Source organism: Daucus carota, chromosome 3 (genome assembly GCF_001625215.2).
Source record: "Daucus carota subsp. sativus chromosome 3, DH1 v3.0, whole genome shotgun sequence".
NCBI lineage: Eukaryota > Viridiplantae > Streptophyta > Magnoliopsida > Apiales > Apiaceae > Daucus > Daucus carota.
In genome coordinates this window covers 42,865,798-42,969,848 of record NC_030383.2, presented here as the reverse complement: position 1 = coordinate 42,969,848, position 104,051 = coordinate 42,865,798, and the positions used below count along the sequence as shown (strand labels likewise).

Below are 104,051 nucleotides of genomic sequence, written 5' to 3'. Positions count from 1 at the left end.
TGGGTCCAGGTGATTTAGTAGAAACAGGATTATCAACAGAACTGGTTTAACATGTGCTTGTTCAGGGGTGACTGGACTCTTATCCTTTTTAGTCTTAGAAGAAGTGCTTTTAGACTTGGAGTTGGGAGTTTCCTTCTTCTTAGAAGGACTAGCAGTCTTTGCCACAGGGGCGACAGAAGGTGCAGACACATTCATATTCATGGCAGATGGTGCAGAAAAAGATGCATTCAACATGGTAAAACATGCAGACATCATATTCATGGCACATTGCATGCAACCTACTCTACCACATGGCAAATGAACAGCATTCATGTTAACAGTATTAGGCATGTTAGAAACAAAATTATCTACTTTAATCACTTTACATGCATGAGTAAGATGATTAGTAGAATTGCAATTATTACAAACTTTTCTAGCATTAGAATTCCTAGAGTTGGTGTTCCTAGGATCTAACTTGCCATTCCTGTTGATCTTCTTTTTGTTGGAACTAGTACTTCCTAATCCAGTTTTATCTGAGTCATCTCTGACATGGGAATTAGAAGGTACATCTTGTGATTCCTGTTTTACTTGAGGCTTAACAACTTCCTCATTTTTCAACTCTTCTTTGATTACAAGATCTTCTTCTATCAGAGGTTCTGTTTGTGCCATTCTAAAGATAGGGGTCTTGGTGTTCTTCAGAATTTTAGGTATATTTGTTCCTTCAGGAGCATTCTCAGTTCCTGCTGAAACAAATATGCCTTCATTCTCTTTTCTTTTCTTTCTTTTAGCTCTTTCCAAAGAACTATAGTCAAGGCCAATAGCAACCTTCTTATCAACCCTTTGACTATCCAAGATCTCTTTCTGTAGAAAGGCAGAATTCTGATAGGCCCTAAGCTTAGTTTCTAGGTCAGCAATCTGAGACCTAAGGGACTCCTCAATTTCTGCACTACACTTCTCCTTATTCTCTAGATATTCAATTCTATCTTTAAGGTTAGTGTTTATGAGTTTCTCTAAAGCTAATTCATCTACTCTTTTCTTCAAGTTTAGCTATCTTTAGAGAAAGACTACTGTTATCTGATTCTGAAGCTAATAAACTAGTGTGCAGTTATACATCTCTTGACCTAGTTCATTTATAGTCTTTTTATAATCAGCAGTAGTCATGTCATCAACAGAAATTTCAGGAGATACCTGAGATGGAGATTCCTCGACAGTGTCAGCCATTAATGCAAATGCATAATTGCTCTGGACAGGTTCATCATCAGAATCTGTGTCATCCCAGCTTTTTCCCTCAGCAATGTAGCCTTTCCTTTGTGCTTGGCCACCATTGCTTCCAACTTAGCTTTCAGCTTCTCATTCTCTTTCTTCAGATCCTCATAAGAATTCTTCTTATCATATGAGTTGCTTCTGACAGGAGCTGCTTTGGGTTTCCTGCACTCTGTTGCAAAGTGCCCTAAGTCATTGCAGTTGTAGCATCTGACCTTGCTCTTGTCATACATGTTTGGTTTGAAACTGCCAGTAGTCTTTGACCCTGAGCCTGAGTATCCTCCTTTACCCTGAAACTTGTTCCCTGAAGCTTTCTTGTACCGGGGGTTCTTTCTGAACTTGATATGCTTAAACCTTGCAGCCATATAAGCCATTGACTTATCTTCCAGCTGCTCCAGCTCTTCTTGAGTGTAGAACTCATCCTCCGGTTCTTCAGAAACTTCATCAACTTCAGCTTCTACAATCTCAGTAATGGTAGAAGGATAGTCAGCTTTGATGGATGAACAATCACTCTGAGCAACAGTGTGATCATTGATACCATATTCAACTAATTGTTGATAACCAAAGTATGGTTGATCAGCAATCAGTGCAGTGGTCTTCTGTAAGGCCATACTCTTGGATTCTGTTGATCCACCACCATATATAATCTTTCTCTGTTCAAGTTCCATCTCAAACGTCTTCAGTTTTCCAAATAGCTTTTCCAAAGTCATAGTCCTGAAGTCGCTTCTTTCCTTCCCGGATGGTCTCTGTCTTTACAACTAGATGGGGTGGCATCACAAATGAGAACTTTCTGTTAATCTCTTTCTGTGGATAAGTCTTTCCATGCAGGGTGAGTTCATTCAGTAACAACATGAACCTCTCGTAGATTTGAGAAATGTTCTCTCCAGGTATTGCCTGAAATGCTTCATATCTGGCAATTAGCATATCGTATCTGTTTTCCCTGACTTCTTCAGATCCCTCCATCAATGCCTCAATAGTGTCCCACATCTGCTTTGAAGTTTTTAGACTTAGTATCAGATGTGTCATTGTCTTGGTCATTGATTCAACAATTATGAGTTGCAGATTATGATCCTGTGCAACATATTCCTTATCAGTGTCAGTGTATTCACTTTTCTCTTTGGGAACAGACTTCTGTGGAATACGAACACCATTTTCAACAGATTCAGGAATAATCTTCATAGGCACAAATGGACCATTTTCCAGAATCCCAATGAACATGGGATTAGCAACTCTGATGTACAGCAACATCTTCATCTTCCAGTTGTTGTAGTCATCCTTGTCAAATGGTGGTACTTTGATTCCTAACTTGTGTGTCGACATTGTTATCAGATAAAATTACGATTGTACGGACAGCTAGCTTTTCAGATTGGTTACGGATCTCAGATCTGTATATTGATCAACCTGGCTCTGATACCAATTGTTAGGTCCAATCAGACGTAGAAGGGGGGGGTTGAATACGTCTTACCAATTTCTTCGATTTAATTTAATTGCGGATAATCTTTGTTTCAGTCCATGTTAAATCAATCGTAAATAAATAACTCCAGCAAGTCGGGGAATATTCTTGTATTAGAAATAATCCTCGGGTGCTACAAATTCCAACACAAGTGTCGGCTGCAGAGACTACAATCACTCTATTACAAACTCTCGATAAATACGATCTTCTAATTGAACTCTCGAGAACGTGTATAGTGTGTGCACTTACAAAGTGTGTAGTTGTTTTCAAATGAAAACATCAACCTCTATTTATAGGCTTTCCAACAACTAACCATGGTTAACGAGTTCGTCCTGGACGACTTCGTTTAATAAAAATAAAACTATCTCCAAAGAACACAGGAGATTGGCGCCACTTTCATATACATATATATATATATGAATATATGTATAGCTAAGTTGCGCTTCATATATACATATATGTATATTCCAGTGTCTTCAAATGTGAGAGTCAAACTTGGCGCCCCCTGGTCAAAGTTTGCGCTTGTACAGGCATTCATATGTGACTTGAGATAGAATAATTGCTTGACCACAGAGTTGATTCAGTGTCAAGCGCAATGTTTGACTAAGTCAAACCTTGCGCTTTGACATGGTCAAACATTGCGCCTCTTCACTTGGTGTTCCCTTGTATGACTTAGAAAGATTAGAGTGAAGTTGCGCCTGGGACAAGATCTAGGGTCGCAACCTTTGACTTGGTCAAAGGTTGCGCTCCAACAGTGGCCATACTTAGTGACTTAGAATTCTTACAGACTTATACTGTGAAGAGGAGAAGCGCAGGTTTTGACTTTGGTCAAACCTTGCGCCTCAACTCTTACACAGTATAATGACTTAGAGAAATTTCTCAAGTCATTCCTTTTTGCATGAATTAAATATATACATATATATATATATATTTAATTAATTGTGATAAGTTAATTACTTGAATTATTTAACTTCAAATAATTCACAATTAATATATATATACATATATATATATTTAAGAAGTCTTTTGGCAATAAATCCAGGAGCAGCTCGATTGACTTGATCAATTAATTCGTTGATCGAATTCATTGAATACTTTCGTATGCTCTGACGTCCTGTGCACTGGTCTGGTTCACGAACGACTCGAACTGAAATAATTCCTTGAATCCTTTGCTTGATAATATACTTGATCAGTCATTCCAGGTTAGATGTTGCTTCGATAAATTTGATTATAAATAATCAAATTAAATATACTGGAATCTTCTGGTCTTTGATACTTGATCTTCAGGCAATCTTGATAACAGAAACAAATTGAACTTTATTCTTCACTGAGGCTTGAACATGTTAATGAACTTCTTCCAGTGGACAGATGCTCGTCTCAGATATCTTGATTGACTTTGTCTATTCGTATCGAATCTCCAACCTGTAGATTCCTGTATTATACTTACGTATTGTTTCCTGTCTTTTGATGTGTTGAGTTATCGTAATTACATTTACGTTACATTATGCTTTACAATTATACATCACACCATTGGAGTGAACCTATTACTCTTAGTTATAATTTTAGATGATTATCTATATATTATATTATACTCCCTCCATCCCGTTTAATTCTATACACTTTCCTTTTATGGATGTCCCACCCAATTCTATACATTTTAAAACCTTCCCAAAATAATAAATTTTTATAATATAAAAATCTCACCCACCACTACTTTCAACTACTTTTCCAAATCTATCAATTATATATTGATGGGTTCCGCTACTTTACACACTTTTCTTTCTCTTTCTTCTTATTTTACATTACTTTATACACTTTTCTTAATCTCCGTGTCCAATCCATATGTATACATTTGAGAGGGACAGAGAGAGAGAGAGAGAGAGAGAGAGAGAGAGAGAGAGAGAGAGAGAGAGAGAGAGAGAGAGAGAGAGAGAGAGAGAGAGAGAGAGAGAGAGAGAGAGAGAGATAGAGAGAGAGAGAGAGAGGAGAGAGCGAGAGAGAGAGAGAGAGAGAGAGCGAGGAGAGATAGAGAGGAGAGATATAGCGCGCTGCGATTATAGAGATAGAGAGGATAATAGAGAGAGAGCTCGAGAGACGAGGCGAGAGAGAGAGTGTTTGGTTCTATGAAGTAGACAAAAACATGGGAGTATTCGAGTACGAGTTATAATTTTTTAATTTAATCAAAAATAATATCCTTCATTATCCAATTTTTTATGTAATTCATCATTTATAAGTTGTCTTAAACAAAATTATCAATCAATGAATAATATTTTTCAAATTTAACAAGTATTAAGATTCATGTTCTGCTTATTAGTTATATTGCTGAACATGGCCCTGTTTGGAAGTTAGAGGTTTGGGAAAAAATTAGAGGTTTGAGGTGTTTTAGAGGTTTGACCATTAATTAAGCTAATGTTAGTGTTTGGTAGTTAGCGGATTTAAATAGAGGTTTGGATCCAAAAAGCTAATTTTGAAAAAGCTACTTTGAGGAGTTTTTTGGATTAGCGGTTTTGGTTTGTGTCAGAAAAAGCTAATCAATCAGCTAGTCAAAACATCTAATTCGATCCGCTAACCACTAACAGCTAACCGCTAATTCCCAAACCGGGTCATAGTGTTCTCTGATTTATAATTGTTCTACGTTTTGATTACAATGTTCATATTGTAGAACATAATCTGCAGGTTGTTTAATGTTTACACAAAAAAAAAATTAAATGGCTAGATTATATTTTTTTTTGGTTCCTTACTCCAATACTCCAATGTTTTATATTAGTTGACATTAAATGAAACTAACTTAAATGTGTAAAATTAAACATGTAATGTGTTTCAAAATAGTACATATTTAAATATACATGACTTCAATTAATGCACATTCTTATTTTTGATGAAACTAATCATATTTGATCATTCCAACCAAAAAAATACATTTGATCCTTAATTTATATATCTCAGTAGTGTGATAAAGATATACAAATTAATTTATTATACTGCTACAAAATCATGATATCTGAATAAAGCGAATATAGTTATTATGATTTAATAACACTGTTATCTACATATATTGTAAAAGAACTCCAACATACAAAGAGCTGAAATGTGTATTATTATTATTATTATTATTATTATTATTATTATTATTATTATTATTATTATTATTATTATTATTATTATTATTATTATTATTATTATTATTATTATATGTACAGGAGCAAAATCTTGTGTTTTGTAATATTATATGAGCTATATATATACTACAACAGAATCTCTTGTTTTGCAATACTATATATATACTGCAGCAGAATCTCGTATTTTGTAATATTATATGAGCTACATATGTACGATAGCAGAATCAGTGTTTTCTTTCTATTATTATATGAGTAAGATTTGTAACATAGCAGAATCTCGTGCTTTATAACATTATATGTACTGCAACAGAATCTCGTATTTTGTAATATTATATTATTAAAACTAATTGAGAATCACATGTTGTTGTTGGTTTGGTTTGCATATAAACAAAGTGCATTTATAGTAATTGATTAATATTGTAAGTAAGTAGTTGTTAATGATTAGTATGATTTATATATAAGATAAGGTATCTTAAATAGCATGTACTTATTCTTTATATTTATATAACTAGACAGATCATGATTATTAAATTCATATTTATCTAATGGATGTGTGTGGTACGTCCTAATATCTAATTTTAATAGTGGTTCTAATTTTAACCTCATATATATATATATATATATATATATATATATATATATATATATATATATGTATGTATGTATGCATGTATGTATGTATTTATTTATTTATTTATGTATATATATATGTACACACATATATATATATATAACGATTGAAGTGATAAAAATTTAATTGTGACAATAATAAGAACAGTTGTTCTGCACTTTCAAAAAGTGTAGAAAACTGTTTTACCATTTTATTTTTAATATTATAATTATTTTGCAATGTTGTTCCGGGTGTTTTCTTACCAAAACGTGTTCTTTATATATATTAAGCATTCAATTTATGCCCTGGTGGTTAGACTTAACCGTCGATTTCATGTCCAGCAAAGGTGAGTCTTAATGGCATCTCCAACTGTGATCCAAAAATCTAAATTTGGTGCAATTCTATCCTAAAACACTCTAATCGTGAACTAAAAAGTGATCCAAATTTGGATCAGTGATTGTACTGGTCCAAATTTGGATCACTACTATTCACTGATCCAAATCTTTTTAACATTAAAATATTATTGTTTTTATTATTTGATGATTTTGTTAATGTTATTAAAGATAGATTAATTAAGATTGGAACATAATTAAAACAATGATTAATTATAAATTAAAATTTTAACAGTTTATCAATCGCTACGGAAAAATCAAAGATAAATATTGCCCATTTTGAACTTCGAAATGTACTAATTGAGCATTTTTGGGAAAATTATACTAATTCTGAGAATCAGTATTTTAATACAATATTTTAGTACTTTTAATTTATTTTTATGTACCGTTTCAACTTTTTCGAATTATTTTGTAATATTTATCTTTGTCTAGTCGTTAATTGTATTATTATAATTAATGATGAAATTAGTTAATCATTTTCTAAAATATTTAAAATCAAAGTATATGAATATAATAAGGATGGGTGAATTTGGATCTATATTTGGATAGGATTTGGATCTCGTCTTAAATTTGGATCATTTGATGATCCAAATTTAGATCTATGGTTGGAGTTGGCCTAAATACTATTTGGACACCTGTGTCGAGGGCTAACAACGCTCATTTAGAAATTACTCCCAGTACCTGAAGTCGGCGAAATTTTATAAATTATCGGTCCTTTTTATTTCATTACGATTTTTTTTAACTATTCGTCACATAGAAGAAAGTTCTATGGACACTATTTTTTTTGACACCGTGGAAACCACTTATGTTCTGCAAGTAAAATATTGCATAAAAATATTGCAAAACTCATTATTTTGCAAATCAAAATACTACAAAATACATTATTTTGTAAAGTATGTTCTACAAATATCACTAACTCATTAAAATTATTGAAAAACATCAATGTTTAATAAGTAGAATGTGTATATTATGCAAATTGAATAAATGTTCCGCAAACTAAACATATTCTGTAGGATAAAATATTTTTTAATATTCTACATGCAAAACATACATGATATTCAAGATTTTAAATGATATAATGATCTTTGTACAACATGATTTGCAAAATTATGAGTCTTGCAATGTTTTATTTACAACATTAGTGGTCTTCACGATTTACAAACAAAATGGTCTCCATAGAACTTAACTTTTGTCACATATTATAAATTATATGTAAATATAGTGATATAATTTGAGTAAAGTTCTATGGAGTACATAAAAATATTGGAGTATTGGAGTACAAAATCATAATTTTTTAGTTTAATCATAAATAACATCACTGATTATCCAAATTTATATATAATTTATCATTTATAAGTAGTATTAAACATAATTATCGATCAATCATTAATATCCTTCAACTTTAACAAGAATTAAGATTGTTGTTCTGCTTATAAGTTATATTGCAGAACATAATGTCCTACGATTTATTAAAGTTATTGTTCTATCTTTTGATTATAATGTTTATGTTGTAAAACATAATCTGCAGGTTATGGGATGTTTACGAATATTGTAGGACAAAAAAAAATTAAGATTTAAATGACTAAATTATATTATATCAATCTTGTACTCCAATACTCCAATATTTTTTGTACTCCATAGAACTTGATATATGTTTTATATAAAAATTAAATATTAAATTTTAATAAAAGTAAAATTAATCTATAAATTATATTTTATAAATTAATAAAATGTGTACCAAATCCTATGTTCCCAACATAAAGAATTAAGGTATCCAGACGGAGTATATTTTTTTCGGTTTATAAATGGGTTAATTATCAAATGGATCACTTATTCCACCCTAATGTATCATCCGCATCACTGTGAAATTTTTGGTCTCACATAAACCACTCAACAGACTAACGGTTTCATGCCGTTAAATCAAATTAAAAAAGACGTTAAAGTTAACTTTTTCTGTTAAGTTCAGGTGACATGGCGCTTACGTGGATTGCAAGAATAAAATAAGTTTAAACTTAACAAATAAACTAAAAAAAATTCCTACAAATCATGTATAACGAATTCTTGAGGTATAGCCTTGTTCCAGGTTATGTCAGATGGCCTCCAGTTATAATTCAGAAGAGGTTATTCCTACAACAACCTGTCCGGCAAAAAGAAGCTGTTATTTTTGAAGATGAAGAGGATTTAGAAGAGGATGAGGATTCTGAGCAAGGTGATCAACCATCGCAGCAACCAAGGAGGAGTGTCAAATATAAAAAATGTGACAAAAGATTTTACATTAATAAAGCTAGAAAGTAGTATTAAGCGTTTAGTTCACGTAGAGGTCTAAAACCCCGAATACACTACACAAACTTATGTTTACTGGGGAATGAAGTGATGTTTACTGGGGAATGAAGTAAAGTGGAATATACAGTCAGCAGAAGTAGCCGTTACTTTTCCACCTCAGCTGCTTCCGTTAGTTTTTTAATTTAATTTAACGGAATGCAACCATCAGTGTGTTGAGTGATTTAAGTGAGACCAAAAATTTCGCAGTGATGCGGATGATACATTGGGTTAGAATAAGTGATCTATTTGATAATTAACCCGTTTATAAATAGTATTCTTAAAAGCAATTTTTTTATTCAACATCTTGATTGTTCTAAAATGTATGTCCGGAGTGCGGGTTAAAAGGGTGATTCTCTGCATTCATACATAAAATTGCGAGTAAAGTTCATTTTATGTACCTGTATTTTAAGTGAGACAGCATTTGTAATACTGTACTTTTAAAATTATCACATGCAATATCACAGTTCATAACGTGATGTAGTTTATGCAATTTCATCTATAATTCTTAACGCCGTTAACAGATTAAAGAGTATTTGTGTAATTTCACCTCTATGACGGGATTGCATAAATTTTATCGGTTTATGAACTATGATATTGCATGTGGTGGTTTTAGAAGTGCAGTATTAATACAAGTGATGTCTCGCTTAAAATGCAAGCACACGTAATGCACTTTACTCTAAAATTAAATAGCCGTTAAGGTGCTCAGCAAAAGATATTACATTTTACTTGAAAAAGATCTCTTTAACGTTGGAGTACGACGTAAGTGAGGCTTAATCACAAGAAATTAAGTCAAATTAAATCATTTAATCAAAAGACAAACTGGATTAATAATTCATTTCCATCATATCGTAGCACTTACAAAGACTTTTGTTAGCGATACACGTCTATCCAATTTCATAACAAACACTATGCATGGACGCAAGTACGTGCAATTATTTGGACTCGTCAGTTGATTGAAGTTAAAGGCGATGCTCATGTAGTCTTGTGCCTTGAGATCCAATTATTCGAGGTTTTAATTTGTCAAAGATTCCAAAAGAGAATCCCTTTCTACGTACTGTTCGTAAAATTACTATTTACAAAACGAACGAGGACCGATTATTTTGTTCACTTAGGATGAAAGTCGAATAATTAGAAGGATATAACACGGTGTAGTTTGTGGTATATATTCGTGTGGCGGAAAGAGAAGCACGTCCAACAATGAGCTTTTGTCAAAGATGTGGAATAAAATTAGTTAGACAACACCTGGTTGATCAACAGTATAAATATGATAGCTTCTGCACCTCGAGAGTGTATTCTTCTTGGTAACTAACTGCAGTACTGCACTTTCAGTACTGTTTTAAAGCCAATGACGAGTGGTAACGATTCAAAGCTGCGAAAGGGTGCATGGGGCTCAGACGAAGATACTCTTCTCACAAAATGCATGCACAAGTATGGCGAAGGAAAGTGGAGCCTTGTTCCTCGGAGAGCAGGTCACACGCCCACAGTGAACATGGATCTTCTTTACATAGTATTATTGAACTTATAGTACCAACTTAATAAATATACCTTTGTATAAACATGCATGTGTGATTTGTGCAGTTTATGCATATTGCAGGGTTGAATCGGTGCAGAAAAAGTTGCAGACTAAGGTGGCTAAACTATCTGAGGCCAACCATCAAGAGAGGTGAGTTTGGGGCAGACGAGGTGGATCTTATGATGCGGCTTCACAAGCTATTGGGAAACAGGTAAGCTCAGAAGTGCCGCACGCGCGAACTGATTGTTATGTTATTATCATGTCATAAGTTAAGAGTCCATCAACAGAATAATACCTTATGGATTAGACACTACTGTTTAAAAATGTTGATCCACCTAGCTACAAGCTGTAGCTACCCGATTTGGTGATAATCCAACATGAAGTTGTTCCAATTTTGAGTGATTTGATTAAACCAGTTAAATGAATACGATGTTTTCTGATAAGGTACCACGCTACAGTGACCGCCAACAGTACCCGCCCCAGCTACAGGGTCTGAAGACCTCCAAAGTCAGACCTCATCATTACTAAGTACAAGGCAAACAGGGTAACAAGCATGCACCAATCCCAAAAGGACAGAAAAAAGGACAGTAGGTGCACCAAAACAGCCACCCATGCTGGGGAGTGGCTATAGACCCATACCCGCCACTGTAGCAACAGTGGCGGCCAAGGGCCTATATAAGGAACTCCCCAGCCAAAATGGAAGGTAAGTGCAAATTTCTCCCCAAAACTCTCTCTCAAAAACATCTCTCGCCATACATTTAGAGTGAAAACTCTCTGATTTCCCTTACTTGTCAAGCACATCCAAATCACTGATTATCACGCCGGAGGCGCCTCACGGGATGTCACCCCCCGTGTAGCGTTGTTTTGCAGGTTAGGTCTTGCCTGAAGCTTCCCGGAACAGTGCACTGGAACCCTAGACGAGATTTGGAGTTATCATTTGGCGCGCCAGGAAGGGGCCCTTCTCCCTAAGAGAAACCTAATCGCATCCCTAGAAGTCGGGCAAATTTATGCAAACTCGATCCGGACTTATAGTAAGTCAGACCAGCAACATGGCAAACCCTCGCCCAAACATGCAAAACACCAACCTGCTAAACCCCGACCCTACCGACCCTAACGTTCAAGTAGTCGGCGACGACGTACTCCTGCAAAACTTATCCCCATCCGGGAACTCCATCCCCAACGCGGGACCAAACACCAACGCAGTACCTCCCCCGCTCACTCAAGGGGGGCCCATCGATCTGACAAAGTTCACACAGCAACAGATCGACATAATGCTAAAAGTAGCATCTGCCTTCCCCCAACCTAGAGGGGAAGCACGCAGAAACCATGAACCCCAAGATGAGGAGGAGCGAAGTGAAGCTCATAGCCAGCCTCACCCACAAAAATCCACAGCATCACACCTTGGACCGTCACAAAACACGAACCACAAAAACCACGGTGGTCAACAACACCGCCCCTCAACCTGGAAGGAAAATAGGAGAATCCGGGATCTGAAAAAAGAGCTCGAGGCCAAGCAAGCAGAGTACGAAAAGGCCCGCGCCCGTCTCGAAGGCCGTCGTACCGAGACCCCTGAGGTCCGCAATGACACAGGAAGCGTCAACCCCTCCAACGCGGACATGCTCAACACGCTCATGGCCCTAAAAAAGCGCCTCGAAGATGGCACCAGTGGTGAAGTCGGAGAATCCCCTTTTACAAAGAGACTAGAAGACGAACCAAAGCAAAGGCACATCAAGCATCTCAACCTGAACCCCTTTGACGGGATGGGAGACCCCGAGGAGCACCTCAGCTACTTCAACCAACTGGCCCTGCACTACGAGTACCGCGACCTCACCAAATGCCGTTTCTTGGCCGCCACCCTGAGGGGGAGCGCGCAGCGGTGGTTCAGTCGCGTCCCGGCCAGGAGCATAGACACTTGGGCCGACTTCAAAAGGGCATTCCTGAACAAATTCAGGGCGAACCAACCTCAGGAGGTGCATACTTCCTACTTACAAACCATCGGGCAAAGAGAAGGGGAATCCCTACAGAGCTACATCAATCGCTTCAAGGAAGCGGTCAACAAGATCATCTGTGTAAACGAGATAGAGGCCCTCGTCCATTTGAAGAGAGGACTTGACCCGTACGAATGCGAAAAATACGTTGTCAAACTAATGGAGGTACAGCCTACAACATTAGCCAAGGCATATGACCTGGCATCCCAAGCCGTCACGGAAGCGGAATCTCTGGCCGTGTTGAAACGGGCACGAGCACCTCCCGCCAGCAATCAAAAACACTACCCACGGGAGCGACACGCCCCGTACCGAAAATCCGTGGAGCAAATGCAAGTTCAAACTACGCATGGACCTCCTGCCAACAAAAACAACAACATATCCGTGAAAGATCGTCTGGGCCCCGCGGTGGGTTCCCGCCCCGAGAAGCGCCCTGAGCCTAACTGGACTAAGTTCAGCCTGACCCGGTCGGCCCTGTTAAGAGACATTAAAAACAAGCCCTTTTACCAAGCACCGCCAGCCATGTGGACAAACCCGGAGGACCGGAACAAAGAACGCCACTGCGAATATCACGAAACACATGGGCACTCTACGGATAGCTGCCTCGCACTCAAACACTTCCTGGAACGACAAGCTAAAGCGGGAAACCTGAACCAGTACCTCCCTCGCGATTTGCCACCACCACCGCCACAGGACCACCGAGACGGTAGAAATGTGGTCAATCCCGTCTTCGGCGGCACCGTCACGCCCCCTGCCCCAGGCGGGCCTTCAGTGTATGCCATCGCCCAGGGAGAGGTGCACAGCCCCATATACTTCACACATGCAGATTACGAAGGTATCAACCCGGATCACAACGAAGCACTAGTCGTATCCCTGGACATAGCAGAAAACGAGGTAAAAAGAATATTGGTGGATAATGGCTCCTCTGCAGACATCTGCTTCCAGCACACCTGGGATCGACTGCGCCTCAACAACGCGGTTCCCGAACCCTGCCTTGAAGAGACACCCTTATATGGTTTTGGACACAACGCTGTGCCCATAGCGGGAGTAGCCCATCTGCCGGTCACCTTCGGGTCACCACCCCACCAAATCACCAAGACAATCAAATTTTACATCATTAACGCAGTTTCCTCATACAACATGATCCTGGGGAGGCCAACCCTAAATGCGCTCAGAGCGATCCCATCAACCTCACACCTCAAAATGAAGTTTCCAACTCCCACGGGAATAGGCGAAATCAAAGGGGACTCTGAAACCTCAAAACGGTGTTATGGGATAGCCCTGGTCCTGGCGGCCACCGAGCCCGGGAATATCAAGCGGGAAAACGCCGACAAGCGGAAGCAGGAGAAGCGAAAGAAACGCGCAGAGAACTTCCAAAGGAAGAACAAACGACACCGAGAGGTGCAAGTCATAGAGACCCATGATCCCACGCACGAAGAGCCCCCACGCATGGATGCCGAACTCAAGAAATGCTTGTTACGGGATGAGCAGCCCGTGGCAAAACCCGCTGTGGCAACAGAGCAAATTCAGCTCTCTCCCGCCGACCCCACACGAAAAATCAGCATTGGGGCCGGTTTAGAGTCAGTGTTCAAGAAGGAACTCACAGATTTGCTGCGCGAATACGCAGACGTCTTTGCATGGAGCCCAAAAGACATGCCTGGCCTCGATGAATCCGTGGCCATGCACAAACTGAGTGTCGACCCCAAGAAGGCGCCGAAAAAGCAGAAGCGGCGCAACTTCGCACCTGACCGCCAAAAAGCAATCGACGCGGAAATAGATAAACTGTTGGACGCAGATTTGATCTGTGAGGTCTCATACCCGGATTGGGTGGCAAACGTTGTGCTCGTCAAAAAAGCTAACGGGAAATGGCGCATGTGCGTCGATTACACAGACCTTAACGCAGCGTGCCCTAAGGACCCATACCCGTTACCAAGCATAGACCAACTCATTGACGCAACGGCCGGGCACCTCATGCTCAGTTTCATGGACGCTTTCTCAGGGTACAACCAGATTAAGATGGCACCGGAAGACTGCGAGAAAACTGCTTTCATCACTCATAGAGGAGTATACTGCTACAAGGTCATGCCTTTCGGTCTCATCAACGCGGGCGCCACCTACCAACGCATGATGAATAAGATCTTCGCACCGCAATTAGGACGCAACATGGAAGTCTATGTCGATGACATGATTGTCAAATCTATGCTCCAAGAGACGCACTTGACCGACCTGCGAGAATGCTTCGCAAACCTCAGAAAACACAACATGAAACTTAACCCCGACAAATGCACTTTCGCCCTGGGAGCGGGAAAATTCTTGGGTTTCCTGGTGAGCCAACGCGGGATCGAGGCCAACCCGGAAAAAATCCAGGCCGTCATTGACATGCAGCCCCCAAAAACCATCAAGGACGTTCAACGCCTCACGGGGCGCCTCGCAGCATTGCGACGGTTCATATCCAAGCTTGCGGAAAGATGCCTCCCTTTCTTCGACACCCTCAAAGGAGCACTCAAAACCAAAAAGCTCACATGGACAGAGGAATGCCAAAAGGCCTTCGAGGACCTCAAGACATACCTGGCGTCCGCGCCACTCTTGACGACTGCGTCCCCTAGCGAACCATTATCACTATATCTGGCAGTTTCTGACAAAACGGTGGGCGCAGTGCTTATCAAGGAAGCAGAAACGGTGCAAAGACCAGTTTACTATGTCAGCCAAACCCTAAAGGACGCAGAAACCCGCTACCCCAATACAGAGAAAACAGCCCTAGCCCTTGTCATGGCAAGCAGGAAGCTTCGTCACTATTTCCAAGGGCGAGAGATACGGGTCGTCACGAATCAACCCTTGCGCAAAATTCTCCACAAGCCTGAGCTGTCAGGACGACTTATTAACTGGGCGATCGAGCTCAGCCAATTCCACCTCACTTATATCCCGAGAACCGCGATCAAAGCACAGGCCCTGGCAGACTTCGTCGTGGAGTGTAGCTTTGCTAAACCCGACGAAGAAACACCGGACAACCAACAACCCCTCCCGGTCGCGGAAGGGTGGAAGCTTTACGTGGACGGCTCCGCCACCAACACCAGATGCGGAGCCGGAGCCATACTCATTAGCCCGGATGGCTTTTGTATAAAACAAGCCCTTCAGCTCAACTTCAAGGCCACCAACAACCAGGCGGAATATGAGGCCCTGCTTTCAGGTTTAGACCTCGCCCTAACTCTGCAATTGCAAAATCTTACCATATACAGCGACTCCCAGCTGGTAGTTCGCCAAACAACGGGTGACTACGCGGTCAAGGATTCGACTCTAGCTCAATACCAACAACAAGTGCAGACCCGCTTGTCCACACTCAAAAGCTACCAGCTCCACCAAATAGACCGTACAGACAACTCATTGGCTGACAGCCTATCCAAACTCCTAGAGGGAGAATACACGACCTCGGATGGTCCCGTCTACTTCCTATCTCTCCCGCATCCATCAACAGAGGCTAAGGAACAGCTCAGCATTACGCTCAACGAGGACAACTGGATGACCCCCCTCGTCGCTTACCTCCGGAACGGAACTCTGCCAACCGAGCATAGCAAAGCCCGGCAGGTCAAGGCACACGCAGCCAAATTCTTCCTACAAGACGATGTTCTCTACCGTCGAAACTTCGACTCCCCCATTCTCAAATGCGTCGATGACGATGAAGCAACATACTGCATGCGGGAAGTTCACGAGGGCATATGCGGAGACCACATGGCGGGCAAGGCCCTTACACACAAGATCTTGCGCCAAGGATACTATTGGCCAACCATGGCAAATGATTGCAAAGCCTTTGTCAGAGCATGCCACCAATGCCAGCTCTTTAGCAACGTCCCGCGCGCAGCTCCCGCAGTCCCAGTTTCCATACTCTCCCCTATCCCATTCGCTGTGTGGGGAATCGACATTATGGGGCCTTTCCCCAAGGCCCGCGGGGAACTCCAATTTGTCATGGTAGCTATCGACTATATGACCAAGTGGGCAGAGGCCAAAGCACTCAGGACTATCACCCAGGAGGACGCAATCCGATTTGTTCGCAACCAAATAATCACCCGGTTCGGTATTCCCACAACTCTCATCTCCGACAACGGGACACAATTCGTAGGTAAGAAGTTCACCACCTTCCTCTCTGATCACGGGATCAAGCACAAAAAAGCATCAGTATGCCACCCGCAAAGCAACGGACAAGTCAAAGTCACAAATCGCATCATCCTTCGCGGGCTAGAAAAAAGCCTCACAGAATCCAAGAAAAAATGGCCAGAACACCTACCCCAAGTCCTATGGTCCTACCGCACCACGCGGAAAACAAGCACAGGGGAAACACCATTTAAACTAGCATTCGGGGCAGAAGCACTGGCACCAGTGGAAATAGGATCACCGTCCTTCCGCATGCAAAATTTCAACATCAACGACAGCATTGAGGGAATGCGGACTAACTTGGAGTTACTGGACGAGGTCCGAGCAGACGCAGTCCAGAAAATGGAGCTTTACAAAGAAAAGACAAGGGACTTCTTCGGAAAGCGGGTCCGAATGCGGGCATTCCAGGTGGGAGACTTAGTCAACAGAGCAACCGAGGCATCAGACCCGCGCCACACGGGCAAGCTAATGCCTAAGTGGGAAGGTCCATACAAAATAGCACAAATCATCCGTCCCGGCTCTTACAAGCTATCCCACTTGGATGGCACGGAGGTCAACAATACTTGGCATGCAGAAAAGCTCAAGAAATATTATCAGTAGCAGACATGGCCTAATGATTCATAGCATGTAAACGGGCATCCTTTTGGACTTATATATATTATTAACGATGTTTTCCGTTAATTTGCATCCTGGTGATTCATCCAACAAGAAGCACATAAAAAGCACAGTATATAAAGCACATCTCAACAAAAGCACATAAAAGCACATTTACGCACAAGACAAAAGGACAACTTATAATATATAATCCATAGTTTACAAAGATCAGCTAACGACCGCCGCGGGAACAACGCTACCCGGGTCAAGCCACATCAACATGTACCAAGCATATTACAAACGCACGCATACGGAAAACACAAACAACAATGGACCCCCGAAACATACAACGGGGGTACTTAGGGAATACAACAACTAGCATGGCGGCAACGACATCTAAAATGCCTCATCCTCCTCGCTCGAGTCGCTCGCGGAAAGCTCATTGTGAATGAGCTGCAACTGCGCCCAGATCGCACCACGACGCTTCACCTGGCGGGCACGAACACGCTCCATCTTCTTGTGGTAAGACTCATGCAGGTCTTTGTTTTTCTGCATCAACTCCTCAAGGGCACCTCGGGCACGAGTGCTAAGTGGCTCGTCAATCCACACTTCATAGTAACAATCACCCGCAACACAAGCTTCCATACGCCGCCCAGCATTCCGGCCACTCCAGATAGTCTTCATCACAACGGGACGATCACAGTAACAGCGAGAGCCTACAAGATTGGACATGATTAACACAATTTTTTGCAACACAAGGATAAAACAACAAAAGAGTGAAGGAGCATAATACCTTCGTTTCGGGGGCAGGCTATTTATACTACTCCCGCGCACGTGCCTGGCAGCCACCTGTCACAAAGCAAGCACATAACCTAGGGGGAAGGACGACCACCGCCATCCCTCCCCTAGACCAAATCCACACGCAACAACAAAAATATAGCAAGGCATGGCCGCGTATCCGCCACCATGCCCTGACAACAGCAAAGCTCCTACCTGTAAACTCGAGCAAGCAACACAAAGCACAGACACATACACGCAACTAAAAAAGCAAAACAAAAGCATATTAAACGCACAGCCCAAATCCACACACAAGTCAATCACCATTGTACGGCAAATTACAATCCCAAAAGAATAAGTTCAAATAGTCTAACCAGCCAAGTTCAAACGTAACTTAAAAAGCAACAGTTTAGAGATAAAGGAGTTAAATGGTGGGGGTCTCGGTCGAGTCATCAACAAGCTCTTCATCTCCCTCCGGGGTGGCAGCCTCGGTTCCGGGTTGCTTCTCTGCATCAGCCATGACCGTGTCCGGGTTCTCCCTTTCCTCAGCTGCGGAGCGGGAAACCTCTGTTTCCTCCGCCGCGGGATTCTCATCCACGGTTTCCAAAGCTTTTGGACTCTTTGTCCCAGCACTACCTCCAGAGCTACCACCCGCGCTCTCAAGCTCTTTCACCCAGTCGGCAAGCTTCTTGTTCTTCTTCTTCCTCTTGTGTGCCTTAGACTTTGCCTTCTTCAAGGAGGATGCCAGATCCGCTACCCGCTTCTCCAAAGCGTCAACACCGGAAGAAGAACCACCCGCGCCCGCCACTAAGCTCAAATACTCTGCACTTTCTTTCACAGAAGAGACTCCCTCCTCAAAAGCCTTGGCCAAGGCAGCCCGATATTCAACACTAGCCTGATATTTCCGGATGGCCATCTCCTCAGTGGGTCGCGACGCAACCATAGCTTCAGCTTCTTCGGCACGCTTACGCAGCTCGGTAAAAGTCCGCTCCGAGGCCGCCTCCTTTCCCTCCCAAAACAGCCTTTGAGTCTCCAACTCCTTGTCCACAAGGCCCCTTCGATCCGAAAGCACCTGCCAGTCGGCTTTAAGAGTCTCCATTTCTAGAGCAAGTGCTTTCTTTTGATCCTCGACTGCATGGAAGTTCTCCACCAAGGTCTTGTTTTGACCTTCCAGATCAGCAACCTGCTTCCGCAGTGCGATGTTGTCCTGGCGGAACATTTCTCCTCGGGTGCTTAACGCCAAGTCATACCCTCGAGCCTGCAACAACCATCAGAAAACATATCACAACCCACATACACAAAATTAAACGCTAAGTACCAAAGCAACTGCACAAACACATACCTTCCTGTGATGGAGCTCGGAACGACGCACCAGCTTTTTCCATCCCAACCCATCCAACTTTTCAAAATCATCCTCAGTGAGGCCAACCTGCCCTGGTGGCCCGGCTCCAAACAAATTACCTCGCCCCACACGGCGGGCATCCACAGGTCTCACCTCATCTTCGGTCCCGGACGCATCCCCAACACTGACACCCGCCATCAAATCCACATTGCCGCGGCGCTTCACGCGGCGCCCAATCTGGGCACTCAAGGTCAACTTCCGACCACTGCCAGCACTGCGAACCCGCTTTCTCCGCCTAGGAACCTCGGGGGTCTGTCCCTCTGTTGTCGGGTTCTCCAGCATCAATACAGTTGGCGTCCCGCCAGCCTCAACACTTTCTTTTTCTTCAACTACACGGGACGATCCCGCCTCCACAGCTTTCCCGCCAGCCTGTGTGCTGACCTCGGTTTCACCCTCACCGCCCAGACCATCGTCAAACTCGCCCGCGGTGGTATGACCGCCACCTACTCTCTCTTCGCTGTCCGCAATCTCATGGATCTCCGGGCTCTTTTCAACAACCTCCTCATCATCCTCCGCATCCCCAAACACATCCTGGTTTTCCACCTCCTCACTTGGCGCATTTTCTTCCTGCTCAGTCGCGGCCTCCGGTTCATCCCTCAAAAGCAGCACGCGGCCTCGGGACGCCGTCCCCGAAGTAGAGGCACCAATGGCCGTTCCCGCAGGTTGCACAACCGCGGCCCGGGTCGCCCTGGCAGACACCCGACCCGCCCGGCTTTGAGCCGGCGCACGCCGCCTTGCCTGCGACCGGCCTTCACCTTCAACCCTCGCAGCACCCCTATACCTAGGGGGATTTCGGTTCAACAGGCCCGTTAGCAGTTTTATCTCCTCTTCATCAGTCATGCCCTCCAGGGGTGGCAACTCCCTCGATCGCGGGTCCAGGACTACAAAATCAAACAACATGTCACAAACCTACAAAGCAAACTCAACCCACACTTAGTAAAATAAAAAACAACTTACGCAGGTACAGTTGCAGCCTCCCATTCTCAAAGAAATCATTCTTGGTCCAGGTACTCCCCAACGCCTTCGTGATACCGACCAGTATCTCCACATCAACCGCGGACAAGTGATCCCGCGGCGCGCGATAGCTTTTCTCTACTTTCAGGACCATATTAGGCATCCATGCCAATTCTCCACCCGCCACCACCAGAAACTCATACTGCCAATCCGTCATACTATTCGGAAACTCAAAAGGGGTGTAATTCACGAGCTCTCTACCAATCACGCTGCTCTTATTAGCAAAAGGCAGCTCCACAAAAGGCTTAGCCGTGCTAGTCTTGATGTTAAACAAATGAAAAAAAGCCTTCAGAGTAGGCTGCTTCGCTAGAGCAGTACAGCTCGCTATAAACCAGTTAATAGCCCGGATCGCGTTGGGCGTGATCTGCGAGATAGAGCACTTCAAATGCACGCAGACAAGGTCCCACATAAAACGATGCATCGGGAACCTCAAGCCCGCCTTCAGCTGTTCGAGGGTCACACATATGGACCCGCCAGCACCACGATGATGCAACCTCTCCTCTTCCCGGGCAGGCCTCCAGCTATAGTCACTCCCAAACCTAAACAGCTTCGCCATGTATGGCCCATACTCCGCCACATTGAACGTACTCCTCCTCTGGAGATGATCACAGCCTGCCAGTTCTTGCTCCACTTTGGCATTGTTTATCTCCACTGGGCGTATCTTGAAGGTCCGGTAGAAACTACTCTGATCCTCAAAAAACCTGTAATGCAGGTCTTTCGGCGGGAGTGGAATAGTAAACCGCGGAAAATCCCGCCATCGACCAGACAAACTAATCAGCGGCCTTGCCTCCCGCGTCACGGGATCAAAACAATCTTCCCCAGGCATGGCAGCCATTTCTTCTTCAGTACCCGGATGAATAGCTTCCAGACGCACCTCTTCAGCCACAGCAGTCATCAATTACCTGCAAGAAGGCCACACAGAGAACAGCCCGTTACATACATCGTCTCCATCCCGTCAACAATAGCGGCATATAGACAGACAAAAAACACATTTCACAAACAACCCCTTTTTCTTACCCGCAACCCCCATACAAACATATTATCAAACACCTACAGTACAAACACGTGCAACCGCCGCATATTACAAACCTTAAAACTTCAACCTAACCCTAATGGTGCACAACCCGAGACGACAATCCCGAGGTCGCTACACCGCCCTCAAACCGCAAACGCCACCGTAAAGACGGCAGCCATGGCGACAAAAGCTTCACTACTACCATCACAAATCAAAGACGAAAGCACAAACATACAGACATTTCAAATACCCAAAAGACAAGCCCTAAAACACCGATCTACCCACACTACGGCGCAACAACACGATTACGAGACTTATATACGCCGGCGAGCAACCAAATACGCAAAATACAGTAAGAGCGGCAACAAACACGATGAACAAAGCAAAGCCTAAAAACATCAGCAAAATATGACTAAGCAGCAACATCAAGAGAAAAGACAACCATAAACTTAAAGGATCGCCGGCGATGCTTACTTGTTAACGGAAATGACAAAGAAAACGGTTGCACTTTACTCCTCCGGCCGACCTCTCGCAACTTACAGGTGAAAAAGCGGAGCACTTCGGAAAAGCTAAAGCTTCAGACAAATATACTCAGAACTGGGTTTTAAGACATACATATATACTCCCCCAATTACCAAGAGATGCATTAACTGCATGGCCACGTGTGCACACACGATTGGCTCAGAAACTGCACCATCACACCCACCTCTCCTCAAAAGCCGCATAAACCGTACTTCATCCCCAAAAAACCCCCAACTTTGAAAACCGGTGCCTCTTCGATTACCCATGTACACAAATACATATACGCCACTCTGCTTATCAAATCTCACCCACAACATTCTCGCATTCAATTTTATTCCCCATTTATTACCCACTTTATTACCAGTCATAAATTGGTCGAAGACAAAAAACATAAATACAAGCAAGCCAAAAGCCAGCGGGAAAGCAAAACACTTCACATATATATATTAAGATTCTTTTTTAATACAAGCCAAAGCGGACTCAGTCCGCGACAAGGAAGCCCTACTCTACAGCTGAGCCTCCAGGTCCGCAATACGGGCTTGGACATCCTCTAATCGCTCCTGCAGCTCGTCCCTCTCTTCCCGGGCCGCAGTCAGCCTATCCGCCACCGTAGCCTCCGGCACGGGTTCCGGCCGATCAATGGGCACATACCACCGCCCATTGATCTGCACCGCCGCTCGCCCGCGTCCCGGGACCAGCATCCTCTCATACACCTCCTCAAGGAGGTCGTCGTAGGGAAGGCCGTCCTCCAGCATATCAGCCAACCTCCTAGCAAACGGATCGGTCGGCAAATCATTGAACAAGGTCAAAAGTTCAACCCTTCTCATCCAACGCATCTGCGTCCTGTAACTACCACTGGATACATCACTGCCATTACTCACAGATGCCGAAGAATTATCAGACATTTTTTACAGTAATTTCACAGGAAAAAGAACGATTTGACGAATTAGAAAAGAAGAAAGAAGATGAACGCACAGATGAAGTGCACAAATGAACTCCTCTAGCCTTTATATAGCCACAGCCACAGCTCCGCAATAAAAGCAGATGGTGTTCCCAAAGCGTTCAAACTTCCCACAGGCGTTTCCTAGGTCAAATATAACTCAAACGCACCTGGAAAACCAGCGGTCAACAGTCTCCTCGGTGAATGTCTGTGCAGTGCATTTAATGCACGCGGACACCCACACCCCTAACGGTCACCCGAGTCAACTACCCACGACCATACCACTGCCACTCCTAGTACCATCCCGCCAGCTTACTTCCCTCATTATTGGCCGCGTCCAATACTTGGGGGGCACATTTTCATTTTTATTCAAATTTTTATCTTCCCTCATTATTGGCCGCGTCCAATACTTGGGGGGCACATTTTCATTTTTATTCAAAATTTTTATCTTCCCTCATTATTGGCCGCGTCCAATACTTGGGGGGCACATTTTCATTTTTATTCAAAATTTTTAACTTCCCTCATTATTGGCCGCGTCCAATACTTGGGGGGCACATTTTCATTTTTATTCAAATTTTTATCTTCCCTCATTATTGGCCGCGTCCAATACTTGGGGGGCACATTTTCATTTTTATTCAAAATTTTTATCTTCCCTCATTATTGGCCGCGTCCAATACTTGGGGGGCACATTTTCATTTTACCTCAAATTTTTACAACTTCCCTCATTATTGGCCGCGTCCAATACTTGGGGGGCACATTTTCATTTTTATTCAAATTTTTATCTTCCCTCATTATTGGCCGCGTCCAATACTTGGGGGGCACATTTTCATTTTTATTCAAATTTTTACAACTTCCCTCATTATTGGCCGCGTCCAATACTTGGGGGGCACATTATCATTTTACCTCAAATTTTCTCAACTTCCCTCATTATTGGCCGCGTCCAATACTTGGGGGGCACATTTTCATTTTTACTCAAAATTTTTATCATCCTTCATTATTGGCCGCGCCCAATATTTGGGGGGCACAACCCTCATTTTTACTACGTGTTCTGTTCGCTTCAAAACTTTATCGCAGGAACTAAACTCAAAACACAGAGGCAACACAAGGCAATAAGCGAATAAACGGTTTCACATTAAGGCAGAAATTCCATTACAATCAGACACGGGCTACTACCGCATCGAAACTACCTAAGGAAGCTGAGCCCTCAGCTCCGCAATCCGCTCATCTACAGCTTCCAGCCTGGTAAGCAGGCCTTCCCTCTCCACCTCCGCGTCCCGCAACCGCTCCCGCACCGTGACACCAGGAGGGACCGGCGGGTTGTCAATCGGCACCATCAACCGCCCATCCACCTCCTCCGCGTCCCGGGCACGACCCGGCAGCAAAAGCTCGTGGTAAACAATCTCCAGAGCAGACTCATAGGACTGCTCCTCGTCCTCCAGAGCCTCCGCGATTCTCACCGTGATAAGCTCGGCCGGCAACCGGCGAATCCGGTTGATCAGATCCTGTCGCCGGCGCCACTCGCTCGACCGGCCATAGTACAGGTTAGAACTAGCTGCAAAGCTGTCGGAAGACATATCACCTGCACAAAACAAACCAAGGCGAGACGACCGGTTAAAAGTTCCGATCAGATAACAAAGCAAGAAAACAGATGATCACTACGCCGGCAAAGCCTAGACTCGAACACTCACCAATATTGCAGAGACAAGCTTTTACAAAGATACGCGATGAACTGAGCACTTTTCACCAAGATAAAAACTCCCTTTATATAGACAGCACTCCAGCCCTTTGAACTTCAGCCGTTACTTCCCTAGGCAGTTGAAGCGCCAAAAATACACATCCATCACCCCCGTCAAAAGCCTCATACATGTATCTGTGCCAGTAGTTAATTGGCACAAATATCCGCACAAAATACCATCAGTCAAATTAACCTTGCATGCAGTTACAGCATCCACCACTCACAGTAAGCCACGTGGAAAAACCGTACACTCCCCATACGGAACGACAAGACCAGGCGGCAAAAAGCTTCACACCTTTTGAAAATTTTGAAATCTATGGCCCAGCAAACACAAACCGGGTAAATCAAAGCCCATAGCCCGCCACATCAATCCAACCACTCAAAATTACACACTTGCACAAATACAGCCCGGGATGGCACCTTTGCGGGAGGGATTTTACTTACCCCTCCCACCCGCTAAAGCAGATGGAAGGCGTAGGGGGGCAATGATAAGGTACCACGCTACAGTGACCGCCAACAGTACCCGCCCCAGCTACAGGGTCTGAAGACCTCCAAAGTCAGACCTCATCATTACTAAGTACAAGGCAAACAGGGTAACAAGCATGCACCAATCCCAAAAGGACAGAAAAAAGGACAGTAGGTGCACCAAAACAGCCACCCATGCTGGGGAGTGGCTATAGACCCATACCCGCCACTGTAGCAACAGTGGCGGCCAAGGGCCTATATAAGGAACTCCCCAGCCAAAATGGAAGGTAAGTGCAAATTTCTCCCCAAAACTCTCTCTCAAAAACATCTCTCGCCATACATTTAGAGTGAAAACTCTCTGATTTCCCTTACTTGTCAAGCACATCCAAATCACTGATTATCACGCCGGAGGCGCCTCACGGGATGTCACCCCTGTGACACCCTCCCAATCTGGGGCCTAGATCGGGGAGTCACATAACTAAATTAATTCAAACATGAATATAATATTCAGACCCCAATACTCCCTGGACCTATCACAGGTTATGGTATGAAACAAGCAAACTAAATATTATCACAATTCTAGAACAAATTAAAAACATAACTCCGGTATAGAGTTACAGTTATAACCTGAATAATTTACATGAATTAATCCTTACAGAATTCCAGCTTACTACTTAATGTTCTCACGTACTATCTATTCGAGACAACAAAACATTATCAGTCTCACTGCTAAGCACTATTCTTGCTGGTGGTAGGCTTGGTTCACACGATCTTCACACCTAGCTGTCAGGGTTAGACAAGAAAATATGAGCCAAACAAGCTCAGCAAGTAACCAATCTAATATAGGAAAAGAGATTAAGCTCATGTGATTATGAAAAATAAAAGACAGAGAGGAGTATAAATTTATTTGGTTTTAGTAAATTCCAAAGGTTTAAAAGAAATTATTTGTCTAAAAATTATTTGGAGTTTCACAATAAACTCAAGTTACTTCACAAAATAATCTCCTAAAAAAAACTTTCCTGTCATCGCATCAGAGCTTTTTCCAAATAAACATTCTTTTCATAAAATTTAAAATAAGCATTATGATTGGATCCTTACTCGACGCTTCTGGACCATACGGGTGATCAGCCACGTATGTCCCCATACCGGACATAAAGTCCCTCTGGACATCAATTGGGCACCCAATTAGGCAACTCTTTGGCCTTTTTACGCTGGACTAGTGAAACTAGCCTCTTACGCCACCTGAAGTACGCTGGACCGGCGTCACTCGGCCTCTTACGCTCACCAATCATTTTTGCAACAATAACAGTTTTAAACATTTCATATTTCAACAAGAATTCAGTTCTTGTACTATCAAAGCATTCATTTCTTTTTCATTTATAATTCTCATATCTTGAAGAACATTATACAAAAACAGCAAAATATGCTAACTTTAACTTTCAAGATCTTCTGAAAATTTTCTACTTCCCCAAGGTTCTCAACATGTTTCGCAATTTGGGGTAGAGCATAGGTATTATTAACAACGATATCACAAGTACAATATACTAAACATACTTTAAAAGTATTGTTCTAGTTCAACGAAAAGGTTAGAGGTTGAGGAGGGTTACTTGCCTGAACAATGCAGCTTTTGTGCCACTAGTCCTCAGTTTTAACTTCCTTTCCTTTACTACCTCCGACTACTTTTGCTTTACTCGTATCTACAATCACGAGAAACACTATTTCAGTACCCTCATTAAGGCTCGACGTCCATTTGAACGTCTAACTCTAATTACTATCTACCCTTTCGACAATTAATCCCTCATTAAGTTTATATTCATATATACATACATAGAATTTACAAACATATATCACATAACAGGTACCAAGTTAAGATATTTAAATACACGCATATATAATTATAGCACGCTACATGTCACATAAAAATATATTTAATTATATCTTTATAATCTATTAAGCTAGAGTTCTTCTTAATTAGTCTACTACCCAAATACATGTATCAGTCATTATACATAACACATAAGTGAGGTGTGCACAGAATATCAACATATACCAAGAATAATTCATTTTATTATTATTTATTTATTTATTATTATTATTATTCTGACTAAATTTCAGCAGCACCTCCTCTATAAATAGTGCTACCCGTCGGAATGAAACCGACCCAACATCAATATTCGCAAACTGTATACAACACATAGTTACTATCCAATCCGATTAACATAAGTAATAATAATTAAAATCCACAAATGATCACTTCTTTTCGGCTCAATATCTATATCATAGCCGCTTACATATACACTTAAAATTCCGATGAACATTTAGAATCCAGAATCATTACACACACAAAAATAAATTACACATCAAGCTTATAACTTCAAATTGCAGTGGCACACCTCAAAAGAAATCAAACCATACAATCCAAGAAACAATTATTAATATCTAAAAGTCTCTAAACAATTCACAAGTACACAATTTACTCTTGCACATGAACTAATTAAATATCAGGGCTCAAGTATCATCATTGCCGTGTTCCGCCGGCTCGCCGAGCTCATCGCCGGCGGTGGTAGTTTCCAGGCGGTGCCCACAGGGGTGTCCAGCCACGAAACTCGCCTAAATCAAGTACCAACTCACATAATCGATCATTAATCACAATTATAATACCCAAAATCCCGAAACCCCTTTTTACTCAAACCCTAGTTTTTCATATATACATACAACCTTGTATGTATACACGCAGGGTGAGCAAAATTCAGAGGTCGTGTAATAGTTTTACGGCCTTGAATTGCTAATACAGAAGGAGAATGGTTTGTATGTCAAGGAGAAATGAATTACCGAAAGAAAACAACGAAGAGAGAAGACAGCTTGCGTGCGTGCGTGAAGAAGAAATGGGGAGGGCCTGGCCCTTTTTATAAAAAAAACAGGGGCGATATGGTAATTTCACAATGCTGCTTTTTAGAGAATAAAATTGATTTAAATACAATTTACTTTATAAAATAGTTTCTTTCATAACAAAATTATACAAAATAATATTTTCATCCTCCCCAATAATTTTGTGATATTCTATTATTAATATTATTCAAAAACAATTATTAAATATCTATTTATGAATTTTGCAAATAAATGTGGTTAAAATTATTTTATCAGAAAAACTATTTGTAGCTCAAAATAAATTAGCACATAAACACGTAGCCAATTATAATCCACACATGATTAATTCAAAAACTCATCAACAAGAATAACAAATAATAATTTATTAATATAATAATAATTTATAAATCCGAATTTCCCGGATATTACAATCTCCCCCCCTTAAAGGATTCTGTCCCCAGAATCAGATCCTAAGTGAACAAATGAGGGTACTTTTCACGTATTTCACTTTCTAACTCCCAAGTTGACTCTTCAACTCTGGGATTCCTCCACAAAACTCTAACTAGAGCCATCGTCTTGTTTCTCAACACTTTTTCTTTTCGATCCAGAATCTTGACTGGTTGCTCAACATATGATAAATCTGGCTGGATCTCTATAGGTTCATACTCTATCACATGACTCGAATCAGGAGTATACTTTCTAAGCATCGACACATGGAATACATTATGAATGTGTTGCATATGGGGTGGTAGAGCTAACTCATAAGCAACCTTTCCTACTCGGTTCAAAACCTCAAACGGTCCTATATATCTAGGATTCAACTTTCCTTTCTTATTAAATCTGGATAATCCTTTCCAAGGTGAGATTTTAACCAACACTGCCTCTCCAGGCTCAAATTCCCTATCCTTCCTATGCTGATCTGCATACTTCTTTTGTCGATCCTGGGCAGCAACTAATCGTTTTCGAATAAGTTCTATTTTCTCTTTTGTTTGTTGAATTAATTCTGGACCCATAATCTTTCGCTCCCCAACCTCATCCCAATACAACGGGGATCTACATTTTCTTCCATATAAAGCTTCATACGGTGGCATTCCAATACTTGCATGATAGCTATTATTGTATGAAAACTCTACCAAAGGTAAATGTTCATCCCAACTTCCCTTAAAATCTATAGCACAAACTCTAAGCATATCTTCTATCGTTTGAATTGTTCTTTCACTTTGACCATCAGTCTGCGGGTGATAGGCGGTGCTCATCTTAAGTTTAGTGCCCAAACATTCTTGGAATCTCCTCCAAAATCTCGAGTTGAATCTAGGATCTCTATCTGATACTATCGATACAGGAACACCATGTCGCATCACAATCTCATTCAAGTACAATTGAACTAACTTCTCTAAGGAGTACCTTTCATTTATTGGCAGAAAATGAGCTGATTTCGTCAATCTATCAATTACTACCCAGATGGCATCATGATTAGCCCGAGTCTTCGGTAATCCCACTACAAAATCCATAGCCAAATGTTCCCATTTCCATTCTGGAATTTCTAGTGGTTGTAGCAATCCACTTGGACGTTGGTGTTCAGCCTTTACCTTCTGACAAGTATAACATTTGTTTACCCAGTCTGCAATATCTTTCTTCATCCCTGGCCACCAAAAATTTTGTTTCAAATCTTTATACATCTTTGTACTTCCAGGATGTAAAGAATAACTTGAACTGTGTGCTTCGCGTAAAATTTCATCCTTTAACTCGCTCACATTGGGGATCCAAATTCGAGAAGAAAATCGTAATATTCCTTTATCATCCTTATGAGTTTGAAGTTCTTCTCCTGACAACTTTTCTCTTTCGCTTTCAAGCATATACTCTTGACATCTCCTAACCTTCTCTATCAATTCTGGTTGAAACATCAGTACATAAGCTTTCTGGCTTGTATCCTCGGGAATGCATATTTCTATCTCCAACCCTTCCAATTCTTTTCTTAGGTCTTCTACCGAAGTTAATAAATTTAATCTCTCCTTTCTGCTTAGAGCATCTGCTACGACATTCGCCTTCCCTGGGTGATAATTTATCGTGCAATCATAATCTTTTATCAACTCCAGCCACCGTCTTTGACGCATGTTAAGTTCCTTTTGGGTGAAAATATATTTTAAACTTTTATGATCCGTATAGATCTCGCACTTTTCTCCGTACAAGTAATGCCTCCAAATCTTCAAAGCAAATACGATTGCTGCAAGTTCTAAATCATGAGTTGGATATCTCTGCTCGTGAGGTTTTAACTGTCTAGAAGCGTATGCGATTACTTTTCCATGTTGCATCAGCACACACCCTAATCCCTTATGAGAAGCGTCACTATATATTACAAAATTTCCTTGGTCATCAGGTTGCACTAACACTGGTGCAGATACCAATCTCCTCTTCAATTCCTGAAAACTCTTTTCACACTCATCATCCCATTCAAACTTCTCATTCTTTCTTGTCAACTTAGTTAAAGGGGTTGCTATACTTGAAAAATCTTGTACAAATCTTCTATAGTATCCCGCCAAACCTAGGAAACTCCTCACTTCAGTTGGGGTCTTAGGCCTTTCCCATTTCATTACCGCTTCTATCTTAGCTGGATCTACTTTTATTCCTTCACTGCTAACGATATGACCTAGAAATTGCACTTCCTCTAACCAAAATTCACACTTTGAGAACTTCGCATACAACTTTTCTTTCCTAAGAGTTTCTAGAGCCATCCTTAAATGTTCTGTATGCTCTTCTTTTGTTTTTGAATAGATAAGAATATCATCAATAAAGACAATCACAAATTTATCAAGGTATTTCTTAAAAACTCTATTCATTAGATCCATAAATGCAGCAGGGGCATTGGTCAATCCAAAAGCCATAACTAAGAATTCATAATGCCCATATCTAGTGCGAAAAGCAGTCTTTGGTATATCTTCAGGTTTAATCTTGAGCTGGTGATATCCCGACCTTAGGTCAATCTTAGAGAAACAAGTAGCTCCTTTAAGTTGGTCAAACAAATCATCAATCCTAGGTAATGGGTATCTATTCTTGATGGTTAGTTTATTAAGCTCTCGATAATCAATGCACAACCTCATACTCCCATCTTTCTTTTTTACAAACAAAACTGGTGCTCCCCATGGAGACACACTAGGCCTGATTACTCCTTTATCTAGCAACTCTTGCAACTGTTTCGCTAACTCTTTCATTTCTACAGGAGCCATCCTATAGGGGGCCCTTGAGACTGGCTCGGTCCCTGGTGCTAAATCAATAGTGAACTCAATCTCCCGATCTGGGGGTAATCCTGGTAATTCATCTGGGAATACATCGGAAAACTCATTCACTATTGGTATATCTTCGAGTTTTGGCGAATTTTGGTTTACATCTATCACGTGGGCTAAATAAGCCTCGCATCCTTGTCTTAACAATCTCTTAGCTTGCACAATAGTGAGAAATTTCTTGACTTGCTTCTTTCCCCGAAACATAACTGCCCTATCACCTTCTAAATTCAATGTGACTTTCTTTTCCTTACAATTTATCTGCGCATCATAACTTGTTAACCAATCCATTCCCAAGATCACATCGAATTCTCCTAACTTAAAGGGTATTAGATTAGCATACAAGTGACAGTTTTCTATCTCGATATCACACTGGGGACAGACTTGATCAACTAAAACTTTCGCTTGATTTGCTACCTCTATTACTAAAGGTTGTTTAAGGGGTTGGGTTTCACATTGCAATTTATTCACAAACTCTTCAGAAATAAAAGATTTGGTAGCCCCGGAATCAATTAACACTTTTGCTTTAACTGAATTTATAGGGAGCGTACCTGCCACCACATCTGCGTCTTGTATGGCATCTTGCATAGTCATGTTGAAAGTTCTGGCTTTGGGCTGAGTAGGTGAAGCTTGAGTTGGTGGTCCAGTAATTCTAAGAACATTTGAAGCTTGAGCAGACTCCTTACATTCCCGAGCAACATGGCCCGGCTTCCCACACTTATAACAAGTAACTCCTATCCTCTGATTGGTACACTCTTTGGCATAATGCCCCTTCTTGTTGCATTTGTAACAGGTGATATTGGGCTTATTACAAACGCCCGGATGCTTCTTCCCACAAGTTCCACATTCAGGTAATGGAGGCCTTACTGGTCTTTGTTGGGTAGATGGTTGATATCGAGTTCCTTGCCCTCCATTTCCCTCTTTAGGTTTCAGATTTCCCCTACTCTGGTCTTCGAACTTCCGGTTAAACTTGTTTTGAAAATTCCTCTTACTTGAACCTCCTCCCACTTCCTCATTCTTCCTTTTTCTCATGTCTCTCTCTTTTTGAGACAATTCGCTTTCCCCTTCTATGATCATTGCTTTTTGAACTACCGCTGCATAACTCTGAAGCTCAAGTACTGCAATCTTACCTCGGATCCAAGACCTTAGACCTTGCTGGAACCTTTTTGCCTTTTTAGCATCAGTATTAATGTACTCAGGGACAAATCGAGCCAATTCAGAAAACTTGGTCTCATACTCAGCTACGCTCATATCGTCTTGCTTTAATTCCAGAAACTTGATCTCCATTTGATCTTGCATGTAACTAGGGAAATATTTCTCAAGAAATAATTCTGTAAATCTCTGCCATGTGATTATACCCTCACCTTCTAAAACTCTCGTGGATTCCCACCAATAATTGGCTTCCGTCTTCAAGAAATAACTTGCAAATTCTGTCTTCTGATCTTCACCTACCTTAACTAAGGCAAACGCTTTCTCTATCTCCTTAATCCATGCCTTGGCTTCTATAGGATCAGCAGTACCTTTGAATTCCGGAGGGTGTACAGCTTGAAAGGATTTAAAAGTCACTCCTGACTGAGGTGGTTTTTGTTGTTGTGCTATAACTGCAGTTTGCTGTTGGAGTATTTGTAAAATTTGAGCCATTGTAGGGTCTGCACGAATCTGACCCTCCGGATTCTCAGCATTTCTTTCGACTGTGGTTGCAGGGGGAATAGTTGAGTCTGACATCTTTCTGAACAACAAAGATTTATTAGACAATACCCATATACCAACATAACATCAGACTTTCTTTTATTGATCCCACATATATTACTAGTTGCTCTCAAACACTTCATTAACTCCCACCTTATCTTTTTTTTTTTTTTTTTCATTGAATACATTCTCTCTTTTTTCTTATAGGAACCTATCGCGCTACAAGGATTCACAAATAAGTGGGGAACATAGGTATTATGCATAGGTATTAAAACAATCATTACTTGAGCGATTATACAACAATCATATGAAGAAATCTATAACTGAATAAATCAACATTCATATAGCTCTTAACCGGGTCAACATCCATGTCCCTGAACTCATAAATTTAAAGGCCTTAATTAGCGGGTCAGTGGCTATAGGCCCCTTACACATCTGCCTACTAGCTATCTCTTCTACAACACTCGCTCTGACTTACCGCCTAGCACGGGTCATGTAACCCAGTTTTTCTTTTCACTCTTAGCAACTACACTAATCAAAATTCAAAAGAATCTCTACAGTCACTCCATCTTCCTAAATGTCGAGTCCATAACCACAAATCGAACATAACCCTATATGAGTTTCATTCCTATTATCCACTCTTTATAAACCTTATCTATTTGATTAACCCTGGCTTGTTTCAGTGACCAAAACCTGTAGCTCTGATACCAACTTGTGACACCCTCCCAATCTGGGGCCTAGATCGGGGAGTCACATAACTAAATTAATTCAAACATGAATATAATATTCAGACCCCAATACTCCCTGGACCTATCACAGGTTATGGTATGAAACAAGCAAACTAAATATTATCACAATTCTAGAACAAATTAAAAACATAACTCCGGTATAGAGTTACAGTTATAACCTGAATAATTTACATGAATTAATCCTTACAGAATTCCAGCTTACTACTTAATGTTCTCACGTACTATCTATTCGAGACAACAAAACATTATCAGTCTCACTGCTAAGCACTATTCTTGCTGGTGGTAGGCTTGGTTCACACGATCTTCACACCTAGCTGTCAGGGTTAGACAAGAAAATATGAGCCAAACAAGCTCAGCAAGTAACCAATCTAATATAGGAAAAGAGATTAAGCTCATGTGATTATGAAAAATAAAAGACAGAGAGGAGTATAAATTTATTTGGTTTTAGTAAATTCCAAAGGTTTAAAAGAAATTATTTGTCTAAAAATTATTTGGAGTTTCACAATAAACTCAAGTTACTTCACAAAATAATCTCCTAAAAAAAAACTTTCCTGTCATCGCATCAGAGCTTTTTCCAAATAAACATTCTTTTCATAAAATTTAAAATAAGCATTATGATTGGATCCTTACTCGACGCTTCTGGACCATACGGGTGATCAGCCACGTATGTCCCCATACCGGACATAAAGTCCCTCTGGACATCAATTGGGCACCCAATTAGGCAACTCTTTGGCCTTTTTACGCTGGACTAGTGAAACTAGCCTCTTACGCCACCTGAAGTACGCTGGACCGGCGTCACTCGGCCTCTTACGCTCACCAATCATTTTTGCAACAATAACAGTTTTAAACATTTCATATTTCAACAAGAATTCAGTTCTTGTACTATCAAAGCATTCATTTCTTTTTCATTTATAATTCTCATATCTTGAAGAACATTATACAAAAACAGCAAAATATGCTAACTTTAACTTTCAAGATCTTCTGAAAATTTTCTACTTCCCCAAGGTTCTCAACATGTTTCGCAATTTGGGGTAGAGCATAGGTATTATTAACAACGATATCACAAGTACAATATACTAAACATACTTTAAAAGTATTGTTCTAGTTCAACGAAAAGGTTAGAGGTTGAGGAGGGTTACTTGCCTGAACAATGCAGCTTTTGTGCCACTAGTCCTCAGTTTTAACTTCCTTTCCTTTACTACCTCCGACTACTTTTGCTTTACTCGTATCTACAATCACGAGAAACACTATTTCAGTACCCTCATTAAGGCTCGACGTCCATTTGAACGTCTAACTCTAATTACTATCTACCCTTTCGACAATTAATCCCTCATTAAGTTTATATTCATATATACATACATAGAATTTACAAACATATATCACATAACAGGTACCAAGTTAAGATATTTAAATACACGCATATATAATTATAGCACGCTACATGTCACATAAAAATATATTTAATTATATCTTTATAATCTATTAAGCTAGAGTTCTTCTTAATTAGTCTACTACCCAAATACATGTATCAGTCATTATACATAACACATAAGTGAGGTGTGCACAGAATATCGACATATACCAAGAATAATTCATTTTATTATTATTTATTTATTTATTATTATTATTATTCTGACTAAATTTCAGCAGCACCTCCTCTATAAATAGTGCTACCCGTCGGAATGAAACCGACCCAACATCAATATTCGCAAACTGTATACAACACATAGTTACTATCCAATCCGATTAACATAAGTAATAATAATTAAAATCCACAAATGATCACTTCTTTTCGGCTCAATATCTATATCATAGCCGCTTACATATACACTTAAAATTCCGATGAACATTTAGAATCCAGAATCATTACACACACAAAAATAAATTACACATCAAGCTTATAACTTCAAATTGCAGTGGCACACCTCAAAAGAAATCAAACCATACAATCCAAGAAACAATTATTAATATCTAAAAGTCTCTAAACAATTCACAAGTACACAATTTACTCTTGCACATGAACTAATTAAATATCAGGGCTCAAGTATCATCATTGCCGTGTTCCGCCGGCTCGCCGAGCTCATCGCCGGCGGTGGTAGTTTCCAGGCGGTGCCCACAGGGGTGTCCAGCCACGAAACTCGCCTAAATCAAGTACCAACTCACATAATCGATCATTAATCACAATTATAATACCCAAAATCCCGAAACCCCTTTTTACTCAAACCCTAGTTTTTCATATATACATACAACCTTGTATGTATACACGCAGGGTGAGCAAAATTCAGAGGTCGTGTAATAGTTTTACGGCCTTGAATTGCTAATACAGAAGGAGAATGGTTTGTATGTCAAGGAGAAATGAATTACCGAAAGAAAACAACGAAGAGAGAAGACAGCTTGCGTGCGTGCGTGAAGAAGAAATGGGGAGGGCCTGGCCCTTTTTATAAAAAAAAACAGGGGCGATATGGTAATTTCACAATGCTGCTTTTTAGAGAATAAAATTGATTTAAATACAATTTACTTTATAAAATAGTTTCTTTCATAACAAAATTATACAAAATAATATTTTCATCCTCCCCAATAATTTTGTGATATTCTATTATTAATATTATTCAAAAACAATTATTAAATATCTATTTATGAATTTTGCAAATAAATGTGGTTAAAATTATTTTATCAGAAAAACTATTTGTAGCTCAAAATAAATTAGCACATAAACACGTAGCCAATTATAATCCACACATGATTAATTCAAAAACTCATCAACAAGAATAACAAATAATAATTTATTAATATAATAATAATTTATAAATCCGAATTTCCCGGATATTACAACCCCCCGTGTAGCGTTGTTTTGCAGGTTAGGTCTTGCCTGAAGCTTCCCGGAACATTGCACTGGAACCCTAGACGAGATTTGGAGTTATCATTTTCCAAACATCAACTCAATTACTCAAAGCTTTGTCATGAGAGTTGATATCACTACAAAAAAACAGGACAAAACCGACCGCCAAAAACGGTCGGTTACAACGGTAAACGGTCGGTTTTAACACTAAAACCGACCGGAGAAGCTGGTCGGTTGTAACCTGGTCGGTTATCAGCTATTGGTCGGGTTTAAAGACGAAAACCGACCGAAATGTCAGTCGGTTTTGCTTATTAAAGAAAGTCGCTACCTGGGCCCTGCAGCAATGCCATCTGGAGCCACGTGGACGCCACAGCCACGTGTAAACTAAAACCGACCGAAGTCGGTCGGTTTAAATGTTTGACCAAAATATGGTCAATCGATATAAGAATAATATAACCGACCGGTTGTGGTCGGTTATAATCTATTGACCAAAAAAGTCAAATTTGTTGGGGGAACTAAAACCGACCGTCTGTGGTCGGTTAAAATATCTTGACCAAAAAGTCAAATTTGTGGCAGCTCAATAAAACCGACCGCAGGTGGTCGGTTATAAACGTTTGACCAGAAAAGTCAAACTAAAACAATGACCTTATAACCGACCGCTTTCGGTCGGTTTCCCATAACCGACCGACAGGACATGGTCGGTTAACGACCAGACCGCTTGCAGGGCTTAAAACCGACCGTATATAACCGACCGGTCTACCAAAGATAACCGACCGAGTAGTAAGCAATCGGTCGGTTTTCTGGATTTTTTGAATGGTAACCGTGGTCGGTTATGTATACGTCGGTCGGTTTTGTCTGTGAATTGAATGGTAAGGGTGGTCGGTTTTGTCTGCAGTCGGTCGGTTTTCTGGGTTTTCTATCAAAAAAAAGAATAGTCCTGCTGTTTCTATATACTGCCATACCTGCTACCAACGACCAACAATCAACAATATCCAAAATACATAAACCACAACACCATATATAACAACAAAATGTACCATAACTACAATCCCAAACATCAAACTTATAATTGTCTACAAGGGCAAACCAAAAGCCCTTCACAAGCATTAACCAAATTCCAAATCCAACTTAAACACAATATTCAAAACACAAATATTCAAAAGCCAAACTAATCTAATGTAACATCTGAATCGGAAGCAGCTCCATCCGCAGCGGCAGTAGCACCCGCTCCGGAAGCAGCACTAGCATCCGCTCCCGAAGCAGCACTAGCATTGGCACCCGCATCAGCACCGGCTTCGGGTCCCCCGCGTTCCTCCTCCGACAGCTCCTCTGGATCAGTATAATCCTTCTCCGCTGCGAGTCTGCGTTCCTTTTCCTAATTGCACATATAATAGACAATGACAACAAATAAGAAAATAAGCATACTCGATCAATACAAGTAGATAACAAATATGAATTCGTACCTCTTCAACCTTCCTTTCCATTTTGAGGAGTATATCCTCGACCATCGACCCCACAATGTGTACCATCTCCCCACCAATCATAGAATTCCATTGAACCCTTGTACTTGGATCGGCAGCTGGATCGGAGGCCTCTAGTGCGGTTTTTGCAAAATTCGCGATCTCTTCTTCAGACATTTGTCGCTGAAATTGAAGGGGGTTCGCACGGACCTCATTGAGCACATTGCGCACGACCGAGAGGTACACATTGTCGGGAATGACGGCTTCTTGTCTCTGACCGGAAGATCCACCGGCTTCGCCTCTTGTTGAATCCCTGTAACGTGAGGCGAGAGTCGGAATAAGTTGACTAGCACGAGCCTCGGGGAATCCAACAAGGTAGTCCTTCTTAGGCTTTTTGCCTTCGGGAACTCCGGTTGCTGACAACCACCATTCCAAGGGCTCGTCTCTATCCCCTGTTTGTGTAACCGACACCGGCCTGCTTTCTAGAATAGAAGCATATCGTGTCTACAGAGAAATGTGCATCAATCAGTACATTAAACAACTTAAAAAGTAAAATGGACATTGAAACTTTAAAAAAAAACCACAAGACAATCATTTAATTATCGCTATGGCCATTGCAGCAGGCGTGGTATACACGGGGTGCTCGGGATCACTTCCAACCCTTGTATGCGTCAGGTTCCATACTTCAAGGCGAGTTGGATTCTTTCCTCGTTCCTTCCTTTTCATTTCCTTCCAAAAACAATTTAAATCATCAATATAATATATATGTGAATTAAATCTTAATTAAGAAATTAAGGTGTGTATGATAATAGATATTTATATATACCTCCTTCACTTTATTAAAAGACCGGGCACCGGCACTATGCAACCGCTCGACGTTCTTGCGGTTCGTAGATCCAACGGATGACCTATGCAAGTGCCCCTCATTCTTTTCCCAATAATTTAATAAATCCTTCCAAAAAAGTTCAGACCAATATCCAGGTCTTAAACTCAATTTTGATTTTCCGCTTTCCTTTGATTTTTGCTCAATATTTGTCTTGAGCTCATTCAACGTCCTCTTTATTGTGTTCTTGATATGCTTCTCAATTATATTTTTTGCTTCGGACCGGCTTTGTCCCTTTTGTTGCTTGAAATATAACTACAATTATAATAAAATCAAGATAAATTACATACATATGGTTAGACTATTTACACATAATACAAATAAATAAAAAAGCATGCATACAAATCACGATGTGAGCATAAGAAGAGTAGCTTACATTAAATTCCTCGACTACGTGTTTTAGCCATTCATCATCATATTCAACAATGTCGGTGAACGTGTAATGTCCAACGGGCCACCTTTCACGAACAATAGCAAGCAAAGTCTTCTTTGCTTGATCATCTTCAATACTACCAAAATGTGAAAAGAGATTATATGTACATATATATGTATGTCAACAAAATTTAAACAAGTGCAAGATACATATATATATAGATAGATAGATAGATAGATAGATATACATATATATATATATATATATATATATATATATATAAGTTACTACAAGTAGACTTACTGTCCTCCTGAAATATTGATACGGATTGGTTTCGGAGGGACTTTTCCAAACAAACCGGCTGAATGGGATCGTGGCCTCCTAATTACCCTTCGTCTTGGAACTTCCTCTTCATTCGGATTCTCCCCGCCTTCATCCGAATCAGTTGGCTCATCACGTATAGCCAAGGTGCTAGACTTTCCTTTACCCTTCCGAGTGGAAGTTGTCTCCTTGGCTTTCCCTTTTCCCTTGCCTTTGGTTGTCTCCTTGGCCTTCCCCTTGCCCTTGCCTTTTCTTGCCATTAAGGCAATGATCATCACCACAAGGATGACAAACCACCACAAGGTGCCCTAATCAAACACCATAAACACCATTGGTTAGAATATGAATAAAAAAATAATCGACTTTAAATGGAATCTACAACCCCTTATGAATCAAAATGCAAACCACAACCCCTTAATTATATCACATAAATTTCATTCACAACCAATTATGCAAGCCACAACACCTTATGAATCGACTCATTTTTGAACATATAAACGCCAAAATGAATGAAACCACAACCCCTTATAAATCAAAATGCCAAAATACAAACCACAACCCCTTAATTATATCACATAAATTTCATTCACAACCAATTATGCAAACCACAACACCTTAATTATATCAAAATGCCAAATGCAAACCACAACCCCTTAATACAAACACAAAACCAAATTCCAAGCCCTCCTTATGAATGTGAGTACAAACTAAAAATTACAAAAATATAAAAACAAATAAAAAATAGAGATTTCCAAACTAACATATACAAATTAACATATACAAACCAAAACTAACATATACAAACTAAAACTAACATATACAAACTAAAACTAAAACATATACAAACCAAAACTAACATACACAAACTAAAACCTATCGTTTTCATTCTCATGACATAACCGACGACAAGAACTTGCATGTATATTTCCAAACGAACATATACAAATTTTATATACATACAATGCATACATATAAAAGCTTGAAAACTAAACAAATCAAACAAATTGAAGTTCAATAGAGCTCTATACTAACACAAATTTAAGCTCTATACTAACACAAATTAAAAGTTAGGAGAGGGTTTCGGATTCTACCATTGAAGAGGATTTTGGAGAGGGTTTCCGATTCTTGATTCTTGCCGCCATTGCACTTGATTCTTGCCTTGAAAGAGTTAGGAGAGGGTTTAATTCGAGTTTGGAGTTTGAAAGAGTTTGGAGAGGAAAGCTTCGAGTTCGTGTGAGAATAAAAGAGGAAAGGGGGCTTTTTTTTTGTTTATATACTGACGCACCAAAACCGACCGGCAACACGGTCGGTTTTGACCTGGAAATCTGTGCAGAACCATCAAACGACGTCGTTTCTGTCGCGCGGGTGTTTTAATTTTTCACGAAAAAATTCATTTTCCGCGTAATTTTCAAGGTCGGTCGGTTTTACTATATAGTCGGTCGGTTTTGTGTTTTTGGGAAAATATTTTCTTAATTTAATATTTTGTTTATATAAAGTATTATTATAAAAACGTTATAAAAGTGTATTTCGATTCATCGAAATCATCTGAATTTTTGTCTCGACGTTGATGAGATTATTTTATTAACATCCGTACGGTTGGATCGTTTAAATAATAAAACATCAATTTTTGAATAATTAAGAGTGAACGAGATAATTCAAAATAAGACTTCTGGTATATGATCAGTCTTCTGTTTAGGGGTTCCGTACATATAAGAATATTTTTTAAAATGTCTAAAAAATTAAAACATCTTAGTCAAGTTTATAATTAACATGTGTGACTTCGTAACGTGAAATTTAGGCGAACCGGGTTTTTTAAAAATATTTTCTTAATTTAAAATTTTATTTATGTATAGTTTCACAATAAAAAGGTTATAAAAGTGTATTTCGATTCATCGAAATCATCTGAAATTTTTGTCTCGACGTTGATGAGATTATTTTATTAACATCCGTACGGTTGGATCGTTTAAATAATAAAACATCTAATTTTTGAATAATTAAGAGTGAACGAGGTAATTCAAAATAAGAATTCTGGTATATGATCAGTCTTCTGTTTAGGGGATCCGTACATATAAAAATGTTTTTTGAATTGTCTAAAAAATTAAAACATCTTAGTCAAGTTTATAATTAACATGTGTGACTTCGTAACGTGAAAATTAGGCGAACCGGATTTTTTAAAAATATATATGCAAAATCGGTCGGTTATATTTGCAATCGGTCGGTTTTCTGCTTTACCGAATGGTAACCCTGGTCGGTTATATTTGCAATCGGTCGGTTTTCTGCTTTACCGAATGGTAACCGTGGTCGGTTATATAGCAGTTCGGTCGGTTTTCTGCTTCTTGAATGGTAAGGGCGGTCGGTTTTATGACTAGTCGGTCGGTTTTCTGCGTATTTTAACAAAAAAAACAAGGTTTTGTTGTTTCCTTTCTCTGCCTTTACCTGCGACCAAACCAACAACCATCCAACAAACTAACAAATCAATAATCAATAATTTCATGAAAGTTGAAGTACTAAATTCAACAACATCATAAAATATTCAATTATATTAATCAATTTCATCAAATCCATCATCATAATCATCCTCTTCTTCATCTTTGTCTTCTTCTTCTTCTTCTTCTTCTTCTTCTTCTTCTTCTTCTTCTTCTTCTTCTTCTTCTTCTTCTTCTTCTTCATCATCATCATACTCTTCTTCATCTTTGTCTTCTTCTTCTTGTTCATCTTCTTCATGTCGAACGAACGGTAAGGAACCATATTGTGCAAAATCAACAAATATAGAGAATGCACTAGTAGCATTTGATCTATCTTCTTGATAAGCTTCTTCAATATCATTTGATATTTTGATAGATTCGCTTATCGGACGACTTTTAGACTTGACGACCGTAAAATATTTGCCATGTGGATTCAATACACTGGGAGCATAGTAAACCTGGGAAGCTTGACTAGCCAAAATAAAAATCTCATCCGACTTCAATCTTGAAGTAATATCCACGGTCACGACCCTATTTTTATCAATCACAACACCATTTCCGACACTATCAAACCATATACATTTGAATAAATATACATAATTTCCTCCTCGATAAATAAGCTTGACAATTTCCTCCAATTGTCCATAATAATCACTATTGTTATCATGCGAAGTGCCCTTAACAATGACACCGGAACCGGAAGATGTTCTCGTACAAAATTTGTATCCATTGACTTTACAAGTCTCAAATGTCATTACCCGCATAGCCGGTCCCTCAAACAAATATTGAAGAAGAGGTCGGTTTACATCATTTCGTCCAACCTAAAAATATTAAGATTATATTGATGAAATATATTCAAATTTCAAAGGAAATTGAAAAAACAATATATACCTTTTTCAATAACCAATCTTTAAATCGGGTCTTTATGTAACAATCTAATTGTTGAGGTGTTGTCTCCGGACGTTGACTCATAACACGATCTGTAAACCGCCTGAAATAAATTATAATAAATAAATTAAAATAAATTATCAATAAATTATAATAAATAAATTAAAATAAATTATCAATAAATTATAATAAATTAAAATGAATTTAAATAAATTTAAATAAATTTATTTAAATTATAAATGATACCTTAGATAAGGTTGAATTTCTGGAGAGTTTAGAAGTACATATTCTTCTGCTAACTTTCGCTCTTTATCGGTCAAATAACGACTTCCCTCTTTACCAAGACATTCAATTGGATATTCAAAAACTTCTAATTTTTCGGAGCCATCACCATCAAAACGAGCTTCATTGCGACGTATTTTATTATGAATTGAGTCCGTGGCAAAGTAGAAGGAACAAAAATTAAGAATCTCCTCTTCCATATAACGTTCGGCAATCGAACCCTCGACTCGCGCTTTATTACCAACCTTTTGTTTAAATTTCCCTAATAACCGTTCAATTGGATACATCCAATGCCAATAAGCGGGTCCTGCTAGTCTAATTTCTTCTGCTAAATGTATTACCAAATGCTCCATCGAATCAAACCAAGTCTGAGGAAAAATTGTTTCCAATAAACACAAAGCTCTAATAACCGATTTCGTCATTAGATCCAAGTCGGATATCGTAATCACAGATGAACATAATTCTTGAAAAAAATTGGAAATCATTGTCAAGGCATCCACAATTGGTCCCGGTAGAAGCTCGCGAATTGATAGAGGCAACAATTTTTGAAGGAAAATATGACAATCATGCGATTTAAATCCAAAAAACTTACACTCCTTAGCATTGCAACAACGAGATATATTTGAGACATAACCGTCTGGAAGTTTCAACGACTCAATCCACTGACATAGAAGTTTGAGTTGTTTTCTACTAAGAGAGTACGGAGCTTTTGGTTTTTTGCCATTTTCATCAATCCACAAATGAGGCAACACACCGAAGTGTTTGCAATCCGACCTTGCCTTGTGGTGATCTTTTGACTTCTTGCCCCCAACAATGGTAAAAAATATGTTCTCAAACACATTTTTTTCGGTATGCATGATATCAATGGAATGTCGCAAACTATGTGAAGACCAATAAGGGAGATCATAGAACATCGGGGCATGAGTCCAATGATGCTCAACCCCATATCCATCACTTCTTTTCTTTTTGTTAGTCTTTCCGGGTGGTGGAAAGTCTATGCTATCAATCCAAGTTTTAACTTCCTCCCCGGATAACCTTTTTCATCTCATAATAAGACTCGGGTAATGTGTGCTTTTTTGGTAACACGTCCATAATGATCTTAATCAAACTGTTGAAGGCTTTGTCACTACAATTAGACGCATTTTTGAACTCCAACAATTTTGCGGTAAAACTTAATCTTGTAAATTTTGTGCAACCGGGATAAATAGGAGCACCATTTTCAACAATCGCCTTATAAAATTCTTTAGCACTATCATTAGGAGCTTCTTCAACATTAGTAGTACCCGTGGTATCATAAAATTCATGATTCGAACCGGCAAAATCATGTAACATGGAGTTGATATCAACATGATCATCTACTACCCTACGACATTCTCGCGTTTCACATGATTTTCGCTTTTTATTTTTTTGCGAAACCTCTCCGTGCGAAGTCCATACCGTATAACTCTCCATCATACCCTCGGATATCAAATGAAACCGAACATCATCTACCCCTAACCAATTCAAATTTTTACAAAGCTTGCAAGGACATTTCATCATACCTCCCTCCATTTTCAAGCTTGCAAAATTCAAAAATTCCTCTACACCTTCCCTATATTCTAAATTTAGAGTAATTTTATCTCGTTGCAACCGGTTACTAATCCAACTCCGATCAAGATTTGTCATCTACATAAATATATATACACACCACGTATGTATTAACATAACATAAAACATATACACATTACAAATTATCCAAGAAATTTATATAAACAACATTCATACAAATTATTCTCAACAAAATAAATAAAAATCACAATGTGATCATAATTAAGAAGAGTAGCTTACTTTGTTTTTGATAATTGATTCCTTCCTTTCTTGTTCTTCTTTTTCTTCTTCTCCTTCGTTTTCTTCTTCTCCTTCTTCTTCTTTTGATATTTGATAATTTCCAAGCTTTGTTGTATAATGAAAGTGGAGAGTAGTTTTTAACTTCTTAGCTCACACAAAACCGACCGACTGTCAAAAATAAACGGTCGGTTATGTCTATTTAAACAAAACGATGTCGTATCACTGCTACAACGCACCTACCCGCCGTTTTTTAAATAATAAAAAATACAATGGGGGTCAAAACCGACCACCGGGTGGTCGGTTATGTTGCAAAATAAAACCGACCGTACGTTTCTGGTCGGTTAACGAGCAGACCGCTACTTTCTCAGCATTTAAAACCGACCATATAAAACCGACCATATAAAACCGACCGGCCAAAAGCGACCAACACCTCGGTCAGTTTTATTGTCCACAAACGACGTCGTCTTAGCACTTAGCCAAAATAAATCAAGAAATAAAAATAAAATAATCAAAACCGACCGAGAACGGTCAGTTTTATATTACATAAACGACGTCGTTGTTCTGTGCCGCAGAGCATTCTCAAGACTTAGCCAAATAAACCGATAAATAAAACTATTAAGAACAAAACCGACCACCATATCGGCCGGTTTTCTGCACTTGGTTATGCTACAAACGGTCGGTTATGACCCAATCGGTCGGTTTACTGAGTTACGGCAATGGTAACCTCGGTCGGTTATGACTTTAGTCGGTCGGTTTTGTCGCTTAAATTTTTAAAAAAATAATTTGACGGAACTGGTTTTATATCAGAAAACTCATAACAAACGCAACCATTTATTCACAAGTCGTCTGATAAAAACCAGTCCCGTCATTGATAACTCCCTAAAAAATTGTTTAATCTTCAAAATATTTCAAATTAAAATTTATGCGACCAACAAATTAAACTCACACGCTTTATAAAATCAAACTCAAAAAAATATATCAAAATCAAATCAAACTCAAAATCAAATAAAATAGATGAGTAATAACAATATTTAAATCAAATTCAAAGTCCAAAATCAAATAAAATTAATCTTAATAATATTTCAATTTCAAAATCCTATCAAATTCCTAAGCAATCAAGGGGTATGAATATTGGGAGTGTAACTCATAGAATTCAATACAAGGTAATGGAAGGGTGACTCTTGGGATTGTAACACTAATACAATTCAATGTAGAGACTTTTTAGTTGCTTAACACTTGTGCTATAAAAAGGGCTCTAATCTACCACAAATTAACTACAACTACTACAATCACAATCAAAATTACAATGGCAGTCACAATCAACTACAACAACAACACCGTCACAATCGATGGAGTCTCCTATGGCATTCTCGACATCCCCGATGAAATTTGGGTGGAAATGGATTGGGATTATAGAATCCCAATCATGTTCATGCAAATGGATCACTATCTCGAACAGGAGCGGTTAGAGGAAGAAAGGCGGGCAGCGCTACGCAAGCAAGAGTGGTTGATTCGCTTCGCGGGGATGATGACCGCGAAGTTGAAGCAACAAAAGAAGGACGAGGACAAGGAGGACAAGGCGGGCAAAGGCAAAGGCAAGGCGGGCCCTTCGGGGATTTGAAGTTGTTACAGTTGTTTTCAAGTGTTTTATTATGAATTTTATTTAAGTATTTATAAATATATATGTTTATGGGTGTTCTTATAAATTATGAATATGAATGAAATGATTATATATTTTGCTTCAAAAACGGACTCCTTCTTCATTATCATGCATTCATTACAAACTCGACTAAAAATCGAATTCAAAGAACATTCACAATTAAAGAGAAACTAAAAATCAAAATCAAACTCAAATTCAAAATCAAACTCAAATTCAAAATCATATACCTAAAGAAACATATATATACATACATACAAAAACACATATATACATACACAAAATGCTAAAGAGAAACTGAGGGAGAGATCGATATACCTTTAAACTGAGATTGAACCCTAATTGAGATTGATATCCAAAATCCAATCGAGACCGAACGGAGTTTAAAATCCATATTCTTCATGTGCATTTTATTGGCGGAGAGGGAGAGATTAGTTGGCAGAGAGACAGAGAGAGGGGAGTAGAGAGAGATTTTTGGGAAGAGAAGAGGAAGAAAATAAGTTGGGGAAAAAGAAAGATAGACTGGTGGGGGAGAATCATATTAATCAAAATTACGAGTTAAAACCGACCGGTGCCGGTCGGTTATGATATTTATACAAAAACGGCGTCGTAACCCCTTCCCTGACGAGTTTATGTAATCCATTTTCCACATAAATAAAAAAAATTATATGAATATATTAGGATAAAACCGACCGCTGGCGGTCGGTTTTGGTTTTCGCGATCACACGTCGTCGTTTAAACTCATAATTTATTTAAAAATCAATTAAATTCTTTAAAAACACATAACCGACCGAGGCTGTGGTCGGTTAAACTCCGTACACGTCAGCCGTAAAACTGACCACTGTTGTTCCGGTCGGTTATAAAATGCCTGGCCTTGCCAGCAAGGCAAAACGATGTCGCTCTGCGGCGTAACCGACCGATTTAGTCCGGTCGGTTTTAAGTCGACACTTTTTTTTGGCGGTCGGTTTTAGCCGGTCGGTTTTGTCCTGTTTTTTTGTAGTGTATGTAGTACATATTATTGTAGCAGACTTTTCAAGGAAATTCGTATACCTAATGTTGTGTTTGGTTAAAGTGAATGAATTTGGAAGGAATGAATTGAAATTCGAACTACATATTATAAGGAACCGTTCAAAAATTTCATTTCTTCCTTCATTCTATATCTTACACCCTATACTAGAGTTTACACCCCTATTTTTAAAAGGAATGGTCGATTCTCACCTATATCCAATTTGTTCTCAAATCTCACCATAACAATTTTATAATAATTATTTTTATTTTTATTTTTCTTTTATGTTTGCTCATTTCATTTTATTCCATTCACTTCAACCAAACAAAAAAAGAATTTCTATACCCAACCCTTAATTTGAAACTTCTTTTTTCACTATTTTAGGAACACGAGAAAATCAGAATTAATGCGCCCCTTTCTAAACGTACTTATACTGCTCAAATAAATAGTATCTTTATATTTATCTAAAATTCTTAGTTTCCTCATAAGCTCCGGCTTTGTGCGTGAGGGTGGCTAGTGTATATGTAGAGATACTTCTGTATAAAAGTCCACGCAAATGAATCATATTCATGTATTGTATGTAGATGGTCACTAATTGCTGGAAGACTGCCGGGAAGAACAGCTAATGACGTTAAGAACTTCTGGAATACCAACCTTCAAAAAAAGCTTATGACTGCTAGCTACCAAAAAGAGCTTATTAATGGAAAACAATCTATTAATACTGCTACAACTAGTATTGTTTCTGCTGCTGTTATAAAGCCTATTCCGCAGACCTTAAATAGAGGCAGAAAATCATCCAGCTATGGCATCAATCCCAGTAATCAGTTGAAGAACAATCCTTCACCTGAAAATATAAAAAATAACAACATTAGCACAGGTGACCAAAATAGTAATATTCTTGTCAACAAGCAACCAATACCACCAACAGAGACACCGGATCATGATGGCATCGAGTGGTGGAAGAATCTTCTTGCGGAAATAGATATTCCAGGTCATGAAGAAAAATTATCGGAGGGATTACTATTGGTGTCCTCAAGTGGCGTCCACAATCTGGATGCTGAAAGAGAAACAACTGGGAAGATGAGTGACCAAACATCCTCTCCTACAGTAGAAGCAACTGGTTTCCTAGAAGATGGCAAGGATAGCTGGTGTGATATTTTGAATCTTCTAAATTCCGATCATAATTAATGAAGTTTAATTCTATGCGAGCAATCAAGCATGTATAATTAAGCCCGTGTAAAATAAGCAAGTGTTGAATATGTTATTAATATTAAGTGTAGCTATTGATATAAGTTCAATCTGTTGGATAATGAACACAAAAGATAGTAATTAAACTCGGGGATTTGTTATTTGCTCACACCGAAAACAGAACAGATATGCCTATATAAATAGGCTAGGCAGAAAACAAACCAACACATAACAAACATAATCATTGATAAGAATTTGGCAAAGAGCATGGTTAAAGTGTGATGTTTTTACGAGGTTATCTACATTTTCTACTTTTCTAATATCAATTCAATTTTTAACTATCTGTTAAAAAAAAAATTCAATTTTCATAATTAAAATTGCTTTCAAATGTTCGTCCCAAAATTTAGAAGTCTCTGGAGCTGCAGGCCCGGCACCATTCAAGATACGACGCCATAAAACGACACCGACCTGGAAAAGGAAATGACTTATGTGGGACCAGCATATTAATTTCCAGTTAAATCGGTTAAATCATGACACATTTATTGCTATAGCCTATAGGATAAAACCTGTGCATTTATATAAACATATTTAATGGGCAAACCAAACATGTCCACACTTCCAGTTTTGTGCTATTCTCTTTTTAGTAGATTTATTAGGTTTTCATAAATATACAATTTATAATTCATGATTAAATAATGAATTGGAGAATTTAATCAATTTATTTTAAACTAATTTCTATATATAAAATTCTTAATTGAAGTGATGCAGAACAACAAAATAGTCAATTCTTTTCCTGTAGTTCTCCTGGGAAGTCAGGGACCCAAGATGTTCGGTCGTTGTGAGCTGTCCAACTAATATGCTTGGAATTACTCAAAAAAACTAACATGCTTGGAAACTGTGGGCTTCAGCAGATAACGAGCAGTTTTGTTTAATTTAATAACGTGTTTTTTGATTATAATTGAAAAATTATATATGAGAAAGAAATATTTATATATTGGGTTGTTTTTTATATTTATATATATCAGGTATAAAAGTTATTAATAAATTATTTTTTAAAGTGATCTTCATATTTTTATAAAATTAAATTTCAAAATTAAAAATAATTCACTAAAAATGATTAGGATTATCAATTTCTAACATGATTTATAAGTCGGTGGTTAACTTATAAATTACAATGTTATATCTAGCCAAGTCGGCTCTCTTGTGAACAAAATTTTCTCATATGAGATACATGAATAAATTTGTAGTATCTTAAAAAAATCTGTTATTTTAACTTCGTGTGTAATATATATATCTAACAATGATTTTTATTTTTACATTATATAAAGAAGAAATTCAATATACGTATGTGCTATTCCCTCATTATTGAATTAAAATGTATCAAATGATATATATATATATATTATCAAATGATGTCGGTAAAAAACTAGCTTATGATCCTAGTCCCGAGAGACTCCTCCCCGTCTGATCGATTTCTATGCAGTTTTTTTTTTGAATGTCCCATCATCTCTATACATTCCAAAAATAATAAATTTTAATAATATGAAACATTATTATACCACTACTTTCTTCCCTTGTATAAAACACTATTAAACCAATACTTTACTCCATATCTTGAATATACTATTAAATAAAAATGGGTCTCACTACTTTACCCACTTTTCATTTAACTTTATTTGATTTTGAAATATGTATTTATTTGGACGAAATAGTGACCAGGGGTTACAACTTGCACATGAACGTTAAGTGTGGGTGCATATTGTCACGTTTTAAAGTTCAGGTACTAAACTGCGTTTGAAGCAAACCTAGGGATTACAAAGGGTAATTAACTCAAAACATAATTATAATTTATAGGTTTGATACATTTATACAGGGGTGTAGACTCTTAGATTCATATTAGGTTTAGATTTTTTTTTGAGAAAGACCGCTTCTTGAGTCATAATAAAGAGGATCTTTCTTATTGAAATTAGACTTCAAGTGAAACTTGGTGACTTAAATACTACACTTATTAATAGACTCATTTATCTTTAGCAAGATAGGTTTATTTGACATGTTACTAAAAATGTCCTTTTAAGTTTTTTTCGGCTAATACCACCTTCAAATCTAACTTAAGTAGGAACAATCAAATTGTTATATTTATTGGAACAATATTAGAATAATATAATATAGAGAAAGAATTGCACCGGCAAACAAACCTGATTTGTTTAACAAACGGGCACACACCTGCACAAGACAAATTGCCTTTTTAGCTGTCAAAGTCGCTAGAAGCAAATGGTAAGGTAAATATTTATGCTGTGTTCACTTGATGGGATGGATAAAGTGGAATGGAGGGAGAAAGAAATGAATATTGTACTCTGACATGAGATTGAATAGAGAAAATGTCTATAATTTTCATTTTTTCGTCATTCTATATATTTGTATTATTTTAAGTAAAATTCTGACGCATATGTTTTGGAATGAATGCTCATTCCATTTCGACGTCATATATTTCTTTACAATCTTTTATCATAAGAAATTTAAACTCATTTACATTTAATCACTATAATCTCATACTTTATTTTATCTTCATAAAAATTCTATACAACTTTTCATTTCATTCCATTCAAGTCAACACAATGTTAGAATGGGGAGAAAACAATCGTGGTGTTTGGATACCGAAGCATGAGGTGCTTTTCAGTTTCTTTTAAGCCAGAAGTTGGAAGTTAGAAATGCTAGTTTTTTTCGAGCTTTTTTTAGTGAATTGCATTTTTTTGAAGTTTTTAAATTTTTAATATGTTGAAAATTTTATTTATTAATAATGTTTCTTGTATTTTTATAATTTGATTTTTTTTATAATTTATAGATTTAAATTACCAAACACTTAATTGATTTATAAGTGAACTTATCCAAACACTTTTAGTAACTTATAGGTTAAGTTGACTTATCACTTATAATTCACTTTTTTACTTTAAACAATCTGCGTAAACCATGGGTGTACGTATGTTGTGGCGGAAATTCAAGCACGTCTAACAATGAGCTATAAGGATTCGCATCTTCTCATCTGCCGAACAGGTGGACGGTGTCCAGCTAGGTATGGAACGCATTACAAAATTTTCACTATATATACGATATCTCCTTGGGGGGAAATTATAGCTAGCGCATTGCTTATATCATATTTTGTTTGAGTGCAGTGCAGTCTCACTGTGCTACTTGTGCAGTATGCATCCAAAGCCTATAATGAGTGGTAACGCTTCAAAGCTGCGAAAGGGTGCATGGGGTTCAGATGAAGATACTCTTCTCCGAAGATGTATTGAGGAGTATGGCGAAGAAAAGTGGCACCTTGTTCCTCAGAGAGCAGGTATGTCTATCCACTAGCTGATTATTCAAGTACTAGTTTTATTGATTATTTAAACTGGTTAATCGTATTGCAGGGCTGAATAGGTGCCGAAAGAGTTGTCGATTGAGGTGGCTCAACTATATATCTTAGGCCAACCATAAGGCGAGGTGAGTTTGGTGAAGATGAAGTGGATCTTATGATAAGGCTTCACAGGCTACTGGGAAACAGGCAAGCTCATGAATGAATTGATTAATACTATCATGTCATGGACCATAAGTCCATCTAGAGATTGGTTTGGTCATGTTATGGATGAGACCAAAATGTTTAAAATTGTAACTCCATATGGCCGCGTTGATGAGAATAAAATTTGAGCTAATTTGTTTTCCAGTTTGAGCTGATTTTTTTGTGCAGTACTCCAAGTTTTATTTGTGTGAAAGCTTTCCTTTTTTTACAACAAATTTTAGTCTAGTTTAAATTTATCTTGAATAAATCCATCCACTAGGCCCCATCTAATCATTACCAGTACTACTCTCTGATCACCAATATCTCACTAACTATACACACGGAATCATAGATTAACTATTTGGTGCGTGTGTGCAAAAAGTCCATGTAAGTGAACTATGTATGGACTGTGTGTAGATGGTCACTAATTGCTGGAAGACTGCCGGGAAGAACAGCTAATGACGTCAAAAACTTCTGGAACACCAATCTTCAGAAATAGCTTACGACTGCTAGCTACCAGAATGATATGGTAAAAAATAAAGAGCTTATTATTCAGAGAAAACAAGACAGTAGTGATGCTACTAGTGCTAGTATTGTTATAAAGCCTCTTTCTCGGACCTTAAGAAAAAGGCACACGATTGGCCTGTTACAATCTCAATTCCAGTTATCACATAATTTCTCCTCTACCTGAAAAAATAATACATAACAATATTAGCAATTACAATAGTAACAGCCTTGTCCACAAGCAACCGACGACTCCGCCGTTTGTAGATCAAGATGGCGTCGAGTTTTGGAAGAATGCCAGTGGTTTACAAGAAGGCCGGGGTGACTGGAGTGACATTTGAGATTTTCTGGTCATTGAATAATATATGATCCATTCAAAACAGTTATGCTAAAGTTGTAAATGTGTTGATTATGCGACGCTTGAAACTCCAACTATAGATAATCCACTTCAATTAATACGCCACATGAAAAGAATCTGTTTCTAGCTAATTAGCACATAAAAAAAATGTAGCAAGCAGTTTATTTATAATACAAAATAATTAAATAAATATTTTATTGTATTATCCATCATCCAGTACTGTAGGTTCAGTTACTGGACATGAATCATTCTTGTAAGTGGACTACAAGACTATTCTAGAGCGTTCTTATATCTTTCTGCATCTCCTGCGACACCCATGCCCTTCTCCGAACAATTTTCACAGACAGTTGTTAGATTTCAGATTTTGTGTGAATACTGTTACAGTGTCATTATTATTATTATGATCATTATCGTCAGCAATATTATGGATCGATGGATGTGCCGCCTCACTTTTCAATCATTTTTGGAATATCATGTAAACCTAGGCGCGGTTTCCTTGTGCATGGTAAACATGCGAGGGAGGATATATATTAATTTTATCTCAAAAAACGATATATATTAATTTGATATGCTTTTGAGAAAAAGGTTTTCCCATAATATATTTAACTGTAATGGTATATACAGGAATAGATCTAAAGTAACAAATGTACAGATAAAATGAAAACCCTTATATGTATAAACCCTTATATAAATATAATAATTAAGTATTTAAAAAATATTTATTATATTTTTATAATATTTATATTTTTATAAAAAATATTTTTATAATAAATACTTAATTATTATATTTATTAAATAAATATTAGATAAGAAAATTTTATATTTATTTAATAAATATAATAATTAAGTATTTAAAAAATATTTATTTAATAAATATAATAATTAAGTATTTAAAAAATATTTAGCATATTGTATTTATGAAAAACAATATATGATATAAAGAAAATTTGAATTTACATTTTTTTTAAAACAAAGAGATCATGGTTGCCGCCTTGCCGGTTTTGTGGACATATGATGTTTGGTGGGAGGCCCTGAGCTTGTCATGTAAAACCATTTTCGACTTTATAAAAATATCCATCAACATGTCAAAAATAAAATTTACAAATAATATTGTAAATTTTCTTTTGAATATAAAACCCTTTTATATAACAGATCGATCCCGCATTATCCTACCTCAATAATGACAGTCTAAGTAATATATTTCTGACGGAATATAATCATTTCTCGAGAAGATAATGTACGCTAGTTAGTAGTTACTCCGCAAGTATTTAGCTCTTACACGATAATTTTGATCAGAGATGCATATAAGTTTGTGCATGTACAAGTAGGACTTCTTAAGAAAATAAGTTACGTTTTTATTTTTCTTGACACACTTATTTTAATGGAAATTTTTAAAACTTATTTATATAGTTATAAAAGGATTAAAGCAGTAAATAAGGTTGCAACACTGATTTTCACGATGAAATGGTTATAATTGAGATTACTTATAGTTGTACCGTACGTTTAAAAATAAAATAAATTTTCAACATGGTTAATTTTAAGAAAACCTTCTGGTAGGGGATAAGCAATTTTGACAGTTAAAGTTGAAAAAATTAACTTTTTTTAAATATAAAATTTTTTAAAATATTAATTTTTTTGATAAATCATGTCTGGTTTTATTGCTACAAATTAAACTCACTTTTAATGAGGTGTATAATATAAATAATTTTATTTTTATTCATGTAATAAGAAAATTAAAGAAATATAGAACCCAATATATGATTATATTTGTCATGTGCTACTGATCATCTTAAAACATATTTTGGGTTAAACTTTAGTTTGAACAAATTTTAATATAAAATATTAAATCTTAAAAGTATGATCATCAAAATACATGAGAGCGGCAAACTTAGAATGAAAAATCTGGTAGCTGACAAAATAAAAATTTACCTTTTTTAATTTTATTTTCCATAATATAAGGATACATTATGAAATAAAAGTGAAAAATCAATATATATACAAATGATAATTCCAAAATGTAGAAGTCTCTAGAGCTGGAGACTGACACTATTTAAGATACGACCCCAATATATAACGACACAGATCTGGAAAAGAAAATGACTTATTGTGGACCAGAATATTTCGTCTTGTATCGGTTGAACCACGACACATTCATTGCTCAAGGATAGATCCATGTGCATATATACATATTTTCTAATATTGGGCAAAACAAGTTGGGCTAATTAGTCAGGGCCATGTCGAATTTTCGGTATAACAACAAATAAATTTAAAAAATAATCAAATCATCACATATGCTAACAATCTAAAAAAATTATAAGCCAACCATAATATTACAATCATAGCAAGTTCGTATAAAAATAAAAACATATAATCATATAAATCATCTAATTTTTTTTTTTTGAGAGTTATAAAATGACTGAAATGTTTGACACCATCCCCTCTCCGTCCTTACCATCATTTGGTGCATCCTCCTCGGCTGCATTCGCCTCTTTGATGACATCTTCACTATCATTATAAACTTGTCCAACCTCGTTATAGCCTATATAAACTGAAACCATTATTACTATTCATTGAAAATTTGATATTAAATTGTAAAAGGACAATAATAATTGACCTGTATTACAAACGCATCTAAGATCAATGTTGGGTTGATTTCGCAAGAGACTTGATTTATAATTGGAAGATTTTTTTTTTTTTTGAAAGCTGTTTTAATTATGAATTAAAAAGACCGTCTAACGCGATTTATATATTATATTTATCAGGAAAGGGTGAGGGTCAATCAATGATTTTTTATGGATTGTGGATTTATTAATATTATGGATTTATTGTGAATTATTGTTTTATAAATTCTGAAATTTATTGAATTTGTGGATATATGAATTTGATTAGGTGTTGGTTTGTGAGTGAACATTAGTTTACGATTTGAATGATAGTTGATGATTATATATTAGTTTGTGATTGAACATCTGCATGGTAGAAAATTTTGAGCACTAAAACAACCGATGAAGATAAATATATAAAGATCAAATTTGACCGTTATAAACCCCAAAAAAATGGCCGGACTCGTCAAATTTTGGTCATTCTTGTTTCAGTAGAGAATGTATTATGCGAGTAACGATAGGAAGTATCGTAGAAATTTTAAAAATCGAGTATCTAAACAGCGACCGAGTTCCCGATCATAAATTTGATAGCTATATATCTATGTGACCTCAAGTTCAATCTTTTTTTTAATAAAGTGGGTCATATCTTGATGATAAGTACTCCCTCTGTCCCTCCCATTTCTTATCGTTTGGGTTGGGCACGGAGGTTAAGAAATATGTATAAAGTAGTGGAAAAGAGAAAGAAAAGTGGGTGAAGTAGTGGGACCCATTAATTTTTAATGTATAAAAAGAAGATAATGGAGTAAAAGTAGTGTGAAAAGGAAAGAAAAGTGAAGAAGTGATGGACCCATTGACTATTTTGGGTAAGTTTTGAAATGTAAAAAAATGGATGGGACATCTTAAAAAAAAAGTGTAAAGAAATGGAAGGGATGGAGGGAGTAATTATTATTAGTGGGTATTAATGAAATACCGCAACAAAGTTAGCATTCAATCGTTGTTAGCTTTAATATTCCGACCAATTCATTTTTCGATTAAAATTAGTTTCAGTCAGAGATTTTTCGGTCGCAATATTAGCCATGTTTCTTGGGGTGGAAGCTGTATTTAGTTGCACAATAATATTTTATAAATTTTTATGAAAATGACTTGAACTGAGTCAATAAGTTGATATTCAAGACTTTGATTAGTTTAATAAATTTATGATAATTTTTAGTAATTTATAAGAAGAACTATTTTTCTATTTTCTCCCGGATTTTGAGATAAAACTAGTAGAGAGTACTTACGCTAGAAATTTTAGAACATAGGTTAAAATATGTTAAAATCTAGTGAATTTAGCATAGTTTTTTAAAAATAGAAAGAAAAATTGACAAATCTCTCACATTTTAATAAACTCCAACCAAGTCCATTAATATCTTTAGATTTTATAAATTTTATGTTGTATTAATTGAACATTTTCAAAATTTTAAAAATATATAATACGAAATTTTGATTCATAGTCCATGAGCAGGTTCTTAAAACAATTTCAAATCATAATTAAATAGCTTCATTTTTATAAATTTAATCAAATTAAATTCTGAAGTTCCAAGAAGAACTCTACAATCAAAAACAAATATACCACTTAATTTTAGAGAAATAAAAATTTATCGAGTGTCTATGTGGCATGAAAAATTATAGAGTTATAACATGGTTAACATGTTACTGTGCCCAATATGTCGTCACGGAACTGTTATGACTTCTGACTTTCTTGATCCATCGTGTAAAAAAGGTATTTTTAAAAAGTTTTTTTTTTCTTTTGGACAGATATTTTTAAAAAGTTAAGAATGATAACTTTTGTATCAAAGTTTTTATTTTTTTTCCAAATATTTTATTAACTTATTTACTTCTCGCTTATACTCTATTTGAAGTCATTTCTCTTAAGTTAACCCAAACGGCTCCGTTAACCGGTGTTTCCCGACCAAATAGCAAAACCACTCTACTTTTCCGGGATAGCACATCTAATCAGGAGGCCCGTCTAATCATAACCACATGTGCAGAAGAATAGATAAGATTCAAACGTAAGAAATTGTATAAAATATATTAGTAAAGTTCTATGGAGACCACTTTATTTGGAGACCGTGGAGACCACTTATGTTCTGCAAGTAAAAATATTGCATAAAAAACATTACAAACTTATAATTTTGCAAATCAAAATACTGCAGAAAACATTATTTTGTGAAGAAATATCACCAATTCATTAAAATTATTGATAAACATCTATGTTTAATAAGTAGAATGTGTATGTTCTGCAAATTGAACAAATGTTCTGCAAACTAAACATATTCCGCAGGATAAAATATTATATAATATTCTACATGCAAAACATACATGATATTCAAGATTTTAAATGATATAATGATCTTTGTACAACATGATTTGCAAAATTATGAGTTTTTCAATATTTTTATGCATATTTTACTTGCAAAACATAAACGGTCTCCACGGTCTCCAAAAAATGTGGTCTCCATAGAACTTTACTCTAAAATATATACATATATTCTCAATTATCAATTAATTAAGAGAGTCTGACTCCCAAAACTAGCCGTCACTTCTCCATTTTTCGCCTTCATCCTCTTCATCCATCAAATCTTTTTCGCTCTCCCATCTTCTCCACTATTTACCAGTTTTTTGTTTTTCAATAAAATCGAGTGTTGCTTAAATCTCGAAAATTCCAATCGAGTCTTATTCTCGGATCTGTTTTGGATTTGAGCTTGGGCTTGATTGTTTTCTGAATAAATCAGATCTTTTGAAAGCAAAGGTCCGATTGTGTTTTCCCGTCTCGCCTTTTGGCGTGTGTTGATTTAGTACCCAATTTTTGGGTGATTCTACGTTGTTATATTTGTGGTTGTTATGTCTTTCTGTGTTATCAATGAGAATGATTGGGATGGAGTTTTGGGAGATCTGGCTTATCGCATCATTAATACTTTCGGCATGTCTATAGCTGGCTCCCGGCATGCAGATAGCCGGGATATCATTCATCAATATCGTGTCAAGACTATATTCTTTTTCCGTGTTTGGATTTGTCGACTCCCATATAGCGGTCTATAACTATCTTTGCTTGCAACAACCTTTATTTTTTTAATACTGTATAAACAGCCTTCACTTATCGTTTGAGAAGAACGGCACCACTGAGTTAGAACTCGAGCAAGAGCGAACTCGAGCAAGAGCGAGTTAGAAATCGAGCAAGAGAACTATCACCAGAGACAGGTAGGGTTGTGGTATTGAAAGAGAGGAGGTTGTGTTTAGATGATTCAAACCCCTACAATCTATTGGGGTATTTATAGGACTTGTGTGCTACTCTTTCCCATAATTAAATAATCTGAAACAAAATCAGATTAAAAATTTCAAGCTACTATATTCCATAAATAATCTGAAACAAAATCATATTCTGAAACTTGCTTCTAATATACTTGAAACTAAAAAAGGTAGTTCTAATTTTTGATATTTTTCATCCAAAAATTCTAGAAAATTAGAAAAATAGAACGGAGTGATGTGAAAGATAAATCTTATAAAAATCAACAACAACAAATATTGATATCTGTTAGTGCGTGTTTTGATAGCCTGGCTGACGTAAAGTGACTTGACGTCACAACGAGGGGACAGGACGGGACGGCATGCTCTAGAGTTTGAATTCGCGGAGAACGAGTCAGAGGCAGAGGATAAGCATTGAGAAGTTCACATGCGGATAAATAGGAGGGGTGAGTTACAGCTGCACGTGGAGTAATAATAGGGATGTTAGTTGGAGTTTATCTTGTATAAATAGGGCTTAGACTCTTAGAAGAAGGGCAAGTAACATCAGCCCATACACATTGTAACACACCTTGAATTATAGTGAAGTATTCTTGGCAGGGTCACAGCCCTCCCGCGGTTTTTTTCCTCTCACGGGGTTTTCCGCGTCACCAATCTTTGTGTCTTTACTTTATTGCTTTTACATAATCTCTTTAGCACTTAACCCCGCAAATTCTAGCACGAACAATTGGCGCCGTCTGTGGGAAACTTGCTAAAGCTCTGATACGGGAACGCCCACATGACGACGGATGATCAACAACACCATGGCTCCACGAGCCAGGGAGACAACCCCACGATACAACAACTCTTGGAAACGATCCGGAAAATGCAAGATGACATGAGTTCTCAACAAGAAGCTTGGAAGACCGAGAGGGAAACACTACAAAGGGAACTTACAACAGCCCGATCTAAGTCCAACCCCACGGCAAGAGAGGTGTTAGGCAACGTAGCCAGACGCTTGAATATGGATGACGAGGAAGAGGAACAATATGACGAGGAAATCGAGGTAGAAAACCCAGAACAAAGGGGTCCTGAGGTTAACAACAATGATAATGGTGGAGGTCCGAATGATGACAATGGTGGTCCAGAGAAGCAAGACAAAAATGACAAACATGACAAGGGAAACAAGAAGAAGAAGAAGAAGGAAAGCAAATCCAGTAAGTCACGTAGTCATGACACGATGCGCAAAGAGTTACAGGCCCTCAAAGAGATGGTACAACGCATTCCTGGGGTACCCAAACCCTTGGAAAAAGCTACGCCCCTGAGTTATGCAGACTCGCCCTTCTCTGACAGCATAGCGATGGTCGAGACCCCGAAGCGATTTGCAGTCCCACCCATGAAAGCATATGACGGCACGACTGACCCACAGGAGCATGTGGCGCAATACAAGCAGAGAATGTTCACCGTACCCATCACGAGGGAGCTCAGGGAGCCATGCATGTGCAAGGGATTTGGCTCAACACTCACGGGACCGGCCTTACAGTGGTACGTGGGCCTACCTAACGGGAGCATTGAGACCTTTGCTGACCTCGTCGACGCCTTCAATCTCCAGTTTGCAAGTAGCAGAGTGTTTGAAAAAACCACGAGTGACTTGTACAAGATTACTCAGAGGTACAGAGAACCACTCCGAGAGTACTTGACCAGATTTAATCGAGAAAAAGTTACCATCACCAATTGTGACATTCCAACAGCCATTGAAGCCTTCAGAAGGGGCTTAGAACGGGACTCCCCACTCTACGATGAGCTAACAAAATACCCTTGCAAGACTTTAGACGACGTTCAGGCTAAGGCAATGGCCCAAGTACGATTGGAGGAGGATAAGCGGGATCATGATGACAAGTATTACCGGCCAAACAGGAAGATCTTGACAACCAAGACCAGAGACTACAGACCATACTCAAGGGATACCAGAGACGTGAAGGAGGAACCACGCGTCAACTCAACCCAGGAACAGACAGATTGGAGGAAGGATCCCAACCTTCCCCCAACTTATGACAGTTATGGATTCACGATCACACCAACGGAGATGATGAGGGAGTTCACCAAGATGGGAGATACGGTCAAGTGGCCGGTTAAGAGCAACAAACCAAAAGCTAACCCTGAGTCGAAGTTGTGGTGTGATTATCATGGCGATTATGGACACAAAGCCTCCGACTGTGTTGCGTTGCGACGTGAACTCCAATACCTGGTCCGCAAAGGATACTTGACAGAATTCATGGCCAGCAAGGCGACGGGTGTCATACGCGACTCTCCACACAAGACCCCTTCAAAGCAACTGCCACCACCACCATACCACAAGATCATAAACTTCATAGCTGGAGGTAGTGAGATTAGTGGAACTACGTACTCACAAGCAAAACGTGTGGCTAGGGGAAAAGCTCCACAGATGATGGTGGTTGCTGAAAAGAATGACACGACACCTGCACTTGTATTTGGCGACCCTGACAGACAACATGTGATGGAGCCTCAACATGACAGCCTGGTGATATCGCTACCCGTCGGTAACTGTTTCATCAAGCGGATCATGGTGGACAACGGCAGTGCTGCCAACATAATGATGAAGGACACATTACGACAAATGGCCCTTGAAGACAGTGACATGATCAAGAAACCAACCACTCTAGTGGGATTCAGTGGCGAGACGAAGAGAACCATTGGAGAAATCACACTGCCTACGTATGTCAAAGGCATCAACATATTGACCAAGTTTCTGGTCATAGATTGCGACTCAACATACAACATAATCATGGGTAGGCCTTGGATTCATGACCTACAAGCCGTGCCCTCCACTTTCCATCAAGTTCTCAAATTTCCAACACCTTGGGGGGTCCAGGAAATACGAGGAGAACAAAGTGTGGCGAGAGAGTGTTACAAGACATGTATGAAGCCTACGGTTCAGTGTGACAGCACGCAGGACAACAGGGTGCCTATAAGTGGACCAGAAAAACTAGCAGAAGTAGACTTGGCAGATGGAGACAAGAAAGTTCTTGTGGGAGAAGACTTAACGCCCACCTTGGAAGCAAACCTAATTGAATTCCTCACGACACGACTGGACGCCTTCGCATGGGATCACGAAGATATTACGGGAATCAGCCCAGACGTCATCACGCACAAGTTGAACGTGGATCCAGATTTTAAACCTATACAGCAGAAGAGGAGGAAGTTTGCTGCTGAAAGGAACAAAATCGTTAATGAGGAGGTATCACGTCTGTTAAAAGCAGGAATGATCAAAGAAGTTGAATATCCGGAATGGCTAGCCAATGTGGTCATAGTGCAGAAAAAGAACGGCAAATGGAGGGTCTGCGTAGACTACACTGACTTGAACAAGGCATGCCCAAAAGACCCCTTCCCACTGCCTCACATCGACACGATGGTGGACTCCACGGCTGGACATGAACTGTTGACATTTTTAGACGCCTCGAGTGGATTCAATCAGATTCAGATGGAACCTAGTGATGCCGAAAAGACAGCCTTCATCACGGAGAGAGGCATATACTGCTACTTGGCCATGCCATTTGGCCTACGCAATGCAAGTGCTACTTTCCAAAGACTAGTCAACAAAATGTTCAAACAACAAATCGGACGCACTATGGAGGTGTACATTGATGACATGGTGGTCAAATCAAAGCGAGCAGAAGACCACGTCAGGGACCTAAAGGAAGCATTCGACATACTACGTGAATTCAACATGAAGTTAAACCCCAACAAATGCAACTTTGCTGTTTCCTCCGGGAAATTCTTGGGACATATGGTGACAAGGAGGGGGATTGAAGCCAGCCCTGAGCAAGTCAAGGCAATATTTGACCTGACAAGTCCATCCAACGTGAAGGAGGTCCAAAAGTTGACGGGAAGAGTGGCTGCACTGAACAGATTCATCTCACGGTCATCTGACAGGTGCAAGATGTTTTATGATGTCTTGAGGAAGAACAAAGGGTTCGAATGGACGCCTGAGCATGAAGAGGCACTCAGGGCCTTGAAAAAATACCTCACCACACCTCCACTTCTTGCCAAGCCCATACCAGGAGAAGAACTTTACCTTTATCTCTCCGTCACGGAACATGCCGTCAGCAGTGTGCTTGTGAAGCAGGTCGACAACACACAGTTCCCAGTCTATTATGTCAGCAAAAGTTTGATTGACACGGAGACAAGATACACACCTCTGGAAAAGCTAGTCTTGGCCCTAGCCATGACTTCGACGAAGCTGAGGCACTACTTCGAGACACACAAAATCCGGGTGATGACCAACTTCCCCTTAAGGATGGTATTGAGCAAACCAGACATGACCGGACGCATGGCGAAGTGGTCCATCCGCCTGAGCACTTATGACATCGTCTACGAACCCCGAACCGCCATAAAATCACAAGCACTGGCAGATTTTGTGGCTGATTTCAGTCCGAGTCTCATGACGCAGGCAGAGGTGGAGTGTCAACAGTTGACGACGAGACAGGACCAAGAGCCTTGGATCTTACACACAGACGGAGCGTCAAACGTGAATGGCACCGGATTAGGACTCGTCCTCAAATCGCCACAGGGAGACACCATGCCATATGTAATATGCTGTGACTTCAAAGCAACAAACAACGAGGCTGAGTACGAGGCACTAATTATGGGACTGATCATCGCAAAAGACTTAAAGGTTAAACACATCAATATCAACTGTGATTCTCTTCTAATTGTTAATCACGTCAATGGCTCTTACGAAGCTAAAGACACCAAAATGTCATTATACCTTAACACTGTGAAACAACTACAACACTCGTTTGACACGTTCAACATTCAACAGGTGCCTAGAGAACTCAACACGCAAGCTGACGCCTTGGCAGGACTGGGTGCTGTCATGAAAAACAACAACATTCTCAACGTCCCAATTATTCACGTCCTGAAACCAGCCAATGTAAGGACAGAGGACCAGATGACAGCCCACATAATGGACATAGAGGAAGCATGCTGTGACAAAGACAAATGGATCCAGACATATAAGGACTACCTCCAGCTAGGAGACCAACCCACTGATCGTAATGAAGCCAGAATACTACGCATGAAGGCCTCAAGGTTCGTCATGATAGATGAAGTCCTATTCAAGAAGTCAGCAACTGGGCTCTTGCAGAGATGTCTCACCAGCAGTGAAGCAGATGTAGTATTACGAGATCTTCACGAAGGAGAATGCGGAAATCACACAGGGGGAAGGAACTTGTCACTCAAAGTGCTAAGAATGGGATACTATTGGCCTACCGTAAGGCAAGACGCCATAGATTACGTCAACAAGTGTGACGCTTGTCAACGCCATGCACCTGTCATCCACCAGCCATCAGAGCACCTGCACACCTCAATACCGTCGTGGCCCTTCATGAAGTGGGGGATGGATGTTGTCGGGAAGCTGCCCACTGCGCCAGGTCAGAAAGTATTCATGCTTGCCATGACGGATTATTTCTCTAAGTGGGTGGAGGCAGAAGCCTACCGTCGGGTGACGTCAAAGGAGGTCATCTCATTCATAAAGAAGAACATTCTCTGTAAATTCGGAGTGCCATCAGAAATTGTGTGCGACAATGGGTCCCAATTCATAAGTGACAAAACTGAAGCTTTCTGCAAGAAGTACAATATAAACTTAGTGAAGTCAACACCTAGATACCCGCAGGCCAACGGCCAGGCAGAGTCGAGCAACAAGATCATCATCAACAACCTCAAGAAGAGGTTGGCATCTTGCAAGGGAAGATGGGCTGAAGAACTGCCTTGGGTCTTGTGGGCAGACAGGACGACACCAAAAGTTTCTACGGGACAGACGCCTTTTAGCTTGGTCTATGGAGCAGAGGCAGTCTTGCCAACAGAGGTCACAATGCCAACAGCGAGATATGGACTTCTCACCCAGGAAGCAAATTCCACAGAACTGGTTCACGACCTAGACACCATAGATGAAGCCAGGGATATGGCCAAGATGCGGCTAGCCGCTTACCAACAGCAAGTTGCCAGAAGCTACAACAAGCATGTTCACGTCCGGACATTCAGGATAGGCGACATGGTTCTGAGAAAAACCTTCCAGAATACAACGGACCCAGCTGCGGGAAAGTTTGCGGATACTTGGGAAGGACCGTATTTGGTCGATGCAATTGTTGGACAAGGGGCTTACCACCTGTCGACATTGGAGGGGAAACAGGTTCCCAGAAGTTGGAATGCACTACACCTAAAAGCTTATCACATGTAGTTTCAAATTTGCTCTTGCACTAAGTTTAGTGATTTTCAAATAAGTCGCTAGGACATCACGTCCTCTAACGTGAACGCGTAGTTTCAACTTCTTTTATTTGACATGATGTAGTTTGAAGTTTCCAATCAATAAAATACGTGTGATATTGCATTTCATATTCAACATCTTGTACAACGATTGCGTAAATACCTCTTGCACACACAAACAACAAATGCTAAGTGAATCACGAAGAATAATAACAGGACCAAATGCATCTTATCAATCAATTCACAACTGCGCCAATTTCTCGATTTTCAAAATACCTTGAAATTTCTCTTCTATTTACCTTCTTAAAATTCCAATTCGTTTTCTAAATTCTTCAAAATTGTTTTTAACTCTAACTCGTAGCTCTGAGCATAAGTCCTGAACAATTTCGAGATCCTAACAAATTCACCCTCAAAAGAGGGGTAATCACAACCAACACAGATGCGTCAAATTAAACATAACGAGAATACAACAACAATAACGAGCTTCAAGAGTAATAAAGCTCTTAGCTCCACAACAAGTGCATGCACCAACGAAATTAACACGACGAAGCAAGAAGTACGTCAAGGAATGTAACTTCCTCAGTAACCCTGCAAGTACATGTTCCTCTAATCAAGCATTAGCAACATAATATAACGAGTAGAAATGCTATTATCACAAAAACTTGGTGACACAAATACCAAAATGAGTACGAAATAATATAATCAAAGCCTGATTAACCAAACATACAGGCCGAGACAATGTGTTCAAACATAAACTTAGTACGATCAATCAGCAAAACATTCAGCAAAACCCAGTGCAACCAACCAACAAGATTATGTAGTTCAAAATCATTTAAATAACTAGAGAGCAATAGTGTTCAAGCACACTTAAGCATCAGGGCTCTTTTCCAGAGCATTGACATCATCCGTGACATCCTTCAGAACCTCGTCCTCACCAGACAGATTATCCTCGGCAGCAACAGCTTCGGTAGCTTTAGTACCATCAACAAGGGGCTCCACACCATCGTTTCTTGAGACATGAAGGGGGAAAGCGTCCCCTGGATAAGCCTCGTTATAAATCCTCACCGTCTCGTTCATATCCCAAGAAACGTGCTCGCCCTTGAAGTACTCCATCATGGTTTCAACCCTTGCACGCATAGCATGTTGTGTGATGAGTTTCTGGGCCTCATCATGCATCTTCTCCTCAGTAGCTTTCACCTTCACAGTGAACTCGTCAAGATCTTGCTGCACCTCCCTTGCAACCTTCAAGTTCTCGGAAGCCGTCGCTTGAGTTGACTGCAACTTGCTCACACACTCCTTGTACTTGTCCTCCAGCTCTCGCATCTCCACCGCAGAAGCCTCATGAGCCATAAGAGATGCCTGCAGGGCCTACGCATGCAAAAATACAATTAACAGAAGAATCCAGCAAAGACAATAGGTAAAATAAAAAACAGTAATGGACAACTCACATGGAAAGCATAGCCAGTGGCTTCAGACCTCAGCATCTTGGGACTTTTACCGTTTGAGGATTCGATGTACTGTGGCAGCAATAGATCACCCAAATAATGGGCAAACTCCGCAGGCCTGGCATGAGCATTATAGCCAAAAAAAATCAAAGGAGTAGATGAACCTGATCTACCAGCAGTCTCAGAAGGAATAGATTTCATCCTTTTGGCCTCGGGGCTGAGAATGGGACTAGCTAGTAGTGGGGTCTTTGAGGATCCCGTCCCAACAGACTTCTCATCACGAGCCCTCTTCGCGAACAACTCTTTAGTAGACATCTCAAGCGGCTTGATAGCAGATGTTTGATACTCTGACAACATTGAGCACGAGAACAGTAAGAAGCACACAACAAACGCAAGAATAAGACACCATTTTAACATCTTTATGGAGTAACGAATACCTTTAGCAAAAATACGACCTGAACTCATTTCGAGCCCCTTCACAGTTTTGGGACTTTCATGAGAGTCGGAAGAAAGAGTCTGGGGTGTGGAAGACGCACGACTGGTAGCAACCACGGCCTTGCTACGGGTCCTGTTGGCAACCGTCCTGGCAGGAGCCATTTCTGAAGCATCGCCTTCCTCCTTGAATTTACCTTTCCTGACATACTCTGAGATGTTGACTGGACTAGAATTCCGGACAGGACGACCAAGACAATTGGGCCAAATCCTGTCCTCAATAGGAAGAGCGAGAATCTTACTAACTATCTCCTTGGCAGCCAGATTGTTAGGATCAAATGTGAAGTTCAAATCTAACAATGGTAAGTAGAATAATCAGTTACACTACACGAAAATCTTGAAAGGACAGCAACGATGAACGATTACAACATGCAGAAAACAAAACAAGTGTAACATAGAGATGTACCTTTGACTTCCCCTTTTGGGTCCCCTTTGGAATCCCAGCGATCAAGGAAGTGAGCCCCACCATCACCCAGTGACTCCTTCTTAGTAAAAAAATAATCCTTTTTCCAATTTCTATCGTTTGCAGATTCGACATTGAGAATCAAGGCCTTCTTGGTAGTGAAGCCGAAGCGGCACCCAAAATGCCTTTTGAGGGAGTAACAGCACTTTATCACATTCACATCGATTCCCAATTTGTGTTTGGCCTCAACCGCATCAAGACAAGTTAGTATTCTCCAAGCAAAGGGCATCAGTTGCCCTGGAGAAATCTGCATGTCATCAAGGAGCTCCTGCACTAACTTCGAGAACGGAAAAGTCATCCCAATGTCAAAGGGATAGAAATAGAGGCATACCTAGTCCGGCCGGAAGCAGTCGGCGCGAACAGACGACGGAGGGATCACAGCCTCGATGTTGCCTTCGAAAAATCGCTTCGTGTCTTCAAGCTTCTCTGGCGTCATAAAGCTTTCCTTACTGTCACCGACTTCGATGAGATTAGTTGCAACCCATGGAGATGCGACTTTGACGGGAGATTTAGTGACGGCCTCACGAGAGGAAGGGGTTTGATTAGTTTTCTTCGCCATGGAGGATGAGATTTGGAAAATGCCTTGGGAGAGAAAGAGATTGAGTAAAGAGATTGACTAGGAGGTGTATGCAAAGGAGAAGGCGTGAGAACAGATAACTATGCGTGGGAATATGAATCGATAAGACAGAGCTGTGAAGACGTGCGCGGGAATAACGAAGAGATAGACAAATGATGATTTTATTTAATAAAAGATTTCTTAAACAAAATCAGGGGCTAATTGTTAGTGCGTGTTTTGATAGCCTGGCTGACGTAAAGTGACTTGACGTCACAACGAGGGGACAGGACGGGACGGCATGCTCTAGAGTTTGAATTCGCGGAGAACGAGTCAGAGGCAGAGGATAAGCATTGAGAAGTTCACATGCGGATAAATAGGAGGGGTGAGTTACAGCTGCACGTGGAGTAATAATAGGGATGTTAGTTGGAGTTTATCTTGTATAAATAGGGCTTAGACTCTTAGAAGAAGGGCAAGTAACATCAGCCCATACACATTGTAACACACCTTGAATTATAGTGAAGTATTCTTGGCAGGGTCACAGCCCTCCCGCGGTTTTTTTCCTCTCACGGGGTTTTCCGCGTCACCAATCTTTGTGTCTTTACTTTATTGCTTTTACATAATCTCTTTAGCACTTAACCCCGCAAATTCTAGCACGAACAATATCATCCATCAATATCGTGTAAGACTATATTCTTTTTCCGTGTTTGGATTTGTCGACTCCCATATAACGGTCTATAACTATCTTTGCTTGCAACAACCTTTATTTTTGTAATACTGTATAAACAGCCTTCACTTATCGTTTGAGAAGAACGGCACCACCGAGTTAGAACTCGAGCAAGAGCGAGTTAGAAATCGAGCAAGAGAACTATCACCAGAGACAGGTAGGGTTGCGGTATTGAAAGAGAGGAGGGTTGTGTTTAGATGATCCAAAACCCTACAATCTATAGGGGTATTTATAGGACTTGTGTGCTACTCTTTCTCATAATTAAATAATCTGAAATAAAATCAGATTAAAAATTTCAAGCTACTATATCCCATAAATAATCTGAAACAAAATCAGATTCTGAAACTTGCTTCTAATATACCCGAAACTAAAAAAGGTAGTTCTAATTTTTGATATTTTTCATCCAAAATTTTTTAAAAAGTTAGAAAAATAGAACGGAGTGATGTGAGAGGTGCCACCTACACGCCCCACGCTTCTCCTTTATATATAAGTATATTGATGATTAAGCCTGATTGAAAACCTTTATCGCTTCCTTGAATGTGAAATCTAATTGTTTCATGATAGTATTTTTATACGTATATGTTTGTATAAAATTCATAAAAAGTAAAATAATAAATAAAAGACAAAATAATAAATGTATTTTATTTTGTACTAAAATGAGCTGTTTTGCATATCTTTAAATATTTTTAATAAATTCAATCGATCATATTATTCAAAACATACTACAAATACCGAGTTATTAATTTGTTTAACCAAGTGTCATGTTCCAAAAGGGAAAACCAAATTCCGTGTTCAACTACAAATAAATTAGAGCGATTTGGGAACATGCATTTCATTTCAAATGATGAATTAATTCAAATAACAAGATTTGAGTTGTCAACTCAATTTATCAGATTTATACTAATATTTGAATTTTTAGATTTCAAATAAAATTCAAATCCAAATTTTCAAACAAGTTATTTGATCAAATCCAGAATTTCAAATAAATTCAAGTTCTCAAATAGGTCATAAACCAATTCGGGTTATATATATCAGAGAATTCAGTTTAGTTTAAAGTAGTAATTGTTATGTATAAATTTCTTAATTGAAGTGCTGCAAAACAATAAATAATAATTCCTTGGTCCCTTAGAGCATCTCCAACGGCGTTGGCTATAATCGTTGGCTAAATTGGACCTGTAAGACATTATGTAAAATTTGCTGAACCTGTAGGACATTTTGCTTCAATGGTACTGGCTATATTGGTTGGCTATAATTTAAAAATAGTATGTTATTAATATTTTAAATTGTTAAAATAGAATATATCAGTTCAATATGGTAATAAATGATGCACAATCTTCCTACAGATTTTCTTACAGACCTGTAGAGGTTCGACAAATTTAGCCATCCATACGAGGTTGGCTAAATTTATAGACAACAGCTGATCATGGTTGGAGTTCAGTTTTTGAAGCTGTTGCCTATATCTTTTTATTTTAAGTATGCCAACTCACTTTTTAGCCAAGGGGTTTAGATGGTTGGAGATGCTCTTAGGAGTATATACGTTTAGGACGGAGAGCTCTACATATATTTTAAGAATTTTATAAAATATAAATTCATAAAATTATTTTTAATATTTTTTTTGAATAAAATTTTAATATTCAAATTTTTACTAGAAACAAAAATTTTAATAGATAAATTATACACTTATATTTATATTTTTTTAAATAATGAAATAATACATAAATATTATATAAAATTGAGTATCTTAAGTAATACTTCTATAAAAAGATTATATAAAATTAAATGGGAGGGAGAGAGTATTTTGTAGTAGATTCTTCTTGCCGGTCACTGGTCAGGGACCCAGGATGAACGGGTGGCTGTGAGCTGCCTGATAAATAAATTTGCTTGGAACTATGGACCTGTTTGGATATTTTAAAATTACCAGTGTCACGAGGCTGATTATATAGGACCTGAAACTTCTAAACATGATTGTTAATCATTAGCAATGTACAGAAGAAATAATGCCAAGAATTCATAAAGAAGATGATCAATCATTGGCAATCTACCGAGGCAAGTGCTTGGACCACATGCAGTTCTCATATCTGGTAGGTCCAAATTGGGGAAACGTAAAAAATGATCGTTTCTTTTCTCTTATTTCTGAAAAGTATTGATCAATACAGGAGGGACAAAGCCCTATTCATTTTTTAAATATTTCTGACATGACAATTTTCTACTCCTGGCCAATTATTGCAGGCTTTAAGCGGACTATAATTTTATGGATGTACTAAGGCAGAAAGATTAGAATTTTAAATTTACAAACACAAATGATAACATTAGAACATAGTGCCTGCCTGGCAACGGTGCAGAAATACTTCTTTTCTAAATAAGTCGACTTCTGTTTTTCTTAATCAGTTTGTGTAAAAAAGTAAAAGCATTTTTTAGAAGTTACAAATATTAACTTTTCTCTCGGTACTTCTACTTCTTTCCCAAACACTTTAATTACTTATAAGTTTTAATTTACTTCTAACTTGTACTTCACTTTTTTACTTAATTAAGAAGCACTAATTTTAAACTCACCTAAACAGCTCCATAGTTTTCACGATCATCATATTGCACAACTACTACAACCATACTATCTGTAACTAAATAAAATTAAATCAGGTAAAACCAAATAAAAAAGAAACAATTTTTTATATCAACCAAAAAAAAAACTCCATTGAATAACTGTACAAAATTTAATTTTACTCGTGCTGGTAGCTTTATAGTATCTGTAAATTAATTTTAATTTCAATTTGAAGTTACTTTTTTGAAGTTACTTACATTTATGTTAATTAATTTTTTTTATAATTTATTATCCTTGTAGTTCCCTCGGTACAAATTCATCAATGATTTTGAACTCTTCTCATGTGTCTTATTTCCAATAAACTGAATTATAAAAGCCTTGCTCAAATTTGCAAATGAGGACATGGAATTTGTTGGTAACCTACCATACTAGTGTTATGCCATCCCACTCAAAGTCTGAGTAAAGACAAAACATTTAATGGCCTCCGTGACTGGTTGCAGCAACAATACATTCATAAATGTCAAAACATGATTTGCGCACAAGATCACTCGTATCATTATAAAATTTGTTAGTGGTTAGCTTGAACTTCCTTACAATTCTTATTACCATTATTTCCTCCGCGAATGATGGGACTGGATTGTCAGGGTCGTCATTTGAAGGGAGCAAGTGAATTTTGTTCATACATAAGCCTCCAGGGCCTCGAGTTTTTGCACATGGTCTATAAATGACGGGTCTCATTCCTAACAATCCTGATGTTCATACCTTCCATCACGCCGCATCTTATGCATTTTCAGTTGAGAAATTAGTTCTTTGTGGGATCAAATATTGTCCATATAACTTCGTGCACTTCCTTATTTTCCCCTAATCGACGTATCTCGTGGATCGAGGCTTCCCTAGGTCTAGTTGTTCTGAATTTGAATGTTGTACTATCATGGCAGGGCATCAGCTTCAATATTTGTCTCATTAACGGACTCATTGTCGGTGGACCATTTGTAATACCTCCTTTCATTTTGTCTTATTTTACGTTCTTCCTGCTTTTTGAGTCCACGACCAACGATATACAGGGGACCACTGACTCTGGTTTTCCCTCGAGGATTAGGTCGGTTGAGTCCATTTCGTTTAGCAACATGGGGTCCAGAATTTCATCCTTGATTAAAAAGAGGATGAGCTATGAAAATGATGAAGTAATGAAGTCGGTGGGGGTGTTTGCTATCACAGAGGTAATAATGTTATGTAGCGGCAGTATTCACTGAGTCGAGGGTCAACGGGACTAAGGTCTGGAGTCCGAGATGCCACTGCTGGGCACAAGATGTTGAGTTTCATGGATGGATTCAACGATTACGATCATATCTTGATGCACAAAAATGATGTTCTTAATTAAGCTCTCATTCATATATCATTGATTTGGGGATATTCTTCTATCTAGTCATCGCATTTAGCCTAAAACATGCGCGAGCCACTTATTAGCGCCTAGTGAACAAGTTATTTAAACATTTGATTGGGAAGATCATGAAGATCTATGTTGATGAAATTAGTAAAAAGTTTGAACAAATCTAATAATTTCAAGATTTAATAGTAACTTTTAAAATCCTGAGCACTCATAGGATGATATTGTTGATTTCAGACAAATGTGTCTTTGGATGTAGATCAAGAAAGTTTTTGGGGCTAATGATTTCAAAATGAGGAATTGGGCCCATCTCAATAAGATAAAATCTATCTTCCTATTGGAACCATCCAAGTCAATAGAGAATTTCCAAAAATTGATAGGAAGGATTGCAGCATCGGGACATTTCATCTCCATGTCGGAAGATAATTAATTGATTGTCTTTCTTCAAACCATAAAAAAAAGTCAAGGATTTTGAATGAACAGAGAAGAGCCAAGTCTCAGTCCACACAACATAAATAGTTATAATCTAAACTTTTGATTGATTCATAACATGTAGAATATACTAGACCACCGGCAATAGACTCTCTATCGTGAACCATAGTTTCACTTGCTTTTGCTAGCAAGTAAAACCAATACACAAAACTTCTCAACGTCTTCGGAAAATCGATGGGACTTGGAAAATGTTACATAGGGTATAGAAACAACCAGCACAAATGATATGCTGAGTAACAACACGAGAAATCTCAGTCTCATTAACAATACTGTAATTACATACTTATCAGAATGTTTCTAATATCTCTCCAAGATTGTTGGGAATAATCGTAACAATAGACCTATTTATATTCCATCATATAATTGTAATTTTAAAAAATTCAAACCAATAAAGAAACGAATCACAGAAGCTGTATATAACTATAATTTGTTTAGCAAAGAAAGTAAAAAAGAAAGAGAAATTTTTATATTTGATGCTTTAAATAAAATAACAACTGATTCACTAACTTTTGTAACATTTTCGACTAATCCTGAAAAGCTATTACCTCTCAAAATCCGATCAAGATCAACAATAGTTGAACATCATTAGCCTGAAAATTTATATATATATATATATATATATATATATATATATATATATATTGTATGTATACATAAACATAGGTAAAAATGAGAATTGATGTGTAAGAAGGATACTCAAATTATTTTTTGGATTTTTTTTGCGTTTAAAGAGTTGTATATAACTATATATGTCTAAAAATTGATCAGAAAACCTCCAAAATTGACCATACTGAAACGCACTCCACACAATCAAAGCACCCTCAACTTATTATATATTATTTTATTCGGAATTTTGAATATAATTGATCAATACTTATTTCTCTATAAACTTCAATAAAAAAATCTGTTAGATCCATATTCGGATTACCGATTTTAAACGAGAAACCTACAAAATTTAGGCTCTAGATACAATCGATTTTCCAATACATATTTAGCAGTAAGCTATTTTATACCCACTTTTATATCTATATATTTTCCATATTATTTTTCGTTATGTCAATTTGGTTCGCACAATCAATTTAGCGTAGAGAAAATCCGGCCTCTTGAACTAATTAGAATTATGTTGTAACTAGTAGCTGTGTAACATATGTATTGATTTGCTGCAGAGAAAGAGAAACAAAATTGTCTGAATACTCTCTAGCTAGTCTTAAAACTTTCTTGTAGATGCTAAACGGAGGTCAGGGACGCAAGATATACGGTAGTTGAAAGTTAACTACTTATGTATAGGAAATCATGTTCTGTGTCTTGATTAGATGTTGATGGTTCACACTTTATTGTTGACACTGTATGGGGTCAAGACGATCCTTCAGCGATTACACATGTGAGGAAGGTATAATATAATGCCAGGATTCATAAAGAACATGCAATTATAAAAAATATAGTAGGTCCATAACGGGGAACGGAGAAAATGAATTCATTTTCTCTCTTATCTTTGAGAAGTACAGTTCAAGGCAGGGGGCGGGCAAACTGGCAAAGTCCTATTTTTTACTGTTGGACAATTAAATTCCATGTTTTATAGCGCGACCTAAAATATTTAAAGATGCAGTTGCAGCAATCTAGGGCAGGCGCTGAAAATATTAACTAAAAATTAATAACTATAATAGTTAATAAAATTCTACTAGATATGTACTATACAAAAGTCAGAATATTAAAATTTTAACATATTATAATAAATCTTTTTATTATAATTAAATCATATTTTTCAAATTCTAATTAATATATATATATATATATATATATATATATCTCTTTTCGTGCCAATTTTTAATAGGTTTAACTATTAACTAACTTATTCAACATAATTAATAAAAAGTTATTTAACACATTCAATAAAAATATATCAACCCAAACATATTTATTGATTATTAGAAAACTATTTTAATTAAAACACACATATTATTCCAACATAATTTTATCTTCGTAATAAAATTTAATATTAAAATATTTATAATAAAATAACAAATGTTATAAGTAATCAGTGCATGGCACCATTTGTAAACTAGTATGAATTATAATATAAATATACCTTAACACAAGACTAAATATTAATATTGTAATATTTATGCATAATCACATACTTTACATTATATTAAAATAATTTTTGATTTCCTATAGAGTTTTGCATAAAAATCAAAAAGTGACAATTTTAATTATTTCTATATTTTTACTACAACTTCAATTGATAAACTAATAATATCTTAATCATATCTAAAGCCGGATCCAAATTTGAATTTCATAAGATTTATTCGTGTGTCGTATACACTAAAAAAGGGACCAAAACTGACGTGCAAAAATGGTCGTTTAGGTCCACAAACGGTCGGTTTTAGAGGTAGAACCGACCAACATAGGTGGTTGATTTTAACCTGGTCGGTTTAGATACATTTGTCATGTTTAATGTGTAAAACGACCACCGAGGTGGTTGCTTTTAACAATTGCTGGTATCGGTCGGTTTTGTGGCATGTTGTATGGTAACCGTGATCGGTTATGGTATTTGTCGGTCAGGTTTCTGAGATGTGGAATGGTATTTACGGTCGGTTATGTTCTGTTTCGATCAGTTTTCTGGGTTTAGAAAAAATTAAAAGGCTTCTGTTTTTATTTATTGCCATTACCAGCTACTAATAATCAAGAAACCAACTAACCAACCAAATTAACTAAAATCAGAAGAACAATAACAATTACCATAAAAATCAATTTATATCATCGAATCCATTCCCGCAAACACACAATTATCTAACAACGGCAAACCAAACGCCTGTGGTAGTCAATAACCAAAATCCACTACACGCAATGCAATCATTCGAACCAATTATAACAATAATTATAACTGGTGATCTTCACAAATAAATTAGTTAAAGTAGTGATCTTCAAAAATCAATTAAAATAGATGACTGATATCAATACTCAAATAAAATAAAATTTATTAGAATTTCAAATTTTTAAGTTAATTACCTAGGCAATATGGATTATTGGGAATACACTATTAGAATTAGAATTAAATTGAAAGGTATGACTATTGGGAATTATCTTAAATTAAATGGGAGGGACTCATGAGATTGGATGAATGTATTAATAGAAGATTTTTCACTTGCTTAACTCTTGTGCTATAAATAGGACATTAGATTAAGCAGACTTAACATCAAAACATTCAACCAACATAATGGAAATCATATGCCACCATCACAAAAAAACAGTAACAATTGACAACATTATTTATGGATGTTTGAAATTCCGAACGAAATCTGGAGCGAAAGTGGTACGAGGACAGGGTCGTTATCATGTTCATGCATCTTGATCACTTTCTTGAGGAGGAAACGCTTGAGGCGGAAAGGGTGACAGCGATACGCAAACAGGAGTGGAGGAGTGGATGATCAGGCTGGCGGGGATGATGGCTGAGAAGTTGAAGAAAGAAGAAAGAAGAGGATAAAGACAAGGCTAGCCTTTATGGGCTTTGAAGTTGTTTTATTATGTTTTTAATGAATTTTATTTATAAATTTAATGAAATGATTATATGTATTGCCTGCAAATTCGACCAGTATATGTTCTCTTTTTTTTTTTTTTTTGCTAAATAGTATATGTTCTTTATAATCATGTTTACAAAATTGACTAAAAATCTAACACAAAACTAAATTAAAATCAAATTCAAAATGATATACATACACAAACATATATCTTATTTATCAAAAGAAGTTATTCAACATTTTCGTAGGAATTAACTTTGATAATGTTCGAACTAAGGAATTGTGTAAATTAATGAATAGGAAAACTAGTCATTTAAAAATATTAACACAGAAGGTAAATTCTTCATAACATCGAGAGGAGCATACGACTTTACTATAAAAAAACAAGATTTTTTGCGACTGAAAATAAATCTTTATTGATCTAAAATCGGTCACAAATGACCATATCTGCTCATGGATCATAATTATGGGTTAGTATTGATCAAGTATCGACTATTAAAATAGTGCCAATCATTATTAGATTCTGTATTCCTGTAGTTCCTCTTTTTCGATGAGAATGAGGATAGTTCAAAATTGCGTCAGTCAAACAAGATCATCTTTAGACACGTAAACGACCCAATTAATTTAATATATGTGGGAGCTTCTACGGTTTTTCTTTTTAAAAACTAGTAAGTTAATCAGGATTGATTTATGCACGGGCACAATTTGTTTAAAATTATCAAATATACTTATAATGTTTAAATTAAATATTATTTCTCGCTTCTAAACAACTTCTCACCTATAAGAATAGGTATTATTTAATTTAAGTCAAACAGTCCCTACATAAATGTTTCCGGTCTTGGATAAAAAGAATATAATTCTTAAACATTTTTAATAATCCAGGTTTTATAAATGAATTGTAAAACATAAGAAATATTTCAAGTTTACACATTTTAATAGTAATATTTTTTATTTAATATAATGAAAAGGCTTGTATAATATTATATATTTATGTGTTTATCAATTTGATCGAAGGAGTACTGCATTTACAGGAGAAATTAAAGGCAAGTAAGATTAGGATGATAGAAGGCAGTTTATTGTGGGCTTCATATATTATGGCTGTATCATGTTGTGGATGAAAAAGAGGCACGTAAAACGTTAAGTTAAATTGACTATCTGCATGTAACAGGTGCAAGACCGGCCACATATGAGAAGATTAATAGTATCTCTATATATAACTTGGAGTTGAAAGTGTAAAATACTAGTGTATATTAAGTGATAGTGCAGACTGCATCCAGAGGCTATGAAGAATTGTAATCCTTTGAAGGTGCGAAAGGGTGCATGGGGTTCCGATGAAGATGCCCTTCTCAGAAAATGCATCCATAAGTTTGGCGAAGGAAAATGGCACCTTGTTCCTCAGAGAGCAGGTATACCTCAGCTTGCTTAATTGGTTTACAATAATACAATAAGATGTCATATCTGTGACAATTGCACTTCTTATAATTAAGTTGGCATTTTAGTTTCCCAAATATATAAATGTCAACCAATCATGAACACTATATCCATCCAAGTAATATGATTTGCAGACTTATAGCATATGTAATAAGTTTTGGCCTATTGCAGGGCTGAACAGATGCAGAAAAAGTTGTAGACTGAGGTGGCTTAACTATCTCAGGCCAACTATAAAGAGAGGTGAATTTGGGGAAGATGAAGTGGATCTGATGATGAGGCTTCATAAGTTACTGGGAAACAGGCAAGCTCTCTCACTCCTACTGTCCTACAGCATGAAATTCAATTCAAAACGATTTAGAAATACCAACAAAATTAAATTAAAATTCATATCCTTTTTTGATGATATTGATGCTAGAGCTAGAGTTCTGAGCAGGATAGATTTAAAAATAATTATTTATGGCTTAAATAATTATTTTAGTAAGAGTGTGGTAAGTATATAGTTTAGATTGGTTGTGTAATCTTATATTATAAATGATTTATGACTTACTAAAAATATAATGTGAAAATAATAAAAAAATTTGATAAATTATTTATTTTAACGTTAAAATTAACTTTTATTAAAATATTATAAAAATAATAAGTTGATAAAAAATATATCATAATATTTTTTAGTTTTGAAATTGAAATATTTTTTAGAAGGCTCCTATTTTAAGTAAATGAAAGTACCACTATTTAATTTAGCTAAAAGAAGACGAAGTAATATCTATATATAGTGCAAAATTTAGACATTTGTTAAAAAAATCCTATTTCAAAACATAGTCTATTCTAATCCCTAATCCATGCCAATAACACCGGCCACCGAAAAAATATGAAACCTGGAACCACCAGCTAATCCCTAATCTATGTCATGGTATGTAGATGGTCACTAATTGCTGGAAGACTGCCGGGAAGGACAGCAAATGACGTTAAAAACTTCTGGAATACCAACGTTCAGAAAAAACTTGCTACCGCCCACTTCGGTGGCCATAAAGAGGTGGTGAAAGGGAAAGAGCTTATCAAGACAAAACAAAATAGCAGTGCCACTACTTGTACCGCTACCACTCATACAGTTGTTAAGCCTCTTCCCCGGACCTTATCCCAAGGCACAAGCGTACTCTACTATAGTCTCAATCCCCGAAAGCACATGTACTCTCCACCTGGGAAAATATTAAAAAATAGACTTAGCAGCAACGAGACACGGGCATTAGAAATTCCGGTGTCAGATCTAGATGGAAACGAGTGGTGGAGGAATTTGTTTGTGGAAATAGGGATAGATGATGAAGGCTCATTTGAGGGACTGCTAAAGACGTCCTCTAGTAATTTAGAGAATCTCGGTGACCAAAGATGTCCAATTCTGAAGACGAATGAATCGTTCGCCCCAGTAACCGAAGCCACCGGCTTACAAGAAGAAGATTGCCGGAGTTGGAGTGACATTTGGAATCTTCTCAACTTAGATTACATTTAATTAATAAGTTGCACTTAAGCATACATGTAAAAACCAGTCTAGTGTAAGCTGGCAAATGATTCTTAAATTTTACTCTTTCTCACTCCAGTCTCGTTTTACTTGGATGTTTAATTAAATTTCTTTTTATACTCTTATTGTTAAATCTAATTATTGGTAAATATTGTGAATTAAAACACGTTTAAAATAAAAATAATTCTAACCTAGGCTTATCTGATGTTTGGATGATCACCGCATGTATTAATGTATTAGTTCATATAAATTGTATTAAATCATGTTACATTACATTTTAGTTTCATTGCAAATCATAACACCTCCTTACTCATCGTGTAACAGTCCAAGTCGTTAACTATGTGTAGCTTGTTTTTGGTTAATTCTTGCTAAGATCATTTTTTAACATTTTAACGATGTTACATGTGTAGTACAAAACTTATTTGCTGACACAAATTTATTGTACTCTCTAATATTGAATTGAGACTTAGACATACTCGTTTATTCAGGGGTAGTGCTTATTGATGATTAAATGCTTCAGTTATAGATGACTTTCGAGATGTAAATGTTATTTTCAGAAATCACAAACAAAATATCAAGTACTCTTTGTCACTGGATGGCACATGTAAAGGAACGGCCAAGTACCTGTGCTAATATCAAGTATAAATTGTATTATAAATATATTTTTCTTGATGACTTGTCATTATCTTTGATTACTGGGTAATTACTTGACTTGAAAAAAATGAGTTTGTGAAGTTTCATAATGGTCATAACTCACTTATCCTGGGATGTGTTCGGATTTTAGACCGAGTAGGTGAAGAAACAGAGTTTATATATGGTAAAATTATAATAATAAAAGAAAACATAGAAATACGTCATAGACTTGAATGATAACGATTTCGTTTTCAAATAACAATGTCTTTAAAATCTATTCTAGTACAAGTTGGGAGCTATGAACCTATGTGAGTTGTCTATGTTGAAACTTGTGTGTTTTTTATTTGTTCTTGATTCAAATAAGAGCATGTTATTAATTTAAACATGCACATTCTATACTTGTGTTCACTATGCAGTGAGATTACAATGTGAGCTCGCGGTATCTAAATTTGTGCATATTTTGATGGTTATCGGCACTCGACGTGAACTATTACGATTGGGATCCTTTATATTTTCGTTGATTAGTTGTATTCATGTAGTTGCATTCCATACTTATTTTTATTATATCATTTATACTATATAATTGTCATTATATGAGTTGGATCGATTGTGGGATACATTTGCTATAAACTTTCACGAGACTTACTCGTCTATGAGGACTTACTTTGGGGTTTAAATGACTTATTACATATGACAAATAGACTCGTGATCACTTACGAAAGTTGTATATAATTCTTAGACATTAATTTTGATTTTTTAATATGTTGGAAAACATGTAAAACACTTAACACTGAATATAAAGATATTTGATGAAGTATATCTCTCTCCATCCCATCTCATTTTACGTAGATGTCTATTTAAATTTCTTTTTGGTATTTAATGCTCTTGATCATTTTCATTTTATTACGATCAAACTATGATAAATGAATGGTAAAAGTAATAACTTTTGGGTTCAATATTAGATAAACGGCTATATGAATGATCTCGCTATATATACATATATGTGTATATTTGTATGTGTTCAGGTTCTATGGATTCCACAAAATGTTGAAGTATTGGGATATATCCATAAAATTGGATAAAATATATTCTAATTATTATAATTTTAATTTTTTTTTTGTTCAACAATATTTGTAAACATTCGAAAACCCGCTAATTATGTTCTACAACATAATAGTGTTAATTATCAAAAGGCCGAATAATTATTTTTATAAATCCCATGATACAATATTCTGCAATATAGCTCATTTGTTAACTTTAAAAGATATTAATAATTAATTGATAATTACATTTAAAACTCATTACAAATGATAAATTATAAATAAATTTGGATGGTCAAATATATTATTTATAATTTAACTAAAAAAATTATTAGTGGTATCCAATTAAGAAATCGATATACAAACGGGATAAATGATTAATTAATGTCGCTAAATGCATGAATTAGTAATTTTTTTCTGAATTGCTCAAAACTCATAAATGGATAAACGCTATTTTTCTTAATATTGTTGATAGAGGAATTTGGTAATCAACAAAGATGAGGTTCATGGCCGGAATCAAGATCTGTGACGGTGGTTTCGGTCGCCGGAGTGCGGTGGTTGTGTGTTTTTAGGGGGTGGCTGAGATTAGGGTTTTGAGTTGGTCTCACGTGCTCTCAACTCATGATCCCCTAATGTGCCTACGTACCCCTATATTTATAGGGGATCAAGCCGTACGTAGTTCTGTTACCAAGACTCCTAGTTTGATCAGGACTAGGCCTCTTGGGGATAAGACCGACCCGGAGGTGGTGACTTATCTCTTAGACGTCCAACGCCTTCAGAGTCCTACTCCAGTTAGAATTAAGCCTTGAGGCCAACTACCTCAGACTCCTAGTCCAAGTACATCACGGATACGGCATCATCTCCACTACGAGAGATGACACTAACCGCTACTTTTCATAGCATGGAGGAGACGTCTGGTAGAGCCGTGACCAATTCCTTGAGGTGTAGGGCGCGCCCTTCCCCCTTAGTGAAGGTTCTCACTAAGAGGTAAGACAAGTAAGGAGCCAAGTTACACGATCGTCCCAGTCCCCCAATGAGGACTAACTCACCAGAATACAGGACCCGGACATATGATCGGCCTTCGTGTTACCCCTGAGGGCCTTCTACAACCATGATCACCCCAGGCCCCCGCACGAGGACAACCCGGCAGATAGCAGGACTGGGGATTATAGATCACGCCCGGACGTAACCCGGGAACTACCAGATGAGCCTGATAACTACCAGATGAGCTCTGGCACTAGTCTTCATATCCCTCGGAAGGGTCGTCATATCCCTCGGAAGGGTCGTCACTGAGACTCACTCATCCTCACACACAATGATTTTACCTGTGGGCGCGACCCCTGAGGGCGCGCCCTTTGTCTTCGCTGTCTTGTCCCATGAGTTGTTTGAACAATAGGTCAGTCTCGTCTTCCAATACCCGGAGGTCGCGCCCTTGGAGACACCCCGAGAAGGGCGCGCCCTTGTCTTCACCTTGTGCTCAATTTCCATCATAACAAGTACTCCCCAGATTTTATAGATATTGAAGATATTTATGAAATCTCTGCAGGTCCAACCTTCACCAACGTTCTTCAGTCCTGAATGCACGCCCAAGGGCGCGCCCTGTCAGCCGGGGCGACCTCTATCACCAAGAGAATTCAAATTGATTTATCCGTTGCAAATTAAATTCGCGGGACAGCTGGCACGAACCACTCCCCACTATAAATATCTTCCTTTCTTCTCCACTTCATCATTTTTGCACTCTCTCTCTTCCCGGCGACCTCAAGCTCTGAACGGCGTATACACCATTTTCCGGCGGCTTTCTCGCAGTTTTACTTCGACGAATCTATTCCTCTACCCTTAAGGTACATTTTCGTTGCTCTTTCGTCACTTCTCGCTTAGTATTTTGAACAATCCACGGTCGTGACTTTTCGGTTTCCACCATGTTCTTCATTTTCTTGTTACTCCGCGTATGTATATATCTGTATATATGTGTGTATATTGTTGTCTTGATCCATGAAACCCTAATTGGCAATTCACGAACTTGTTTGTGATAAACTTCCATCTGGAACACTTAGGATATAGACACAAGACTCCCCAGTGCACAGTTTGCCGAGCTTTCACCTTATTTAGTGAAGAAGGCGCGCCTTCCTTCTTGGGCGCGACATTTCACAACACTGGAACACTCTTATCTTAATGCCCTCTTTTTTTTAAGATGTCTACACAACACCTCAACACAATTCATATTTCAAGGACGCGCCCTTACCTCTTCCTTTTTCTTCTTTTCAGCTGGCTGTCGGGGGCGCGTCTCCTCCTTTCCACCCTTTTCGAGAATTCCCGGGTTGCTCCGGGATCTCTGTTTCACCATCCGAGCTATTTTCTCCTTCACCACCACGAAGCCCTCAAAGAGTTCCTCAGGAACTTCTAGACAAACTCAACAAACAATTCGCTGAGGGGACCTTTTCTTTGGACATGGACGCCTCACCCTCAACACCTCATGGCCATTCTTCTCCTCAACCCTTTGCAACCGCCAATCCCTGGGCGCGTCCGGACGACTATGACCCTGAGCTAGAGTCATGGTTTGACGATACTGAAGGCGCGCCCTCAAAATCTGACAAGGGAAAGAAGATCGTCACTGATAACTCCCCACGCTCCTCTCATGAGCTCCTTCATGATGTTGGCCGTGGGGAATCCTCTCAAAGCGAGGGCGCACCCGGAGAAGGCTCTGATGATTTTAACATTACTTCACCTGAGAGTTCTCCAGAAAGGTACGAGCACCCCAATATTGAATCCTGGGAGGAAGACCTCGAATGGGACACGATTCCAAATGCTGACACCCTTTCCCCCAAGACGGTGGAGAGCATGAAAAAGAAAGCCGATAAGATGTCATGTGTCAACCAAGACTCATACATTTCCTGGGACGAACTCGAGTGGATTCAAGACTACTATCACATGGAAGGGAAGTCTGTAGTCCCCAAAGAAGGGATGCGCCCTCACCGTTTTGATAGGGAGAACATTAGGATTCCGCGCATGGTGACAACCCTCAAGCATGTACCGTTGGGAGTGACCGCACCCTTACCCAAGTATTATGTCGACCTGTGTGAATGGTTTCAGGTCGCGCCCATTCAGCTATCACCCAACTCTTATATGCTGGCAGCGGGTCTGTACATCCTTTTCGATAAAGTTAGGCTAGGCGCGCCCTCAATGCGTGAGGTTAGCTATTTCTTCAGGCTTGCTCAGAGTCAGCCTGGGTATTTCTATCTGGTTGTTCAACGTGAACACAACAAAAAAGGCTTCTCTGATGGGAGAAACACCCGTATACGGAAGTGGAAAGACACCTTCTTTTATGTATACAACACTACCCGTGTTGTTACCCGGTTTAATCGTTCCCCAGGTACGTCATCACCTTGTTCTACCATCGTGAGCGCGCCACTCTTTTTTCTCGAAGGGCGCGCCCTTCTTACACCCTTTGTCCCTTAACACTTGTCCTTTTCTCATCTTCCCTTTAGTTTATCACGAGAAAGTTATCCTTACCAAGAAGGAAACAGCCCGCGTTAACAAAGTGCTTAACCTCCCAGCCTCGGAGAGGAACCTCCCCTCTGTGGTTACGGAGGCGAACCTGATAAAGGTCAAGCTTCTCCCTGAGGAAGTAGGAACAAAAGTCAAGTGGAAGAAATTCATTGATGGCCGTGCCATCGGGGAGAAATCCGAAGGCGTTAAGAGGAAGAGACAGGAGTCCCGTGCGTCAGACAGCGATTACGAGGACGGTACGGCTGGAGGCGCGCCCTTTTATCGAGGCCGCGCCCTTCCATGTTTCGTGTACCCTCTCATCATTAAACTTTTACTTTACTGTCTGTTGATGTTTGCACACTTTATAACTGTGTTTCATTGCTAGGCATCTTTCCTCTCATCGTATCTTGCACTCTTCAATTTACGCCTTTATTATCATTGTGCATGACGGCGCGCCCGCATTCCTGCAGGCGTGGCGTTAGAATTATATTGCTTGCATAGAGGTCTAACTCCCTTGTATGGTTCTTTCGTGCAGAGATGCCTCGTCCCAGCCTCTTTATTCGAAAGAAGGTGTCTCCTCAGCCATATGTGGAGGGCGCGGCCTCGGGCTCACAACCTCCCCAGGAAAAGGCTGTGGCTCCCAAGATTGCTCCTGTCACTATTGAAACCCCCACTGAACAGCCTTCCAAGAGGCAAAAGTCCAAAAAGGGGGACGCGCCCTCCCTCAACCGGGTGGCTCGTCACTTTGCTGATATGGGTGATACCCATGTAACCGAGGAAGAGCTTTCTAGATGGAGAGGAAAGTCTCAGGAGGACAAAGACTCCTTCATCCTAAAGGGCACCTCTGAGCTGTTGATTCATTTGCATGACCGGGAGGAGCGTCGGATAGAGGACGCGGCCTCTATGAAGAGAACTGAGGAGGCTCTTTCCAAGCTTAAAGAGGATTTCAAGTCTCAGAAGGCAGAGCTGAAGAGGGCCTTGGATGCGTGGAAAGGCTGTCAGAAACTTCTGACAGAAGAAAAGGCGCGCCTCCAGCCTCTTAAGAAACAGGTTGCAGGACTAAAGAAGGCTAATGAGGACCTGACTGCTGCCAACTCCCAACTTAAATCCAACCAAACTATTGTTGGGGGCGCGGAGAGAGAGAAAATCGAGCTCGCGGCCTTCGACGAAGGGGTCAACAGCTATGTGGCGACCTTCCTTGCGGGCGCGCCCGAATTCAACTGGCAGCCTCAGTTCGGTTCAGGCATGGCTAAGTTCATCAAAGACTTTTGGGGTGAACAGCAGGAGCTCATAGCTTTCAAGAAAAAGGAACTCGAAGGAATCCTGGCGCAGGAGGCCTCTACTAGCCAGATGGCTGAGGAACAGGCGCGCCCTGAGGGGGCTGACGAACAGCCGCGCCCTGAAGATAATCTTGCCAAGGATCAAGATCCTTAGTTCCGTTGTTTCTTTACTTGCCCTTTTGCAAACTTATTATATTAAGTCTTACCGTATTTCGAGGTGTGGGCCCTCTTTTGATGCTTCACAAGTTGTATTATAAACTAAGTTTCTGGATTCTCGAGGGTATGCCCTTCTGACACACTTTAACTTTTGGCTACTTAACTGTAATCTTTTGACGACGCGCCCATGCTCTTACGCATTTCTGAATTTATGGGAGAGGGCGCGCCCTGATGGGTATTATGCTTTAGTTTTTGGTACCAACACCCTATTCCACATTGTTTGCATATAGCTTTCATTATGCTTGCTGTTAATTGTTAGGGCTGTATCGCTCCCAAAAGGCCGCGCCTTCAGAAGGTCATGCTCTTCTCCCGTGACTACGGGGGCGCGCCTTGTTACAATATGCAGCAGCGAAGCCATGCTTTGACCCCTTTCAAGAATCGTAAATGCGGAGGGTGCGGCCTTTCCTGAAAGCGCCCCCTTTTTTCCAAAAGATAGCACAAGTAGTGGACATGGCACATATTATCGCCTCGTTTTCTCAATCCTATACTTTGTTATAACAAGTAGTACTCCCCAAATTTTCTTGATATTGGAGATATCAGGGGAATTTTTACTCCGTATATATCACGCATCCTCTTCCGAGAGCGCGTCCGCGCATAGAGGCGCGACGTAAGCCACTTCTATTCCTCGACATTTCAAGGTGCAGTTTGTGCACAAGCCTTGCAAGTATGTAATGTCGGTATTTTTGGTCATTTTAGCAAAGTGGCTAGACATGAGGCCGGCGCATCTTTATGATGTGTTCATAAGTAATGAGCAATCTTTATGTAGATAAAAGAAAACACGGGGCGCGGCCTATCTGTCGTTGACAGTGGCGCAGATTCGCCTATTCCTTCCAAAGGACACATTCAACCATAACATTCGCGCCAATGAACTTCAACAAAAGAAGGGCGCGCCTTCGCGGTGCGAAGGTTTGTGGCTTTTTTTTTTTTTTTTTTTTTTTAGCCTTAGTGTGTCCATGATACCCAGGAATAGTAAATATAAGGCGCGACTTACAGAATGGCGCTGCCTTGTTATAACATGACCCTTTTTTATCTTTTAAAGAATTGCCTAAGCAGAGGGCGCGGCCGATGGCGCTGCCTTACTTGTAATATTTCTTTTTCTTCCAAGGACTGTATAAGCAGAGGGCGCAGCCTTACTTGTAATGTGGGCTCCTTTGATCTTTTTCCAAGGATTAAGTAGAGGGCGCGGCCGTCGGCGCGGCCTTACTTTTTCACGCGTGAATCACTTGCTTAAGAAAATCAAGAGCACCACTCCCCAGTCCATACATCATCCCATATGGGGCATCACGAACCTTATCGTGGTTTAAAAAACTTCGGTGCGTCGCACGGGTCCCAGAGCTCATAGCTCAATGGGGAATTAATAGATAAAGTGTTATCCAGAGCATATCATGGATATGTAAGATCCAGAGCGTATCATGGATGCGTAAGTATAATGTCCAGAGCGTATCATGGATGCGCAAATATAGTATCCAGAGCTAGTCATGGATAATTAGGCAACCTTTGAAAGGTCTTAAGTGTATCATGATCAGAGACCTTGCAGGTATCATGCTACGTTCCTGTAGAACGGAGGGCGCGCCCTCATCAAGATGGGCAGCTCCTTTAGCATGTTGGACTTGACCTGCACTTTATCATGTATACGACTTAATACTGATGGTCAGTGTTACCTCATGACGCGCCCGGTTAGGGGAAGGCGCGTCCTCCCAAATTATCAACCCTAGAAACATGACTTTGGAACTCGGGGTGCGTCCAACTAGGAGGAAGCGCGTCTTTGAAGCATCTTCCTTCTCAACATTTTTATCTTGGGGGCGCGCCCTCATGCGCTTCCTAAAGTGATGAGTACTCCCGAGAGGGCGCGCCCTGGGGAGCGACGTGACCTCTTCAAGACTACTGAGCTCCTTTCCTGCATATGTTTGTCTGAGGGCGCGCCTGGTCAGGGGAAGGCGCGCACCCTTGCGACTTTTCGAGCTAGGTTCCATCTGAATAGCTCGTCCCCCGTAACTTTCCCCAGAGGCGCGCCCTGGCAAGGGAAGGCGCGACTTCTTCGAAAATGTTAAAGGGTGCATCCCTCATGGTGGTGGTCGAACACCACATTACCTGTAGTTTTCAATGTGCCATACTTCTAGAGAATGCAGTAACGAGGAGGTTTAGAGTAGAGTTTACCTGGAGGCGCGCCCTGTCGGGGGGAGGCGCGACTTCTTCGGAGGTGTCAGGGAATGCATTCCTCACGGTGGTAGTCGGTCACCACATCACCTGGAGGTGTACCCTGTCAGGGGGAGGCGTACCCTCCGAACGCGTCAGGTCTCCGAAGATCACATCCTTCGACGACTCCCCGGTCCAGAAAACCCCGATTGCAAATTAGGCTACCTCCTAGAATTTCGTTGAAGATCATCCTCCGCCGAACTCTTGGTGGAGATTTCATTGTTTTGTGGAGAGGTAGATGAAGGTCTCCTCTTCTCTTGTGCTCCAGCCATCACCCTGCCGGAAAACGCTCCTCCTCTCCGTGCGAATCTCCGTTGTGTGACATCTTTTCCTCCTAAGATGAAGATCTTGAATAGCCCCTCCTTCTAGCGCCAATTTGTTGATAGAGGAATTTGGTAATCAACAAAGATGAGGTTCATGGCCGGAATCAAGATCTGTGACGGTGGTTTCGGTCGCCGGAGTGCGGTGGTTGTGTGTTTTTAGGGGGTGGCTGAGATTAGGGTTTTGAGTTGGTCTCACGTGCTCTCAACTCATGATCCCCTAATGTGCCTACGTACCCCTATATTTATAGGGGATCAAGCCGTACGTAGTTCTGTTACCAAGACTCCTAGTTTGATCAGGACTAGGCCTCTTGGGGATAAGACCGACCCGGAGGTGGTGACTTATCTCTTAGACGTCCAACGCCTTCAGAGTCCTACTCCAGTTAGAATTAAGCCTTGAGGCCAACTACCTCAGACTCCTAGTCCAAGTACATCACGGATACGGCATCATCTCCACTACGAGAGATGACACTAACCGCTACTTTTCATAGCATGGAGGAGACGTCTGGTAGAGCCGTGACCAATTCCTTGAGGTGTAGGGCGCGCCCTTCCCCCTTAGTGAAGGTTCTCACTAAGAGGTAAGACAAGTAAGGAGCCAAGTTACACGATCGTCCCAGTCCCCCAATGAGGACTAACTCACCAGAATACAGGACCCGGACATATGATCGGCCTTCGTGTTACCCCTGAGGGCCTTCTACAACCATGATCACCCCAGGCCCCCGCACGAGGACAACCCGGCAGATAGCAGGACTGGGGATTATAGATCACGCCCGGACGTAACCCGGGAACTACCAGATGAGCCTGATAACTACCAGATGAGCTCTGGCACTAGTCTTCATATCCCTCGGAAGGGTCGTCATATCCCTCGGAAGGGTCGTCACTGAGACTCACTCATCCTCACACACAATGATTTTACCTGTGGGCGCGACCCCTGAGGGCGCGCCCTTTGTCTTCGCTGTCTTGTCCCATGAGTTGTTTGAACAATAGGTCAGTCTCGTCTTCCAATACCCGGAGGTCGCGCCCTTGGAGACACCCCGAGAAGGGCGCGCCCTTGTCTTCACCTTGTGCTCAATTTCCATCATAACAAATATATACGATTGTATTTATATATAGAAATGCTTGTAGCCTAATTTAACAATAGTAAAGTAATATATAAGTATTACATAGTTGGATACATCTGCAAAATCAGGGATTGCATGCTTCAAATGACTCGAGACTGGGTCGCATTTAATTAAATTCAAATTTAATTTTAAATACTTCCGAATCTCAAAGTGAAGTAAAAAAAATTATATAAAACCATAGGTTTTGGGTCGAACTCGATTATTTTCAAGTATATAAAACTTTTAAACAAATATATCTAATAGATAGGATAAAAACTTGTTAGGAATCAATAAGTTTGATGATAACATAAACACTTTGTAACATGTTCAAATTAGAATCTTTATCATTTTATCAGTTGTAATTGTTATTTTATTTATCTTGAGAATCATCAACGGATGTATAGAATAGGATGGCCAATGGCAAATATCGGATGCCAGGTAATTTTGTCTAAGTGAAGGATGTTCGATGGATGAGTCATAATAATTCAACTAATGAAGGCTATACTACTTTCGATGGATAGAGATCAAGTATTCAACTGCTAAAGCTAGTACAGTGTTCGATCGATAAATCTATAATTTGTTCGATGGATGAAGGAACTTTCAACAGATGAAGCTAAAATTCTGGCAAGTCACATGGATCGATTTCACTAAAATGGACATGGAAGCCTATTTAGGACAATAAAAAAAACCAGAAACATACTTATCTTATACAATGCAATCTGGATCAAATCAAGAAGATGGTCAAAGCTGAAGGCATCGCAGAAGACATGTATAAGACAAAGTTGTGCAGCATAGTTTACTTTAGAGTGCAATTTTTGTATTCTAGTTAAATTTGTAAACTTGGAGTATATGCAAGTTAGTAGCATGAGTTGAACTTGTTCAAGTATTCTAGTAGAAAACCTAAGTGTTTGAAACAATTTGAGTGTTGAACCTGCAACTATGAGAATTGTAACCAATCCACGGATTCTTCTATATAAAATCTCACGGGTGGATCATTCAATCCACCTGTATAATACTTGGTGTTTTTACTGTTTTGTTATTTTAAGTGTTAGTGTTCTTGAATTTTTTAAGTTGTAAAAGATTGTATTCCACCCCCTTATACCGTCTTTCTTATAATCTGTGTAAAATAACGAAACTAATCTAATAATCGATGCAAATAAGTACAACATAAAAGATCGATGCAAATAAATACAACATAGAATAATCTTGATTGGTCTGAGTGCAGGACCACAAATAAAATAGTGGATGATAAGGATCAATTTCAGTTGATGGATCGAAGCTGATTCAATTAAATCGAAGAATCCTATTGTTGTGAAGCATGATTTATAACGAAAAAGCAGCTTAAATTGTGTTCGAATGTGTGTGGGGGGCACTGAAGTGTTTGCTTTTTCCGTTTCCAGAATTTTCTAAAAAGTGAGATGAGGCTTTCTTTTACAAATATAAAAAAATATCTTTTTATGTTTTAGTTTCATTTTCAGTATATCACTCATAAAGAGTTTAAGAAATTAAATATATACATTTTACAAAACAACTATCAAACAAACTGTTAAAATGATGAGGCTATGCAAGGAATTTTTTGAGTGACTTATTCTATTTTTCTAATCTTATATAAATAATTAATTATACTCCTAAAAATTTAAATTCCAACCTGCGATGTTAAGTTTTCTATGATGATTTTGATACTGAGAAACAAAATGTTCTTAGTAATTATTAGGGACTCGCTGGGTGTATCCACGAATTAACTTATAAAAGTTATTAACGGGAAGAAACCTTTCAATGCATTGTCAACATCATTTTGAATAAGTAACATAAAAAAATATTACATAAACTATAACTAATATTGTAATATTTTAAAACATCACTATAATAATTTTGATTTGATTTGTTTCATTATATTTTTTTTAAAGTATACATCATCAGATAATTATTCATTAAATCAAGTTGTTTACCTTTTAATCGTTTGATGCGGGTAATTAAAGTTAAAACTAACTTTACAAATGAAAAGATGAATAAATAGGCCATGTGTTTTTGTAGTAAAATATTTTGACAAGTGAACCAGACTTCAATATTTGTAAAACTTTAATTTGCGCATATTAATTAATAATTAATTAAATTTAACAAAACCATCAGGTAGTTTGGACTTTTATTCAAGGGCAGTAGTGTGGCCTTCTGTCTTGTAAAACCCAAACCCGTATAGCGATTAATATTTTAAAATTAAATGACTAATTTAGAAAAAACTTTTGCGAAAATGACCCGTAAATGATTAATTAGGATTTTTTTTTATACATAACCAAGTTTGAAAAAACTTTTGCGAAAATACTATAACTTTTTAAAACATATTGCAAAAATACTATATTCTTGAAAATATTCTCAAAAATACGGTACTGGTTGCATATGCACTGCGACTGCTAGCGACCACATGCAACCAGAAATGCAACTTTTAAAAAAAATTATATTGAGTTGCATAATAAGTTGTAACGAGTTGCAAAACAGAAAAATAACCCCTGCGGAGCCAAACATTACAACCTAAAAAGCAACTAAAACAACAACCTAGAAATCAACTCAAAAGCAACTCAAAATTCAAAATCAGTTAAATCAAATCCACACGTTAGACGACATTAGACCTCTCTGGAGTTGCTTCTTATTCCATAGGTTGTTGCGCAACATCTCTGTCTCATGGCAAGGTCGAAAGTCGAGTTCCTCAAATACATATCATACAAATCTAAAGAATTCAAAGCGGGAGACCGGGTTTTCGAGGTGGTGGCCGGCTGATGGTTTGATCACCGACGGTCGAATGAAAGAGATGGAGGTGAAGAAGAGGCGATGGGGTGAAGGGGTCGAATGAGGTGGGGGTCATGAGGGGTGTGCAGGCTGCCATCGTGGGAAGGCAACTGTGGTGGTGTAGAGTAGTAGGCAAGGAGAAAGACTGGGGGTGGGCAAAGAGGAGGCGGAGGAGGAATGGAGGCAGTTTCAGTAAAAGGCGGTGGCAATGTTAGGGAAGTGATTGGCTGAGTGAGAGGTGGTGACAATGTTAGGGAGGTGATTAGCTGGATAGTAGTGGCCGGGTGCGTGAGTTTTGTGTGTGTCGTGTAAAGAGGGGGTGAGGTGAGAGAGGAGGAGATATAAGTAATAAAGAATGAAAAGGTGAATTAGTGGAGATAGTATATTTGAAAATAAGATTCAAAAGATAGTATATTTAAAAGATTTTAAAGAGGGTAGTATATTTGTAAATAAGATCTCAAAAGTGGTACATGGCAAATTCCGAAAAATTAATTTGAAGCAATTATATAAGTATCCTTTTAGTAAACTGAAATATAATATAGAATTTTTTGTGAGGTTTAATTAGACTTGTAATTTTTGTACACGTTCAGAAAATGTTTAAATGATAAACAATTGACGGCTGTTTAGTGTTTAGTTCTCACAGTAAGACCCTCTGCTCGTGATTGTGAGGTTCTCATTTCACATAATACGTATGGAAGTACAATTTGCCGCTTGACTAGATAATGACTGTCCACAACCTCTAATTGACACGATATGGGGTCAAGGAAATCCTGGAGGATCACACATGTGAGGAAGTTGATAATATAATGCCATAATTCATAAATATGACAGTTAATCATTGCCACTTTAGTCAGACAATTACTTGTACCACATGCAATAGTAATTTAATGTATAAGTCCAAACTGTGGAAAAGTGAAAATGATCGCTTCTTTGTTCATTTATTATGATTGTATGTTCTTTGTTATTTTATTTTTTGAAAAAAAGGTCCCACAAGGAGGACAAAAAATCTAATTCTCTGCTATTCGTCAATTAACGTGCACTACATGTACACATAAACTATTTAACATTCTACATTGATATTTAGGCCATATTGAGGCAAAATATAGGGAAGTATCAAATTTTAGAGACGTTTTGATTGAGTTTAAAAGAAAAATTATTTTAAAATAAAATTATCAAATTGTAAGTCATAAATAATTTGTAATTTATAAGTTATCAAATTCTTTATTAATGTAATTGTAAGGTTTCTTTGGACGATTCTCATGAACGCACATCTTTAATCAATTTGATTCGTTGAAGAGATAAATGAGTGGGCACGATTGTGCAAGCACCATTGGTTTTTTTTTTTGTCAGGGTCTACATTCTCGGAGATGAGTTGTACATAGATACAATAAGCCGCAACAGAGATTTCTTTTATCCATCAAAATTTATCATCTAACCGAAAAATACGCAAGATATCTCCGGACGTTTAGATAATAAGACTTTAAAGTCTGAATATGAAAACCCATATGTCTCTTTCCATGATCCTGAAAATCAAAACAAGCAAAGAGAAACATACAAGTGATAATTTAAGTAAAAAAGTATATATTATGTGAAAATTTAAATCCGATAATGACATTTATGTCTTTACAAAAAACCATGATATATTATCTAGCAATAAGAATAATAGAACTTATAAAGAATATTAGGAAAATATGTAAAATTATAATGTCTAACCAAAGTGAGAATTTTGGTTAGACAAACAAATACTAAAATATTCATAATTCATATTAATCTTTTCTTGTTAGAACAAATAACATTCAGAAAGGAATTTTATATTTTTTGTCAGGAAAATAAACAAAATAATTAATCATACTCTTTATGAAAAAATATATGATATAAAAATATGATACTAATATTTACATTACTGAATTAATATTTAGATATATTAAAATAAATATTCCATAAGAAAATAGATATAAGCTCACTAATTGTATTTATGAATTTTTTTTATATGTATATGTATATACAAAAGTTAAGTTGGAGCCAACAAGCGGTAAATACAATTTTATACTATAAATAATTTTCAATAAAATAATATAATAATATTTACTGATCATCAAAAATGACACCAAAATACCTCTTAAAGGCACAATTATGCCATCAATTATGATCCCAAAAAATGGTACTCAGACTATTAATAGTCATCAAACAAGCCCTAAGGCTTGACCACCAAGAAATGGTACTCAATTATCTATCAATCTCCACTTAAACAAAACACACAAATTCACGAATTATATGAATATTAGAAATCATTTTGAATAACTAAAGAAAATTGTATGGTATTTTTTTTGTAAGGAAAATTATATGGTATTTATAACACTTTGAACAATATAAATATGTTATAAATATATAGTTATAAACAATTAACAACAATAATTAAAAAAATTCAAATTTTGAATCTTAGAAACTTACAAAAATAATCAATTACCAAATTGAGAAAGTAACTCATTATAACATAAGTTACTTAAGGATAGTTGACCAATTTCTTAATGAACCTTAAGAACACATTTAAGACATATAAATTAAAACAATTCTTGCCTAAAATACAATTATCATCATAAATTAAAAAACTAATTTTTTGTTTTTTAGAAACATAAAAGATTTGAGAGTTAAACAAAGATTTCATGATTCTTAGAAAACTAAAGTTGAAAGCACCAATCCCCAGAATAAATCACTTATAAACTGTTCATCTATCAGTATAATATTGAAATTGTACAACTCAACACTAAGTTGCCGCAATCTCAACCTCTTGAAATCAAATGTCAACTAAAGAATTCTTGATGAAGCTCAAAATCAAGTTCAGTAAAATAACAACTCTGTAGCTATCACCGCCAACAAAAAATTTGGCACAAAGTGTAATCGACAAACATTTATACGTAAAACAACATGTGAACAAATAATATAAATCGAACATTCAACTAATATCAATTTCGCAAAACATTCACAAATTATAATCATAGAAATCAAACTAAACTCAAGCAATCTCAAACTCCTAAAATACTTATCATATGCATAATCGAAGACACTAGCTATAAACAAAATTTGAAACTATTTTAAAAATCAAAAGTTTCCGCAAATTATATTATCTGACAAACAAATGCATCTATGCACAAACGAGAAAAAATTAAACACGCAATACAGCAAAACCTCGTTTAATCTATAATCTCAATAAAATAATTGAATCAACATATAGAATTGGAAGAATTACCGGAAAAAGCGAAGAAGAAGACCTTTATAAATTGCTTCGGCACAAAATAAGAAACGATCTCTCCAACGAAGAAGATAACGGACCAAGAGTGCATCCGATGGCGATCTGCAAGCACCATTGGTTTGATTAGCCGATTATTTCGTAGCTATATTCATTTATATGGCTTTCTTCTTGATTGCCTCTGCTTCGGGCAAATTTGATTAATTTTTTAATATTTTATATTTGTGATTATCTCTTTTTTTTTTTCTTCTATTATCTCGATGGAGAAGGGTTCGCATATACCATCTATAACATAAAGGAATAGAGTAGTATTAAAAAAAGAGTGAAACAGAATCCTGCATGCCCAAACAAACATTTTGCTGTAGAGATCAAAACTAGCAAGAAAAAGTTATTCTAGGAGAAATAAAAATTCCACGTAACTTTGTCTATATACACCTCATTTTTCCTACTAATGACTAGTAATGATAGTTGATGATTGAGACTGGGTAAAAGAACGAGTGCGTGACCGAATCTGCATACTATATTAATAAAAGAAAAATGAACGATGAGGAATAACTTAGTTATCGCTATACTGTATATACAGAGTACAGTACACTGTATACGTCTTGTATGCTCCGGTGCTCCTGTACTAGGGAGTTGAAGTGACGTGGCTACGCAATCTCGCAAAATAAAAATTGCTAAAAATTAAAGGATTACAGTTATTAATAACATAATAGACACTAAAAGTTAATTTTATGGGCATCATTCAAACAATAACACTCACTCTAGAATTAAATATAAAATCCGACCTAAAATTTGAATTAAATTTTAACTTTAAGCTAATTGATCTTTTATTATGATAATAATACTAGTATCTAACATGTTTGACACTAAATATGTACTAATATCATTCTATGTAAAATTATTGTGCAAAATATATCTGAAACTTGAATTAAATTCCAAATTTAAGCTAATTAACCTTTAATTGTATCTAACATGTTTAACAATAAGTATGGATTAAAAATAACGTGTATCTATAGAATATTAATCATGCCTATACATACATACATATATATCTATGTATGTGTATATACATACATACATATGTGTGTGTGTTTTTTTCAGGTATTAATTAGGGTTTTGCAACAAAACTGCACATGCAAAAAAAAATATTTTTATTTTATTATATTTCAATATTATTTTTTCACACACATAATGAAGCAAAAAACATGTATTTAAATTTAGAGTATGAAAATCTATTTAGAATTTAGGGTTAAGCAACAGAACCTTAGTGGTTCTAAGTTTCTATTTTAATGATTGATTCTTTCTTGAGCGCGACCCCACATATGTGTGTGTGAGATTCTATTCAGGATTCCGTTGTATTTTTTGTTTTGAATTTTATAATATTTCATATTAATAATTTGGATTAGCTTCGATGTTAGATTTCATATATCAAGTTTAATTGATATTTAACTATTGAATTATAATCTAAACAAATGATTTTCTATGAAAATATGATACATGTCTTCATATCCGTTTTGAAAATGATCCAAATCTGACGGGAAAATTAAGCATGTATATTATATGATCCCGAATATTAGCAAACCTATACCCGATCAGATTCGATCTCATATAATTTTTCATGATATGATCCTACCAAAATACCCGAATATGTTCCACGGTTCATATTCGATTCGAAATCATATGCATATTATATTTTTAATCCATCAAATCATCATTTTATAAAATTTTAATATCTTAATAAAGTTTATATCTTCATAAAATATGATTTATTTAATGTGATAATACTTATTATCTTTTATATATATATATATTTAATAATTAAATGATATATACCAACATATAATTATAAGATTTAAGTTGAAATTATTATATTTTTTATAATATTATGTTTAATTAGAATAAATAATAATTATTTGAATAATTGAAATAATAATGATATTTAATGTTAGTGGGTCATATCCGGCTCATACTTGATGGATCATAAAATAACCGGTTAAAAAATAGAAAATATGACACTGGATCATATTCGTTCCAGATCCGGACCTCAATACCCGGGATCGGCTTATATCCGAATAATATGATCCCGGAACCAAATCTGGACAAATTAAAAATAATATGATCCGATACTTGAGCAGAGGGGTACCCGGTATCACCCGGATCATTTTGCGACCTACTTAAGAGAATCTTAGAGAATATTTAATTTAAATTAGTAAAATACTTAAGAGAATCTTAGAAAAATCTGAAATATATATAAATTGATAAAACACTTAGGGGAATCTTAGAAAATCTTATAAAATATTTAAATTTAATTAATAAAACACTTAATATGTAAAGACACAACACTACAAAATCTGTAAATATGGAAGGAATCATTCTCCAATAAATATAAATTTAATATTTAAAGATAAAACACTACACATTCTGTAAATATGGAAGTAATCTTTCTCCAATAAATGTGATTAAATCTATTTTAAACTTTGATATGCTACCCATATTTATGATTTGGATTGGTACAAATACATGTTTTTCTCCAAATAAATCTTGACCATAGAATTAAAAACAAATTAACAGTTAAGATCACTATACTCTTCATCTCCCGTATAGAACCATTCTCCCTAGAACCCAACCCTATACAGACACACACACCCCCTTATACGGATTGCACTCCATAAATAACAACACAGAACACTATCATAACACTTCATTTTTCATAAAAAATGATTTGTTAAAATTATAATTACATAGTTAAACACCAATTAAACTTAATATACGAAATCTAACACCCAAAGTCATCCAAATTATTAATATGAAATATTATAAAATCCAGAATAAAATCAACAACAAAATCCAGAATTGAATCATGCTAATTTTACATGAAATCATGTTATTTTTAATCCATATATATTGTTAAACATGTTAGATACTATTATTATTTGCAATAAAAGGTTAATTAGCTTAAAATTAGAATTTAATACAAGTTTTGAGATTCTATATTTGATTCTAATTAAAGTGTTCTTCTTTGTTTTTCTTATAAGAGTGTTCTTCTTTGAGCAATGCCCTATATATATGGTACTACTCCAATACAAACCTCTATTAGAATAAAAATTAAAAACCAAACTAAAAAACTTATAAATCACATCAAAATATATCAAATATGGTATGGGAATTGATTGTTGGAAGATGAAGAAAAAATACAGTGAAGTTAGTTTTGAAAAAAAGTGACCGATTGACGGGAAAAATCAAATTAAAAACAGAGGGATTTTATGAAATCATGTGTGAGAGGGTAGAGGTTTATTGTGTGTGGTGAATTTCTAAGGGCCATAAGATTTGATTGATATGATGACTTAGATTAATTTGTAGCTTGTATTTTATTTTTGGTTTGTATTTGATCCCCCGTATATATATAATATGAAAATCTGGAATTTCGACAAGTGAACAATCAATCATCAACCGGCTTCAATGAAATATTTTTATAAAACTTTTCTCAATCTGTCCCTACCCTAAAAATCCCCGATTCTCGATCAGAATGGAATGGAGATTACATAGAGGGTGGTGATGTGGAGTAACCCGGGTTGTCCAAACTCGGGCCCACACGAGGACCATGATCCACGGAAAGCACAATCTCTCAATCCTACCAGGGTACATCACCCGGGAGGGGTGTTGGACCCGGGTACGGCTTAACCATACTCCTCGACCGGGGTCCATACATGTACCAGCCGACACTTGCTACACAAGTCACAGACTGACACAAGGAAGACAAAACATAACGGTCAACTACTGGCGATAGAGACAAGCCAGGGAACATTCAAAAATACTACTCCTACGCTGACACCTGGACACGTGTAGGGGATCAAACCCTTACACGTGTAGGACCAGGATCCAGGTACGCCCCCTTAAACCCTAATCTTTGGCCTATAAATAGACCAAGGATCCAGAGTTTAAGGGTAACTTACTTCTCTTTACACTCATTCTTTGCACACACTCAAGCACTCAGTTTAAATACAAACACATACAGCCACCATACAGCCATCACACAGCCACCATACATCACCTTCACCCACCACATATAGATAGCTTATTTCCTGTTCATCTATTCCGATTCCTGCACTCATTCTCACGCCGGAGGCGCCGCGGGGCTCAAACTGTAGGAACAATCGGACCTTGGTCCTGCGTTTTATGATACTAATTAAAAGTTAATCGCTACGGCGCAAGCGATTCAAATCCACGTCTTCTACTGTATTCCTTGATTCTCCTTGGACGAAGTGTGGCCTTCGATCTCCCAAGGTGTGCCTCTCCTTAAAGCTCCGAAAACCCAAAACCCTAGCTGTTTCCTTGAGAAAAACGTCTGCCTCTCTCTGACTCTAGGTTTAATTCATTTTGGTGTGTCTTTCAGCTTTAGGAGAACGAGAATATATATAGGCTACAGCAGGGATCATGGATCATTAGGTCAGGCCTTCCAATGACATTCCGGGCCAGGCCCAATGTCATTAAATATTAATTCTATCCACTAAAGAACTAATATTTGCACTACCTTTCCTAATTCCGTAAATTAATTATTTAATTCGCTCCCATATTAATTGCTTATAAATTCCCCATGTTTAAGATATCGCATGTCCATTAATTAAATTAATTTCTGACAATTAATTTAATTAATATCTTTTATCCTTGATCATCCACTCAACCTTATAATTATGCAAGAACAAATCTGCCTGCAGGACTAAAGCATAATTATCTTTATGAGCTTTCAAGAGGACATCATCACCCGAATATATTTTTCGGACACGGTTTCCTTTTATAGTCAATATCCCACTCTGTATATAATGTCATTGCCCAATACATAAATTCGTAATTTAAAATAAATTACTTAATTTATGAGTCAAGGCATGTGCATTAAATACAAGTGTCAATCACTATATCCGGAATAAGAACTTAAGCATTAATAACATCATAGAATCTTAGTTCTTTATTGTCAGAATTAAAGAAACAATTATTCTACTATTTTGATCCCGTTCAATATACACAAAGTATATAAGTATTATTCAATAGTCAAGATAAACTATTTCCAAATAATACTTCAGCCGTTCCAGTGGTTTGTCTAACACCACCTCGACTGTGAACCCTTATTATATTATATAAGGAGTCTGACAATCTAATCTTCTGCTATCCCATTTGATACTAGATTGTCTACAATATATAATATACAGACAATGTGAAAACATGCATTCAAGATCCTCAAATAATTGTTATATACTTCAAACGAATATTTCAGTATAACCCTAACAATCTCCCACTTATACTCAAGATATTCTTTAAGTATATCAGTGTCTATTACAAGCAATCCACTACCAACTACAATAACTATGTGACCAAGTATCTGACTCCTATCGCTTCCACGTGCTCCTGAAAAGCCTTAGCTGGTAAGCTCTTCGTGAAAGGATCTGCCCGGTTATCCTTCGATGCTATGCCAGCCACAATGATATCTCCTCGCTTAACGAACTGTCGTATGAGGTGATACTTACGCTCTATGTGTTTCGCTGCCTTATGGGCCCGCGGTTCCTTGGTATTCGCCACAGCACCAGTGTTATCACAATAAATCGTGATTTGCCGTGGCAGATTAGGAACCACACCCAAATCCAGCAGGAAGTTTCGGAACCATATAGCCTCTTTGGCTGCCTCCGAGGCTGCCACATATTCGGCTTCCATGGTTGAGTCCGCGATGCATTTCTGCTTCACACTCCTCCATATTACGGCTCCACCTCCCAAAGTAAAAACACATCCCGAGGTGGACTTTCTCTTATCCTTATCCGTCTGGAAATCCGAATCGGTATATCCCAGAGGCAATAAATCAGAGGACTTGTAAACCAGCATATACTCCTTAGTCCTTCGCAGGTACTTGAGTATTGCTTTTACAGCACTCCAATGTTCTTGTCCTGGGTTCGACTGGTATCTGCTAACCATGCCTACGGCAAAGCAGATATCAGGCCTCGTACATAACACTACATACATTAGGCTCCCACATGCCGAAGCATAAGGAACTGCCTTCATGTTCTCTATCTCCTTAAGTGTCGAAGGACACTGCCTCTTTGATAGAGTAACTCCATGTCTGAAGGGTAAATTACCCTTCTTGGAGTCCTGCATGTTAAAACGAGCTAATACGTCATCTATGTAGGGCTCCTGAGATAAAGCCAACATCCTTTTCTTGCGATCCCTTATAAGTTTGATCCCAAGGATGTATGCTGCTTCACCTAAGTCTTTCATTTCAAATTGTTTGAACAACCATGCCTTTATTGAAGACAACATCTTAACATTGTTTCCAATGAGTAAAATGTCATCAACATAAAGCACTAGAAAAACCACTGCATTTCCCTCACATCTCTTATACACGCATGCTTCGCTTGGACATTAATCAAATCCATATGACTGGACTGCCTGATCAAAGCGAATGTTCCAATACCTAGAAGCTTGTTTAAGTCCATAAATAGACCTCTTCAGCTTACAAACAAGATGCTCTTGGCCTTCTTTAATGAATCCCTCTGGTTGCTGCATATAAATGGTTTCCTCAAGATTTCCATTAAGGAAAGCTGTCTTGACATCCATTTGCCAAATCTCATAATCGAGATGAGCTGCTATAGATAAAAGAATACGGATTGACTTAAGCATGACTACTGGCGAAAAGGTTTCCTCATAATCGATACCTACTTTCTGAGTATATCCTTTCGCAACAAGTCTTGCTTTCCAGGTTTTCACCTTTTTGTCTGATCCCCTCTTTTTCTTGTAGATCCACTTACATCCAATAGGTTTTACACCTTTGGGTGGTTCCACGAGCTCCCAGACCTGATTAGAATACATTGATTCCATCTCAGAATCCATTGCCTTTTGCCAAAGACTTGCATCTTTGTCCTGTATTGCCTCTTCGTATGTCCGGGGATCATCATCATGTTCACCAGAGACCAAGTCCGAAGACTCTCCCAAAAACATGAATCTGTCGGGCTGTCGAACAACCCTCCCACTACGACGAGGAACTGGTGCGGTATTAGTGACCGGTTGCACAGTCTGCTGTGGTTGTTCTACTTGTACTACAGGTTCATTATTCGTCCCTCCCACTAGTTCCTCTAAAACGATACTACTCTTGGGTTTGTGATTCATTATATAGTCTTCCTCTAAGAATCTTGCATTGGTGCTAACAGTGACATCCTGATCCTTAGGACTATAAAATAAATAACCTTTTGTTCCTATGGGGTAGCCTACAAACACCTTTACTTCTATACGAGATTCTAGCTTAGTCGCGTTCTTGTTCAGCACATGTGCTGGACAACCCCATATCCGAATGTGTCTCAGACTCGGTTTGTCCCCGGTCCACAATTCTAAAGGGGTTTTAGGAACCGACTTAGAAGGTACTAAGTTCAGAAGATAAGCTGCTGTCTCTAAGGCATGTCCCCAAAAGGACTTGGGTAAATCCGAATAACTCATCATCGATCTAACACTCTCTAAAAGAGTCTGGTTCCTTCTCTCTGCTACACCGTTCTGCTGGGGTGTGCCTGGTGCAGTCAACTGGGATTCTATCCCATTCTTTGATAAATATTCCCCGAATTCCCCAAGCAAGTATTCGCCACCACGATCAGAT

The 104,051-nt window shown here is 38.1% G+C and overlaps 7 protein-coding genes and 1 long non-coding RNA gene across 11 annotated transcripts; 4 read left to right on the top strand and 4 right to left on the bottom strand.

The window, feature by feature from the left end:
• The first annotated feature begins 10,406 nt into the window (after positions 1-10,406).
• LOC108212503 (transcription factor MYB113) lies at positions 10,407-49,213 on the top strand. Its single transcript, XM_017384226.2, has 3 exons — positions 10,407-10,607; positions 10,733-10,862; positions 48,416-49,213. The coding sequence occupies exons 1-3, from the start codon at positions 10,484-10,486 to the stop codon at positions 49,017-49,019; spliced, it is 858 nt and encodes a 285-aa protein (XP_017239715.1). The 5' UTR covers positions 10,407-10,483; the 3' UTR covers positions 49,020-49,213.
• LOC135151190 (uncharacterized) lies at positions 25,795-36,371 on the bottom strand. Of its 4 annotated transcripts, none has more exons than XR_010289775.1 (3): positions 36,195-36,371; positions 34,974-35,059; positions 25,795-26,943 (listed from the first exon to the last, which is right to left on the bottom strand). XR_010289775.1 is itself a non-coding variant. In XM_064088903.1 (3 exons), exons 2-3 carry the CDS (start codon positions 33,115-33,117, stop codon positions 26,882-26,884), a joined length of 1,236 nt encoding a protein of 411 aa, XP_063944973.1. In that variant the 5' UTR covers positions 33,118-35,059; positions 36,195-36,295; the 3' UTR covers positions 25,795-26,881. The 4 variants fall into 4 exon arrangements, 2 of the variants coding, with proteins under 2 accessions (XP_063944973.1, XP_063944974.1); XM_064088903.1 differs by having other exon boundaries at positions 31,944-35,059; positions 36,195-36,295; XM_064088904.1 differs by having other exon boundaries at positions 25,795-26,029; positions 31,944-35,059; positions 36,195-36,295.
• On the bottom strand, positions 37,686-38,712 carry LOC135151191 (uncharacterized). The gene is made up of 2 exons (XM_064088905.1): positions 38,133-38,712; positions 37,686-38,044 (listed from the first exon to the last, which is right to left on the bottom strand). The coding sequence occupies exons 1-2, from the start codon at positions 38,304-38,306 to the stop codon at positions 37,838-37,840; spliced, it is 381 nt and encodes a 126-aa protein (XP_063944975.1). The 5' UTR covers positions 38,307-38,712; the 3' UTR covers positions 37,686-37,837.
• LOC135151716 (uncharacterized) lies at positions 38,721-40,436 on the bottom strand. Its single transcript, XM_064090836.1, has 4 exons — positions 39,689-40,436; positions 39,389-39,521; positions 38,956-39,267; positions 38,721-38,858 (listed from the first exon to the last, which is right to left on the bottom strand). Exons 1-4 carry the CDS (start codon positions 39,979-39,981, stop codon positions 38,721-38,723), a joined length of 876 nt encoding a protein of 291 aa, XP_063946906.1. The 5' UTR covers positions 39,982-40,436.
• LOC135151715 (uncharacterized) lies at positions 42,139-44,255 on the bottom strand. The gene is made up of 4 exons (XM_064090834.1): positions 43,306-44,255; positions 43,063-43,162; positions 42,388-42,992; positions 42,139-42,142 (listed from the first exon to the last, which is right to left on the bottom strand). Exons 1-4 carry the CDS (start codon positions 44,253-44,255, stop codon positions 42,139-42,141), a joined length of 1,659 nt encoding a protein of 552 aa, XP_063946904.1.
• Positions 49,214-52,013: 2,800 nt separating the features above from the next.
• On the top strand, positions 52,014-52,722 carry LOC108213624 (uncharacterized). Its single transcript, XR_010289774.1, has 2 exons — positions 52,014-52,356; positions 52,430-52,722. It is a non-coding gene; the product is annotated as an uncharacterized LOC108213624 (long non-coding RNA).
• A 7,357-nt stretch (positions 52,723-60,079) lies between these two features.
• Positions 60,080-65,539, top strand: LOC108221400 (uncharacterized). Its single transcript, XM_064090065.1, has one exon. The coding sequence runs from the start codon at positions 60,080-60,082 to the stop codon at positions 65,537-65,539; it is 5,460 nt and encodes a 1,819-aa protein (XP_063946135.1).
• A 6,969-nt stretch (positions 65,540-72,508) lies between these two features.
• On the top strand, positions 72,509-80,191 carry LOC108212502 (uncharacterized). Its single transcript, XM_017384225.2, has 5 exons — positions 72,509-72,625; positions 72,723-73,004; positions 78,443-78,587; positions 78,784-78,913; positions 79,531-80,191. Exons 1-5 carry the CDS (start codon positions 72,509-72,511, stop codon positions 80,114-80,116), a joined length of 1,260 nt encoding a protein of 419 aa, XP_017239714.2. The 3' UTR covers positions 80,117-80,191.
• The last annotated feature ends 23,860 nt before the right edge of the window (positions 80,192-104,051 follow it).

What these genes read in the sequence shown, in the direction of transcription:
- LOC135151715 (XM_064090834.1), bottom strand. Translation starts at nt 44,255, where the DNA reads ATGTTCTATGATCTCCCTTATTGGTCTTCACATAGTTTGCGACATTCC. An exon ending in GAAATTCAACCTTATCTAAG is followed by an intron (nt 43,163 to 43,305) that starts GTATCATTTATA and finishes AATTTATTTCAG; the next exon opens with GCGGTTTACAGATCGTGTTA. An exon ending in AAGATTGGTTATTGAAAAAG is followed by an intron (nt 42,993 to 43,062) that starts GTATATATTGTT and finishes TAATATTTTTAG; the next exon opens with GTTGGACGAAATGATGTAAA.
- LOC135151191 (XM_064088905.1), bottom strand. Translation starts at nt 38,306, where the DNA reads ATGTCTGAAGAAGAGATCGCGAATTTTGCAAAAACCGCACTAGAGGCC. An exon ending in TGGAAAGGAAGGTTGAAGAG is followed by an intron (nt 38,045 to 38,132) that starts GTACGAATTCAT and finishes ATGTGCAATTAG; the next exon opens with GAAAAGGAACGCAGACTCGC.
- LOC135151716 (XM_064090836.1), bottom strand. Translation starts at nt 39,981, where the DNA reads ATGATCATTGCCTTAATGGCAAGAAAAGGCAAGGGCAAGGGGAAGGCC. An exon ending in ATCAATATTTCAGGAGGACA is followed by an intron (nt 39,522 to 39,688) that starts GTAAGTCTACTT and finishes ACATTTTGGTAG; the next exon opens with TATTGAAGATGATCAAGCAA. An exon ending in ACGTAGTCGAGGAATTTAAT is followed by an intron (nt 39,268 to 39,388) that starts GTAAGCTACTCT and finishes TTATAATTGTAG; the next exon opens with TTATATTTCAAGCAACAAAA.
- LOC135151190 (XM_064088903.1), bottom strand. Translation starts at nt 33,117, where the DNA reads ATGTCAGACTCAACTATTCCCCCTGCAACCACAGTCGAAAGAAATGCT. An exon ending in AGACGCAGATGTGGTGGCAG is followed by an intron (nt 26,944 to 31,943) that starts GTACGCTCCCTA and finishes TCGTGATTGTAG; the next exon opens with ATACGAGTAAAGCAAAAGTA.
- LOC108212502 (XM_017384225.2), top strand. Translation starts at nt 72,509, where the DNA reads ATGACGGGTCTCATTCCTAACAATCCTGATGTTCATACCTTCCATCAC. An exon ending in AATATTGTCCATATAACTTC is followed by an intron (nt 72,626 to 72,722) that starts GTGCACTTCCTT and finishes CTATCATGGCAG; the next exon opens with GGCATCAGCTTCAATATTTG. An exon ending in GGGTGTTTGCTATCACAGAG is followed by an intron (nt 73,005 to 78,442) that starts GTAATAATGTTA and finishes ATTAAGTGATAG; the next exon opens with TGCAGACTGCATCCAGAGGC.
- LOC108212503 (XM_017384226.2), top strand. Translation starts at nt 10,484, where the DNA reads ATGACGAGTGGTAACGATTCAAAGCTGCGAAAGGGTGCATGGGGCTCA. An exon ending in CCTTGTTCCTCGGAGAGCAG is followed by an intron (nt 10,608 to 10,732) that starts GTCACACGCCCA and finishes TGCATATTGCAG; the next exon opens with GGTTGAATCGGTGCAGAAAA. An exon ending in CACAAGCTATTGGGAAACAG is followed by an intron (nt 10,863 to 48,415) that starts GTAAGCTCAGAA and finishes TATTGTATGTAG; the next exon opens with ATGGTCACTAATTGCTGGAA.
- LOC108221400 (XM_064090065.1), top strand. Translation starts at nt 60,080, where the DNA reads ATGACGACGGATGATCAACAACACCATGGCTCCACGAGCCAGGGAGAC.